The sequence below is a fragment of the Phragmites australis genome, chromosome 12, assembly GCF_958298935.1.
Source record: "Phragmites australis chromosome 12, lpPhrAust1.1, whole genome shotgun sequence".
Classification (NCBI taxonomy): domain Eukaryota; kingdom Viridiplantae; phylum Streptophyta; class Magnoliopsida; order Poales; family Poaceae; genus Phragmites; species Phragmites australis.
The window spans coordinates 10,832,752-10,976,930 of NC_084932.1; the positions used below are offsets into that span (position 1 = coordinate 10,832,752).

Below are 144,179 nucleotides of genomic sequence, written 5' to 3' on the forward strand. Positions count from 1 at the left end.
TGAGTCACTTTTCATGTAGGCCCATGCTACTATTCAGTGGGTCTTACCCATGGGCCCCACTCATGAATAGTGCATTTTTATAATTTCCTGATTTAATTTTAGATTAAATCTTCTAGGAGTCATAACTTCTCCATTATAGCTCTGATTTCGGTGATTCTTTCGTCGAAATTCATCTAAATTTGAGATCTATCTATCCATCATAGTGTGATATCAATTAGGGATCATTTGGATTTCCATTTATTATTATCTTATTATTCCCTAGTATAGCTCGTTAATGATCATAGTCACAATTGCAGAACTACCAGAAGCAAGGAAGATCATGGGAAGCGTTAGGAGCGAGAAAGATCCTAACTACAACCAAGATATTAAAGGAAACCTCAGAAAAGGCAAGTCCTATTTTCTTGATCATATTGAATCTATGTTTTCAACTAATCTACATGATCAACTAAAACTGGACATATATTGCATGTGCTCTGTAATGCGCTTTTACAAACTACTTTTAGTAGTTAATCCTATTAAACACTTGCCATGCCATAAATTTTATCATCCAAAATACAAATCATCCTAGGATTACCTGTTGTTATCTATATTAATGACAGACAACGTCTTGATATCTAGCATGCTTAGGATTGAATACGTCTCCCAGGAGACGTCGCTTTTGGAAATACATCTCTTCGGAGATATTACTTCACTGTTTATCAAATTGACTCATATACTATGAATCCTTTGTGAATTCCGTGATGATTGTGAAATCCTTGATGTCCTGTTGGGTATGGTGGGGGATGTGTAAAAATAGGTTAAAATTGTTTGGTGGGGGCAGGTGGAGTAGTACTCTAGATGAGGCTACTCCTAGCAGCTTGAGTCACCTCTGTGGTGTTCATTGCCAGAAGATACCTACCCTGGCCGCTGAAGAACCAAGTCATTGGACCATCTGGCCTAGCCACCCTGTGCAATCATGCGTCCTGAATTGGCTGGACTTGACGTATCCTTCACCGTACTAGTTGGGCATCATACTAGAAGGCTGAGAGCAACGAGCAGTCAAGTGGTCATCTGTCCCTTTGTTTGAAGGTTACTAGTACCTGCCTAGGCTTAAAAGGGGGACTGGCCTTTAGTACATGGACCCTGGTGCTTGGGGGTAAATCTCGTAGAGAAGCTCAATAGAAAAGGCGATTGGAGTGTCTCCGTATGATTTGCTCCTCCTCTTGCAATGGCTGAGCATATCGCATGGGTACAGTGTATAACCTCTGCAGAGTGTAGACCTATTCGAATAGTCGTGTTCACTATCATGGACATGCGAAAGCAGCAATCACGTTGACTAGACTCTGGGTGCATGTGTCTTGATGAGTGAGAGTGTGGACTAGATGTCCATGTGATGAGGTTACTAGCTAAATCTGCCAGGATCTGTGTGGTACTAGAGGTACACCAGATGTGATGAAAGGAACTGCGGAGTGAGGTGTAGCCCCTCCTAGGATCGAACCCCCCCCCCCCCCCTCAGATATAGCTTGTTACCTAGTTTTGAATTGTTTAAATTGTTTTAAAGTCAGTCCTAGATGATACAATTGGATACCTGCATAAACTGCTCTACGCTTCAAACTAAACCGTAAAGCCTTATCCTTGAATTACCCCCTTTATGCATCTATCAACACCTTGAAGTAGTATAGGGCTTGTTGAGTACCTTCTGTACTCAATCTTACTATCATTTAGATGAGGAAGCTGATGCCGACTTCGCTGGAGGTGAAGGCGAGGATGAAGAATAGTCTTAGAAGCCACATTCACACCCTGGCTGCTTGTGGCTTTGGGTCTTTGCTTTCTCCTGTGTTTTGTTGGCCTTTTGGCTAGGTTTGTAATATAGAGTATGGGTTGTAACCTTTTGTACTCTGAATCTTAGTAATTATGTACAAAGTTTGATTATGATACTATAACTGTTGTATTATGCGTATCAGCTACTTGATATAGGGACTGATACAGGAGGTACAAGACATCTCAGAATTGGGGTCTTACAGAAGTGGTATTAGAGCCATGCTTGGCTATAGGATGTGTCCTTAGGATAGAATTTCTCGTGTCTATTTATTTAGCAAAAACTATGTTATCAAAACTGCTTCCGTACTTTCCTTATGTCTTGTTACCTTTGAAAACTTATTATACTAGTTCAAGCTATCACTTTTTCCCTGACAGATGGAAGATGAGGACTAGAACACAGTGTGATATCTATGAGTGAAAGGCTTTCCCAAGTTGTTGTGAAAAGCTTGTTGTCGCCTGGGATATACCAGACGCTCAGAGTACACCAGGCGTGAGTACGACGAGAATGGATCCTAGAAGTGCCAGGTTTTGTTGTAGATCTTCGACTATCTGAGATACCCTAACTGGTGACCGTGGCACGTCAGCACCAGTGGAGTATGGTACCCTGAAACATACCAGTTAGTAGCCTACAAAGCACTTCAGCACCTATATAGGAGACGTGTCAGGGAGGTGGCACACACTCACATGAGGCACTTTCCAGCTGTTGTTGGCCATCGAGCTGCTTGGTGTGCACGCCTAACTGCCATGGAGGATGCAGGACAAGAGAAAGAGGAGGAGGATACCATCGTGGCCGTCACAGCACAGTACCTCCACGTCTTGGAGCACATGTACAATGAGACCTATCAGCTATTCCAGGTTAGTCGCTAGAGGGCAGAGGAGTCAGAGACACGGGAGAGAGATCTCTGTGTGATGCTAGATGATATCAGAGTCTAGGCCATAGCCACTAAAGACACCATGGTAAGAAACTACGAAGGATGGTAGAGGGTGGTAAGGGCACATCACAGGGATCTTAATAGACAGAATGCCATGAATGGCTCTTCAGTCAGAACAACTACTAGGAAGAGCACTTTTAGTTTATCCTTGAGTCAGACCCAGCACATCATCCTTTCAGGTGTACCTCTCCTACTAGTACATATAGTTGCAGCTATAGCAGACGGCGGGATTGGCCCCTCACCAGTTCCAATAGCTAGTGGAGGTTTAGTGCCCGCTGAACCGATTCAAGATAGAGATTTGGTGATACCCACCGATGACTCGGAGGAGGAAGACCCTAGTGAGCGCAAGCTCGTTAGTGACCACGACAGCGACAACAGCGTCGAGAAGATCTTCGATCCCACTTCCACCTCGACACTAGTAGGGACCCTCTCACCTATTGAGTCAGCCACTGGCAACACGGCAGACAAGTCCGCAGATGACACATGATGACGACGCGTCACGGCTAGTTAGCAGTAGGAGTAGATTCTTTTTTAGCTTTTGTTGTAGATAACCCTGTAGTCAGATGCTCTGTGAGCATACTTTTGTTGTCTGTAGAATGAAAACTTTTGGACTAGTGACCTAGTAGAGATAGTCCTAGGTTTGTTTAATATATGTTGTTGGTGCTTGTATTTGCTGTTGATTCTTATTGGCTCTTTATTGCGTGATTGACAAGGATTGTCCTTGCTTTTATCTTGCTTGCCCTCATCTTTTAGCTGCATCTCAGCTCTTGCTTCCTCTCTTATCTACAGAGAACAGATGGAGTCATCCAGGCAATCGTCTCGCCTTCGGCAACAATGCCACAGGGCTCTTGTTGTTGTGGCCCCTGAGGGTGGATCTAAAACCAAAAGTGCAATAGGATCCAGAGGGAGAGCCGCTACGAGCCAAGGTAGAGGCAAAGACAGTGTTGCCAACTCCCAAGTCAGCCGAGAACCAATGGAACAGGAAGTCCAGCAAAACCATCGCAGAAGGAACCCCACTGCCCCACCACCGGAGACTAACCTTGTGGCGGTGATGGCGAACTAAACTCTTCTACAGGAGGCCATAGCACAAGCAAGAAACAATAACCGAGGTTATGGACCTCATAACAAGATGTCAGAGTTCATGAGGATTAAACATCCAACTTTTGACACTACCGAAGACCCCTTAGAGGCTGATGACTGGCTAAGGGCCATCACCAGAAAGCTCAAAGTCATCAATTGTGAAGGTCAAGAAAGGGTGAATCTAGCAGCCCATCAGCTTACTAGATCAGCAGCAGAATGGTGGGAGAATTACTACGAGGTATCAGTAGATGTCGATGCCATCACTTGGGAGAATTTTGTGAAGAATTTTGGAAGTACCATGTGATGGAAGGGACTATGGAAATGAAGGCTGACGAATTTTGTAGCCTAAAGCAAGGATCAATGACAGTAAACTAGTACATCCGAAAGTTCATCCGTCTTTCCCGCTATGCCCCAGAAGATGTGTCAACGGACAAGAAGAAGCAAGATCGTTTCAAAAAGGGGGTTGCAGCGCAGCTTGTATGTCCATCTCGTACATGTCATCTACCCTGACTTCAACACTATAGTGAACAAGACCATCTTTTTAGAGGAGGCCTGTGCACCCATAGAGGCAGAAAGGAAGAGAAAGTTCTTTGACCAGAGGCAACAGGGTTGTAGGTCTCAGGAGACAAGTCTCAATCATATGCAGAGATTCCAATATCGACAGCAGTAAACTATGCAGTATCAGACTTCGGGATCCATATCCCGCATAGCAGCATCCACTCCCTGCAATTCCAGCGTAGGGCAGTCCCAGCAGAGTAGCACCTCAACGCTAGCCATTACGTAGAGAACATGCTACATCTGCTATCAACCAAGTCACTACATTAATGTCTGCCCCAATGCCAACAGGAACATTGCTCCAGCCCGTTTAGACCCTAGAGCTCTAGCAGCAAGAGCTAGACGAGGAGGGAATCAATTAGTTGGATAGTCACATAACTATAGATGAGGCCACGTCAACCACATCGAAGTGCAGGAAGCACCAATAGTCATACTCGATGAGTTTCCCATCCACTCAACCCTTGCAATAGTCTTATTTGATTCTAGAGCTTCACATTCGTTTGTTTCTTCAAAGTTTGATGTACTTCGTAAGTTGCCAACTGTGGTTCTTAATAATCCTAAGCTTATTCAATCCACTACAGGAAGTATCTTGTGTCGTCTAGGATCCCCCCGGGTTAAACTCCATTTAAGTGGGGTAGAGTTCCTAGCAAATCTATTTATTCTGAATTCAAATGGAATAGATGTCATACTGGGGATGGATTGGTTAACCAAGCACGAAGGCAATATAGCTTGTGCTAGTAGAAAAGTTACCCTGGTCAATAATAAAGAAATCAAGGTAGAGTTTGAGACTAAAGGACCCAAATCTGACCCAATGGTATGCAACTTGACTGCCCAGTCAATAGAAGATGTGCTAGTAGTATGTGAATACCCAGAGAAATTACCTGGTATGCCACTGGACCGTGACATAGAGTTCGTTATTGATCTCTTACATGGAATAGCCCCGATTGCCAAGAGACCTTATGGGATAGTAGTCAATGAACTGGAGTTATTGAAGGAACAGATCAGAGAATTACAAGCATTTGATTTCATCAGACCTAGTTCTTTACCCTAGGGATCACCAGTTCTGTTTGTAGAGAAGAAAGATGGGAGTCAAAGGATGTGTGTTGATTACCACTCCTTGAATGAGATGACCATCAAGAACAAGTACTAACTACCCCAGATTGATGATCTGTTCAATCAGTTAAGAGGAGTCAAGTATTTCTCTAAGATATATTTGAGATCTGGATGCTACCAATTAAAGATTAGGAAAAGTGACATCCAGAAGATCGCCTTTGTAACAAGGTATGGATTGTATGAGTTTATAGTCATGTCATTTGAATTGACAAATGCCCTGGCATACTTTATGAATCTAATGAATAAGGTGTTCATAGAAGAACTAGACCGATTTGTGATAGTGTTTATTGATGATATTCTCATCTACTCAAGGAGTACCGAAGAGCACGAACAATATCTGAGGGTGGTTATGGAAAGGCTAAGAGCACACCAGCTCTACGCCAAATTTAGCAAGTGTGAGTTTTGGCTTCAATAAGTGGCATTTCTTGGACACATCCTCACGGTAGAAGGAGTATCGGTGGACCCTTCAAAAGTTGAGGTAGTGGTTAAGTAGATTCAACCAATCAATATCTTAGAGATTAGAAACTTCCTTGGACTAACGGATTATTACCGCAAGTTTATTGATGGATTTTCAAAATTGGCTAAGCCCATGACCAAGTTTCTCCAAAAAGACGTCAAGTTTGAATAGGATGAAGCTTATGAGAAGAGTTTCTAAGAACTCAAGAAGAGACTGACTACTGCCTAAGTGTTAAAGTTGCCAGATATCCAGAAAGACTTTGTGGTCTATTGTGATGCCTCAAGCTAAGGTTTAGGTTGTGTATTGATGCAAGAAGGCAAGGTTGTAGCTTATTCATCCAAGCAACTAAAGCTGCATGAAGAAAATTACCCAACCCATGACCTGGAGTTGGCAGCGGTTGTGGATGTGCTTAAGATATGGAGACAATCTTCTTCAAAATAAGTGCAAGATTAATACAGATCACAAGAGCCTGAAGTATATTTTCACTCAATCAGAGTTGAATCTGAGGCAAAGAAGATGGTTAGAGTTAATAAAGGATTACAATCTAAGTATCCAATATCACCCGGGCAAAGCTAATGTTGTGGCTGACGCCCTGAGTAGAAAAATTTACTACAATAGTCTTCAAGTACTAGAGTTAAGACCAGAACTCCTCTCAGAAATGTAACATTTGAATATGCACATAACACAAGGGCAAGTTCACACCCTAGTGTTACATCCAACACTGGGAGATAAAATTCGTGAAGTCCAATCAGAAGATGAAGAGGTTCTAGAGATAAAAAAGAATCTCGGTTTTAAAAAAGCACCAGGGTTCGGAGTGGATCAGCAAGGAACTGCATCGTACAAGGATCGATTATGTGTACTAGATTGGAAAAATCTTAGGGAGTTAATCATGGATAAAGCCCACAACTCTCCCTACTCCATTCATCCTGGATGTACCAAGATGTACACGAACCTGAGGACCAAATATTGGTGGACAAGAATGAAGTTCGACATAACAGAATTTGTCGCACGATGTGACACATGTCAAAGGCTCAAGGCAGAGCACCAAAGACCCGCAGGATTGCTGCAACCATTGCAAATCCTAACATGGAAATAAGATGAAATTGGTATGGATTTCATAGTAGGATTACCTAGAACTCAGAAGGGTAATGATTCCATATGGGTTATAGTGGATCGTCTGACTAAAGTGGCTCATTTTATAGGTTAGGATAAAATACAGAGGAGATAAGTTGGCAGACCTGTATATTGATAAAATTTTGAGACTGCACAGAGTTCCTAGTAGGATCGTCTTTGACCGAGGACTATAGTTTACATCAAGATTTTGGAAAAGCCTACACACTACCCTAGAAACTAAACTAGACTTTAGTTCAGCTTACCACTCACAGACTTATGGTTAGACTGAAAGAGTAAATCAGATATTGGAAAATCTTCTAAGAGCTTGTGTGATAACCTATAGAAAAGACTAGAAAAAAGTCTATCATTTGTAGAGTTCTTATACAACAACAGTTTCCAAGCTAGCCTGAAGATGTTGCCTTTTGAGGCATTGTATGGAAGGAAATGCAGAACACCTCTACTATGGTCAGAAGTAGGATAGCATTCGCTCTTCGGACCTGCGTTAATTAGAGATGCAAAAGATCAAGTCACCAAGATCATAGAGAATCTGTGAGCAGCTCAAAGTAGACAGAAAGGTTATACCAACAACCGAAGAAGGAACTTGACTTTTAAGGTCGGGGGCTACGTATTCCTTAAAGTGTCCCCAATAAGAGGCACTCGGAGATTACAAGTTCATAGAAAGTTGGCACCAAGGTATGTGGGGCCATACAAAATTCTTGATAAAATTGGAGCAGTAGCCTACAGGTTAGCACTTCCTAAAGAAATATCTAATGTGCACAATGTGTTCCATGTATCACAATGAAAGAAATGTTTAAGAGTTCCAAAGGAACAAGTTCCTGAGAAGTAATGGATCTATATAGTTAGATCTTCAATATGAGGAGAGACCCATCCGAATCTTAGATGTGGCAACTCATCAAACTAGAAGAACAATAGTCAGGTTCTGCTGAGTATAGTGGAGTAATCGCACAGAAGTATAAGCTACATGGGAACGCGAAGAGGATCTAATGAAGGAGTTTCCAAACCTCTTCGATGAGCTTTCTGAATCTTGAGGTTGAGATTCCATTTAAGTGTGGTAGGTTTGTAACATCATGACTTTAACATATTAATTAGTTGCAAATTTCGCTCCAAATTAAAACTTTTTATGATTAATTAGGCTAAGTAAAATCAAAAAGGTATGTATATGAATGTATATATACTAGTATGTACACATTCATATATTAAATGTATTAAGTTGGCCATGTATTCTAAAATGCACCAAAATTGTTTCCAAAATAATCCCAGCATTAAATTGGTTCATGTGAATTGTTTATGGTTTTTATGGTTCTTTGTGTCGAGAATTGAAATTGAATGTCTCTCAATTTTAAATCTGTTCGTAGATTCTGTTCATCTCAATTCTAATTTGAATTCAAATCTTTTGGTTCAAATCATCTTCAAGATCTCAAGATCCAAATCCAAATGACGATTCAAATGTCCCCAATTAAATTTATGTCAAGACCGAACTCAAATCCAAATTCAAAAACTCTTTTTTGAATTTATTCCAAAACCCTACATCTTTTTCCTTTTCCTTTTCCCTTTTTTCTTTTCAACCATTTTCCCACGGACTCAATCTCTCCCTCCCTTCTCTTTTTCTTAGCCTGATCGGCTCGGCCTTCCTCCCCCTCTTTTCTCCCTCGTACGGCCCACGCCCAGCTTGTCGGCCTCCTTTCCTCTCCCCAGCTCGCGCAGGCCGCCACAGCCTTGTGTGGCCCAACTTCCGCATCGCCAGCCCGCTCCCTCGGGCGCGCTCCTAGCATGTTGCTCGCCACGCCCGTGTGAGCGTGGCCATCCAAGCGTCACCCATCCAAGCACCTGCACCGTCGCCTTCTCCTTCCTCCTCCAACGCGACAGCCGACGAGGACCACTTGTCTCTCTCGCCCATCCCTTTACACTTGTTTTCCCCTCGCGCACGCTCTCTCCCCTATCTTCTCTCTCACGCGCACAACCCATACCATTTGGTAATCTCACACACGTACACAAGCGGCGCAGCACACCCATGCCACGGGAAAAATGGTCGGTGCTGCCTCGCCACCTCACCGCCGCGCTACTGTCGTCAACTGCATGGCACAAGCGATCGCACCGCCTCCCTGTAGCTCCCTTCCTCTCTATAAATAGCGCAGCCCTGGCCCCTCTCCTTCCCCCTTTTTCTCATTTCACCACCGTCGCCACCATTGCACACCACCACAGTTGGCCGTCATCGATCAGCCGTCCACGTGCTGCCCAGGAGCTTGAGGAGGATGCCGCCATCCCTGTGCCGTCGTCCGTTCACCAGAAGCCTGGTGGGAGCCCGCCCGCGCCAGTAGCTGAGCCGCCTCCACTGCCACCGCTCCATCGCATCACCGATCGCCATCTAGCTTCTCGCCATTTACGAGCTGGTGAGCTTCCCGCCCTATTATGCAACCCCCCTAGATAGCATGTTGTCGCCCCCGTGCTTCCTTCTCACGCGTAGCTGCGTGCCCCTGAGCTTTTGCTCCGCCATCGTGCTTTAGCTCGCCACCGATGTGCTTGTGCCTCTGCTTGTGGTTCGGCCATTGTGCCGTGTAGTCTAGGGAGCCTTAGGCTCCTTTTCTTGCAGGGAGATCACATGTAGTTGAGGGGAGATGTTGCCTAATTCTGTGCCGCCGCTTAGACCTGCTTCAACCACCGTATGGCACCGCCCTGGCCACAGCACATCGCTGAAAAGCTCCTAGCCGAGTCCACCATGTTATGTAGAAGCCCAGCGTCCATTCATCGTTGAGAACCTCCGGAGAAAATCCAATTCTGGTGAGCTCATCCAGGCCTGGGCTGCCCCAATCCGAGCTCATTTTGGCCCAGTTGTACTGTTCATGTGGGTCCCACTATATCACTATTCATGTGGGCCTAGGCTACTATTTAGTCGGTTCCACCCATGGGCCCCACTCACGAATAGTGCATTTTCGTGATTTTCCAATTTAATTTTAGATTAAATCTTTTAAGAGTCATAACTTCTCCGTTCTGGCTCTGATTCTGGTGATTCTTTTGTTGAAATTCATTTAAATTCGAGATTTGTCTATCCATCATAGTGTGATATCCATTAGAGCTCATTTGTCTTTCCATTTGGTTTTATTTGATTCTTCCCTAGTATAGCTTATTAATGATCGTAGTCATAATTGCAGAACTGCCAGAAGCGAGGAAGATCGCAGGAAGCGTCAGGAGAGAGGAAGATCCTGACTACAACCAAGATCTTGAAGAAAACCTCAGAGAAGGAAAGTCCTATTTCCTTGATCATATTGAACTTATGTTTTCAAGTAATCTATATGATCAACTAAAACTGAACGTATATCGCATGTGATATATAATGCGCTTTTACAAACTACTTGTAGTAGTTAATCCTATTAAACACTTGCCATTCCATAAATGTTATCATCCAAAATACATATCACCCTAGGATTACTTGTTGTTATCTATATTAATAATAGACGACGCCTTGATATCTAGCATACTTAGGATTGAATACGTTTCCCCGGAGATGTCGCTTTTGAAGATACGTCTCTTCGGAGATATTACTTCATTGCTTATCAAATTTACTCATATACCATGAATCCTTGATGGTTGTAAATTCCGTTATGGTTGTGAAATCCTTGATATCCTATGGGATATGGTGGGAGATGTGTAAAAATAGGTAAAAACTATTTGGCGGGGGCAGGTGGAGTAGTACTCTAGATGAAGCTGCTCCTAGGGGGCTTGAGTCACCTCAGTGGTGTTCATTGCCAGAAGATACCTGCCCTGGCCACTTAAGAACCAAGTCATTACACCATCTAGCCTAGTCACCCTGTGCAATCATGTGTCCTGAATGGGCAGTTCTTGATGTCTCCTTCATCGTATTGAGTTGGGCATCATACTAGGAGGCTGAAAGTAGCGAGCAGTCAAGTGACCATCTGTCGCTCTGTTTGAAGGTTACTAGTAACGGCCTAGGATTAAAAAGGGGATTGGCCTTCAGTACATGGACCATGGTACTTGGGGGTAAATCTCGCAGAAAAGCCCAACATGAAAGGTGATTGGAGTGTCTCGGTATGATTCGCTCCTCTGCTTGCAATGATTGGAGGCTGAGCATATCGCGTGGGTACAGTGTACAACCTCTGCAGAGTGTAAATCTATTCGAATAGTTGTGTCCACGGTCATGGACATGTGAAAGTAGCAATCGTGTTGACTAGACTCTAGGTGCGTGTGTCTTAATGAGTGAATGTGTGGACTATATGTTCATGTGATGAGGTTACTGGCTAAATCCGCCAGGATCTGTGTGGCACTAGAGGTACAACATATGTGATAAAAGGGACTACGGAGTGAGGTGTAGCCCCTCCCAGGACCAAAAATCCCCCGGATATAGCTTGTTACCTGATTTTGAAATGTTCAAACTATTTTAAAATCAATCTTAGATAATACAATTGGAAACCTGCATAAAATGCTTTACGCTTAAAACTAAACCTTAAAGACTTATCCTTGAATTAACCTTTATGCATCTATCAACACCTTGAAGTAGTATATGGCTTGCTGAGTACCATCCGTATTTACTCTTGCTGTCATTCAGATGAGGAAGCCGATGCGACTTCGCCGGAGGTGAAGGCAAGGATGAAGAATAGTCTTAGAAGTCACATTCACATCCTAGCTGCTTGTGGCTTTGGGTCTTGTTTTCTGCTGTATTTTGTTGGCCTCTCGGCCACGTTTGTAATATACAGTATGAGTTGTAACCATTTGTACTCTGAACCTTAGTAGTTAGGTACAAAGTTTGACTGTGATACTATAACTATTGTACTGTGCATATGAGCTATTTGATTCAGAGACTGATACAGGAGTGAAAGGAGATCTCGGGATTAGGGTCTTACAAGAGAAGTTGTTGCCAACGTTGTTGTAAGTCAGCTTCAGTCTCCAAATGTGTCTCTTCTGGCAACACGTGGTAGGACACCATAATGATGTTGTCTTTGTGGATTTCTGAGATAGACATGTCTTAGGGTTTTAGAATTCGGCGAAGAGATAGCCAAAAAAACTTCTTCCCTAGCGGAGTCGCCAAAAAGTGTGTTGATATGAAAAGTTGTAACACCAAACACTAAGCATCTCATGTGCAAGTCCAACCAAAACTTTCCTAGAAGGTCCGAAAATTCCAGTTGAGTCCGGAAGTTCCGGTTTGGATACTCAGTTGGCAGCACCATCATCGTGGCACTGCGCCATTGAGCCTTCATCATCACCCACGCTCGGGAGGGACCCCGTCAGAGCGTAGATGGCTAGCGGTTTGTTCTTGATCATCAAGATCAAGATCGGGAAGCAATTAAGGTTGGAAGAGAGAGCTAGGAAAAAGAAAAAAAGTAAAAATGAAAAGATAATGAAATTGATTTGATTCGATTGGGTGTTGGTCGGCCTCAATCGGCCATGTCCCTCTATATTTATTGGGAGGGACGGTCTTGCCCCGTTTTAAGTTAGAATCTATGAAAACTCCCATTCAAATCCAACTCAATCTCTTTCCTAAAACTCGGATTTGCTCCATACTGAAAGTTTGGATCGCGAAACCCAGAAGTTCCGATATGGCCAGAATATCTGGATTCATTCTAGAACGGGCTCTCAAGTTCGGCCAAAAATAATTAATCGGATGTTCCGATTTAACATCGGAGGTTCCAATATGGCCGTAATATCCTGATTCATTTCCGAACGATCTCTCGGATTGGGCCGAAAACAATTAATTGGAAGTTTTGACCCGAATTCGGATGTTCTGATAAAACTCCAGTGAGAACAAATTCCTAAACGCGAGACTATCCGGTGTACACAAAAATCCAGAAGTTTCGACCCAACTCCAGATGTTTCAACCTGCTAAATTTTCCAGAACCAAAATTCATCATAATATGTCAATTTCGGTCGTCAAAGCCAAGCTAGGTTGCGGCCCAAGTAGCGCGCAAAGTGAGTTGGCCTCAGCCTGTGGAAAATGAGTGATCTCGACCCAGACTGAAGGAGAAAATGAGTGCAGCCCAGGAGAGGTTCAGGTTTCGGCCCAAGGATAGAATGGAGGGGGAAAGAAAGTGGGCTGAGAAAATGAGCTTGGCCCAAGGGAAGGTCAGGATCGACCCAAAGGGGTTTTCTTTTTATTCCTTGTTTTCCTTTTATTGCTTATGTTACTTAATATATCATTTATGATTTCTTGTTGCTTAATTAAATTCAGTACTCCAAACAAAGGCCAAGAACAACCAAAGAATCCTAAATAAGGGTATTTTTGTTTGGGCTTTTATTTTTGAGCTTTTCTGAAAAGTTATGCTTTCGACTTGTCTAAAAGGCTATTTTTAAAATAGGTTGTTGGCTTCTACAACAAACTTCTAGCTTCTCAGCACATAGCTTCTCAGAAAAACGTCTCTCAGCGAGCTTCTCAGCCTTAGTTCACTTTCCTTAGAAACAAGCTTCTAACTTCTCCAGAAACCACTTCTTCAAAACCATATTTGTTCTAGCTTCTGATAGCAGCAGAAGCAGAATCAGAAGTAAAAAGCAAATATGGCCTAAATCGAGAGGTCTAGCAAGCACAAGAGAGCAAGAAGAACCTATTTGAAATTATTTCTAAGGCATTTTTAATTGGTTTGGTTATTTAACTAATTGCACAATTAATCTAGAAATTTGAAAATGGGTTGTTACATCTATTATTCATGTTCCGGTTTGTTTTAGAAATGTCCCTATGTACAAATTTTCTTGGGTGAGTTTGACCAACGACCCCTCAGCATTGAGCTTGCGTTCTGGCTTCGAAAAGATGGTTCACAACATAACCTCCTCCGGTGCCATTTCCCACCTGTCCTACCATCACGTCTCGATACAATGTTTACGTTCACATGGGTTCAGATGAAGATTTCTCCAGGTTAATTGACGAGCTAAAAATCTGAGCTTCTCGTAGGTGATTAGTAAAAAAAACAAACTAGTACTTGGGTCGTAAATCCGAGGGCTTCATTTCAAATTACCTTCAGCGACCCCTGCGATTACACCCTTCCCTAGTGGAGAGGTCAGGGGTCAGATGGGACTGCCGGTCGATTCAATCCATGCTGCTGTTGCCGTTTCAGTTGACGGTGCAAACAACGGCCGCCCTGTTCCTCATGACATGCTTCGAAGCGCTCTACTGCACGCTTCTACCAACGCCCTGCCCTGCCCTGCCCGGGTCTTTCTGTCATTCCAACTTGTGTAGCCTACTGTACTTCGCACGCTTCGGGGTCTTGGCCGAGGCTCTAACCCAACCGTTCGCGTGGTATCCCGTGGGCCCCGTTACCAAGCCCTTTTACCTTCCAAAATATATCATCCACAAAGCCATGGGCTACTTCTCCTATTGCTACGTCAAGAGCACACAGCTCCATACATTACATCCCAGATACAGCAACTTCGCCACACGCAAGCAAAGTACCAGAGGAAAGCATCTACCAGATTACATTACATTATTATTATTCACTACTATCCTCAGAAGATGTACTCTGGCACCTCCAGAGGGAACGGAGCCACGCTGACCTCGAATGGCTTTCCTTCAGGCCGGCTCAACCTTGCCAAGAAAAAAAGCATCAGACCACACATGTGAACGAGGAAGGATAAACAATGTGAGACCTACGAAACATGAGAGCATCTCCGGCCGCTCGAAGAATAGAATGCAGCTGCTAAATTCGTAAACCAGACTACAGCGTCAAACTTAACTTCTCCAGTCAATCAGAATTCAGGACATACTTGCCAGGCACAAATGAAAAGGAGCCCTCCACATAACCAGGTCCTTTGGGCAGTGGTGTGCAACTCTCATAGACAAACTCTTCCTGACCTGGTGATAGCACAGGATACTGCACAAGACACGCCGATTAGATGCATTAGCTACTTTTTATCTTTCAAAGGTAGCTTGTACATTCAACAACAAAGAATGTAGTTTTGTTTTCTCATCTCAGCATACCTCCCCGATAACACCTTCTCCATGCACATCAGAAACAACCCCGTCCCTCGATCCAATGATCCAGTGGCGTGAGTAAAGCTGGCATGAAGAATAGTACACGCCACCAAGCATGCATGCCTCTGGAACTGACAGGCGAATGGAGTACGAGTACATATATCTGCCCCGAGGCTCCCCGCTTCCAGGATGTTCTGGCACAAAGACAGCAGACGCACGTACCTGTTCATATCAGAAATATGTCAGACCAAAGCTCGAAAGAAATCAACCATCAGAATGGTCTACAGGATGTCTACTGCTTCCGTGACAAAAACAGCCCATATGAAGCAGATGAGTGTGGGATGCAATGTCGCAAGTAAAGAATTAGAACAGCTAACACATTTGAATCATCTAGGTAGTCTTTACCTAATGTGTTGCAACTACTTTTGTCGTATAAAACATAAACGAAAGGAAGCTATGCTACCTTCAGGTTTGACTACATGATAAGATAAATGTGTAGGAAGTCAAGAATTACCACCTTAACACCATTTGTCATAGCTGAAGTACATGATGGAGGTGCTTCTGGATATAAGCTGATATACCTCGATGTCATGAGCATACGGGTCTTGATCATGCCATGCTGTAAACGCCTGAGGTGCTCTTCCAACCACAAAAGTAATCCATCTTGGGGCATATCATTATCAGTTGGCCTTATCAATGATTTAGGTACACAGGGAAACATTTCTCCTAATGGTAAGTTGCTTGTGCCAACATGAAGTTCACCATTTGAGCAATTAAGGAGAAACGTTTTTGGGTGAAACCATGAAGTTGCCACTACAATGAGTTTGCGCCCACTAAAAACCTCATTATACTCACGGTATAATAGTTTTGTCTCTTCAACTATTTGCTCAAGTGGTGATAAATGCACATTTACCCAATGATCATAAAACGCATAACCTCCAATTATTCCATAAGTTGAAATGTGTTCATTCACATCATGGTTTTCACTAAAAGGCAGTTGAGCATTGCAAAAGCGATACAACAGCTTCATGGGCATAGGGAGCTTGAAACCAAGATCATCCTCGGCCAACTTTAGTTGAGATTCAGAAACACCTTTGCACAATGTTTTGAATGCCTCAGGAAAGTTAACAGACAACCAGGTTTTCAATGAACTCCAGAATTTTTTCACTCTCTTCACTAGAGGTAAAGGGTACATGCCAAAGGACTCCAACCAAACTTTATATGCATCCTGAAAAACAGATTGAGGTTTGATATAGTGAATCAACAATTAATTGATTTTTTTGGAGACCACAATTAATTCAAATTTAGCGATAAGTAGTTGTTCATAAAAATGATAAACATCCCAGAAAAAGAATGAATATGGGCAAACAATGACAGGATTTGTGGGTTCATAAGTAACAAAAGCGATAACAAAGATCAACAAAATAACAAGTTGTCACACCCGGTTTTAACGGATAAACCAGATATAGCTTATGTGTGTCCAGAATATTCAACACACACAAAAGACGTCACAGGTGAAGTAACAAAAGCAATATTTTGGTTAAATAAACGTTAACTCTTAGATTTATTGATATATATTATCTTCTATGTAGATATCTGCAGCGGAACAGAAGTAATAGCGCCCAACAACACCGCAGGCAACCGACCGGGGGACACATGCTTAGAGCGTCACAATCTCGCCTTGATAGTCTTCAACATCTTCACTCACTGAGCAGCACCACACATATCGCATGGTATAGGAAAAATAGCAAGTGTGAACACATGACGCGCTCAACAAGTGTGAGAAAGATAATGATATGTAAAGCTTACAACAAGAATAGACTAACACATGATATATTTGCGTAAATACGAATAAAAAAAACAGTAATGTTATTCAAAAGCATTAAACAGTTGTTAAGTGAATACACCCCAATAACACGATAACAAACTATCCAAGGTTAACCATCCCATAAACCATAACCAAATAGTACCCCTGTATTATATCATAACCATCTAATCAAATGAGGATCCAAGTCTCCCATAACCGATGGCACGACTGTTATAACAGATTTTACACTCTGCAGATGTTGTACAACTTTTTCACGAGTCGTGATTTAATCACCTGCAAACAGATGACTAAAGTCTCCATGTAGCAATGCCGGCCATGCACTATACAAACATCAGTGGTGTGTTGTCAAGAAATCACTACAAAGCCTTTACAAAGAATCCTCCTACTATGTGTCACCAACATTACAGGTTTCATCGCCAGGTGCTGCCACCTAGAAGCCCCCTCTTGTGTCTTGTGGTTTCTGAGAATTAACTTCCCTCATCCACGCGTCCCATTTGACTCACACAATACTAAAAAAATCCTAATTAATCGGCTAAGCCTACCCATATTAGTCTCGTGTTTGTACGGAACTTTTCGGATTGTTGCTTCACGAACCGATCCTTAATTAGGTCACTTGAGCAAACACTAAACCAACTACATAACCAGTACCACTATCATCAACATCTCTGTGCTCAAGACCTAAGGTTCTATGTTGCTAAACCATTAACAAGTTAACGAAAATTGTTACATATATTCATTAGTCAAGATTATGACACTTCCCAGTATCCCAAAAGTATGGCTCAACAATCTACCCATCAAAGATACTGAACCATAAACTATCTAGGTTCTAAAGGATGATAAGGGAAAACCCTAACATAAGTGACTACCCATCATATTGACAAACACTGCATGCAATTTTGTAAAACAAAACAGTTTAAATCATATGTTCAAGATGATTAAGGACACTTGTCTTTTACCAACTGCTGCTCAGTGTTGACGAAACCTTGATCTTGAAGTCCCTCGAACTATTCCAGAACACTAGCAACTAACCACAAGAACTACCGACAAACAATACAAAGCAAACACTAAGAACAACATACCAAATATCATCAAAATACTTTAAAAATACTATAGTTGGATAGGTATGATTTTAGAAATATTTAGATATAAGAATCGTCTAAACCGGAGTTAAGGTGAACGAGAATGGGCTTTCGGAAGATGGATTAGGATGAAAAGGAAAAGCTGATTTACCGGAACTATCTTCCTATGAGAAAAGACTTTATTGTACAATCACTGCGTCAGGCTTGACAACATCATTGCGTAAGATTCAAGAAGTGTAGGTCAGATCAGACTTCGCCGACTAGGCTAAGAAGAATGATGTGGTGCTGACTTAGCATGCTATGCAAGCATCGGCTTGGATTAAAGAAGGGATACGCTAAGATTCAGTCTCGACCACCTATGATCAAATGGCTAGGGTTACGTTTTTTGGTTAAGGATACTACCGGTAAGTCTGCATAGTGGCGGCAGCTCGAGTTCAGTCGAAGACAGCGATCGGACGCGCGGCCATTGACATTGACATTGGGTTTCGGTGGCATTTCAGTGAAACGAGAGAAACATGGCGTAGAACACGAAAAGACTAGCTCAACGGTATGGTTAGTTTTTGAAGGAGTCATCCGAGGTAGCGGCAAAACAGCGATAAATGCTGCTAGATTTGGTGGTGACCGTGAACAGATACAGAAACGAAGATGCTTATGTTCCCCGAGATTGGTTATGAAATTTAAGAAACCGTCTAAACAGATACGTTCATATTTTCTAGGAACACAATGCTACGGCATGGGTTTTGGTAGATCATCCCCTGAGAGAAAGAACGATCAGCAGAGATGAGATGGATGATAGTTGCGACATATTGTGGTTGGCAATCGCGTTATAATCGTGTCGCTGCACAAACGAGGATGGGCTCCTAGGGTCACGTAGAAGACTTGATGGGACACGCTGTGACGTGGTTGGTGAGTACATACGGCTTTTGGATTGACGGGGAACGCGAATGCAAATCTGGTGCGAGCACATAACGTATCCAGAAACCGGACAGCGGGCATGTCGACCTTGATTCCGGTGGTTTAGCTGCTCTACTGGCCGACCTAGTTGGTGAGGGTGTGGGGAACATCATGGGTCATGCGCTGGTGAAAGGGCATGGCAAACAGTGCACTAGTTGGCCAGGAACGTCGATGCCAATCGGCTATGGCACAGCTGTTTACGACGATGACAACGTGGCGGTGTAGGTCGGGCTTTGGCCGGGGCTAGGGCTTGGCTAGGGACTTAGTATGATGATAAAACAGGGGTAAGAAAGGAGAAGAAGGGATTTTCACCTTGCTTCGATGGTCGAGAAAGGAGGATTCGCGGAGACGACGACGTAACGCATCATAAGCGGCGACGATGGCGGCTCCAGCGAACGGCGGCGCACGAACAGGGGGGCAACGGTGTCTAGGGCTTAGGGGTAGGAGAGGGCGTGCAACTCCTATTTATAGGGCTAGAGGCAGCTGGTTGAGGTGGAGTCCAAGCCGGACATGAATCGGATTCGAGTTCGAGTTGGTCAGGATTTCCTTTTTCGTAGCTCTCTATTCCAAGGATGATATCTCCACCATTCGAACTCCAAATTGGACGTTTCTGGACTCTAAATTGTAGTACTTGAAAAGATCCACAACTTTCGTATTCATTGGAACTTCTAAAACGCCATTTTGATTATCAAAAATGCACCACAAGATAAACTTTTTTGAACTCAAACTTATCTGCACAGCACTGATTTCGGGGGCCATAACTCCTAGCTCCATTATCTAAAAGGGGATTTTCATACGTTCAAATTGAAGCTCTCGACGAGACATACAACTTTGGTATTGTCAAGATTTGCATTTGAGACCGTTTTGAACTCCGAAACTTCATAAGAAGATGTGGTTGTCAAGGACTCCGTGAAAATTTGCAGATTCCGCGAAAAGGGGACTTGTGTGCCGAACAAGAGTTTGGGCATGGATAGGATTAGACCCAAAGACACTTTAGGTATATTTAGGGTTTAGAAAAAAAACTTTTGCAGAGAAATTTGAATTAAATTGGAGAATGATTAGATATAATTAATGATTGAATAGATGATGAATTCAAGAATTTTGAATTCCAACAATTAAGATCCTTAACTTATTCACTATTGACTTTTAAAAAACCTTTTTAAATTCATTTTCACTCAAAACACCAAAGAAAAAGAAAGAAAAAAAGAACTCTAATGTATTTTCCTGACTCTTAACAAAACTCAGCATGCAATGTACACAAAATAATAACCTATATTGATTGATTGATTAATAAAATAGGTTTTAAACCTATTCTACTAGTGAAGCTATTCAATAATTTTGAAAAAAATTAAAATATTATAAATTCTGAAAATTAGGATGTTACACAAGTTTTGTACTCATATGACTTTTTACCTGACTTGGTCTTGTTTTCAATTATTATGAAATAGAAAAAAATATTAGGGGTGCAACAAAACAAAACATTCACTACAGAATACAAGTAGGACCATGGAGTTTACACCAAAAAGATCATGCATGAGATGTTGGCAAGTGACAACTGCTTGTCCAACAGGCTTGATTGGGAATTTGGGTGGCCAAAGTGCTTAGTGATCCTTAGCTGAAATATCTTGCTTCTGAGAATTTCTCATGCATGAGGAAAGAAGCACATCAAGCAACACTGAATATTAAGCTGCAGTGCTCAAGAGGATGCAGTCAAGACATGTATTCACCCAAAGCCACACAAAAGATGGATTACTCCATGCATGAACAACAAATATAACATAAAGATTTTATTAACTTGGCTTGGCTAATAAGTTGATGATTCCTCATGAAATTATTGGAAATGGTTGAACAAACGAATACTTGATCTTTGTCAAAAACATTAGGAAGAATTAGATATTAATGACATTGGGGAGTAAAAACTGAAAAGATGCAATAATTTCAAGTCATGTCACAACTACAGATCCTAGTTGGCAGCCACACGTGAACACAGTCAGAAGCCTAGTCAGCCTTTTCTTTTTCTTTTAATTTGTTTTCTATTTTGACATCATAATAAGGTTTAATGGAGCAATAATTAGGTTTTTAGTATAAAAAAATATTTTATTAATTAGTTTTAATTTGATATTAACTAAGAGCATCTCCAAGAGCCTTTCTATTTAGATCTCTATAGTCAAATTTAGAGATATGGAGTCTAAAATCCACCCCCAACAGACTCCCTTTCTTGCCCCCTATTTTTATCAACTCCATAAACCGAGCAACATCCTTGCTAGAAGTAGCGAGCCGGTCACCACTCCCTATTCGCCCCGGCCCCATGCGCTTGCCTCCACCCCTGTCTGCACGCCGTCCAGAGGGCGAGGCCAGCTGCCACTCGAGCGCGAGCAGCGAGGCCGCGCGCTGGCGCCCCGCTCCTCACCGATGCCTTGCCCCGCCCCGCCCCATCCCACTCCCTGTCGTGCGCTGCAAGGCATGAAGGCCATCGCCCCGCCCCATCCTGCTCCTCTCCATGCACCAAACAGCGTTGGAGGAGGCGAGGCCGAGGCGACGGTGCGACCTGGTCGGCGGGCGGCGCGAGGAGAGGCTGAAGAAAGAGATGACGCGTGAGGCTCGCCTGTGAGGTAGAAAGAAAGGAAGATAGAGAGAAAGAGTGGGGCTAGGCCCATACGTCATGTTTAGAGGAAGGAAGGAGGTGGCTGACCAGTGAGTCTCACAAGGAATATAGGGGATGAGGTACCGGGAGTCTGTTGTAGCGTAGATAATCTCGCGTAATCGTTGTTAATCTTGGAGATAACACGGGTTACATATATAGGCAACCAACCGAATCAATCTACCTCAGGATTTATGGAAACAGAATCGAGAGGGAGATACGGTGGTTGGTGGCGCTGGAGATTAGCGCATGCATGTGCACAGCCCAGGCGTGCGTACAGGGGCAGGCCGGGCGTGTACTCAGGGATCGTTCTAACAAAGAGATATAGGGAGAAATATTATTGGGAAGGTTCCCTATATGAGAATATAGGGGGTGAGCTTTAAAGAGTCTCTTAGAGATACTCTAAGTGCCTATGTGTTGTAACGAAAATAAAAACATTGTACGCGGTAACATCAAGCACAAACTCAAGGTATGGAGATGTAGATGCACTACGGGAGAGCCACCGAACGAATACATCGGGAGTGATACCGAAGTTTGATTTCAGATGGGATAAAAAAAGAAGATTATCCGCTAATTTCTCTCCTAATTTCTTTATTTATTTTTCTTAATAAAACATATCTCATATCCGTAGCTGGTAACGAGACGGTGAGGCTAAGGGATGAGCGTGGATGGCAAAAATGGGTAAATTATTCGAATCTTAGATGTTTTTATTAGATGGAAGGAGTGTAAGGGAAGAGGTGATGCGGGAAGCAACTCATATTTATATAGTAGAGAATTTGATAATAGTTTTAATAATCTTTCTCTTTAATAAATAAATAGTTAATAATTTTGTTTAATGTTTTCTTTAGTTAAATCATTCAAATAAATTTAATAAATCCCAAAAAATCTAGGAAAATCGTAGATCACTCAGAACATTTCTAATCACTTAGTTTCACCTGTAATTAATATTTGTATCTTTTTTAATATTCTGGAAACCCTAACTTGTCAAGTAGCTCCGTTTTTATCCGTTCTTGCACTAAAATTCTCAGAAAATCTATCTAGTGACGTTGTTTGTTGTGTGCTATTTGGTTCTTTTTAGTTCTTGCTGTTTATTTGTTGTCTTTCAGCTTATTTTTCATGAGTAGATGTCAATGTTCCGGAGGAGCTAGAAGGACTTCAAAACCAAGACTTTGCTGAAGCCTCAATTGAGTATCAGAAGGCCAATTGTGTCTGATCCTAGTTTTCAAATGTTTTGTTTTGCAAACATGCATGCTACTAATATTGCTGGGAATACCAAGTTAGACTATACATCCTTGTCGCCATGGTTATAGTTTTGATTATGAAAGGGTAGATCATGCTTAGCCTTACTTTGGGATGGTGATGATGTTAATTGTTCAATTACACCGGTTAATGGTGTTATGCGACTATGATAAAAGATGATGGTATAATGTTTTGTAGGAGCATGGAATTAGGATTTAATCAAGTGGATGGATGAGACCAGTGCACGGTTGAGTTGGTGGTAGTATTGCTCATATCTAAGGGTCCGTTCGTGGAGCGATCCTTCCAAGTTACCAGTACAATCATAAGTATGGTATGGGGCAAACCTAGCCAATTAATTAGCATTACTCTTAGCATAGTGTAGACTAGATGGTGGTACGGGGAATAGAATGGTGTAATTCCCTGGATCCGTATGGCGCAATATGGGACTTCCGTTATTGAGGTGTAATTTATACAGCGGTGAAATCTTAGCAGGTATGTTCATGTTGAATGTGGCTTTCATGTTGAGTGTGGCTTTGTAGTGATTTCTAGCCACACACCTTGGAAGTGTGTAAAAGTTTGATCAAAACAGGTAATCATGACTTGTGGGTAAAGTATACAACCTCTGTAGTGTTAAAACCGGTTAATCAGACGTGCTCATGGTCAAGGGTGGCAAGGAACCCTCACATGATTAGAATATGATGGTTTGGTTAGTTTGATCAATTGCGGTGTGGGATCCGTAGTTGATGTTGGTTTTTAGTCAACTTTGGTCGTGGAAGCTATGGTTGAGGTGGTCAGTTTTGTGGCTAAGTCAAGATGGTTGGAATCTTGGGGTTAAATATTTATTTACTATTACTCACCTAATTACTTATTTTCTTTTAACTGCTTTGTCTTAGTTTGATGGAGATCTACTCCTATGCTAAGTGTCTTTGTTTGGTTTGATTTCAAGTAAATGATGTTTTCATACAAAAGAGCCATGTTAGCCATATTATTGTACAAGCCTTGATATGCATATTTTCCTCACAACTTGCAGAGTACGACATATGCTCACACTTGCTATAATCAAACAAACTTAGTTTGAGAAGACTATGAGAATTTTATGGACAATGGTGCATTCTAAGGTGGTTCTCCGTCGATTTGCCTATGGAGTAGTCTAGAGGAATAAAGATTATGTTTAGATTTGCTGCAGTTTATTTGTTTTCGACCCTCGAAGGTCACTTTATAAGATAATTTAAGTAAGATTAAGATGGATATTGTTTTGACTATCATCTAGGAAGTTACTATATGTTGAGATTGATTCATGTTTCAACTCATAGCTGAGATTGGTCAGTTTCTTGACCGGTCTCGACATCAAGTCACAACCATCTCAAATCTTTGGCCCTTGGATTCCCGCCTTATACAGTCTAGGCAAGAATCAACTACAACAAAATAAATGAGTCTTCAATCCTCTAGTTTGCTTCCAATTGCTTCTACTTGCTTCGCATGATATTGCCTCAGGTTTAATTGTTACAGCCACCCTTGTGTCCGTACTGGCATCCAAATGTTCTTCCTGCTCTAAAGTGAAGTAGGAGTATTATTCCTAATATGATTAGGAGTCCTCCTAGTAATAGAATTTAAAATGATACTACCACACTTCTTGTCAACATATAGAATAGGAGGGTCCCCTGTTCCATGGGCTCACACTGGACAATTCAAGTTGGCAAAAAAAATTTCCCGGACTTGGGTCCCACCGCGTGACCAGGATCCTTACCATATAAGGAAATCTCGCGACTAGCCTTCGCTGGTAACGGACCAGGTACTCACCAAACCAGTCTATTGTCATTAAATACTTTCCACTCAAGTGTCTTTCCTTCCCTAGGCACTCCACCAAGTTGGATAGGTCGTGATCAATACAGAGGTGTCATGCCCCGTCTCGAAGCGTTAAATGCTACGGGACAGGCTCGTAGGCGTGGCAGGCCGCTTCGCAGGCGCGCGTGCGAGACCAGTGAGGGGACAGGGCAGGCCTACTAACCAGGGTGAGGTGAGCATGGAGGTGTCTAACATATGGGACGGGCCCGTTAGTATCATCAGAGCAAAAGGGGTCAGCGGCAAGTACGGGACGCGTTTCTGCGTTTCGGTGAGTGTTGAAGATTAGATTGGGCTACTCATGGCCGGATCCACGGTAACCGCTGAGTCCCGTTCCGAGGACCCCAATCACCGCGGGGAATTCGTCATGGGATACGACCCAGATGAGCTCCAGAGTTAAGACATTGGATCAGAATCCGAAAGTTTCGAAATTCAACAAAGACCATGCAACAGAGAGCGGCATAGGCCCCAATGTCTCAGGTACTTGCAGCGAGCTCCAGGCCGTATGCACCGGGGGAGCTAGCCCCGGTAACTATGGCACTACTTGGAGATGTGCCCACCGCGTCGGGACGAACCGCCAATCAACTTGTGCGATCCTCTTCACCAAAGTGCCCTCCGTAGCGTGAACCAGAGCCATCACCCACACGAGATTCCCGAATAGGTTAAAGGATGTTCAGAAACTGACTGAATGCGTTTTTTCCTTATTCAGGATCATCTTGTGGACAGGAAATAGGGTCTTCCGCTCTTCAAGTTATGATAGAAAGAACGATCAGTTTCGACGGATACCAGGAATGGGGGCAACCTCCTAGGATTTAACACGTGACCATTTTTCTTCTTTTGTACTAACCACTCCTCGACCAGACATTGGGCACCATACATCATCAAGGTCGAATCGCCGTTCTACAGAACTTACATTTCAACGTTGTGGCACCCTCTTGTCATAGAGGATGTCATAAGCTTGGCGCCAATTCATCCATTTGGCTTTAATTCTATGACTAACATCTTCATCGATATCACCATCCCTCTGTAGCATCGATCACAAATATCGAAAGATATCTTTCTTGAGAAGGACCTCTCCACCGAGACTAACATATTCTCCCTCATGCCTAGTAGCACCGGAAAAAAAAAGTTTTCTTCTATCTCACGTAAGAACATCTTAGTGGTTATGAGCTAGAAGACTGAGGCATTGTTCTCATTTTCTTTTTGGCTTTTCCCTTTTTTTAAGTCTCTTAAAGTCGATTTGTTTTGGTATCTGTAGGTGACGGTGCTGTAATGGCTGCGTGCATCCTGGAAAAATCATACCTTTTGCTGCATATCGACATCGACAACTGTAAACAGACCGTTGTTTACCATGGGAGGGTGCTACAGTATTCTGAATGTCATTGCACGACTTTTCACACTACCCTCTTCTGCTGTCATTTTCTTTAACGTTGTAATGAGTTTGTGTTTTTCTCTCCCATCTAAAGAAACACTGATATGAGCAATAACAAGCTCTACAGCGTCATCACTCTCCTCCACGCATCTGTACCTCTATTTTTCTCAAATTGTCAATAAATTCCTTGCTATGGGTTTTCAGTTTACCATTTATTTGGTCATAGGTGTGAAATAAGCTCTAAAATTCAAGAATCAGCCCTTATCCTAAATCACGAATTAACAACCAACCCAAAAGTTTGCAGTAGACACAGTACAAGTGAAAAAGCAAGAGCAATATTTGCCCACGAGCTAAACAGAAAGGAGACCATACGAAGTTCCAATCACAAGGAACCACAGCAATCACAAACCAAGAAATCAAGAAGGGAAACCCTGAGACGGATCAAGAAAGTAAAAGACCGGGGAGATGGCGTACCTTGAAGGAGGGGAGCGGTCGGTCCTCCGGGTCGAGCGGCGCGTCAAGCCCGAGGTCCTCGGCGCAGAAGCGGCGCCAGAGCGAGTCCTCGGCGACCGCGGCGCGGAGGCGCGTGCTGGCGCAGGCGAGCGCCGCGGCGGGGCGCGCGCCGGCCTTGGAGATGACCGTGTCTAGGACGAGGCCCTCCAGACTCTCCAAACCTGCCGTGGCGGCGGCCGTGGGCTCATGAGGAGTCAGCGGCGGCAACGCCATTGGCGTGGCGGCGGTCCTGTGAGGTGGGGGATTTGGTGAGGTGTTGCGCTTGCAGAATGGGGGAGGAAACAGAAAAGAATATCTGGCCAGGTATTCGGAGCTACCGTGGGGCCCACTGAAAAAAATAGGACGCGACTAACGGATGGCTCAACCAGACTGCACAACTATTTCTGTGAGCCTTGGCCTTTTTGGCCTTTCCTCCTGCTCCCTTTCGCGTCCCGCAGAGCAGCCGTGCGTGTTTCACCTTTCTCTCTCTCTCTCTCTCTCATCGCCTTCACGCAGTTTTGACCGCCGGGATCACAATTGTTGCTTCCATTGAAATAGAAATTGCTCATCATCAGGAGAAGAAAAAGGAATAATCAAAGGGGAAAGAATCAGGTTTGGGTATGCCCATAAAAATATTTGCAAGAAAAATCACTAAAATTCTAGGGCGGTGAAGAGTATGATCTAGATACAACAATACACTAGTGTCTACTTACAATGTGTATGCAGATACACTATGATCTAAGATATAATACTGACAAATAAAGAGGGTGCAGAATTCAGTAGCAAAACAACCAAATAAAAATGAGCATCGGAGGAGAACCGTCCGGGTGCGAAGGTCCTTGATCGAAAAACGACAAGGGTCAAACTCCACATAAACATAATTATCTTTGGTAAGTGCACGAACCGAGATCAAATTCTTGATTAAGTTTGGAAAGATTGAAACATTATTAAGATGTAAAGGAGAGGAGGTGGGAAGAAAGGAGTGGCCGGAGTATTGAACGGGAAGGGGTGCACCGTTGCCAACAATGATGTGAGATGAACTAGGAGCAGTGGTGAGGGAGGTTGGTTTACCCGCATCGGAAGCCATATGGGATGTGGCTCCCGTGTCCATGAGCCAATCACCGCTAACGCCGTAGGGGTTGTTGATGTTCATGCCATGAAGGGCAGAGAGCAACGTCGGTAGCATAGATGGCGACGGTATAGAGAAGTTGTACGCGTCAGCGGTGGGAGCCGGTATTGAGGAGGTCGTCAGCGCGTGTGGTGGTGCAGCTCCGGGTCATGCACCGAGGATGCTGGCACCGGGCGTGCATACTTGTTGCATGGGCCAAGCTTGGAAGACCCCGGTCCAAGGGTTATAGGAGTGACTCCACTGAGTGAGAGCGGATGAAGCCGAGTTGTGCGTCGGTGGACGGTTGCCGCTGCCGGAGTTGCCGGAGGAGCGGCTATGCCCATCCGAGGCCTTGCGCTTCTTGCGACGATCGCCGTTGGGAGATGGCAGGTTCTGGTATGACTTGGTAGACGTTGTAGCAGGCTTGGAGGAGTTGGTGGTGTTAGCGGTCGCAAATAGGGCCGTCGTCGCCTCCATCTTTGCAGTCTAAAGAAGGCAATTCTCCTCCTGCATGAGGTATGAGCGCGTGCGCAGGAAGGTCAGCAGCAACATCGTTGATGACATGACGAAGATGGCATGACTGAACTTCGAGTTGAGGCCGCGGAGGGTGTTGATCACCAATGCTTGATCAGAGAACGGTGAGCCGACGTCACGGAGTGTGTCGATGAGCTTCTTCAGGTGGCCACAGTATTCGGTGATCGACATGTCGCCCTCAAAAAAACTGTGGAACTCTTGTTGCGCATAGACAGCATGATGCATGCTATTGTCGAGGAAGAGCCCGACGATCTTCATCCACGCGCCGTATGCCGACTCCTTGGGCTGGATCACCATGCCAAGGATCTCCTTGGAGATTGTGTCATAGAGCCAGGAGACGATGCAAGAGTTAGCCTGGATCCATTCCGGATCATCACGCATCAGGATGGCATCGAGAGAGCCATCAGCATGACTGGTGAGCCCGAACTTGGTGAATGCTAGATCGAAGAAGGTGCGCCAGCAGAGAAATTTGATTCAACCATGTCTAGGGTGATCGAAACATGGGAATGAATGTTGACAAGGGGAATAGAGGACGTCGGGAGGGTGGGTGCAGCTGCTGAGACAAAGGGGTTGGTCAGGCTCGCCGAGGAGCCAGAGGAAGATTGCGAGGCCATGGAGAGGAGGAGCAGCGGAAGATTTGCAGAGGTGGAATCGAAGATTGTCTGATACCATGTCGAGGAGAGATATGCAATACACGCTTGTATTCACTGTACTCGAGTATACTTATACAAGGCATGAGAGAGATCGTGTGTAACCGATCGTATCTGCATGCAAGCCAACGTGAGTGAGAGAGAAGGAGGACCGATCCTAGATAACAGATAGGCTAACAGAATGGCTACAGGTCATGTGGACCGAGTCCTACTCGCCTACTGATACAATCTGTTGCTCGCTATTATCTCCCTGGATAATAGACTTCTTCAACAAATGCTTTTGCAACACGCAACTCCCTTTTAAGATTTCACAAAATAGAAATTATAGTAATTTGATCATGTTCCTCCTATAGTTTCTCCAATTTGTACCATCGCGTTTCAGATTATGTTGATCCATTGAATGAAACAAATATTTGCAAAAAAAAAAAAAAAAGGACTTGCAAAAAATTGAGGAAAATGTAGAACCAGTGAATGTGTTTGGAAAAAAAAAGTGATGAAACACTGGTCATATTTATAAGAGCAAAAAATGATAAGTTGTTGTTAATGTTGATTCACGCTCAGCATATGTGCGACCACAAAAACAAAACGCAGTAGAAAGGGCTAGATGAAAAAAAATTGATAAGTTCCTCTACGTGTAAACCAATAAGGACACATACATAGAACACAGGAAAAAGATGCCCAGATGGATCTTAGTGTAGCAACACCTCAAATTCAAGACATATTAACTGGGTATTTTGGTCCCATTGTAACCATTGAAAATTATTTAACTGCCTCCAAAATAGTTCTTGATTGTCACTAGGTAAAATGCTTGCACATAGAAATGGAAAAATGATTGGTAGTTTTAGAAGTGTTGCTTTCTACTGAATAAAAAGTTGCTTTCAATAAACATAAGAAATGCTTTAGATATCCTTGAATTACCTTCTAGTGATCACAAAAGAAGCAAAATGCAAAATATTGCTTGCAACGTAAAAACAAGGTAACTTGCTTGACAAGTTTTGAAATGTTATCGATTTGTTAACTTAAAGGTGCTTATACATAAATATAAAGTTGCTTCTTAAGTAAAATATAAAAAAGTTGGCATTGATATCAAAGTGAGATCATCATAATGTTATTGGTGTTTGATTTTTCTATTAAGGTATATAAATTACTCTAGTGGAAGTTCAAAATTGCCCACTGAATTTTCTTGAAATGCTTTGAACTGCCACCAAAAAAGAAAAAAAAATTTGGTGGTTCTAGAAATTTTGAGGTATATAAAGTTGCTTTCAATTAACATAAAAAATGTTTAAAGATCCTTTAATTGCCTTACGAATATCAGAAAAGAAGCAAAATGTAAACATCTGATAAAGTTTGAAAGTTTTCAAAAATAAAAAAGAAGACAAATTTGGTCCAACATTAATTGGAACATAAAAGAAAGATTAAGCTGCTATACAAGTTTTGAAACATAGTCCTTTTTGACGATGAGTAGTATAGAACTACTAAATCCGAACACCCTAGGGTTTTCTGTTATTCTTGAGGCGTATCTCTATCTCCGAGAAGGAAATCCCTAGACGCATGAAAACTACCTGTAGGTACCCAAGATATCTCGTAAATAGGAAAGTTTATCTCTAAAATTAGGAAGGAAGATCTCTAGAGGCCGTACGACACCCCCTATATATACGGAGCTAGGGCACCCTATGGAGGAACAAGTCCACAAGTGCCATACAAGCCAAACAAGTTCATTAGTGCTTTGTAAGACATTCAAGCCGATGGAAGTTTTGCACCTCAGAGCCTGCGTTGTTTAGATCTGTATTGGCAACTTGCCCCGACTACACGCAAGGAAGCCCTCCGACTAGGTTTATATCTATCTAGGTTAGACAAGTACCCCCTTGTAACAGTCCTAGAGATCAATATAAGACAAACAGGATATAGGGCTATTATCCCAATTGAGGTCTGAACCTGAATAAAAACTCTATGTGTACTCTATAATTCATCTTCTCGAAGCATCCCCTATTCATTCTACAAATTGATAAGATTGGTGGTTCATCAATCGTCGACAGCTGGTGACGTCCGTGTGGATCATGACCATAGTTGTTGAAACATCTACACAAGACAAGCCATCGACTTTGCCCAAGTGTACACTGAGGACCGGCAATTGATTGGGTGGACCTCGATAAAGAACTATCTGGCGTTAATTCTGGTGACAAGGTAAGTCGTTTCATGGATCAATGAGCCAAAGACTACGGCATCAAGTTTGAACTACTCGTCCACCAAGACAACTGCAAAAGCGATGATCACCACAAGTCAAGATCCTCCCCCGTAATTTTCAACAACATGGATTGTCAACACTATAAATCTGCAATGGCTCAGAGGCTCATCCTTCTACAAAAGGCATTCATGTGTCCACCGACTGCAGATCTGACAACCCCTGTCGGCATGGACTGGATCACCTCGATGACCAGCTTGATAAAGGAGGCCCTCATTCAGGTTGAGAACTCTCATCTAACTGTTGCCAGGAACAACTCTAATCAGGGGAAGTCTCACACCACCCTCTCTCATGGGTCAGATTCTGAGAGACGTAATGCCCGAAAAAAGATGACCCAGGATGATAGTTGAGCTCGTAATCGCTGAAGGACCTCGCTAGTTAAAAATCATTCGATCAATGATCTATTCGAAGTCATCAACTAGTGCAGGCACTCGAAGACCCCTGAGGAGGCATCAACTACACCTCAGTGGTCTAGTCGGGAGGCATCCCGACATCACTTGAGCTGGGGCCAATCACCAACCCCCATGGGTAGAACTCCCAAGGCCACCCAGACTTAGTAAGGCACCATTAACGGGTGCTAGGCCTTCTCTCCAAATTTACAGAACGTTAACTGACCGGCAAAGTTTCGCCTGGGGACAATTGAGAAATACAACAGAAGCATGAATCTCATTGAGTTCTTCCAAATCTACACCACGTCAATCCAAGTGACTAGTGGGGACGAGAATATAATGACAAATTACCTCCCCACAGCCCTTGAAGGGCCAGCCAGAACATGGCTAACTAACTTAACGCTAAGTAAAATCTACTCATAGGAGTAGCTCTACGACATGTTCCGAGATAACTTCTAGGGAACGTAAGATCATCCGAGCACAAAAAACAATCTCTACCATTGTGAACAGGCATAGAAAGAAACCTTGTGTGAGTTCATGCACCACTTCAGCAATATTCGAAACACTATCCCCAAGATTAGCGACTACAATGTCATCCAAGCATTCACTCAAGGGGTTAGGAGCCAACGATGCATGGAAGATGTCACCAGGAAGGAGCTCGAGAAGGTCAAAGAGCTTATGAAGATCTTCGATATAGCAGCCAAGGCCAAAGAGGCGCTCCTATTCATCAAGGAGAAGTCCTAGTACATCAAATGCCCCCAGCCTGGGCTCGACAATGATGTGGCCAAGAGAAAGCGCAAGAAGAACTCTAAGGATGGTAAGGGAAAGAAATCCAAAGCTAACAAAGTACTAGGACTTCTGGCTCATCCTGGAGCTGGAGTTTTACACCACTAGTGAGCGAGACAACAAACCCTGGTGCGATATCCACCAGACTAACAATCACAACCTCCATGAGTGATGCCTTTGGAAGAAGATGGTCAAAGCGGATATCGAGAAGGTGGCTAAGGGAAAGAAGACCTAGGTCACAAAACAAAGCAGGGATTCCAGATCCAGCTGTAGCGAGGATGACTCAGACACGATGTCTTTCCAGCAAGACGAGAGGACTGTCGACCACATAATCAGTGGTTCTCCATCCTACGAGTTCAAGTGATAATACAAGACAATGGCCTGAGAAGTCTTGGTTGCCATCCCCTAGGGTCGCCAGGCTGTCATGTTGTCGAATGTTGAAATCTCCTTTGGTCAGGATGACTTCCCTAAAAACTTTGTATGGCCCGGCCACTTCCTGATAGTGGTCGAGCCTACAATCAACAATTGTAGGGTGTACTGAATGCTTATCTATGGAGGAAGTTCACTCAACATCCTCTTTGAAGCAATATAGATTTCCTGATCTGCTATCAAGCCAGTTACAAAGCCTTCCACAGCATATTGCCCAGATCCTCGGCCACTCCCATTGGCCAGATATCGCTTTCCGCCACCTTCGGGAAGCATGACAACTTTTGGATAGAAAAAGTTTTATTCGACGTGGTAAACTTTAAGACGGCATACAATGCCATCTTGGAATGACTAACTCTGGCCAAATTCATGGCTGTTGCACACTACATCTATCAGTGTGTTAAGATCCTGGGACCCGAAGGAGTCATCACGATCTGAGTTTGCCCTAAGGCAAGTCTCCGCTTCGATAAATGGAGTCTCAACATGGAGTCTCAGTACCGACCCAACAAGGAACCCAAGAGCTCAAGCATCAAGGTGAATGATAAGCCTTTGTCATGACAACTACCACATCTCCTCTAGATGCAAACCCAACAAGCTGGGGGTTTGGTTCCACGACCAGTTCGGAACCCATATAGCAGCGCTTATACCATCTCCGAAGTAATAGGGTCACTCCTTATCAGCTTAATTTAATCTGTGTCATTTAGGTTTAAGATATTAGGTCTACAATCACTTGAGGGTCGTCAATTGGCTTTGTAAGTCCTAAGTGTAAGTACTGAGAGTATCTTCGTAAGAATAAAGATCATATTGGCTAAAATGTCCCTTGAAGTCCTTTTTTCCTTGCTTGTCTTCTTGTGCATTGTGATGCCTGACAATGAGATAAGTCTCCTATCGGGAAATTCATCCTACATGCACACTCAAGGCGATTGAAAGCTTTTTTCTATGACCTACACACAATATGAGCTCTTTTTGCTTTATTACGGTTTCATTTAGACTGCCTATCCAAAAAAACTTCTAGGGCAAACAGTTGAGGGCTCAACAAGTACTTAGTACAGGAAACTGTAAATGGCATATTGTGTACATTATGAAAGCTGATTCCAACAATAAGGGAGGGATCATTACATTGCATCTTCCAAGTTGTGAAAAGGTTCCTTATCGCGTTCCACAAGTGCCCGAAGGCAATGATGCATTTCACTCAAATGGACCTAAGGCTGACCATAATAAGCGTGCTTTGACTAGCAACTAACGCGTCCTGAACTAATCAAAGAAGAAGCAAGTAAGGATATCATGATATGCTATTGAACGCATCTAGTTCCAGGTATCTTCATCAAATGCAAAAGCATTTAAGATAAAAATTCATAAAAGTCTAACAAAGCTACTAAGTTCCATATTATAGACTATAGGATAAAAGTTTTACACGATGAGGAGCCGAGCCTGAAGTCCATCACGTCCACAAAAGCTTTGGTCGGCCCAAGAATCTCCTCCACCTCCTGCATCAACTCCTCGTTTGTATCCTCTGGGAAGTCCTCCTAGAGAACATCGGTGTTGATGTTATGGTAGTGGGCCTTCAGTATGGCCAGCATCTGGGCAACTGCCTCCTCCATGCCTCGTCGATCCTGGCTTGAGACATGCTCAGCCACTTTCCCCCTGATTCCCCAGTAGGCCTTGGAAAGCTTGGTCACCCAAGTGCCCAGTCCGGCTATATCGGCATCTCCCACTAGCCCCACTTAGATCCTGATTCCAGTAAACACCCCTTGAAAGATGTCAAGGGTGGTGGCTAGTTGTTGTCGGGCGACGGACGTCCAGGTCTCCTCCCGAGCCATGGTGTCACGGGTGTTGGAGAGTTTTGTAGGACATCGTGTTCAGAGTGACAAGGTGAAAAGGTGGCATATATGTGTTGTCATAGGCTTACCTTTCATCCGACTCTCTAGTTCTGTGCATGCCTTCTCCTTCTCAACGACCTCCTGTGAAAGCTGGTGGCACATCTTGATGACCTCCTTCTCGAGTTCAGCTACTCAAGTGGTAGCCTTTGTGGTCTTGCTATGAAGATTGTGCAATTGCGTTGCGAACAGCTACACAACATCAGGTTAGTACTTGTTATTTCATCAACTGAACGACTATTTTGCAGGGAAAGGCTTACCCCAAAGAAGGAGGTGAAGACTGAGTCCGAGTGGCGATCAACTGGTCCTTGGATGATCTTTTTCCAAGTCATGTTCAAATGCAACCTAAACAACCTTTCCATGGGTGTCAGAGGTTCTACGACTTTCAGAGCTAAGATCTCCACTTCCTGGCTTTCAACAGCTGATGCTAGGGGCTCGCCAGACTCATTTCCACCTCCATCAGAGGATGCGATATCCGAGAACTGGAGAGATTGTGACTTGGGGATTGGTGGCAGTGCTCCAAGCATCCTCAAGAGAAGAGCCTAAAACTTGTGCTTCCACGAGAGTGGGAAAGATGTCCATAGAGACAACACTTACGTGAGCTGCTTCTTGGCCCAGGGAGGTTTTATCGAGACTAGGATAGAGGCTGGCCACTTGGATTTCTTCTCGAGGCCATCTCCTCATGTCCCTGTTGCTTGTAAGGGTATGGGCGCCCTGCTCAATGTGCCCTTGTCAGCGATTGTTTTGCCGCGATCTTGCGTCGTAGTTACAAAGGCTTTGGTTAGGTTCTCAAACTTACCGAAGTCGCGACAGGTGCTTTGGGTGCTGGAGTTGAGGTCAGGTCTGTGGTGGTGGCAGTCTAGATTGGATCCTTGGTAGACGGAGTTGATGGATTCACAGGAGTCATTCTTAGGGTTAGGATCTCGGGGATGGCAGGTGAAGCTAGGGCCAAGAGGTTGGATGCCAAAGGTTGTGGAAATGCACTTGGATTTAGTATTCTCCATTCTGAAGCAACATCAATTGTTTCTTAAAGCAAGCACATGTACATTTGCACAACCTCAACTTGAGTACTTGTGCCACATAATTTCTAGGCAAGGAGTTGCAATAGATCCCCACAAGACACAAGCAATGCAACAACAGTCTATTCCAACTACAATGACTAAATTGAGGATTTTTCTTCGCTTCACTGGATATTATTGAAATTTGTCAAAGGTTATGGCACATTAGCTAAACCACTAACTCTTCTCCTGCAGAAGAAGCAATTCATTTGGTCTCCTGAAGCTCAGGCTGCATTTAACAAATTGAAGGAGGCTATGAATCACACTCCAGTTCTTGCCACTGCTACAAAAAAGGTCATCACTACCAGTTTAAAAACATCATTACTGCCAATTTTTGAACTGGCAATGATTAAGCGGTGTCATTCATAAATGTTCTTGGTTGGACATTTCATTCACAAATCACATACACGATTAACATATCAAATCATATTTCATTCATGAATAACTCTCTAACTCACAATTTGTTTCAGAAATCTCATGGTTCACTTGAAACATTCATGCAAGGGAAACAAATAAGCGGTTCAGCCTTTCTTGCTACCCAAAGTTGTCGAACTCAGCAAGTCCCGAGTGCTCAATGAAGGAAGCACTTTATATGTCGGCTCATAAAACTAACCTTTTGTACTTATCACTTCATCATTAATGAACCTGATAAGTTGTCCTTGAATAGCGTTGAGGTGATGTTGTAGAAGTTTACTTGTGTTCAACTTGATTACCTGTCATTAGAAGAATTGAAAAAATCACAGAACACATGTAGAAACTGAGAAATTTGCATCAATATGTATTTACATACCTCTGCATCATCTTGGAGCACCCTGTCGCCGGTGAATGTGTGCATGAACTCACATACACAAAATGCAGAAAAATTGTTGACTTGTTCCTGCTTGTTACACTAAAAGAAGATCTGAAACATTAGCGGCATGTAAATAGTCATTTAGTAGGAATTTAAGACATGAATATTACGTACATACCGAAAAGTTGGTTCAAACAGTGAAGGTCTCCTAGTTTGGACGGAACCAAACTTTGTCCTTACAGTATTGTGTGAATGCCCTGTGCATGATTATGAATAATATTACTAGACTTAGATTCAATCGAATGGAAGATTACTACAACGAATAATAACATAATTGACTTAACATGTTTACCAAGTCTATTGCAGGTTAAAATTGTGTTTGTGATCTGCTTTGTGAGTCAAATACAACGATCTTGCTCATGTCAGGCTGGATAACAAGGAGGATCCAGTGATACCTGCAAATATATATGTATATTAGTCCTAACATCAAGTTGCACATAAAAAAGTAGAACGAGCATGTAAGAAAACACATACATAAAGACATAGGATAAACGTATGTATGTCTTGTATTGTAGCTTCACCATAGCCTTCGACGCATAGATCTTAGTTTCGTGTGGTTTCTCTCTGACAAGATTTTCGTTGATACGTGCTGGGTAGAGGAATCCTACTTTGTAAATGCACTCTTTTCTGCATTTCTGTATCTCCATTCTACATAAGAAATAAGTTACATATGCAATTAAATGGTAGACGAATGTAAATCTAAGACACTTATAGTGTCCAACAACTCAAGATAGACTGGTCAAGGGCGTCTAGTTAGTAAACATTGTAAAGTTCCTTGAATTCCAGCCACAATACATCAGGGCCATTATAGAAATATTCATCTTTGTACCTAGCGGCGATCATTTCTCTACCCTTTTTCATCTCCGTCATGTACTACTGATGGAATTTGCACATTTTATAGGACAGGTTGACCATCACATCTGGTTTGACCAGTAGTTTGCCTAACTCAAACTACCATCCAAGCTATGGAAAGGTAATGGAATCACCCAGGCTGAAAATTTGGTCTGGTGTGTCCGGTTTTGGCAACAAACTATTTCATCAAGGCCTTCTTTAGGTAAGACTTCTCCTTGATGTGCTCGTAGTCTAATTTTAGCTTTGAATCCCGTGCTTCGTCTATTTTTGTTTCACCATTGATATGAAAAAAACTTATGCGCTGCAGGATCGACTGGATCCTTCATCTTAGGTTGAGCCGTTTTGAAGTGTGCAATTACACTGGAGTAACTGTCTGCCTCAATTCCTTAGGAGTTAGTTCTGTTGGTTGAGGAGGTGCCGACATTTGAGGTGGTGACATCTTCTTAGATGAAATCGACTTGTTAGACGTTGCAGATGCTGGCGGCAGAGGACTCGGACCTCTTGATGGTGCAGATGCTGACAGTGGAGGACTCGGATCTCTTGATTGTGCAAGTGCTGGCGACGGAGGACTCATACCTCTTGATGTTGCAGGTGCTAGCAGCAGAGGACTCGAACCTCTTGTTGGTGCAAGTGGTGCCGGCGAAGGAGTTAGAGATCTACTGCTTGGAGGCAACTCAGGGGTCGGAGATCTTATGGGTGAAGGGAGGTGTCCATGTGAGTCCATCTCCTCGTCTTCATCATCTGTGTCTTCGCCAAACAATACGTAGCGCTTGTGCCATAGGACGAAATTACCAATGTATGCTTTCAGTTTCTATAGCCCTGTCTCTCCGGTGATATCCAAATCCATGTTGTGGTACCCAGGTAGTACAATATCCACTTGGACCCTAGGGTATCCCGGTGGTATTGAGCTATAATCGAATTGAGCCCCGACTTGCACAGGCCAAGCCAAGCCCAAAGCCACCTTGGTGGTAGCGTTTGCAGTTGGCATGCCAAGATTGCACTATGTGGTCTTTGATATCGTCCATGGGATAACGACATAAGTCATCTTCAAGAATGCCCATGGATGCGCAGCTACTCCGACGAGCACTAAGGTTACGGAGAACAACAGTATTGTCCTGTACTTGCTGCTCACCAATGGCTTCTTGCATGGTTTGTCGTATTTTGGCATCTATCGTCTGTCTCTCTTGTTGGATTTCTTCTCGTATAAGAGCCAAGACATCTTGGATTTCTTGTTTACTTCTCTTCCGACTCCTGTAACTCTCAGAGTCTTTTTGGAAGGAGTCTTTCCAAGGACTCAAATCGTGTCCTCGCGTACGGCTAGGGTGCTCCTAGTTTCCTGGTGCCAAGGTTAGATCATCCTTCTCTCTATCTGGCTTAAAAGAGCCTTGGGAACTCTGGGTATGGGCATCCGCGATACTTTGCATCACATCTTCATCTTTTTTGTTTCTAAAGCATAGTTGGCCTTCATTCGAAAGAGTCATCCCCTCGTGATAGTGTTTAGCTCCTGGAATCCACTGAGTGGCAACAGGTGTAACACTGTTTTGGGTTAGTTCTTCTTCCTTATTTTCCCAATCGGGTAATTTCTTCATGTAGCAACACGTGCCTAGTCTGTGATGGTAAACGTTCTTTGCGACATTGGCCTTTTTTGCCTCATTTTTCTTAATTGATTCCTCAAACTGCTTGTACTGCATGAACTCATTCCAATACTCTTGCATCTTAGGGTAAATGTTAAAGTCTAGTGCTCGGTTGTTCCTCACAAATGTCTGTACAATATACATTTGAAATTCTTAAACGAGTTGGCCATTATAGTCAATGCATGGGCTTTCACTCACTAAAGGTTGCACCCTTCAAGGAACTCAAACTTATCTGTCCACCTTCTCCCACAAAAGGTTCTTGATGTCATTGGGAATGGCCCATTGGTTATTTAGGCAATCTCTCCAACTTCTATAGCTGATTGGGACATGATCTCTGACAAGAACCCCGCATGTTGTCTTGTACGACTCCAATGCATGTGAAGGCTTTAAAGGCTCCCCAACTCCGTCAACCTCCGTGATGACAAAGAGTCCCGTAGGCAATTTGCTGGAACCTCGGCCGCACCTTCTCTATACTTGGGATGTCTGACCAAAGTACCATCAGTCAAGTTTTAAACCTTGGTCTGTGCCTCTAGATCATCTGGGTGATCCAAGTTGAAGTACTCAATCGAGCTACTGCCACTTCTTGGGCTCTCGTTTCTCGTCTGTTCCATGTTTGCGTGCCCATCTCCATCCAAGGCTGCACCCTGGTCCGAGGAGAGGCAATTTTCTTTTGGAGGTGTCATTCCTACATACAAATTAATTTCCATCTCATGGACTTCTTTATAATAGCAAAAAAACATTTATGAAAACTAAGACCAATGATTGACACCACAATGTTCTTGGTAAGCGTTTTGATGCATCATTCACAATAGATCTTCAAAAGACAATTATGTTATATATTGTTAATGTCGGTGAAGTGTTTTGCATTCATTTCACTCAAACATGTCATATAAAGATACATAAAAATGTCATATAAAGAGTCTTTTTCTTTTCATGTATCCAGTTTAGACTAAGTTCAGATTACAAGGATGAGCACACAAATACTACATGTTTCTCCACATCTTGTCAACTACCAAATGTTGTATATATGTTTTTACAAACTATAGACTACATGGTGTTGCAGACTACAAACTACAAGTTTTTTCAAACTAGGGCTTAGCCAAAGCCCACAAAGAGAAGAGGCTGAACCCAAAATCCTTTGCGAAGGAGAGGCAACTGAGGCGACGGGCGAGTGGTAGGGTGGCAAACGTTAGGGCACTAGGGCAGCAAGTGCCGGAGCACCAGGGTAGTAGAGCACTGGGCCAGTAGGCGTCGAGGCTTCAAGCGTCGGGGCATTTGGGTGGTAGAGCACTGGGGCAGCGAGCGTCGTGGCACTAGGGCGGTAGAGCAATGGGACGGCAGGCATCGGGGCACTAGGGTGGTGAGCAGCGGGTCGTTGGGAGTTGGAAATGATGGGTCTTGTGGCTAGTGGTTGGGGGCGTTGAATTTATTCTTAAAAGTATCACTGCCGATTATAGTATACAATCAACAGTGACACCCCAACATTACTGACAGTTGTGTAATACAACTGGCAGTGACACTTATCACTGCTGGTTAAATATTACCACCGATAGTGATGTTAGGAGTATCACTGTCGGTTTTATATAACCGACAGCGATACAAGTATCACCGTTGGTTGTAAATTACAACTGGCACATATATTTAGATGCATTTTTTTAAGTTTATTCATGTGGTTTATTAAATCATAGTATTTACATTACTGCATGTTTTTAATATTTTGTAGAGTATTTCTTTACAGTATTCTTATAGTGTATTTAAATAGTATTTATATTGAAGCATATATATCCTTCAATATTAATTAATATGAAACAAAATGATATTAATTAATACAAATTTAAGAAAATCCTTAATAAATACATCAAAGATTTTTTTCAGTTAATGATTAGACCATACTCGTACACCATTATCCCACATTATAAGAGGATATTCAACCAATAGTTTCAGTACACATCAATATCGTTTCCAAGTTGACTCAGCCATTCGATCAGCAACGGCATCATAAGGTACTTCCGCTTCATACACATATAAGGTGAAAGGTTGTAGATACATAGAGTCACAGACCAAGTGCTATGACTTCTACTCATGTTACCAAAAAGATTCATCCTATATGTACTCAACCCAAACCGTATATTCCTCACATCATGTGCGAATGTCTTCTTATATTTTCTATCGATGTTCTTCCATTGCATGCCATTAATGAGGTGCCTGAGAATTCCATCTTTCTTGTGCACTTTGGTGTGCCATCACATCAATTAGGCATGTCTTTTATTCACAAACAATCGCTTCAAACGGGGGGTTATAGGAAAATACCACACCACCTTAACGGAGGGTCTTTTCATCTTATAGTTCACCCCCACAATCATCATCATTGTTGCACCGCTTGTACCATGATGCTCTACACAATGGACATGCATCCAATTCTGCAAAATCTTTGTGATACAGCATGCAGTCATTTGGGCATGCATGTATTTTCTCTATTTCCAAACCCAACGGGCATACAACATGCTTGACCAGGTACGTGGTTTCAGGCAACACGTTTCCCTTTGGTAGCAAGTCACCAAACAAATATAACAACTCGGTGAAGCTATTACCTGGCTAACTATTTTAGCCTTCAATTGTAGCAGTATCAACACTATATGCAGCTTTATGTGCTCATCCTTAGAGTTTAGGAACAAGGGTGCTTTAGAATCCTCTATCATACGATGTAACTTTTTATGTTGTCTCTCACTAGTGAAGTTCCCCTCCCCAATCACGCAACATATGATCTATGTCATCTGCATCATCGTGGACCAAAGTATCTTCAAACACCAGCATATCATTGTCTTTATTAGCCATCATATCGTTGCCTCTATCTTCTTAACAGTGTGTTGTCTTTCATGTTCAAACTCCTCATCTTCACCGTGTTTGGTCCAACATGTATAGACAGGCTTGAAACCCATCTGAAGCAAGTGTGCACAGATCTGCTTTATACTTAAAAACTGCTTCTCATTCTTGCAATAAGTGCATGGACAACATATATATACATCACAATTAATTGACTTGTACGCCGCGGCAACGCTCAAAAAAGCTTACATGCCATTAAAAAAACTCTGGCCCGCTACGGTAAGCATCATACATCCATATTCGGTCCATCTGCAATTTTATCAATTATTATAAATCCATTGCATTATATGAAACAATAATCAATTTAATTAATTATTATCAACAAAATAGAACATAATGCTAAATAATGATAAATAAATTCATACCTAGAATTTAATGCAAAATCAGTGTATGGAACAAGCACCTTTTTTCAAAATCTGGAGCAATCTAACAAATAAATCTAAGTACAAATAAAATGTAGATGAACCTACTTACCTAGATCTTGTATACCTAAAATCGATTAGCTTAAATTCACTAAATGACTTAGAGCTCTAGCTCCTTCAAAATTCATCATCATAGAACAAGCATTGATTTCCAAAATCTAGAGCAATCTAGCAAGTAAATCTTATTACAAATGAAATGTAGATGAAATTACTAACCTTGGATCACCTAGGTCACATGGATTTCACTAAATTTTGAAGCCTCGCTGCGCAAGCTCACTGCAAAGAGGCTTCATGCGCCGAACAAAGCTACCAAGCAGAACATAGCTCCTTTGTTCTGCTCGGTCTCAAGGATAGAACCATTATATACTGTGACACATCACTGATGGTCCATGACACCAACTAGCAGTGATGCAACACTACCGGTTCTTCTAACCAACTAATAGTGATAACACAAGTATCACTGCCGGTCTATTATACGAACCAATAGTGTTGTATCACTGCCGATTTGTAATAAAATCCGTCAGTGATAGTACTTATCACTACCGGTTCTCAACGGCTCACTAATTGATCAGCAGTTGGACCTTGTGAACTGGAAGTGATACCTTATCACTACCTATTATTTCTGAACCAACAGTGAAGAGGGGGCATGGATGACTGTTTCTATAGTAGTGTATTTTGCTTGACTTCAGTAAGCCATTTACACTTGAAACATATGCTTGTGATAAAGGTATTGGGGCTTTCCTCAGTCAGGATTCTCATCCCATAGCATATTATAGCAAGGCTCTAAGTGTCCACAATCATTCCTTATCTATTTATGAGAAAGAATTCTTAGCTATTATGATGGAAGGAGAAAGGTGGCGATCATATATACAAACATTTATTGTCAAGACATACCATAGGAGTCTATGTTTTTTAGGGGATCAAACTCTTACATCTGAGCTACAAAGGAAAGCCATGACTAAGCTGGTGGTTTATAGTTCAAATTTCAATATAAAAAAGCATATGATAATAAAGTAGCAGATACCCATTCAAGAGTTGGCCATCTTATGTCTATTGAAGCTGCTTCAGTCGGTCAAACCTAGTAGATCCAAAAGGTCATTAACTCTTATGTAACTGGCTCAACAGCTCAACAACTTCTGCAACAATTGGATGTGGTCAATCCATCTCCAGAAGGATATTCTTTGCATGAAGGTATCATCAGACAGAACAGAATTTGGATTGGCTCCAATTCAGCTCTTCAGACAAAGATTATCTTTGCATTTCACTCAACACCAATAGGTGGGCATTTAGACATAAATGCTACATATCAAAGACTGAAGAAGTTGTTTTGTCTGGTTTGGCCTTAAGCAAATAGTGGATAACTTTGTCAAACGGTGCGATGTTTGCCAACAGGAAAACCATGAAAACTATAAAACACCTAGCCTTTTCCAACCACTGCCCATTCCCCAAGGTTCCTGGAAAGACATCTCAATGGACTTTATTGAGGGCCTCCCAAATTCAGAAGGGTTTTCAGTGCTTCTGGTAGTGGTAGACCACTTTAAAATGTATTCACATTTTCTCCCATTGCTCCATCCATATACTGCAGCAGTTGTGGCCAAAACTTTTCTTCAACATGTTGTTAAACATCATGGCATTCCAAGGTCCATAGTTACTGATCGAGACTGAGTGTTCACCAGTACCTTTTGGAAAGAGCTTTTCAAAGCTTAGAACACTACTCTAGCTATGGGCATGGTCTATCATCCACAAATGGATGGCCAAATGGAAAGGTACAATCAGTGCATTGAAATGTATCTTCGTTGTGCAATACATGAGACACTGAAGAAATGGATTTAGTGGTTCCCACTTGCTGAATTTTGGTACAACATGAGTTCATCACTGCATTGTTCTCCATTCAAGGCACTATATGGTACTGAACCAAATTACGGTATGCTACTTGACCTTACTAATGTTACCAATTCAGATGTATTAGACCTATTCAAAGAAAGGGCGCTTTACACTGAATTCTTGAAGACTCAATTACAAAAAGCTCAATTGCATATAGAGCAAGTGGCTAACAAGAATAGAAGCATTCGAGAGATTCAGTTGGGGGAACAAGTCTATCTCAAAATCTAGCCTTATGCTCAGGCAGCAATGGTCAATCGACCGTATCATAAATTGGCATACAAATATTATGGATGGTATATACAATTCAGGAGCGAATTGGATCATCAGCCTATCGCCTACTTTTGCCTGAAGGTTGCCAAGTACACCCTGTGTTCCATGTATCTCAATTGAAGTCATTTGTGCCTAATCATTCTCTAGTCTTCACTAATATACCTGATGTGGAGAATCTCTTGGTGGTTAACACAATTCCAGAAGAGATCATCGATGGAAAGTTGGTGAAGTGCGGTAACGCTACTCACTTGCAGGTGCTGATTTGATGGAGAGCTCTGTCACCATCATTCACCACCTGGGAGGATTATGAAGTACTAAAGACACGTTTCTAGCCGCTTTAGCTTGGGGACAAGCTGGTTCTTAAGGGGGCGGCAATGTCACGGCTATGCTAGCAGCCATGGGCGCGGTTCAGGAGACAACACTAAAGAAGAAGAAGAAGAAGAAGCATCGCTTGACTTGACATTGTATTCAAATGTGTGTGCGTTGGGCTTATCAAGTTAGAGATGTTCTGGGCCTTTGGGCCGAGCATGAGTGTGTGTGTTGCTGGGTTGGCCTTCTCTAGCGCATTGTATAAAAACAGAACACATGATCTATACTCAGGTTGTCGAACAATGAAATAATAACACCCTAATTTTTCCAACTTTTGAAATAGTAATAAAATATTTTTTCCTTAAAATGTCGTTGCATTCATGCTGAGTAATAGCATTAGAGTTTCTTTGTGTGAAAATGAATTTTTGAAAACATCGAGGCATGCCATTTGAATTTTGGAAAATTTTGAAAATGTTTTCATAAAAGATCCAATTTTTCCTTCCCGGGCCGAATTCCCTTCCTTTTCTCCTTTTCTTTCCTTTCCCTTCCGATCCTCACTTCTGTTTTTTGCCTCGCCCGTTCTCTCCTCCCCTTACCCCTCTCCCACATGGGCCGGCTAAAGCCAACCCATCTTCCCCGCCTCCCTCTAGACCGTGCCCAACCTAGCTCCCGTGCCTCTCTCTCTCTCTCTCTCTCTCTCTCTCTCTCTCTCTCTCTCTCTCCCCCCCCCCCTGTGCCGCTGCCGTGTGAGGCCCATCCCTTGCCTCCACCTCCGACCCGAGCTCCCCGTGCCACGCCGTTGAGTCCAGTTTGGACTCGAGTCCGACCGCCCTCCCTTGTTGTCCCACACCTTGCTCTCACCTATATATAGTGGCCGACTGCGCCCTTAACCCTAGAGTTTTGAGCCCTAGCATGTCACCATCGCAAACCCTAGTCACTGTTGTCGTCATTGGAGTTTCTCGGTAGAGCTCACTGACCACCTCTGCTCCGCGTTGCCGCCACCAAGCCACCCAGAAGCTTCACCATCACCCCCCGAGCATGTTGGTGCCCTTGCCATCGCGTCCCGGCCACCGGAGCACCGACGCCGACGAGGAACCGAGAGCCAACACCACCTCTCTCATCGCCATCCCGTTTCACCACCTTCCCGAAGTCTCCAACACCCTAGGTGAGTTCATCGCCCCTCTGTGATGCTTTTTTGCTGCTTGTCATCATCGCTGGCGAGCCAAAGCGCCATCCCGGCAAAATTCTGGCAAAGCGTCGTCGTGCCCGAGCCTCTCCATCACCAGTCACTCTCTCTTCGACCGCCCTCTCTCTTCCGGTCGCTAGATCTAAACTGACAGTCCAGATTAGATCTAAACATACCCCCTTCACCACCCAATCACCCAATGACATGTGGCTACATAAACCCAGGCCTGCCATGCCAACCGCCACATTAGCCGCAATGCCGACGTGTCTCGCCACATCAGCAGAGCATTTACCCAGTCAGGCTGAATTATTTTTAAATCATGAATAGAGCAATTTTGCACATAAGCCCCTCTATTTTAAGAAAAAGGCCCTACCCTTTCTATTTTAGTACCTTTTTCATAGATGTTAGCTATTGTTTGATGTAATGTTATTAGATAGTTTTATTGTGTATTTTCCGATGTGTATTGAGACCAGACGAGGAGAAGTTCGAGAATCTCTAGGACCAAGTCTTTGAAGAGTTTGAACAGCAAATTGGAAGAGACAAGTGTCCTTGAACATTATGATCTTAGTTTTTCAAATGTGTTCTTTATTTTAAAATGCATGCTATTAATTCTGTATCTCATTTACTTATAGTACCCTATGCCATATTTTCCTTGTCCCCCTAGTTATCAAGAGTGGTTATGTCAGGTAGCTTATGCTTAGCTTTGCATAAGGGTATGGTTGGGTTGTTGGTTAAACATGAATAATGGTCTATGCAACTATGAGTTAGAAATACTAGTAATTGTTGTAGCAACATAAAACATAGGGATGCTGAGCAGAAGGTTAGATGAGGATGGTGCGGGAATGCACAAGTGTGTGGAAGCACTATGGTTAGTGTCTGCTTAGTATCCTAAAGATCGGTTCATGGAACGGTAACCTCGATTAATAGTTCAACTATGAGACTTATATGGATACGATCTAGCCAATTAATTAGCAGATCCTCAACATAGTATAAACCAATGGTGTCATTTTTTTATCTACATAACCCAAAGCCCATAGCACTGGCGACGTCTCCGGCATAAATGCAAGGAAAGAAAAAAGTGATTCTTTCTGGAGCTATAAGGTGCAAGAGGGGGCTTCTGGGTGGTGCGATGCCACTTTGACAGTGGTGAAACCTCAGCGAGCTTATTCTTGTTGGGAGGATATTTTGTAATGGCCTTGTAGTGAAACCTAGCCGTATGCCTTGGAAGTGTATAAGTGCTATGATGACACGGATATATGGGAATCATAACTCGTGGGTAAAGTTGGACAACCTATGCAGAGAGTAAAACTAATATATCAGCCATGCTCACGGTTAAGAGTGGCGTGATCCCTTCATATGATTAGTTGGTTTGGGTTTTGGTTTTAGTTTGGTTGATAGTTTGTTATCTGTGATGGTAGCAGTTGGATGGTAGGTTACCTGTGATCGGCAATAGTGGATGATTTTTTATTACCTGCGAAGGGTATCAAGTTGTTTGGTTTGGTAGCTTGATGTGGATTTCAGATGGTTAGAAAATATGTGTAGATGTTTCTAGAAATGGAAGTTTAATAATGATTCACCCAGTTAAATATGATGCTTTTATAACTCTTATGTTAGCATAGTTGACATTTATGTAAATTGTACATTGTCGGAGGATTAACTCCAGTCGCAGGGATCCCGAGAGACCCCTTTTTAGAGATTCGGCCGGGGGGGATGATCCTGAATGCGTTCGTCGGAGAAATAAATGGGAATAAATGCAACGGCCGGTGGTGGGGGTGTTGTCCTAGTGCAAGAAGAAGTAAATGCACCAGAATTTAGACAGGTTCGGGCCGCATGGGGGAGTAATACCCTACTCCTGTTTGAATGCTATAACTGTCCTGAGGAAGTCCCTCAAGGATGTTGGGGGTTACAAGAATGTTGATCTATCTAAGAGCTTGAGGCTCCTTGTTCTTCGGCCGGGACTGGGCTCAGCCTTCCTCACAGTGTTTCTTTTGCGTTGTGTTCTTCAGCTCTGCTCTTTTCACTTGGTCTCTGTTTTTCTATTCTTCGTCTCTCTTTTTCTGCCTCTGTTGCTTCTATGCCGCCGGCTGCCTTAAGTACCCGCCGGCCGCGACATGCCCTAAACGGAAGGAGGGGGCACGAATTCCGAGATGCCATAAATGGAAAGGACATCATCATTTCCTCTGGGCTAAGTGACCGGGGGTGGAAAATGCATCGCACGCCCGGTCATCCGTCACCATAAATGCCTTGGCAACGGGCGCCGTGGAGAGGACCCACCGGGCAGCCGCAGAGCAACCCGGCGTGCCCGCCCTGTCTTGTTCCCCTACCACAGCAGCGCTGCAGACGGAACGCCTTGGTCCTTACGATGTTATCCCGAGACAAGCCAGATGGCACGGGACGGGACCCGTGCAATTAATAACCCCACGCCTCTCTGCCAAAACATGGCAGGAACTGACGCTGAGCGCGGCGGGAGCAGTTGGAGGTGACAGGCCACGCACGCTCATTAAATGCGACCTCGGGCCTTTGACTGGTTGACACCTCATCGGTAGGCCCCTCGGAGGTCCTTCTGGGTCGTCGGGGTACCGAGTGCTCGGAAGTATTGTTCACATCACTGAGCACTCTCTCCCGAAAATGCCTTTCCTTGTCCTTGGGGTGCCGAGTGCTCGGGGGTACTGTTCACCTCCCCGAGCACTCTCTCCCGAGCACTCTTGTACAGACCCTCGGGGAACCGAGTGCTCGGGGGCTGCCGCGTGCAGCCCCGAGCACTCTCTCCCGGAACTTAGCTCTCCTGATCGTCGGGGGACTAGGGTGCTCGGGGGTGACCGTACACCTCCCCGAGCACTTTCTTCCCGGTACTTGGATTCCGTGGATCATCGGGGAACTATGTTACTCGGGGGCCACCGACTGTGGCCCCGAGCACCTTCTCCCGGGACTTGACCTTTTCTCATCCTACAGGAGAGACCCCACGGCATGGAGCCATGTGGCGGATGGCTGGCCTGGCCTCGGGATTCGGGAACCCCCGGTTCCTGATACACCGACATACATGCTATAACATTTTTCTTTATTCAAGCTTGCATGTCATTTTTTCCCACGTTTGCGGAGTACAACATGTACTCACACTTGCTATTTTCGGATAAATATGTTTCAAAACGCTGCTCAGACAATAAAGGAGAACCATACTACTTCTCGGATGAAGATGAAGACTGCAAGTCCTGTAAAACCCTTTGTCGATTGCCTTTTGCTAGTGTGCTTTGGTTAAGATCTTGAGATCATTTCTATTTATTTAAGTTAAACGTTATAATAATTGCATTATGTGTGATACACTGATGAAATCGCTACATGTATGAAACTTAATCCCAGCATATATGTAGTTTACATCTGATTTTGTTCCTTTATAAAATAGGGTGTGACAGTGTCGCACAAGCTGAGAGGATCTAGGTTTGAGTGCCACGAACTACATGTGCGCGTATTTCACATGAAAAATTACTTGGCTTGTGACTTGCAACAGCACGACTGCAGGGGGTGCCTGGTAGGAAAAAAAATCAGTTTTTTCAGGGGAAAAAACGTCGATTCGAGGACCGACTACTAGAGACGGTACACTTAAGGAACTGCCTCTAGTAATCGATTTCCACATGTCGTTTCTTTTGAGCACGTGGAGATCGTCCATTGTCACATGTCTTCGACCAGAGACAGGTGGCTAAACACCTCCGTAAATGATTTACCACCCGTCTCTAAACACTATTCTAGAAGTAGTGATATTCAGATATGCGCAGAACAACATGATTGATTTCTATTTGTGCACAGCCTATTTATTAATCAATTTGTGTACAAAAACCATAAATATATCCGTCCACCGTTTACATAAGTAAAGCACCAATCCATTCATCCGCCCGAAATAAGAAAAATGCACAAATCTGAGGGGGTGGATGGAGCTCACCTTGCTGGCAAACGGGTGGGATGGCGGTGCCGAGCCTGAATGGATGACGAGCAAGCCGCGGACGAGGAGCTTTGATGCGCAAGCGGGAGGAGACCAGGATAACGAGCGACGACTGGATGGCGGGGCCGAGCCTGAGAAGGTGTGGGCGGGATGAGCCTGGGAAGACACGGCCAAGACGATGGGGGAAGAGCGGCTATCTTCGTTTTCTGACATTGGGTGGCAGTGGCGGCTGGCGTAGGGCAGTGTCTTGTTAGGGTTTCGGTTGAGCGAGTCACCATAACAGGGAGAGAAACAATTCGAGAGAGCAGAGATGGGGTACCAGTCTGAGATGAGGGAGGGGCGAGCGATGGACTGAGGTATTACCTAATGATAATGATATTGATGGGTAATTATCCTAAACTTCACAAATACATTGGTATATAGGGTCCGTGGAGCATCTATTTATCTGCTCATAAATTTATACTACGAGAGATAACTCTATGGAGTTGGTTGCTAAAAAAACATGGAATGATAGCTAGCGTTTGGGAAGGTTCCTCCCAGATTCGCTGTAGAGTTTGGAGCCTGAGCCCCGTCAAACACCCCATAGAGCCGATGAAAAGAGTTCAAAAGGTACTTCTGATTCTACATGCATATATACATTCATGGTAGGCTAGTACAAAGTAGTTCAGGACCAAATGAATCACTTGCATTACAATTTACGTACGCACATACATGGTATACGCTGATATAAATTTATTTTCTCCGACCAGGTGCAACGCCACCGTTCAGCGCGACCACCGCCGACTCGACGTGGTCCAGAAGGTACCCGTAGATCTTCTTCCTCACCCGCTCGACGGCCTCCGACTCCGACCCCACGCCGACGTCGTCCAGCCAGTCGTTCACCCTCTTGAGCTGCCCCAGCGTCCCGGCCACGTCCGCGTCGAGCAGCCGTTCCACGTGGCCAATAAACCACGCGCGCATCTCCTCCCCGAGCCCCCTCCGCACCTCGTCCAGCCATGTCACCTCCACGCCGGCTTCTCCAGCCGGCACCGCCCGTCGTATCGATGGCGGTGACAGGGACGCGGCGGGCGACGCCGTGCGGCTGAACTTCCTCATGGGCGTGTAGAGGGAGAAGGGGCCGAGGTCAGTGGAAACCGCGGCGCGAAGCCAGTCCGCGGCATGCCGGTGTTCCTTGTCGTCGCAGTTCCCAGCGACGGTGGAGCTTGTGATTGCCGCGTGGAGGACGAGGAACATGTCGACGGTCTGCTGCGGCGACTGCTCAGCCGCGGCAGAGGTCAAGTCCGCAAAGGCACTGTACAAAGAAATTTAAGCTCAGTCAGTTCTGCTATGAACTTGTGATCGTGATCGAATTCGTTATGGCGAAATGGAGCTTAATTATCTGTCTGTGATTGCGGTGCCGTGCTACCTTCTGCTGCAGACCGCAGTAGTGGAAATTAAAAATATTCAAAACTAATTTCTCTCAATCTGTTATATTAACATCAATTCACCTCAAACATCGAAGCAAAATCTCTGCAGCAGAAGCCTCCTGCATGGCCTCAACAGCAGCAGCCTCGGCAGCATCCCTGTGATTCATGACCTCCTACGCACATCGTGCACAATATCTCGAAGCAAGTCAGCACACCCAAAAACGATCACGCACTGCACGCGCCAACATTTGTGACGCGCAAACAGAACCGAGTTTCTGAACGAACTATATATTACCAGCCCCAGGCTCTGGAGATCCGTTGGAAGTGACTCCCAGGAGGCGCCGATCGTCGTCACTGATGTTCTTCCTGTAGGCGTTGCCTTTACCATGTTGTTCAGTGACACGCTGTTGGGAGCTTTGTGATCACCAGCCTTCGTTGCAACGTTAGGGGGGCTTCTGCTTCCCTCCATGTCCGGTTTTGGAGGTGAGTCTGCGTTCGCCTTCATCCTAGAGGTGGTCATGATCTTACTGCCTGTCCTTGGCAATGGTTTATCTTTCTCCTCCGGTGCCAATCTTCTTGGGACCTGAGTGCATTTTTACATAAAAAGTGTGCTATTTCTCAGCAGTTGTTATGGTCAGCTGTACATATGAATTAATTTTTCATTTTCCACAAGACCTAATCCAGTTCATGAGCAAATTTAGTAGTTTAATTTGCCATGTACATCGGACACACAACTCTTGAATTTTGATTTTTTTTATGGCATATATTGTAGTTGTGTCGAAGAAATACTAAGTTAAAGTATCTGATGAAGATAATATGAACTGCATCATTTTTACCTCGATGAAGGGTAAGTACCTTCTAATTTCACACGACTTTCTATCATAATATCTTTATTTTTTTCTAGTTAAAAATAACATAGTACTAATGGTGGTACCTCCTGCTCCCCTCGAGATTAGAATTCACGCCATATCGCCCTCCAAGCAGCGTTCCATCCCCACCGCATCTGTCCCTCCCCCACTCATCCTCGCACTCTCTCCCATGCCGCACGGGAAATCGATGTCGGAATGAAGCTTTCAATTTTCTGAATATTCAACTTCAGCCTCAAAAATTGCAGATGTCTCCTAGCAACCGTCTGCTTTCACGTGGAAATTGCAGATCTCCTGGCGACAAACCGTCTGCTTTCATGTGGAAATTGCAGACGTGTTCTGGCGTCTAATGTCTGTTTTATCTTGTTATAGTAGCACTTGTCTTTCCTCTATAACCGTCTAGAACTTCTTCATATATACATGAACCCAAAAGTTTTTTAGTCCGCTCGTTCTATTATTGTCATCAATTCCCTACCTCCAAGCTTACATGTCCTATTTTTACGAAACCGACACATCTGAGTCCATCTCCCCCAACTCCGACAAGCAATGCTGCCTCTACCTTGTCCCGGAGCACCGCCTCCCTTGTCCCTGATCGCCGCCGTTCTTGACCCTGACCTCTCCCTCGTCCTAGAGCGCCAAGCCCTACCTTATCCCTGAGTGCTACCAGCCCCAACCCCAACCGCCACTATCTCGTCTCGGAGCGTTGCTGCCCTCACCCTAGGATAGTTAATTTAGTTTGAATTAGGTTTACATTTGTAGGTCGACTTAGGTCGAGGCTTTATAATCTAACCTTCACCAGGTACGTACCAGTTAACATTTTTAGATGAGGGGATAAACTGCATAAGGTTTAGGATAACTCTTCGGACGGAGACCCTGAGAATCTGTCATCAGCTTATATAATTGGATATGGATTCCCAACTGCAGTACTGCAGAGGATCCCGGTTGCATATAATTGTGTGAGTATGTGCAACAACAGGACAATTCATAAATTTGAGTTTGGCAGGGGAATGATAGCGAGGTTCCTTGGTTAGTATGTTCATCCAAGTTTTTGCTAGCTGGACCCAGACTTTATTTTCGTTCGTGGTCTCACTTGGCATGCGCCTATAAACTTGATCATGTTGCTAAATATTTTGTTACTGTGTTTTATCTAAATATGCGTGAACAAGTTACAAGGATATGTGGTGTTATTTTGTATTAGCTTCACCTAGTTAACTATATTATCTCGTGAAACTTTTTTGCCTCCCGTCGTAACGTATGAGCATTTAACTAAGTATTAGGATGAAAAGTATCACCGATGGCTGAATCTAATCAGAGCCAAAAGGCAAAGGTAGATTTGGCACAGAATCATGAAATCTTATTAGGTGCACCTAATTCCTTTTATGTTCCACTCAAAGGGAATCACTCAAGCAAGCAAAGGTGAACCCATCCACTATAGGAATCATTAAAAATTTCTATCTGAACTTTTTGATTGTCCTGGTTGGAGAAATCAGTTGAGACATCTTTCTCAATGAAAATTACATGCGTCAGCACTGGACAAATGTTGCAAATGATGCATGCTAATTAAGTCAATTAAAACCAAAATGGTTGACATGAAATTCCTAATCGTAGCAAACAATATGTAGCAGTACGTGGCGCAAACTGACACAAATGTGCTTCGCCAACATGATTTCTTTTCGACAAAAACAAATAATAGAGGCCAGAACTTTTGTTTCATGTGCACCGTTACTGCAAAATGAACATGAATATAACCTATCGTGCAAGTTCTTTCCTGTGCAACATTGTTAGAGCAAAATGCAGATGAATATAACTTGTCATTTTCACATATGTAATTGCTTGGCCTCATCACTATTCATTAAACTGAAATAAATCTTGAAAAACTTTTGTTACTGAAATTTTCACTGTAAATATAAGCAGTCATGCTCATCACTCATCAAGCAAACGAGACAAGGCTTTATCACTATTAAGAAACATGCACCGAACAGTGTCTGAATGACTCACCGAGCTGCTCCTGGCTTGAGTCTTCGCCACGATCTTCACCGCCACCGGATCACCGCTCCCCTGCTCCTTCGCATCCACGCCACCTGTGCACCCCCAGCTCCTCCTCGTCACCTTGGGCCCCGACTCCGGTAACCTCCCCGCAGATGTCCTGCCCCTCGGCCCTGAGGCAGAACCCGGGCGTGCTCCTCCACTTGCAGTCGCAGGTCTTGCCATTGCCTGGTGCTGGGACACAGAACGCGGATGCATCTTTGTGGACGCCGCCAATGACGACGACGGTGGTGGAGGAGCAGCAAACCTCACCGTGGTCGCCCTTCTGCTCCCTTGGACAACAGCGCCGTCGTCCTTCCTGATCTCCTCACGGACGATCCTCAGAGAGGACGTCGACATGTTCAGCGAGGTCGATGACTTGTTCATGTCCATCTGCTCGAATCGCCTGTGCGATGCCAAGTTTGATTTTGGTTTCCTGGATTTCTCCATGTCAAATTCAGTTGCCGGTTGTTGGAGAAGCAGTGGTGCTTGTTGATGTTCTAAGGTTTTGGGCAGGCTTAGCAGGCTTTTGTAGGAGTGATTCGATGGATGATGCTGGAGTTGGTGGTCCATCACTAGAGATCCGCCCGCAGTGTTGAGTCAGTCGGTTCTCGTAGCCAACCGGTGGTTACGTGGTAATAATATTATTAGTTTTTTTCGATAATGAAAATTTTATTAACTCTCATTGTTATATTAAGATGACGTAATCACATCAGAGTTTACTTCTGAGCTAAGATGCACATAGCCACCTCGGTTAATTAAAAGAAAACCGAGTACAAAACCATAATGGGCAGACTACATAGCTAAACTAAGCCCAGAGCATCGCATCACTTAACTAGCTGCCTAGCATTATATTATGCTCCTTCTGATCTAGAGAGAATTTGGGATAGGAAAGCAGGAAGAATCAGAGGAGCTTGGGGTTTAGGGTTCAAGTCATTTTCCAGAAATCATGCTCCCTGGTCAATCCCAGTTCAATGGCTTATAACCATGCCGTGTTACATACAACTGGCCATCGGACCAACTCCACGCTAGCAAACAATACAAGGACCATGGCCCAAGCTCAACCTACACACATGCCTTCAAGGCACATTGGACTTAACTGATCTAGCCGAGATGTAATCCATAACATTCCCCCTCCCTTAAGCGGCAGCTTGTCCCCAAGATACAGTAGAAGGATGAACATGCCAAAAAATGTCATACGACTCCCAAGTATCCAGAGATGATGGTAATCCATGCTAACAAACCAAGACACGAGTACATGTTGAGTTACCTTTCTTGATCAGCTAACGTCCAAGGCAGGCCGCAGGTACCAAGGAAGAGGCTTCAGCAAAGTTAAGCATTGCGATATCGGGGCTTACCAGCACATGAGGTGGAATATGGTGCTTCAACTGAGAAACATGCACAACATCATAGATCTGTGAGTGTTGCGGCAGATCTAACTTGTGTGCCACCGCCCCCACCTTCTGCAAGACTTTATATGACCAAAGAACCGGAAAGCCATCTTTTGACAGCTACAAGGAGCATGAAAGATTTGCACATACGGCTGAATTTTGACATACACTAGATCACCCACCTGGAATTCACATTCATAACGGTGCTTATCAGCCAGAGCCTTCATCCGCTGTTGAGCACGCATCAACTGATGTTGCAAGATTTGTGATAACTTCTCTCTCTCTTTCGACCATCCTTCCAGGTCAGGAACAGAGCGTGCATTGAGGTTAGACACACCAAAATGGTGAGGAGGATGTCAATAAAGTACCTCAAATGGAGTACGACCAATGACAGACTAGTAAGTAGTGTTATACCAGTACTCGACCAACGGCAGCCACCAAAACCAACGCTTTGGGCAAGAATGGAGAGAACATCATAGAAAGGCTTCAACACATTGATTTAAGTGCTATGTTTGCCCATCATTTTATGGATGCTATGAAGAACTCATCATCAACTGAGTGTCTGATAACTTGAAGAGTTCCCTCCACGGATTGCTTGTAAAAATATGGTCACGGTCTGAGATGATTGATTCTGGAAGACCATGCAACCGATAAACAATGTTGAGTTATTGATCAACACATTGCTGAGAAAGGATGCGCCAATGGCAAAAAATGGGCATATTTAGAAAACTTATCAATGGCCACCAAGATAGAATTATGGTTATTAGATTTCGGCAACCCTACAATAAAATCCATACTCACAATTGAACATGCTTGCTTGGGAATTGGCAAGGGCTGAAGGAGACCTGGTAACTTAACATGTTTAGATTTTGCTTATTGTTTGCCAATAAGTCCATGCAACCTCATAGTGCGCCTCTTGATCTGCTTTTTAGGTGAAAGGGAATTGATCTCCACTACCATAAGCTCTGCCCCTTCCTCTGAATAACTACCATCATCATGATAAGGGCTATCAGTAATTTTCATAACTTCTAATAGCTCTTCAATCACGTGAACTGACACTTGAGATAGGCAGGTGTGATTTTTATTCCGTTTATCTCCACAGGTGAAGTACAAGCCTTTGGATCTTCGATAAACTTTCAATGTGGCCAACTTATCATCAACTCTTGTAGAGTCTTCTTTCTTGTACTCATCAGAACTTTTACCATCCTTGTTTTTATCATGAGAACCTCCAAACTTGGAGCATGCTCAACCGATATCCCGAGAATCAAAGCAAGAAAACCCATGACACTTATTTGATCTCAATTCTTCCTCCTGCAACATTGCAAGAGCATACACAGTATCCATATCGAGAGGACGGTGTAAAGCAATAACAACACGAATATCTTCTCTTAAGCCCTCCAAAAAGTGAGAAACAAAGAACACTTGGCTAGTAGTGGGATCATGAAAGAGAATTTGGTGATGAAGTTCCTCAAAACACTCGATGTTCCTCAAAACACTTGGCTAGTAGCCGAAGAGCAAGGATCTGACGCACAAAAATGTGATGTTGATCCTTATCCCAATGAGTGAAAATCAACTAACACAACTCATCCCACTCCTCAATTTTGTGTTGGGTTTCAACTATCTCTAACCATAGGACAGCTTTATCAGTGAAGTTGAGAGTGGCAAATCTAGTTTTTAAGGCTGGAGACACACTAAAAACATCAAAGTACACTTACATTTGCAACGCTAAATTCTTGGGTTGTCTCCACTTAATTTGGGGAAATCAAGCTTGGGTAGGCTTTTGTGAGGAGTGTAAAAGTGTGGTTGCTGTGGTGACCTTGAATTCGACTCAAAATACTTCCCTAACACTAGATCCCAACGAAAATTAGGCATAACATGGGTGGAATGGGATGCACCAATGTTTGGAGGATGCAGAGGAATACCAAGTATTCCCCCAACAACCCCCCGGTTCCTCATGTTGACACGGTGGCCGCTAGCCTCAGATACAGGACTGGTCTTCCGCTCAAGAGTTGGCGGTGACCCCTTGCTTCCCATGGTACAAATCGGAGGAGGAAATGGTGGAGGAGGCAGTGGTGGTGGAGTTGATGCCGTCTTCTTCTCCAGCGTGGTGATCCGCTTCGAACTCTCCTCTGGCGATTCCTTTAGCAGCTGCTTCCCGAAGTTAGTAGTGGATTTTGGGCTTGGGCAACTGGGGCTGTGGGCCCAGTCGTGGCCCAAAAAATGAGTATCCCCCTAATTTTTTCAGGCCCAAGATGCTATTTCATTGGTTGGCCCAGGCTTCGCTTAGCCCATGGCCCTGGCGGCCAGCGGATTGTCCAGGCCAGGCCTAGCTTCTCTCCGGGTGGGAGTCCATCGTCTCAGCCTCCAGAGTTGCATGCTAACCCGCTCCATCTCTTGATCCCCATTCCCCAAGATATTGTCATTTACTGATTAAATTTACATTTTGACTTTTATATTTTGGTAATAAAATCTGATTAAATTGATTGCAAGATGATATTTATAATGTGTATTATTTGCACACATTAAAAAGAAATATGATTATATTTATGTTGCATCTTCTAGATAATTGGTACTAGAATTACACAATGAAGAGGGCCAAGACATTGTCATCTTACTATGCTCCTACTCCTACTCCTATAATACGAGCTATCCAACCTCCTCTAAAACCAAAAAATGAAGAACAAGAAACGGTAGAAACAACTGGAGCTAGCAATGCTAATGTCAATCCTCGTGTTGTACCTAATTCCAATTAAATTGTTGTTGATCCTGGTCTTCGCATATCAATTGAGCAAATGGATCCGAACATTAGGGATGCTACCAAAAAGGAGTATATTTTGATGGGTCCATGCCAACCAAAAGGTCATAATTATCCATAAAGTGTAATAAACAAATGTAATAGGAGTTTTCATGAAGGATGGTTCAAAAGTCATGCTTGGTTGGAATACAATGTTGCTAAGGATGTTGCCTTTTGTTTTTATTGTTTCCTTTTTAAACAACCAAGAGTTGAAAACTTCGATATCAAATCCTTCACCAATGTTGGGTTTCGTAGATGGAAAGATGGAACTACAAGTCTAAATGATCATGCTAAAGGCATAGCTCATAATAATGCAAGAAGGCATTATGAGGCTTACAAAAATCAGAGGCAAAGCGTGTCATATGTGATGACTAGTGGAAAAAAGAAGAAAGATGATGAATACAAAGGTTGTATGCTTGTTATATTAGGTGCTATAAGATTTCTTCTATTACAAGCACATGCTTTTCGTTGACATGACAAGTCTTCTAGCTCAAGCAACAAGGAAAACTTTTTGAGTTGATAGAATGGTATAAAGCCAAGGATAAAAATGTTGCACATCTACTTCGTTACAATCAAATGACTTCACCTGAAATTCAATAAGACTTGTGCAAAGCTTGTGCACAAAAAAACACCGAAGCCATTATTGCAGATATTAGGGATAGTCATTTCTCTATTCTTATTGATGAGACTCGAGATGCATCTATCAAGGAGCAAATAGTTGTAGTTTTGAGGTTAGTATCTAATGTTTAGTTTGCTGTATTTTATTTGAAGGCTCACCATATTAATCACTTACAATGTTTCTTCCTTCATGCTTTGGTATGTCAATTCACAGGGTCAAGTGACTAAGAGATTTCTTAGTCTTGAGAATGTTGCTGACACAACATCGTCTTTCTGAAGGAAGCTTTGGATGGTATGTTTGCTTTCTATGGTTTGTCTATGTCTAAATTACGCGGGTAAGGACATGATGGGGCATCAAACATGAGAGGAGAATTTCATGAGTTGCGAAGACAGATATTGGATGAGAATCTATATGTTTTTATGTACATTACTTAGCACACCTGTTGTAATTAGTGGTTATTTCAGTTGCAAACATGATGGGGTATCAAACTAAAGACTTCTGCCGGCAGTGATAACACCTTCACTGTTGGTCCCTGGGCAACTATCACTGTCTGTTGCCCACTACCAGTTCCAAAACTAGCAGTGAAGGCTACTTTAGAGCCGGCAGTGAAGGCATTTTTTTGTAGTAGTGCTCTTCTATCCACTTTGGTTGACACACTGAAATTGCTTGAAGCTCAAAGAAATGCCCCACTCTGGACAATGCATCAATAGCTTTGTTTTCCATCCGCTTTTTTACTGGAAATTGAACTGCAGGACCATCAATTTGGTCATAGCCTTCTTTTGTAATTCAGTGGTAAGTTGTTGCTCATTGAGGTGGTAGAGTCTCTTGTGGTGTCTCTTGATGGTGAATGGACCTCTCATAAGGTTAGGTCTCCATGTATCCATCATAATTGCAATGAATTCCTTTTCATAGGTGGGTAATTTTTGGTTCACCACCCTAGGGCTTTACTGAAATAAGACAATGGTTGTCCACCTTGAGTTAGAACAACACCAATACTAGTGTCACATGCATCAGTTTTCAATTCAAAGGGCTTCTAAAAATTTGATACTGCTAGAACTGGTGTGGAACTCATGGCTTGTTTGAGCTAGTGAAAAGTTGTATGTGTTGTTGTTGTTGTGTCCATTCAATTGACCTCTTTTTCAACAAATCATTGAGTGGCTTGGCAATTATAGCATGGTATTTGAAAATTTTTCTATAATAATTGGCCAAACCCAAGAAGCCCCTCAATTCAATAAAGTTTGTTGGTTATGGCCAGTGAGTCATTGCAGTAGTTTTGTCAGGGATAGTGGATATACCCTAATCAAAAACAATATGGCCGAGGTATTCTAGCTTTGTTTAATCAAAGGAGCACTTGATAGACTGAACAAACAATTGATTGTCCTATAGAGTCTGAAAGACTAACTCTAAGTGCTTTATATGATCTTCCAATGATTTGCTATAGACTATAATATCATCCATGAAGACTAATATATTTTTTCTCAAATATGTTGCAAATACACTATTCATAAGGTATTGAAAAGTGGCAGGAGTATTAGTAAGACCAAAGGGTATCACCTTGAATTGGAAGTGTCGATGGTGCATTTTGAATGTTGTTTTTGGCTCATCTTCATCTAGCATTCTAATTTGATGAAATCCACAATAAAGGTCCAGCTTTGTGAACATCTGCTATTAGCATTGAAAATTTGTTTTTGATTGTAAGTGCATTGAGCTTCCTATAATCCACACAGAATCACCATGAACCATCTTTTTTCTTGCAAATGGGCTGAGACTAGGTGTAATGATGCATGCCTTTAACATTGCATTGACCTGCCTTTCTATCTCATCTTTATGCAGTGGAGTATATCTATATGGCCTACAATTCATAGAAGTAGAGCCTAGAAATAAGGATATGGCATGATCATACACACATTTGGGTGGTAGCTCTTTAGGTTCTCTAAAAACTGTATTGAATGTATGCAGCATAACATGAATTTGTGGAGATAAATGTGTTGTAGCAAGCATATGGGCTGGTTCTTCAGATTTGATGACTATTGCGGCCCAAACCTCATTACCAGTATACCATTTGCTCAGTTGTTTAGTTTGTACTTCCAGTAATTAAAAATTTTCAGTTGGCAATACTCCTTATAGTCTGACCATTTGATCCTGATATTCAAATTTGATTCATTTGTATAACCAGTCACACTTCATAGGCCTAAACCTTTCCAACCAATCTAACCTAGAATTAAGTCATAGCCTCCAAGGGGTAGCACTTTTGCAGGATTTGTGAATGTATAGCCTTGAATCCACCAGCTGAAGTTAGGTATTTCAATGTTAGAAGTCAAGATGCGATTAGCCACTTTGACTTTCAGTGCAAGGATAGTAGTTGGTTGATTTTTAACTCTAGGCAATAAGTGCGAATTGATGAATGTGTGATTGCTCCCTGAGTCTACCAATACCAAAAGTACTTGATTTGCTGTTAGAGCTCTTAATTGTATTGATTTAGGGTGATCAGTACCTGATATGGCATTTAGGGAGAGAAATGCTTCTGAACCAGCTTGGTGCACCTCTTGCAGTGTATCCAACAGTTCCTCATAGATGATCAGTCGACTATCACAAGAAGTAGCATCAATGGAATGGACTTGGCCTTCTGTTGGATTTGTACATTTATGGGATGGAGTATACTGGTCACCACATCTGTAACAAAGCCCATTGCCCTTGCGGTATTCCCTCAACTGTTTGGCCTTCCATAAGTCACCAGTATGCCATGATGTCTTGGGTTTTGGTTTGGTTGTGTGTTTGTCAGGTAAGCTCTTGCATGATATGTCTTGGAGGGTGCCCTTTTACTTCTGTCTAGCACATCTTCCTGTATGGTTGCATATTGAGCTGCGCGGTTAACGGATTCAGGCAATTGCATCTCCACTGCATCTCGAAGTTCCTCCTTCAATCCAAGTATAAATTGTGAAACAAGGACAGTTTCACTGATAGAGTGATCAAATAGTTTGATATGGTGGACCAATCCCTCAAATTGTTTCTTGTATTCATCCACTGAACTTGATTGTTTTAGTAACAGGAGTTCAGTAACCTTATCCTTGTGTGTGTGTCTAACTCAGTCACCAGGGCTTGCTTCAGTTGATCCCATGAAAACAAACATGTTCAATCTTAAAGGACTGGTACTAGAGTGCTACATGGCCACTCATGTACATGGTTGCCACTGGCACCTGAAATCCATGTGGTATCTGATAGAGCTCGAAGAACGATTCACACTTGTCAATCCAAACTCTGACATCAGATCCATCAAATTTTGGGAACTCCATTTTGGGCATCCATGAACGGCTAGAGGTACTGGATTGGTGTGTGATGTGGTTGGGCTGAACATGTAACATAATTGGTGGTGGTGGTGGTGGTGCTGACCTTGTGAAGCTATGCTCACCCATGATGTCGTCCTTAGCCGAAATCACCAACGACAACGATCCCGGCCTCCTAAGCGCACCCATGACCACCACTAATTCCTGCTCCTGTTGGATCTTACCGATGGAAACCATCAACAAATCTACCTTCGCCTGCAGCAGCTAATCGAGATGTTCAACTTACGTCGACACCATCGAATCCAGCGCCTCCAATTTCTCCTTCAACTGATCAACACCATCCGCCTTGGCCTTGATCCGATCCAAGTTCTGCTGAAGACAATCCACCAGCCTCCTATGGAAATTGTCCATGGCTTTGACCACTTGCCAGACTTGATCACCATGTTTGATGGGCGCTGTTGTTGCTTCTCCTCCAACTCGAGCGAACCAAGTAACGGATTTACAGTTGCAATCGAAATCATGACAACCTTCCCCTTGGAATTTTACCACTCAAGGCTGAGAGAACGTGAGAAGCAGACGCCAGGCTTTGATACCAATGTAATGCTGGTGAGATGTCGACAATCATCAAAACAAGAGCAGGAAGGTTCCAGAAGAAGAGCAGAGAAAAAGAGTAGAGGTTTAGGCGGAGGGAGTATTTACTTTTCGTTCATTAATCCTCTCTGGTAACAATACAACATCTTTTATCCCACATGCCTACACACTGACCAACTGGTCCCATAGCTTAGTCATCCAATGGAATGCTTACACATTCACTCACACAAAACGCACGCGCTAAACCCCCCGTGCACTCTTCTGTTGGTTCCTGCCTTCGTGTGTTGGACGCCCAACAGTGGCGTACTTTGTCGAAGCTGCCTTCTACTGCTGAGCCACCTGGATGTTGGCTACAACAACCATGAAAGAGTAGCCAAACGCAATGGCACTTCAATTGGATGCTCTGGACAACCTATGACTAAATGGGAACCCCCTCCGGTGGGATGGTGCAGAATCAATGTGGACGTTGCGTTCTAGGAAAGCTCGGGCGAGGCTAGCGTGGGTGTTGTCGTTCGCGACCATATAGGGGCAGATTGATCTAAATGATTGGCGAATAATTCAGCATTGTGAAGCAACGGTGGAGGTAGAAACACAGAGTTGACGCGGAAGCCATCAATCCTAGAATCAGATTGCTTGGTCGTGGTTGATACCTTAACCTCGACGATGGAGAACAGAATCAAATGGTGCAATATCATCAAGGAGATCAAGTCGATACCGCATCTTTTTCCTCAAGTACAGTTTGCTAAACTTCGGTGGGATTGCAATAAAGTTATACATGAACTCGCGCATTTGGCTAAGAGGAATAATCATTGTGCGGTTTGAAGATCAGTCACCCTGACATGTGTTATATGGAGATACTTGAGTTACCTTGTAACAACTTTGCTCCTTAATTAATATATCTCCCTATTTCTCCCTTAAAAAAAGGCAATGCGCTTTCTCTTCTATTATACATCCCCTTAGAGGTAACAAGGCCCTCTTTGAAAGAAAGGAAAAAATGAAAGAACTTTGAAGTACCAAAAGTCAGACCAATGATCAACCATGAGGTCACCGATTCGTGGTTCATTAGTTAAACAGGTAAGAACCACAGGTTAGATCAGGGTTTAAGAATTATGGGGTGGTATAATTTATCAGTAAATTCTAGATAATATAACTTTCTATCCATTTTATAGCATAACAAAGGGTCTAGTCCAGTTGGTCAACTATTTTTGGTTCTAGCTACAGGGTGTGTGATCCATTTCCACTCACTATGATTTGTAGCTTTCCAATGTTTTTATTTTACCCTTTGTTAAAGTGCTGCTTAGTCCAGTTTTTCTACTATGTTTTAAAGAATTGAAATTCTATGGATTTTTTTCTTTGAAACTGAAACAAAGGATTGAGCTTTTACAAATTGTACGAAAATTGTTCAAAAAACCTATGATATTCATATAGAATGGCTTGTTACCTAGAAATTTTTAGAGGACCCTCGTGGAAAGTTACGTTTGTGTCAATTTCAATCTTCAAATTCCAACGTTTTTTTCCCGCTCTATCGGTTATTCCCGCTTTTCCTGTGCTTTGGGATCCCTTGTGGAAATCGTTTGTTTTTTCTGCTCTATGTTCTGATATTCCTACATTAAAAGACCATAAATTGTAGCATATCATGATAAGGGATTTGCATTCCGGTTTGCTAAAGATTTTGTTCATAGGCAAAAATTCACGTAATTCGTGGATTTCTAAATTTTCATTCCAAATTCTGGCCAAAAAATGTACAAATTCGAAATTTCTGAACTAATTAAGGTACTTTCTATTTCATATTCATAACATGAGCCGTAGCCCAGTGGATAAGCTGTAACTACGTGTAGAAGCTATGGGTCCCGCTTGTCAATGAAGGAGAATGCTATTAAAAATATCATGCAGCAAACGAGGTACTCCAGTTTGGCGAGCCAAATTCAGATAGTTTTATATGTCAACGTCGAAAGTGGTGACAGATTTGTTATCATGATCTAATAACAGTAACTCAGATAGTTTTATATGTCAACGTCGAATTAACACATAATAAAAATAATAAATAATTAAATAATATGTAGAAAACATCATCAACAGCACAATCGGTCCGGGGAAACCACAGCAGAACCAAGAGGACCCGCGCAGCCGAGAATGCTCCTAGCCCTCATCTTCGCCCTCCTCGCCGGCGCCGCCGCCTTCCTCCTCTTCAAGTTCGCCACCGCCGTCGATGGTACCCTCACCCCCCTCGTTTCAATTTGATTCGTTGCGCGCTCTCTCTCTCTCTCTCTCTCTCTCGTTTCCCCTTTCACTGGGGTTCATCTCTCTTGTTCGTTCTTGGCTGGGCTCCAGGGGACTTGACGCTCGTGTCGCGCGGCCCGCCGCGGCGGGAGAGAGTGGACGGCAAGGTCGTTCCTGGGTGCCTGCTTGTTTGCTTCCGCTTTTGTGACTGATCCCGTTGGATTCGTTCTCTGAATTAATTCCGTTGGTTTGGTTTTGCTTTCTTGGTTGTCCTCCAGGTCGTGTGGATCACTGGAGCGAGCCGTGGGATTGGTGAGTAACGGTTCTTAAGCGCTTCAATTTGGTGGATTTCAGTACCAAGTTTTGTTTGTTGAGCTGCGCTAGGTTCTACGCAGAGTCGTAGGTGTAACTTTACGAGCGTGGAGTGGAGCGATGGAACTTGATTTAAGTTATTATACTTAGAGACTCTTGCAATACAGCATTTAGTTCTGAAACAATGGGCCAACATTCATCTGCACAGGTTTCCTGGGTCTGAGCTGCATCAGTCAGAGAGGGAGACTCACTATCCTGACTGAGGATATATGCACCATGGATGCATAAACCTGTAGATAAAAGGCGTTTGAGTTTGCAACTTACCTTTTGGTTCATTGATGAATCGTACTGCGAAGATTTGAAGCTCAATAGTTATAGGTTTACTTTACTGTGATATTGTTTAATCAGTTCACCTAGATCTTCTTCAAGCTAGATATACTGTGAAGGGTTCATAGGATCACTGTCAACTTTGACGAGTTAACATATATGATCGTCGATTGATGTGGTTTTCTGATCAATTTTAGCATAGTATTTAACGATAATCAGATATAAATGCTTTCTTGTAATTTCAGGGGAGGTTCTTGCAGTGCAGTTTGCCAGTTTAGGAGCAAAGCTGATACTATCTGCACGTAATAAGAACGAGCTTGAGAGAGTGAAACAAAACATCGTCAGTAAGTTTGCAAAATATCCGTGGTGTTTCTTAAATTCTTCCTTTAGTGGGGAAGTTGAAATCTGATGATCTGAACCAAATTCGATTTACTCTTCAAAGGCAAGAATCCAGATAGCAGAGTTGAAGTGTTACCCATGGATTTATCATGTGGTGAAGAATCTCTGAAAGAAGTTGTACATGCAGCAGAATCACTGTTTTCCAATGCAGGCATTGACTATATGATCCACAATGCAGCCTTTGAACGCCCAGTATGTATCATCACCCTTATTTTCCTGTTACTTTTTTAAACGCTTTGCCAATCAACATCGTAATTATTGTATTGCGTTTTATTGTTACTAGTTTTTCATGGATATTATTTGCTAGATACTATTCACTTTAGTCTCGTTATGTCATCATCAGTTTGTGCTTCCTAAATGTATCAATCAAATTTATTGCAGAAAAGAGGAGCTCTGGAAGAAACTGAGGAAGGCCTTAAGGTATATGAACTGTATTATACTTTGTTCTTCATGCCTTTATCAGCAATCTAAATTCCTCCAAATGTTTCTTGTTCCACAGGCTACTTTTAATGTCAATGTCTTTGGAACTATTACTCTAACTCGCCTTCTTGTACCTTCCATGCTGGATAGAGGGATGGGCCATTTTGTTGTGGTATTTTTGAATAATACTCAATTGTCAATAGGAACTCGTGGTCATTGCAGTTTCATTTTGGCTATTGGTGTGGCTAATTCATTTACAGATGAGCAGTGCAGCCGGAAAGGTTCCTGCTCCTGGTCAGGCCCTTTACTCTGCCTCCAAACATGCTCTGAACGGATTCTTTGCTTCGCTGCGTTCTGAGGTATTAAATTTCACATATTAAGCTGCACTGTAATACTAAATTGTATCTGCATGCTAATTTAGTACATCAGATCTAATCACTTATGTTATAAAAAAAAGTATTCATGAATAATTTTTTGTTCCCTTTTTGAAACTCCTGTTTGTTATTTTTCTGGTAAAAATGAAAATTTGTGGTTGGATGGCTTTCATAAGATAACTCAATCTTCTCACTGTTGTATGTTCCAGTTATGTACCAAAGGCATTAAGGTCACTGTTGTCTGCCCTGGACCGATTGAAACACCACAATCTTCTGGTGTAGCCTCTTCGTCACAAAGACATTCCTCTGAGGTTACTCCTAGTTTCCTGGACTTCTTTAATCTTTGCAGACAATAAAAAGGTAGCTCACTAAAGGAAACCATGCAAATTTCATCTTGCTCACTTGGTAGTAGTCATATTCTGAAGTCTAGCGTGTATCTCAAAGCAAGCTTTTTGTGCATCTGAAAACAAAAAGCATCTGGTGCATAATATTTTTTATTGATACCTATGATAACACAATCTGCTCAGGTCCTAACTGCTTGCCTAGCTGTTAACACTTAAAATTTGGTACTCGGACTACCCAGCCCCCTTTACTCATTGTTGTTCCCCCCATGCAGAAACGTGTTTCGGTGGAAAGATGTGCTGAACTGACGATTGTTGCGGCAACTCATGGACTGAAAGAAGCATGGATATCATATCAGGTACATCTCATTTTGAACATGATTGATTGCACTACTATTGATGATTGATTGCACTACTATTGTGAATGAAGTCTTTAATTTTGTCATCCTATCAGATTCTGCACATAACTATGTCTCAAGGTTCCTAAGTATTTAAATAATGGTTTTCTATGATCTAACCAGGTATAAAATAGCAAATTTATGCCTGCATTTTTATTTTTTTAAGCAATGATATTCAATACCAACAGCAATAGTCTAGTGCATCTGGTTACACATGGGTTTCTCTAATCAAATCATGCAGTGGTGAAAACCATTATATTGTAGTAAAATTGGGGTTTTGTGGCAAGATATTTTGCATCGTTAGATTGTAGTCAGTGTTCCATTAACCAGTGTAAACAAGCCGGTTTCACTGAAAACTGGAAAAAATCGGCCCAGACTGTTTTTTCATCACCCTAAACCCCTTTTTGAACTAAACATTAATACCGGTAGGATTGTCATTGCATTTTTTATATACCAGAATGTTCTGCAATAAAATTTAATGATTTATAAATTCAAAAACTAGAAAACCAACCAATATTTAAAATCCTGATTCTAGCAACTCCTTGTTGTTACACCTGCTCTACCACTGACATTGCATAATATTGCTACAAGAAAGTGCGTATATCATATGAGCTTTCTAATTTATGCCCAGGAGTCTGGTACATTTTAATGTTTTAGTCATATTTTTTAATGCGAAACTCTCTGATTTGCTTGTAGCCTGTGCTGGCTGTTATGTACTTGGTGCAATACATGCCAACAATTGGTTACTGGCTTATGGACAAGGTATTTCTTTTATCCTGTCTTATTCAGCATGGTTTAGTTAAGTGAATGCTGCTGTCTGTTATTTCCGTTCTTTCACTTATCTTACTGGTCATAGATTTGTTTTTTTTAGGGAAACTTGATCATATAATTTAACCAAATTACACATCCAGTCACAAAAACTTGTTATTGTAGGTATCCTGCAGCCAAATTTAATCTTTAACCAATGACATTCTTATTATGATTTTGTTTGTTACATCAAGCAATAAGATTAATGATGGAATTACTTTGATGGTCTTACACTTCTGTTACTTACACAAATTTACCATGCTAGAAAAAAATGGCCAAAGTTGCATCTAGGAGAAAACACTGTCTCCTTGATGCAACATTGAAGACCGATTAATAAGGGCCTTTCAAGAGTAAATGAAACAAGAAGACAGCTCTAGAACTAGAAATGGTTATCTTATTCTTTCAAATTTGTTCTTCCAAAAATGTCTCAAAAGGCACTATTATTTTTCTCCACTTGTCCCACTTAGCACTTTGCACAAAATAGACGCCACACAAAGAACTCTATAATCTTAAAAGCAAAATCGTTCATTTGTTAGTGATCGTGACAACTGACAGCAGGGTAACTTAAACATGCCCTCTTGCACTCTTTTAGGATCCGAAGAAACATTTGTACATATCATTGCCATTATTATACTGTATCGATTAACATATTTTGTCCAGATTGGTGCAAAACGGCTGGACGCGGCCGCAAAGAAAGGCAACGCCTATAGTTGGAACCTCATTTTTGGTGGCAAGAAGTCAGTGTGAACCAAGCTGCTCGTCGCTCCACTGCTAGGGGATACATCTTTCTGGTTTTGCTGAGTCACGGCTTTGGTATATGCTTACATGCAAAAAGTTCAAACTGAAAAGGAACAGAGCTACTCCTTAGTATTGATAGTAGCTTTATGGTTTAGTGAAAAATGTACTCATTGCAATGGCACGGTGAAGCATGATTATAATCCAAACATGTTGAACCTGAATTTTCTTTGATACCCACTGCACATTAGAAGCAGCAGTATCAAGTACTGTTTTTGAAATTTTCTGTGTGCATTCAATAATAACTCATTAAAGATAATTGTTATCGGCCCGCCATGTTGAAACAACGATTATGCCCTTCAGTGTTGAAATAATTGTTAACTGAATACATTAGACCACTCCAAATCTCCAATATTAGCATGGGCAATTAGGTAAAAATTGGCCTAAAGGGTAGACGCCAGGCATGTGGCCCACTGAGCGGTGCAACGGTCATGGCCTCCTCAGGAGTATTTCATAATATCTGTCCACCTACCTTATAATGATAATTGTTCTCTTATTTCCAAGAGACTTAAAATGCAAAGTTTGGTTTTTGGAGGAGAAAAATCAATGGATGTAGAGCACTTGATGTAGATTTGCATGTTGCTAAGGGGTGGACACCTAATTGTGGACTGATTTATTGCTTCTTTTTATCGATTCTTGATTTCATTCGGCATGGACAGATACAGTGAAACAGAGGGAATATTGTATTCTTATTTCCTAGGCTCCCAAAGGAATTAATTATAGTTTGTAAGCAACTATGTTTGATGATACAACATAATCCATCTCTGCACGGTTTCCTAGTTTTGGTTTCGTCCCCGAGTGGTATATTGTATAAGATATAGCTTCTCTGGCCTATTTAATTCTGGCTAGCGTTACAAAGCTCTAACTAAGGAGAACATTAAGACATTTTTCGCATTTCTGTAGCAAATATGGATATTTTTAGGTATGTATGTGATTTTAGTGATTAATAATTATATAGTTAAAAAATTAATATATTTGTCAAATATATGTTTTAGTAGGTCTCATGGATGCAACACATGAAAAAATCACCGAAGCGAGACAAAGATTGGATTGAATTGGACAAGTCCTAGAAAAAATATATACGCCGGATGGTCCGGCGCTGAAAGGCTTGTATATGTCGGAATGTTTTGTTATAAGTAGGAATTTGAAGTTGTATACGTCGGATGGTCCGGTGATGAAGTGTTGAACATGTCGGAGTATTTCTCAGATGAAGATTTCGAGTTGTACATGTCAGATGGTTCGGTGTATACACCGAAGGCTTCGTCGGAGCAATATCTAAAGGGATTTCCTTCGGTCCAGTGGAAGAGTGTGATATACACGCCAGATGGCCTGGTGCTTACATCGAAGGAATTACCAGATTATTCACATAGCTGCAATGGCTAGTTAACGGCTAGTGACAGCTGGCAACGACGGTTGTGAATGGATACACACCGAATGGTCCGGTGTCTGGAAGTGGTGCACGCCGGAACATTTTGTGTTCACGAAAAATATGACTTTTTGGGCAACAACTACTTCGCGGGTTTGAGGCTATAAATAACATCTCACCCCCACTCGATCATTTGAGTGTGCTGGAGTTTAGAGAAGCTCATATATACTTGAGAAGACATTCAAGCAACCAAAGTACTAAAAGTGATCATCTAAGTCAATTAGCACAAGATTAGGAAGTGATTAGTGCTATTAAGACTAAAGAGAGTTGTTGTTAGGTATTGTTGCCTAAAGAGTGGATCAAAGAGTGATTCTACCATATACCAAATGGTATAGCAACATCTTGGAATCTTGATGACTCGCCGACTCGTAAGCCTTGGTGGCTTAAGCTTGTTGACCCTCCGACTAATTGGTGTAGAGTGATTTGGTGTGGAGTGATGGCACCGTGAGCCTTGGTGGCTCAAGCTTATTGACCCTCCGACTTGGTGGCTCTAGCTCCGAAGTGAAGACCACGGCAAGTGACCGAAAGAGAGGCTTGTGGTGAGCCTTACCTTAGTTGCTTGGTGGCTCAACCTACTTGAGGTCTAGATGGCTCAAGGGTCGTGATCGGGTACCATCCAGGAGAAATAGCTTAGGTGGTTGCTCCAATGTGGACCAGGGGTGGCGTTTATGCCATTGATACCACGGGATAAAAATTATTTGTGTCAAGTTTGTTCTATCTACCTTCTTTACGTTTCCGTATTTACATACTTTCAATCTACCTATGCTTTTTTACCTTTCTAGAGTAGTTTGTTAGGATTGGCTATATATTGCAAACCTTTTTGAGCGGTAGAGCAGACACACTAGATGAATCTATATCATATTTAGATAGAAATTGATATAGGTTTATGCTGTGATGTTTCTAGAATCTATTAGATTTGGGTATCCTAATTCACCCATCTCCTCTTAGGATGTCACCGATCCCTTTCAATTGGTACCAATGCTGGGCTCACACCTTTCACAAGGATACACCGATCCAAGTGGCATTTGAGACCACGACTATACTTTTGATCAGTTAATCATATCTCTTTTTGATCAGTTAGGCTTACCTAGTGAGTTATAAAGTCCGGGGTAGGGTGGATTTCAGTAATGCTCCACATTTTGACGGCACTCACTTCCCTCATTGGAAAATTCTAAAGATTTAGATCTATGTGTTGATACATTCAATCGAGTATATTCTCTCACCGATGCACATGATATTTAGGCTAACCTCATTGAAATACATGAAGGCATAAAAGATGTGCGCAATGAGAAATATTATGACCTAGTCTCTAAGCTCAATAGCATTAAATAACTTGCCTATTAAAGTGCTAAAGACATGTACTCACGTTTCAGTTCTTATCAATGAGATCAATTGGCTAGGTTTAACGTCAATTGGAGACGATCAAGTGATGAGAAGGATATATTAAGCTCTTCTTACAAAGTACAAGTTAATTTTCTACGTCATCTATGATAACAATGATATTAGTAAAATGACTCCAAGCCAAGTACTTGGCAAAATCACTGCTCATGAGATAACCATGAACATGGGGGGTTGAAGCTTCTCCCTCATCCGATGCTAAAAACCTTGCCCTCACAAGCAAGTAAACTCTTTGCCCATACATGAAAGAGAAGATGAGAAGGCAAGAGCAAGAGTCAAGCTCAAGCGAAGATGATGGTGATGAAGATGAAGAGAGCGATGAAGAAGATGAGCAAAACACCTCAAGTGATAAAGAAATGGATCCTAAGATCACCAAGCTCATCTCAAGATTAGAGAAGGACATCAAGAGGATCAATGCCAAGATCGATCATCCAATCTCCGTGTTGGGATCGAGTTCCCAGACAAGGTGGGCCTTCGGATACGGAGATATCGAAGGTCCCTCAGAGTGACACGTACTGGAGGTGAAACAGTTTTTGGTTACCCCTTCCGGTTACACTGTGGCTCTATTTATAGCCCGTACCCGGCGACCACAGGTTCTGTTTACACATCTTACCCCCTAACCTGCTACATTCCCAGAATATCCGGGGGCATTATGGTACAAATGAGCATGATCGCATAATTGCAGTAGTACCCAGGACGACCGTAGTCGGGCCCACTGTGTCGAGGTGGTTCATCCCTTCGAAGGGCGCTGAAGCCTCCTTCGCCCGGACGCACGTCGGATAGCCTTCGCCTTCCAACGAAGGTCAGCTCATGTCTTCACCTGCTCTAAATGATGTGGGACGCAAACCAGGGCTTCGCCCGTCAGTCGAAGGTCGTGAGATTTCATCTTCGCCAGTTCGGGAACTCAAAGATGCGAGCGCGCCTGCACCCTTAGACCAACTTCGCTCCACGATCTCCGCGGCTGACAGACGAACTCCCGCAACAGAAGCACAATGGCTATCATGCAGCATCTCCAGTAGACTCTGCGGTTCCCTTCGAGGTAAGGGTGGCGGGAGATAATCCCCAACACTCCGTTAAAGACTTGGTCAACATAATTGATCATATCAAGAAGGGGAAGAAGACCAAGAACAAGACGGAGATGAGGAGAAGAGCTAAACCATTTGCAAGTATAGGAAGATGGGTGAGTGAAAATGAAGATTCAAGCTCAAGTGATGAGAGATTCATCATCCACTCCTCCAAGAGAAGCTCTTTCTCAAGATCGTTATCACATAATTCATCATCACACGAGTGTCTTATGGCCAAGGTATAGAAAGCGAAGTAAGTGATAATGAATCTGATGAGAATTCACCTTCTCAAGAATAACTTCTTGAATTAATCAATGAGCAACAAAAAGTCTTAAAGAAACAAGCTAAAGAACTTAAGAAATTTAATGTCCTTAATGAAATTCATGCTACCTTTGTTTCTAATTATAAATAATTATTTAGCAAATTGAATTGCTAAAAAGGAGCATGAAGAGCTTGAGGCAAAACTTGAGGACATTGAATCTGAACCTAAGACCCATTTGAAGTAATCTATATCTCTCTTTAATTCCAATCATAAGGTAGATGCTTCTACTTCTTGTGATAATTTGATTAATTTATCTAGCTCACTCCTTTGCGATGAGACATATGCTCAAGCAAGAAGTGGAGAAGTTCAAGAAGGACTTAGCAAGATTAAAGGGTAAAAATCATATTCAACCTCCTCAAGATAATTGTGATAACATGGTGAACAAGCTTACGGAGGGGTCTACGTAACATGCTTCAAGTGTCATCAAGAAGGTCATAAGTCTTTCCAATGCAAACAAGTTAAGAAAGAAACTAAGGAGAAGAAGAAAATGATGAACATCTCAAACAAGACATCCAATATCTACACTAGGCACAATTACAAGATCAATTACAAGAGCAACCACTACAATCTTAACAAGAAGGATAATTGCAAAGTGGTTGCAAACATGATTGGGCGAAAAGACTGGAGGTTGAACCAATCCATTTGGGTATCAAGGAAGTCATCACCAACATGAAGGGGCTACAATCGGTTTGGGTTCCAAAGAAAACTTCAAGTCCACGGGTCGGCTGGAGGGATTTGGAGATTTGGTGCATAAGATGAAGTAAAAGTTCAAGCAAAGAAGCCAAGCGTACAAGATTAGGTATCTTGATGAAAACATTGATCATCATATACCCAAAATCCCCATACAAAGATAAAAGAGGTAATGTTAGCATGTGCATAGTTTATTTTCTTACAATGCCTAGTGTAGGTTTTTTATATGGTAGGTTATTTGTGTTTCTCTATAACCCATAAGTAACCTACATGGTTTGTTAGTTGTAGGTTCTTTTCATGGCACTTGTTTTCAAGTATTTTTCTTTATGTGCCATGAGTTCAAATATAGGATAAATTTTCCATTGTTATCAATGATAAGTATATGTCTCTCACAAGTATTCGACACTTGTATGCACATATTTAGAGGGAGCATTACCCATGTGTTATAATTTTGAGACTAACATGTGTTTGCAAGTGGTATCTTTTGTAGTCTTATGGAGTAATCTATGAGTTTCCGGAGGTATGCAAACCTTATTTATCAATTGTTATTATTGTCAATTCATTTATACATTTAAGCTAACTTCATGCATAATATGGCTTAAACTTCATACCTGCATGCATAATATGGCTTCAACTTCATATCTGTTCATATTATCTAATTGTGCATATATTGTTACATATCTACAAGTGACTCATAACAAGTGAGTCTCATCATATTTATGTACATATATAGAGGGAGTTTAGACTATATTATGTGATTTTCATAAATTATGATTTATTTATTTTTATTTTAAATGGTATCCACATAATCCTTTCAATTGGATTCCTGCAAATGGTATCATCTTATTAGATTATGATTCATGAAGATTCTCCCGTGTGTTCTAACGTTTTCCCTAGAATTTAACATGTGTTTGTAGTTTTTTTAAGATTATTAACGAATGGAGATAATTTTAACGATCAAAGCAAGATGCAAGATTGTTAATAAAGTGAGAAACATGATGCAAGAAGCGCGCATGGAGGTACAAGTGATATCAAGGCAAGAAGTGTGCAAAGCAAGGAGCTCTTGCATGGGTCGATCAAGGGAGATAATAGCGATGGAGAAAGGGAGAAAATTATCTCCATAGCAGTCACAACAAAAGAGGGACAAAGTGAAGGTAAGAACAACGTATGACAAAGATGAGATCTTTCTCTTACAAGTAGTATCATTAGTTTTTTATAATTAGTATCATTGGTAGTTCTTAGCATGCATCCAAGCAAAGTGATAAGGCCGTGTGCACTTTATAATTGTTATCATTTATTATTTATGCACTTTATAATTGACATCATTTATTATTTGTCACTTACTTTATTTGTATTTTTATTAATCACCAAAAAGGGAGAGATTGTAGCGAACATGGCCCGTCTCAAGCATGTATGTAATTTTGGTGATTAATGACAACATAGTCAATGAAAATAATATATTTATCAAGAATATACTTTAGTAGGTCTCATAGATGCAACACATGAAGAAGTCACTGAAGCAGGACAAAGAATATTAGATCGAATTGGACAAGTCCAGAAAAATATACACCGTTGGATTGTCCAACGCTGAATGGCTTGTACACGCCAGAGTGTTTTCTTAGAAGTAGAAATTTGAAATTGTACATATCGGATGGTTCGGTGATGAAGTGTTAAACACGCTAGAGTATTTCTCAGAGGAAGATTTTGAGTTGTACGAGCCGGATGGTTCGGTGTATACACCGCAGGCTTCGCCGGAGCAATATCCAGAGGGATTTTCTCTGCTTTAGTGGAAGAATGGGATATACACGCCAGATGGTTCGGTGCTTGCATCAGAGGAATTGCCGGAGTATTCACATAGCCGCAACAGCTAGTTAACGGCTAGTGATAGCTGGCAATGGAGGCTGTGAGTGGAAGATACACACCGAATGATCCGATGTCTGAAAGTGGTGCACGCCGAAACATCTGGCTTTCACGAAAAATATAACCATTGAAGCAACGGTTAGTTCACGGGTTTAAGGCTATAAATAACCCTCTCCACTCGGTCATTTGAGTGTGCTGAAGTTGAGAGAAGCTCGTATACACTTGAGAGGATATCCAAGCCACTAAAGTGCTAAAAGTGATCATCCAAGGCGATTAGTATAATATTAGGAAGTGATTAGTACTATTTGGCTTAGATAGAGTTTTTGTTAGGTATTGTTGCCTAGATAGTGGATCAAGGAGTGATTCTACTGTGTACCAAGTGGTACATCAGTACCTTAGAGTCTTGGTGACTCGCTAGTATCGTGAGTTTTGATGGCTCAAGCTTGTTGACCATCTGACTTGATGTGGGGTGGTGGCAAGACGCTTGTACGGGGATGCGGAGATTCTTGTTTTTGTGACTCAAACTCCAAAGTAAAGACGAGAACAAGTAACCGAAAGAGAGGCTTATGATGAGCCTTACCTTAGTGGCTTGATGGCTCAAACTACTTAAGGCCTAGTGAAATCTACCTATACTTGTTTACCTTTTTAGAGTAGTTTGTTAGGATTAGCTATAAGTTGTAAAACTTTTTAAAAGGTGGAGTAGATATACTAGATAAATCTATAACATATTTTAATATAAATTAATATAAATTTATCTTATGAATTTTTTTAAAACCAATTAGATTTAGATGTCCTAATTCATACTTCTTTTACAAGTCATAGATCCCTTTCGACATCAAACAAAATCCATTCTTTTACAAGTCATAGATCCCTTTCAACATCAAACAAAATCCAGTCGAAGAAAAGACTAGGGATTGAATTTGCGCACACTGAATTAATGTGCAAAAGTAGTACTCCAGCGCACAAAGTTTTAGCCAGGCTCGATCGAATGTGTATGCCGGATATAAGACATGAATAGATAAAAGTTAAATATCATTATCGTACTTACCAAAACCCTCCGGAGTGGATGCAACGATCCACTACCGAACGAATCAGCCGGTAGAACTCTTGATTGTAATGTTCCCTCCCTAGTTAAGAGTGGTGGGATCGATGACGTTGCAGTAGTGAGATAAGTCCGTTTGGTTACCCCTATACTTTAGTTTGGTTTGTATTTGTGAGTCAAACTCACATTAGCAGGGTTGCGTGTATGCAGTAGTATTTTGTTTTATTACTCATACGAAGATATATTGTATGAGATAAAAGTGGATAAACAAATATTTTTATAATATTTATTTTGTGCAACTGTATACTTACAATACTTACTCTATTTTATTAAGACTTAATATTCATCAAAATATATTAATATCACTTAATGTGCACTAATCATACACTAATGACATCATTAAATAGACATCGGTCTGCGTCCAGCTAGCCTGACTCTGCAGAAATACACAAACTCTACATTTCTACAGAGCCACGTTGAGAGGTCCCTTTTGCATCCAGAGAGCCAGACTCATGATAACATCCAGGCAATCAAACACCTGATGTTTATATCTCACGGACCAAATGCATCCATAATAGATGATCAAGGTAGGCATCTCATGATCTTCAGGGTCAGAGCTTTGGGATGTATCAGTAACATCCAGGGATATAAATTTCCAGTCTGCGAGGTTATATAGGTAGGGTAGTAAACTTGTCGTACAAGACGGTGCAGTTGCCGCGAATGGAGAACCTGTCGGCGTCGACCGACAGGTACCGCCACTCGCCAATGAACAGAGCACAGCTCCTGACCTGCTCGAGCAACGTACTTGCGGCGTCCAGCTCGAACACCTCCAAGCTTGTGCCTCGCACTCGGACCAGCAGTAGAAGAAGCGGCCGCGGCGCCCCGCCGGAGCCAGAGAATGTGTTCCTCATCAGGTCACCGATCATCAGCCCATGCGCAAAGCGACAGACTATGCTTATGATGTCATGACTGCACTGGCTAGCGCTAGGGGAGAAGTCATCTTGGTCTATGTAATACCCCGAGTATTATCAAAATATAACGTGACTATTATGGAAGTAAAATATTGATCAGGCAAAACTCAGAATGAGTAAAATTTGACTTTTTGATCTGACTCGGATATATCATCGGAGACGACGGATAAGTAGAAAGTTTATCGAAATGAATAGTTTGACTATTCAAACATTTTATTTGCACACGAGTGTATCTGTAGCGAGTTGAATAAATTTAAATCGTTGGATTAATTAAAATACAAACGACCGCCACCAGAACTCGGGTTGCCGCTATCCTTTGTCCTCTGCGTCGGCCGCCGCCATCGCCGTCAGGTCGCCGCTGCTCGCCCAGCTATCGCCCGCCTTCGGTCGCCCAGGCCAAACCGCCCTAGCCACCATCGCATCCTGCTGCTCGCCAATCGCCGATCTCGCCCAGCTCGCCGTCACTGGCTTCCGCCTCCAGCCGGTCGGAGCCGCCATGCTCGCCGCGCGGTTGTGCTGCCCCTGTGCTGCTAGCTGTCTTTGTTCGGTTGCTGTGCAGAGAGGAAGCAGCAGCTACTGTGCAGCTGGGAGTTGAGCTCGGATGCTGAAGCTTGCTCCTGGGGGTTCGGCTGCTGCTGAGATTGGTTGCTGTGCTCACCTGTTGCTGCTGGTCAGCTGTTGTGAATGGAATGATAGTGAACGGGAAGAACAGAGAAAGAAGGAAGAAAGAGGAAAAGAAAGAAAAAAGATGAATTTTGTGAATTTGTCAAAATTCGTGGGAAATTCATCTTCCTCATTGTAACAATACATCCTAATTAGTCCCTAGATGATGGTAGATCAAACTAGATGGAAGAAATAGCACCAAAGTGGTAACACCTTAAAATTTAGTATTTAGAAAATAGTCAAAATTCACTCATACTTAAAAAAAATTCTAATTAGTAAACCAGTATAAAATCAAAGAAATATATATTTGATGTATACATACTCGTATGTATATATTCAAATATATTATTTTGACTAAGTATTTCAGATAGCATCAAGTTAATTTCTAGAGTAATCTTTGCAATAAATTGAGCATAAGCATTTTGATTTATTGCTTGTGTGGTTCTTTGAGTGGAGATTTGAATTTGAACCTCTCGAATTCAAATCTATTTCTTAGATTCAATTCAGCTGAAATTCAATTTGAATTCAATTATTTTGAATTCAAATCTCTCTCAGATCATGAGGCTTCACCTTCAAACCTTTTTCCTAATTCAAATACCCTTATTTGAATTAATGCCAAACTCCATTTTAAATCCAACTTCATTTATTCTTTTCGAATCAATCTCAAATCCAAATCCTAAATTTAAATAGTCTTATTTGGATGGATGCTAAATCCAAATCTATATCCAAATTCAAATACTCCTATTTGGATTTAATCCCAAATATCTCAAATCCAGATTCATCCAAATCCGATCCAATTCAAATTGTTCAATTTGAACTGTTACAAATCCATTTCAATTCGATTACACTCTCAACATCTTTTCAAAATCTCACATCTCTCATCTCACTCTATGTTCTCTCTTTCTGACGCCCACACCACCAGCAGCTAAGTCCACTGGCTCTCTCTCCTCTCTCTGATCTTTTCCACCGGATGACAAAGCCATTTTCCCCTCCTCCTCTCTTCCTTCACCTGCAAGCAATCATCCCCACGCCATATACAAGCATGTGCTCATCCTCTCCCACTTCCCACATCATACATACATGCATACAAGACAGGCACACATCCACCGCACAAGCATAGCAGCCAACAGTCGCGAGCTCGCGCAGGATTGCATGTGCTCCCGTCGTTCTGCACCACTGGCCCGTGCTGTCCAGGCCGCCATCGCCATGCGCGCTGCTGTTGTGCGCGCCGTGCAGCAACCTTCCCATCCAGTACGCCTTGTTGTGCGTGTCGCTCTGCTATCTCACTGGACTCGTCATCCCGCAGCTCCCCTGCGTTGTTGTTCCTCCGAGCTTCTCGGCCACGCGTGTCGTGCCCATGTGTTCTCCGAGCCATCCCCACCAAGCTCCTCGCCCCGGCTCGCTTTCCTCTTCTGCTTGGCCACGAAGCCGCCGCCGGCCTCCCTCTGCCTGGCCGCGCTGACTCAACCGCACCATCACTCTCTACACCTCCTCACCATGTGAGCCATCGCCATGCCGCACCATGTTGCTCCCATGCACCACCTCCTGCTGCGCCGTCCCGGTCCTTCCTAGTGTCATCGTCGTGCACGCTGTCACCGGGAACATCGCTCATCCACCACGGTGAGCCTTCCCTCTCTTCTTGCTCCCTGTGCGCGCCGCCTCTATGTCGTGTTATCCCGCCCGTGCACCTCGCCGCTGTGCGCATAGCCTCATAGCCCGGCAGCCATCGCGCCACGCGCCCCTCTCTTGCGTCGTGTACGCGGGCCGCACCACCGTGCAGAAGCGTCACTCGTGCCACGCCACACTAGTACAGAACGATACTGTACAGCGGGTGGAAACGCCTTTTCACAGGCGTTTGGTGCACCCGCCTGCAACAGAAGGCATGTGAAAATCATTTCCACAGGCGCAAAAGTGATTTCCACAGGTGGTTCCTAATGTCAACCACCTGTGGAAATCGATTTCCACAGGCGGTTCTTTATGTCAACCGCCTGTGGAAATCAATTTTCACAGGCGGTCCACGTTACCTGCCGCCTATGATATAAAGATTTTCACAGGCGGTTCTGTATGAGAACCGCCTGTGGTATGTATTTATTTCAAAAATAATAATTAGAATATATTTTATTCCATCCAGATTTCACACAGTTTCAATAACAATATGGATAACATCACATATTTCAATATTTAACACAAGTACAACAATATTTACAACATCACAAGCCTATATAGCTAAGAGTCGATGTCCCACACACAAAGTCTCGGATGGCTAGCTAATTCGCCTCCGCGATCAAAGAATCTACCGTTCTTGTGGATGACTTCGTGCATAATAAACCGGCACATGTCACGTTGGACGTTTTGGATTTTAATATCGGTGAGAGCTTGGTTGGCACATTGGATCATCCTTGTCTGGTTTGAAAACACACTAAAAGAGTTAAAATATTACTGACAACAGAAATATAACCAAATAAGAATGTGCAGACGCAATGATGACTTACGTCCTCAGGGTTCGTTGTGTACCTCCCATTTATCCTAAGAAATTCGTAAACATAGTATCCACAAAGAACGGTATTGAAACCTTGCTTGTGGCACTTAAAAAAACGCAACGTATTCGTTAGTTCAATAAAACTCTTCGTCATTAATAGTGAGATACAAGAATTAGAAGTTGTGTTATTACCGGAAAATGTGTACGGACCGTCATCGCATCTGGCTTGTCTGTATCGTGTATCCCACCTTTCGTTACGTACCACTTGTAGGCCCTATTCGAATGCCAACAAGTAATTATCAATTCATAAATAATGTATAAGAATTTTAAGTATGGGGGATTTCCTTTACCTCTGTATAATATCAATGAAATCTTGGTAGAATTTTTGTTGAAAATCGGCAGAGTCAAGGACCACGAGTCTGCTTGACTTCAGCATCAACATTATACAAATATAGTGATCGCTACATGAATACTTCTGTTAGATTCTTGATCGATCAACTAAGTTGAACACTTATGTTAGATTCATAACGTATCACACTTACTTAAAGTTGTAGGGAGCGAAGATGCAGTCCTTATTCTGCATTTCTAGCATAGCCCTTCCTATGTAGGTTGACATTTCGAGCCTTTTGTTTTGGTTGCTTCTTTTATGACCTATGCTTTATCCTTTTTACTCTTCCCCTTAATCCTAGGGTCATCAATCCTTATGTTCACGATCATGTTTGGCTGGGAAATTCGTTGCGGATCAATGAATCCGACATGCCTCTTTAACTTATCCGCATCGTTTGCCAAGAGACTCAACAGATCCGAGAAACTCTTGTCGGACCATCCATTGCTGGCCTTCAACCTTAGAAGTTCAAGTACCAAATGCAACACCGTAAACTCCTTATCACAGCCCTTCGATTCCTCATACAAAAGTTCCTTCGATGCCTTTTTTAACTCCTCGAAATTATCTAAACCTCTCGTGTCCCTTAAAACATGCGGTTCTGCGTGTCGCAGCATTTCCTCCAGATCAAAGTCAGCATCATCATCCAGATCAAAATCGGTATCATCATCCATCAAAACATCAGTGTCGCCTTCGACTGCTCCCTCATCATCACCGTCTACTTGATCAGCAGCGATGTCCTGGTTTGGTTTGCTTGTACGTTGTTCGCCGTGATTGGACTAACATTTGTAATCCTCAACAAAACCTCTCAAGATCAAGTGCGATTTGATTATACTTGATTTGTCCCACAATTTCTGGTTCTTGCAGTCAGAACATGGACAGTATATTTCCTTTGTCTTCTTAGTTAAAGTGTCCTTCTATGCGGCTTCAATAAAAATAGAGAGTCCTTTGATGTATATTTCTCCATGTCTTGGTGCATCATACATCCATGCTCTGTCCATCTTTAACTTCAACCACAAAATTAGATACATTAATTAATTAATTAATTTGAAAATCAGAATTAAAAAGATTATTTTTAAAAGGAAAATACGGGCTTATTATGATTATAATATGTCTACGCAATTGAATCTACATTAACGTAAATTTATAACTCAAAATAATGTGAATTCATTACTCTCTCTCTCTCCCTCTCCCTCTCCCTCTCCCTAGATCTAGATCTAGAGAAAATATCCCCATTCATGATGAAACCTCCTAAGGCTAAACATCACATTCTAGCTATATTTTTAAAATATAATACTAGAATCATGTGAATTTACACAATTAAATCAATATTGCAATAAATTTGAGCTAATTTGATGATCTAAATGGCAAGAACCATGAGCATCTCTAGATCACATTGAAACTCTAATTTAGCCTTAAATTTAAATCTAAACTTCAAAAAAATGCAAGCTAGGGATGAGATATACATACCTTATTTGGCTCCTCCAAGGAAATCAAAAACAAAACCTTCCCTACCTATTTTCCAAATCGGCCGCCACAGTAAATGCTTACTGTTTCGAATAGTAAGTCTGTCTGAATGGAGCTGGCCGAGAAGAAGGAGTATTTATGGAGTATTTGCACAAGCGGTCGACTTAAGAAACCGCCTGTGAAAACTAATTTACACAGGCGGTTCCTTAAGTGGACCGCCAGTGCAAATGAGATCCATTTCCACAGGCGGTCCACGTAAGGAACTGCCCGTGGAAATGCTCCATTTACATAGGCGGTTCCTTACGTGGACCGCCTGTGGAAATGGCATTTCCACAGGCGGTCTATGTAAGGAACCGCCTGTGGAAATTACTTTTCACAGGCGGTCCTCGGCCGCACGGGGCCGCAACCACTTTCTCAAACGGTTCTTCCTACGAACCGCCTGTAGAAATCAATCCTAGCTGTCTCGGAAAATAGGTTTTGTAGTAGTGCCACTCAGTCGACCCTAGTCATGCTACGGCCCTCGTCGTCACTCTAGCCTCCCTCCGCCGAGCTGCCACGCCATTTCGGCCTTCGCCGTCGTGCTCGGTCGAGTATCAACCCCGACCAGTCTTCTCTTTGCTGGCCCGACCTTCCTCTCTATTTATCTGCGCCATCACGCCACCCTCGCGTCATCGGTTCACGCCACCGCTTGGTCGCGCCCTCCTCCAGCCCCGTTGCACTTAGCTTCAACGTGCGCTCGTGCATCGTCCACTCGCGCCTGCCGCTCAGCCACTTCACCCCAAGCGCTGGCCGCAAGAGTCTAGCTTGCACGCTCTGTCCCAAGGATGTCGTCAAGAATCCAGCCGCCGGCGAGCTCAGCCTCCTCCCATCTCCGGCCCGACCTCATGGCGCGCTCTCCGCCGACTCCCCTTTCTCTCTCCCAGAGCGCTTCCATGCCTATGGCCTCCCTCTCCTCTCCCGGTCACCTCCCTCCGCTCTCCCCTTCCCTGTGAGCCGCCCGCACCCAAAAGCCCGGCCGGAGCCTTATCCCCTTGGCCTCTCCCTCCTCTCACCAACAACATACCCCATTGGTCGGCCCATGTCCACCAGCTTGGTCCATTGTGGACCATCCACTGAGCCACCCCTCTAGTCCACAGCCACGAACCGAGTTCATAGAACAGTGAAGCCCACGGTCCATGAGTTCGATCCATGGTGCACTCGCCTCACAAATTCCCTCTGGTCCACAGCTTCATGGACCGAGTCCATAGAACAGTAGTGCCTGAATATGCATCTTGGCCCTTAAGTGGGTTTTGGTGATAATGAAAAACAATTAAAGAACCAATAAGTTTTATAATGTATGGACAGGTGTAATTCAATCAAGTGAGAATTTGACGTATGGTGATCCCTAAAAAGAAAAAAAAAGCAGCTCATGGATCGTATAGTTTTAAATTCATTTATCTTTTGAAATTGAGTTTAGGATGTCATACTATTAAGGGAATACTAAATTTACTTGTTTGCTTAGAAACAATGCTCAAAAGATCTAACAACCTATGAGAGACACCTCGAATACTACACGTGCATCTAGGTTAGCCCTTATGTTGTAAAGATACGCAAATGCAGAGTGTCTGTATTTTTACGGATAGTCCACACTTTTGCGGAGTTTGGGTTACCTAAGGATGTGCGGAAGGTCCGCATTTTTGTGGAGTCTTCGCATTTTTATAGAGAGTATGTATTCTGACAGTTGCAACGGCTAGTTTTTGAGAGTTGGGTATAAATACCTTCTCACTCCCCCTTTGGCTGGCTGCTACTTTCCTCGAAAAGGTGAAGAACTTTAGAGCCAAAAGCACTCTCCTCCACCTTGCTCTAGCTTGATATTTGCAAAGTTTTCAGAGTTGGATTGGGAAAGAGATCTAGTGCTAGAGATAACAACTCCAATATTTGAGCACTCATTTTCTTCGTCAAGCCAATGACTTCTTGTTTGTTACTCTTGGGGGTTCGTTCAGCTAGCTGGCTAGGCGTTTCCTGTCGAGCTTATTTAATTTTTTCGTCCAGTATTTATTTTCGTTTCACGATATATAAACCTAGAATAGAATTTTATCTTTTATTAAATAAATTGAGTTAGATAATTCGATAACCATATTTAGGTTATAATCGTAGATTAGTTGCTTATGTTAATCTAGGTTAAGCATAGATTAATTATTTTGTTAATTAGAATAGTTATTAGTTTAACTAAAGATTTTGCTTTATTTCATGTTTAGAAATAGATTGTCATTTCATGTTTAGGTTATAGATTAATCTTGGTTTAATCAATGCAGTAAGATTAACTAACGTAGCTGATGAATAAATAAATATCAGTCATTAGAATATAATAGAATAATATAATATTAGTAATTAATTAAATATTTATCCTCTTTTAATAATTAATTAATTAGATTAATGCAGTAATTTAACCTAGTTAAATTAATTGCATGCACACTTTTACCATAGCAATAGTGTATAGCTTAATTAGAGTGGACATTAAGTAACACTAAGTAATTAAGTTTAATTACCAGATAACCTTGATCACTATCGGTTTTATATATGAATCGGTAGTGAACCAACTTGACCTGGTTGGAAAATACTAAGTCTCTAGCTAGCCTCCCTTTGTCTAACTCTCCCTCTCCCCTCATTTCTTCTCTTCCTCTAAAGAAGTCCTGGTCCGAGGGTGAGGCAGCCACAATGCCCGAGCGGCAGCTGGAGAGTGCCGCTCTGGATGCTCGACGCAGCGCAGGTGTTCAACAAGCTCCAGCGTGCCTCCATCATCGTCATATCGCGCACCGACGCAGGGACATCACGCCCATGCTGCTCTCCTATGCCATCAAACACCACTACAAGCAGGTTCGTAGATCCTCCTTCCCCCTCTCCTCGCTCTTCGATTCATGTTGCTTTATAGTTTTGGTGGATTGATTGATGGCGTGTTGAGTATGAAATCCTAGAAAATTATGACAATTCAAGGTGATGCGATGCTAATCACCCTTGCCTCCTCCACACACTCGCCCCCGAGGAGCTCATGTTGAGGCTGCAGGTGCTCGTCCCAGATGGTGGATCCAACAACAGATGCTTGTCTCTAAGGAGCTCATGTGCAGCTTCTCTAAGGTATGTGAAGGGTCAGGCCGAGATTTGTGGAGCGGCGGTTGGATCCGGGGAGGGGTGACGTTAGAAGAGCGATGGTTGCCAAATCCGTGGAGGGGCGGTGTTAAAAGGGTGATGGTGGCGAGTTCCGTGGAGGCGCGTTGTGGGAAGGGTTTCGATAGGATCCATGATAACGAGCTCCGTGGTTGGGAACTCGACAGTGATAGTGCTTGACTATCACTATCGCTCATGCACTGCTAGTTTCAAAAACAACAATGATGTTGATTTGGATTTGGCAATGATCGGTAGTTTTGTAGTAGTGTTCCAATTGCGCCGGTCTTGTTAAATATGGATAATCGGTTTAGAAGAAAAGGTCAAAACAATATTGTTGTCTGACAAATTTCAATTGGCACAATATTTTAGTTATCTGCTTTCGGCCTAGTTAGAGTGGGATTTCACCTAACACTGTATAGGCAAAAAATTCCTTAGATGCTCGAGATTTATTTGTTTGCGGTCATTGGTTAAGTGGAGAAACGGAGGAGGGAGAGAGAAGAATAAAGTTTCTTTTATTTTTAGCCACCAACGTGTGGGATTCTCGGTCTAGTAAATGCGAAGGTGATAGTGAGGATATGTCTGCACATTAGGGTAAACCAGTAAATATTGAATACATGAGTTGATTGTACTTTCTAGAGAATGCAAATTATGTGGTATTGGAATTGAGGATGTAAACGAGACTAAGGCCAAACTTGAGGACATAAGTGGGCTTTTGTAATCTTCAAATACCACCACATTTGAGCCACTGTTGCCACCAGCCATATCACGAGAGCATCATATATATAACACGGCTAGTGATGAGAGGTTAGGGGTGGAGTCCAAGGTGAAGAGGCACTTGGGTGATGCGTTCGATCGGCAAAGAGTGAGGAGGCAAGATTCAACTTCCTTGATGGAGTAATGATGGAGAGAATAATCAAGTGCAGATGCATCCAAGTAGTTGCCATGAGGCGATCAGGAGGGACAGTCAAATGACGCCGTGCAGGAGATCAAGGTGGCATCCAAGTGACTGCTTCGTAGGTGATTTGGCAATTGAGAAATGAACCATTGCAAATGGGCGAAACTATATATCTTATGTTTTGACTTATAGGGCTTGTTGGAAAGAGGTGACTGGTTTAGGAAATTTTAGGATTTGTTTTTCATGATTTTTTATTTAATCTGCCTTTGCAAACTAGATATTCCCCCATGCTAAAATACCTTTTGCAGTGCCTGCCGATCTGAACCCTAATTTTTCGATCCAACGGTCCAAAGGAAACACAACTCGTGAACTCTCTCAGTCGCGGCGGCGGCGCCCCCAAAACCCTCCTCGGAAGCTCGCTCGTCTCCTGGCCCCCCTCTCTTCCGGCGGCGACCTCCCAAATCCCCGGCCATGGACGACATCGACTCCAGGTACGAGATCCCCCGAACCGTCGCGTTCCTCCGCGGTCGCGCCTACACCCGGGTCGCCCTCCAGGTAACACAATCCAATCCATTACTGACGGAGTAGGTGCTCTCTTTCTCGATTCATCGAGCGCTTTTATCTGCCGGGCTCCTCTGATTATTTGCCCTGTTCATGGGCTCTGTTTCTTGGCGCTTTAGTTCCCGGACGAGATGCTCAAGGACGCGGCGGCGGTGGCGCGAGCGCTGCGGCGGGAGCTCGGTGGTGGCGGGGTCAGGGTGTTCGTGATGGCCGACACGGCGTTCAATTCGTGCTGCGTCGACGAGGTGGGCGCGTCCTACATCGACGCCCAGTGCGTCGTACACTACGGCCACGCCTGCATGAGCCCGTGAGCAAGCCACCCCTAACATTTTTGCTGTTCTTGCTGTGCCCGTCGGTTCTCGCGCCCTGTTCCTATCAAAAGATTGGAGCTTTTTATCAGTAAGATGTCTCATGTTTGTTTCTATGGGCTGCTGCAAATTGTTGTGCAATCATGCCAGAGAAAGGTATTATGTTTAGCGAAGGTATTGGTAGTGCAAAATTTAGAAGGAACTTGTTAATGGTTAGATGTAATTGTTCCCTAGATGTTTTATCGTGCATGATATTTTTATTGAAAGGCCCACAACCTCACAGGTAATCCAGAAACTCACCCAAGGTACATGTACACTAGCAGTGGTATTTTTGATGCTGCAATGGCTTGCTACCTTTTCTGTTTTCTTCTCTATTTATACACTGCTGACCACTACAATATAGCTTGGTTGAAACAGCTAATAACTACAGCAATTACTGCTTTAATTGGCTATTATTCTCCCTAATCTGCTACCTGAAAATTTCTGGTTCAAACAGCTAATAACTACAGCTATTACTGCTTTAATTGGCTATTATTCTCCCTAATCTGCTAGCTGAAAATCTGCACACATCAAGGCCTATTGCTAACAATCTCCCCGTAATCCTTGTGTGTGGACTTGGAATTGATGTTGACCATTCCAATCCTAGCACGAAGCTCATGGAATCTGACTCGCCCAAGTGCCTTCGTTTGAATGTCAGCGAGTTGGTTCTTAGTGCCGACGAAGTCAGCACTAATCCTCCCATCTTCCCGGCACTCCCTGATAAAGTGATAGCGCACATCGATGTGTTTGCTACGTTCATGGAAGACAGGGTTTTGTATCAGCGCTAAGGCTGACTTGTTGTCAATCTTCAGCTCGACAGTGTCGGCATCCCTTCCCTTGAAGTCACCGAGCAGCCGAGCCAACCACATCGCCTGTGTGGTTGCAGTAGCAGTAGTGGCAGCAACATACGCCGCCTCACAGGATGAGAGTGCCACCACCTTTAGCTTGAGAGCATGCCAACTCACCAAGCTGTTGTCATAGAAGAACAAACCGCCGTATGTACTCCTCCTTGTGTGAACATCGCCGGCGAGGTCGCTGTCGATGTACCCGACAAGCTGTGCCTCCGCTGTCCTCCCGTAGTGGCAATCGAGACTTAAAGTCCCAGTCACATAGCGCAGGATCCCCTTCACTGCCGCCATGTGTTCTTCCGTAGGCCGCTCCATGAAGTGACTCACGTACCCCACGCTGAAAGCGAGGTCCGGCCACGTGTGGACAAGATAGCGGAGGCTTCCAATGATCCTCCGGTACTAAGTGACGTCCACCTCCGCCGCCGTGCTGTCACGGCTTAGCTTGAGCCGCTCCTCCATGGGGGTGTGCGCAGGGTTACAGTCCTGCATCCCTGCCATCTCTAGGATGCGCTTGGCGTAATGCGCCTGGCACAGCGTGATCCCGCTGCTACTCTGTTGCACCTTGATGCCAAGGTAGAAAGAGAGCAACCCAAGGTCGCTCATCCTGAACCTCGCCATCATCTCCTCCTTGAAGCGGTTGATCTTCGCCTCGGCTGATCCAGTGATGATCAAGTCATCCACATAGACCCCGAGGAGCAATAACGAGTCGCCATGGTCACGCCTGTGCATCGCCGCCTCATGCGGGCTCTGCTCGAACCCGAGAGCTTGCAATGTCGTGTGCAGCTTCTCATTCCAAGCCCGCGGCGCTTGCCGCAGCCCGTAGAGCGCCTTCCGCAGGCTCAGCACCTTCTGTTCTGCTCTGGCGACGACGAAGCCCGGCGGCTGCGCGACGTACACCTCCTCCCCCAAATCGCCATTGAGGAAAACCGACTTCACATCCATGTGATGCACCGGCCAACCATCTTGCGCAGCAACAGCTAGCAGCAATCGAACGGATTCAAGACGAGCAACAGGTGCGAATATCTCATCGAAGTCAATGCCCGGTTGCTGCACATAGCCCTTGGTGATGAGGCGAGCCTTGTGCTTGATCGTTGCTCCTGCTTTGTTCTTCTTGAGCTTGAAGACCCACTTCAGCCCAATAGGTCGATGCCCATGAGGAAGCTCCACCAGCGACCATATCCTGTTCTGCTCGATGGAGTCCATCTCCTCGCGCATGGCCGCCTGCCATGCTGGATCGTACTCTGCTTTAGCGAAGGAGCGCGGCTCTCCCTCCTCGCTGACCAGCAGCAGCCCCTCGCCATCGACGATGTGATTGGCAAGGCTTGGTGCCTCTCCCCCTCCAAGCACGTTGTCGATGCGACGGTAATGGAGAGGGGAGGAGTTGTGGTACGCATCCAACCTGTCGGAGTCATTTGGCGGAGGAGTGACGAACTCCAGGGGTGAGGCCGCCGCGGGACAAGCCCCTGTGGGCGTGGACGACACGCCAGCGGGCAAGGCAAGTGCTGGATCTGTCCCCGCGGATGTAGGGGCGTCCTCCCAGCGAAGACTGGCTCGGGACGAGCTCCTGCGGGTGCAGTCGCCAACCCTGCGGGCGTGGGCGACGAGATCGCCCTTGTGGGCGCCAGCGCAGCAGGAAACTTCTGCGCTGCCTGCAGACGGAGCTAACGCGCCTGGGTGGATGTAGTTGACCACTGCATCCACATGGAAGTTAGGTGTGGCTGTTCCACCGTCTTGCCGCACTGCCTCCCAGTCCTAGCCGGCGTCCTCGTCAAAAACGACGTCGCGGGAGATATGGACGCGCCGGGACCGGGGCTTGAGCATGCGGTACGCCTTGGAGCCATCCTCATAGCCGATGAAGACCATCAGGGTGCTGCGGTCGTCGAGCTTCCGCAGGCCTGGTCATGTATCCTTTACATAACCAAGACACCCGAATGTACGCAAGTAGCTTACCGTCGGCTTGCGCCCGTGCCACGCCTCAAATGGCGTCTCGCCGTCATGACTCTTCGTTGGCGACCGGTTGAGGAGGTAGACAGTCGTGGTCACAGCCTCCCCCTAAAATTCAGCGGGCATCTTCTGCTATTTCAGGAGGGCGCGTGCGGTGGAGAGGATGGTCTGGTTCCTCCTCTCCACCACGCCGTTTTGCTGCTGCGTGTACGGCGCGGAGAAGTGCCGTTGCACGCCGTGGTCCTCGCAGTGATGCGCGAATTCAACGGAGGTGAACTCGTCGCCATTGTTCGTGCGTAGAACGCGGAGCTTGTGCCCGCTCTCCACCTCCGCAGCAGCCTGGATCTTCGTGATGGCCGCTGCAGCATCACTTTTTGCCGTGAGAAGCACCAGCCACATGTAGCGGCTGGTGTCATCTACCAACAGCAAAAAATAGCGGCACCCGCCTGGCGTCACCGGCGTGATGGGGCCGCAGAGGTCGCCGTGGACGAGGTCTAGGACGCCCTCTGCGCGGTACTTCGCCTTGGCTGGGAACGGGGCTCGACGATGCTTCGTCATGACGCAGGTGTCGCAGAGCTGCTCCACATGTTCTAGCCGCGGAAGACCACGCACCATGTCCTGGCGGCCAAGCTGGTGCAGCGCGTCGAAGCTGATGTGGCCGTAGCAGGCGTGCTAGCGCCACGAGTCGTCGTTGTGCTGCATCGCGAGACAGATGGGGCGCGCGACGTTGAGGCGTAGGATGTAGAGCTGGTTCCACCTGCGGTTCACCTTGGCGATGAGATGGCACCAGCGATCCCAGATGCGCAGCACGCCATCCTCGATCAGCACGTTCGAGCCACACTCATCGAGTTGGCCGACGCTGATGATGCTGTTCTTCAAGCGCGGGATGAAGTAGACGTCGGAGAGCGCCTTGTGCTCGCCATTCTTCTCGGCGAACAACACCATGCTGCAGCCATGGATCTCAACGAGCGATCCGTCGCCGAACTGTACGGTTCCCTGTACTACGCGATCAAGCTTGGCGAAGACGTCGCTGCGGCCCGTCATGTGGCAGGTGGTGCCGGTGTCGAGGTACCAGCCCTCCTGGAACGCCTGCGCTCGCGGTTCATCGAGGTGGACTGTTGTTGACGTCGGCGCGGTGTCATCGTTTTCAGCGCGCAGACCTGCGCCATCAGTAGTGCAGGCTCGTAGTCGTCCTCCTGCACGAGGTGCGCCTGACCTCGCTTGGGCTGGCAGCAATCACGAGCCCAGTGACCGATACGCCTGCAATTGCGGTAGGCGTCGCGGTTGTCATTGCGGGCAGCGTTCTTGCCATCAGTCGCGCCCTTTTTTGCGCGAGCCACAGGAGCGGCGATTCTTGTTGTCTCCTTTGGCATACCGCGACCCCCCCCTCACTAGCTCGCCTTTCCTTCTAGCGCGCAAGCCACTGCTCCTCCGTGAGCAGTAGCTTGCCATCGAATGTCGATGGCAGCACCTGGTCCGGGCCGAGGCGGTCCTCTGCCGCCTTGAGCCGTCCCGTGACCTCCTCAATTGTCAGCGTTGAGATGTCGAGGAGCGTCTCGGTGGAGAGCGCGATCTGCACGAACTTGGGCGGGACAACCTGCAGGTACTTGGCCACGACCTTGGCGTCGTCGACTGGATCACCGAGTACCTCCAGCTGGTGGACGATCCCGGTGAGGCGCTTGGCGAAGTCGTCGATTGACTTGCCATCGCGGAAAGAGATCGCCTCATAGTCCTTCCTCACCTTCTGGGCAGTCGTCTTGCGAGAGCGCTCGGAGCTGACACGCATCGTCTTGATCGCGTTCCAGGCCTCCTTTGCCGTCTTCTTCGCAAGGGAGGTGACCATCTCCGGCGGGACTACGCGAAAGATAGCCTCCATTGCCAACCTGTCGTCGACCCTGTCCACGCTGCCCTTGTCCACGGCCTCCCAGAGACCGCGGGCTTCAAGCATCACCTCCATTATCACCGACCACTCGGTGTAGTTGTGCTTGGTGAGCAGCAGGTACACGCCTCCGACATCTCTCACCACGCGTTGTACCATAGGCGCAGGAGCTGCAGAAGAGCCATCTTCACCCGCCATGACACCCTACTGATACCAATTGAAAGGCCTACAGCCTCACAGGTAGTCCAGGAACTCATCCAAGACACACGTATACTAGCAATGGTATTTTTGGTGCTACAATGGCTTGCTGCCTTTTCTGTTTTCTTCTCTATTTATACACTGCTGACTACTACAATATGGTTTGGTTGAAACAGCTAATAACTACAGCAATTACTGCTTTAATTGGCTATTATTCTCCCTAATCTGCTAGCTGGAAATTCCTGGTTCAAACAGCTAATAACTACAGCCATTACTGCTTTAATTGGCTATTATTCTCCCTAATCTGCTAGCTGAAAATTTGCATACATCAAGGCTTATTGCTAACATTTATCTTTAACTCCGATGGTCCCATTTGTTTATGCAATTTGTTACCACCACTTTTGGATTTGTTCCAAACGATTTATTGTATGATATTAGTAGTTTAGTAGTTTGTGCTAACACTATCTTTTACACTGACAACTTGAATGCAGAACATCAAATTTGCCAGCTTTCTTTGTATTTGGGAAGGCCCCATTGGATGTTGATGCCTGTGCCTGCTCATTGCTGGAGTGCTCAAGAAAAAGCAATAAACGCATTCTGGTATGCCCCATACTATTTATTGTGCTCCAAAAGTTATGCTTCAATCCATGGAATAAGCTTAGCTTCAATTCTGGTATGACTCATACCACATCATGAACTTTGGAGTCGACAACTTAACAAACCACTGTGTAAGATAAACGCGCGAAAAAATATTGCTTTTGCTACTGAGATAGGAATCTTAACTAAGATAAAATAAGAAATGCAGGTCATGTCTGGACTTCAGAATTTCTTAATGCGCACAAAAATTTATTAGTCAGATCAATATTGTAGTACTGAAAGCAATGTCAGTTAGATCAGCAGCAAGAACTTTTCTTTTTGGCAGCAGACATGTTTTGATAGGGCCATCATTCTTATATGATTTGTTAACAACCTGGGCCCAAAAATAGTTCAGTGGACAATCTGTTTGAGCTTGCTGTGGCATCTCTGCTATGGTGCCAGTAATGCTATATTTGCATGAATTTTTGCTGTTTCCAACAAATTAATATGTTTAAGTCATGCATAGGGTTCACATTGATCTGCTCAGTTTTGATTTCTGTTTCTTTGAATTTTCATCACTACCATTAGCATGTTTGACTGTTAAGCTAATATTTTTTAGACCGTTAAGTAGCTAATATTAAATGTGCAGGCCTATCAACTACAATATATATTTATTCTATTTGTAATATTCTTGGCTAATGTGACTTACCAAATAGGTTTTATATGGATTAGAGTATGCATATGCATTGGATGACCTTAGACGAGCAGTTGAGGAGTCATATAAATCACATTCCAGCAATCCTGAAGTCCAGTATGCAGACGTTCTGTGTTCAGTTATGAGCCCATCGAGTTCTACAAAAGAAAATGAATGTTCTCAATCGAATGGAACCTCTTGTGATGGTGGTTTGTCTGTACAAAGTGATGTGGCAACATTTCTTAATAATCGTTGTAACATGGAACGTTCCAGTTCCACACACAAGTACAGCCATGGTGGCGTTACATGGGATATTTCAGTTGAGAAAATGGAGGACTATTTGATATTTTGGATTGGACAAGATAACTCGGCATTTGCTAACACTGTACTTACATTCAATAAATGTGAAATAGGTTTGCTTCCTTCTTTCTCATTTTATTGCTCACGGGAGTATTGTTTTAACATGTGCGAGACATGTTTCCCTAAGCTTATACATAGTTGTTTTTCTCTAGAATGTATGAATCAATCCAGTTTGGTTCTCTTCGGACAAGTGTAAACAATTAGTAGTACAATATTGAAAACTACATGATGCACATTAATATGGTGTATTTGGTTGGAGTGCATGCTTGTTTTACATTTAAAAGTTTAATTCTTAATGTTCAGTCACCCTGTAACTTCCGTTCATTGAATTGTAACTTTGACTTAGCTATTGTAAATCTCTGCTTTATATTATTTGCGATAAGTTTGAACAAACTTATTGCTCTAATACTGCGATCTTCTATAATGTAAATTATTTGAGGATGAATTATTTTTTTCTTTCAGTTAGATATGACGCAATAGCAAATCAACTGGCAACAGATGTCTCTCATCTGATGAAAATTCTTAGGCGCAGGTACCTTTTTTGCGGCATCTATATACTTTTTCCTTTTAAATGCAAGTATTTTATTGCCTGTGTAGTATTGATAACAAAAGAAAATGTTAACTGTAGATATTACCTCGTGGAGAAGGCAAAGGATGCAAATATTATTGGCATTTTGGTGGGAACTCTGGGTGTTGGTATGTACATTGCTAACTTACACATTAAAAATTATAATGCCAATGTTAGGTTGGACTTTAAAAGGGCTTTCGCTCTTCCATGGATATTGAGGCACTGTTTGAAAGGTGACCTCAGTTTTGAACATTTTATTTCAGGAGGAGAGGCCCCTACTTTGATTTCCATTAAAATAAACAGAGTATATTTACAAGAAAAAGGGCTAGAATATACAATGAAAAAGACTAATAATCACGAAACAGTGACCTCAACTTTTAGATTTGGCCTAATATTTCGATCAAAACATGCCCCGTGAAAAGTCACCAAATTACGGGGTGATTGTCAATTCCTAGTGCATGTGGGTTTTTTGTTTGGATCAGTCTGGTCCAAGCCTGATTGGTTCAGCCCAAGGCTGTTTTAGTTGGGGCTCAAAGTAGATCAAAATGGGACATGTGCGAACTGCCTAACTAGTTTGATTGTTTGACTGGACCAGACTTCAGTTCTCTTTTGTTTATTGAACCGCTGAATTAGTCTAGTTTTCATAATCATAAACACTATTATTTCTTGACAACTTTTTTAGTTTGTCATATTCCTGTCTTTCATTTAGTACAAAAATATAAATCTGGTGATGTGGTATATTGCATTCTTTGACTATGCAGCTGGTTATCTTCATATAATTGAGCAAATGAAAGAACTGATCAAGGCCACTGGAAAGAAATCTTATACACTGGTCATGGGTCGGCCAAATTCTGCAAAACTTGCGAATTTTCCTGAGGTGTGCTACCGAATTCTGAACTGTTTTTCTCTGTTTTTTATCAGCTTCAACTGACTCTGACCAGTTTTTCTTTTTGGCAGTGCGAAGTTTTTGTTTATGTTTCTTGTGCTCAAACTGCTCTGTTGGATAGCAAAGAATTTTTAGCTCCTGTCATTACACCATTCGAAGCTGTATTAGCTTTTAGCAGGTACGTGCACTAATGGACTCTAATGGCACCCTTGAGATACTTGGGTTCCTCATGGCCTGATTACTGATCTATATGAAGTTTGTGGCCTCATGGGCCATCAATTCACAGAATTTTATTATGACTCTTATTCCAGCAGCAACATGTTTTCAGGGGAAGAGAATGGACTGGAGAATATCTTTTGGATTTTAAGGATTTGATCACTTCAGAGAAACAAGAAGGTGCAAGCAAAACAGAAGAAGCACGATTTTCCTTTATCAAAGGTGGTTATCTGGAAGATAACTGTCCTCAAGGTACATCATAGGCACCTGGATCTATCCATCCGTCACTCTATGCACAAGTTCTGTACATTAATAGCGCTGTGATTATGGCTGAGTAATTTGCTTTGATTTTTATTTGTTTTTACTATGTGACTTTTTTTTCCACTGTTTGGCCTCAACAGAAACTGAGGAACAGTCTGAAACATCACTCTTACTGGCTGAGGTAACAGAAAAGGCGCTAAGTATCCAAAACCAGAACAATGATGCGGTCCTTTACCAAGGAGGAGCAATGTCTTCAATTGATTACCTCAAGGCACGGTCGTACCGTGGTCTCACTGGAGAATACGAGGGTCCATCACCAGATTCAATCTTGGTAGGCAGGACGGGGAGGGCAGCTGGTTACAGTGATGAGAAATCGCAGAGTGCAGAATGAAAGCAACGCTGCCCCAGTTGATCGGTCACTCCAGACTCTTGCAGCCTGGATAGTTCTGCCATTGTATGTTGTTTCATTCATGCGAAAAAAGTGTTTCACGGATGATTGTTGGCTGATTTCTCTTTGGTGTGCTTCCACGAGCACACCTGCTTTTAAGAGATGGGAACAATCCTCTGAGTGCTGTTCTTTCAAGAGGCAGTTTCGTAACAGAACTAGTGCGTTCACGGGGCCAGTTTTGATGCGTGTCGTGAGCTTTGTGAGGTTCAGTGTTTGTGATCAACTTTGGCATTTGTTCAAAAGTTGAGATATGCTATACAGTTTGGCCTTATGTAAGAAGATTAGACCAGGATGTATACTATATTACTCTTTTCAGTCATAGATACAAATGTTATGGACAATCGTCTCTGATGCTTAGTTTTGACCACTATTTTCTATTAGATATATTTAGAAAATCTAATAAATTTGTGTTTTATGAAAGCATTTTTTAAGAGAAATGTATACATTTGATTTTAATGTTTGTAAATAAAATATTTTCAAGCTATTGTTAGTAAAGTTTTAAATGTTTGATCTATCTTTGTCCAAAACATCATGTTTTATGATGAGATCATTCCTGTGTGTATTGACACTGCTGAGCCCCACGTCCCCCGATACCCTCGGTGAGCACTGACACGGTGCCCTCCTGCTCTGCATCCGCGTCTAGCCCGTCCTACACTTCTGCACCAGCATGCCGCAGGGCCGCACCTTCCATTCATGTTCCTTTCACGGTGGCATAGATCGGGAGGAAAACACAGATTGTACTTATCCAATCTTAACGACTGTGTTTAAATAGAAGGCAGATAGGACCACGATCCGGGCTACATTTTTATTTGTAATTCGGGAGATGATTTGGGGGAGGTTGGAGAAAGCTGCCTCGCCCAGGCAGCTGAGCTGTGGTGGCCATCGCAGGGGAAGAAGGCCGCTACTGCAATAGACTTGTCAGGCGGGTGCACTGGGCGATGGAGGGAGGGGTCGGGCGCCGCGGTGACGAGAGGTATAGTATTTGCACTTCTGCAGGGCGTTTCAGGCTCGATTGCCGTCTTGTGCGGGAGATCCAGCTCAGCGAATGAGCCGGGAGCCCGAGAAAACTTGTCTCGGCGTTGGCATTCCATGCCGCGCACCCCGGCTGGCACTGGCACCCCAAGGCCCCGACCTTCTAGCACCCACACCCCCACACAAATCAAAACACTCCTGCTTCATCAGCTCAAGCACGATTAGAAACTAGAAAAGGATGTTGATTTTTCTTTGTGGCTCACCTATTTGATTTGCTTGAAGGCAATGATGATGATTTCGCTCCTTCTCTGGTCCGCCACACGCAACTTAGTTAGTTCATTCATTCTCTCGGTCCAGTCATGGCGCTAGACCTTCTCCTTTAGTGCCACCACCTCCGAGCTCTCCTTCTTCCCCACTGTCGTACTCATTAGAGGCCGAACTAATGTCGGTCTCCTCCGATGACCACTCTTTTTCCTCCGGTGAGGATGGGTCCTCATTCCCGTACGACTACGACTGAGACAACTTATTGGGCGAGGGCCTTTAGCCAAAGAATCTCCATGAGGATGACAGCACCGATGGCTCCAACAAGAAGGAGGAGGTGGAGGAGGAGGCCACCATCATCATTGATGATAATGATGATGATGACAGAAGCATTGACTTTGATTAGCTCGAGAAGACGAGCTTTGAGAAGGAGGAGGCTGCCATCGCCTCTGGAGGTCATAACAACCCCATCGGTGTAGACAACGATGATGACGATGAGAAGAAGTCGTCATCATCATCATCAGAAGATGACGGCCCACCGTCGAAGAAGCAGAAACTAGCATAGGCGTAGGGTATATAGGTTTATTAATCAGTCTTTCAATACAATCCGGATGTTGGTTTTTGTGTGTAATCTAAAATTTCTTTTGTAATCTATCTTATATATAAAAATAAGATCTTGCACTTCCAAGTTTAATTATTCTAAATTTTGAACTTCCAAATTTGTCCAATACGTTCTCTCTGGAGGCATGTCTCATGCCACTACTAGTTCATGTAATTAACCAGCAGTGATAAAGGATATATCACATTCGGTCGATAACATGAATCGGTGCTGATACGTCATTATCGGTTGGTGGTAGCAATCGACAATGATACACTACTTATCCCTACCGGTTTTATCTATGAGCTGGCAGTGAAGCATCATTGCCATTTTCAATGGAATCATCATTTTTTTTTCTTGTTGGTTGTTATGAATCGGCAGTGATACCTTATCACTATCCTTGCTAGCCAAACCAGCACTAATAGGTGGTCATCAATTGAGGTTTCTGTGGTAGTAGAGCCTACTAGCAGACTCATTTATTTAAGGTGCTTAGAAAAAAAACTTAGTGTATATAAGAGCAAAAGCTATAGTTTTGGAGGATTTTTTTTACTAACTATTTGGTTGCAAAGAAAAAATGACATGCAGCTGTACCACGAAGCTTGAGAAGCCATGTTAAAATGTGTCATAGCTTAACATTTGTGATGAGTAATTGATAAGTTGATTTGGCATGAGTTTAAATGTGAGATTCTGCGGATTCTCTAGAATGTCTACTTGTTGCAATGCATGATTATTATTTGTGACTAACCAAAATTGGTGAAGGTAATGGAAATTGTTAGAGAAGAAGGAAATGTCGTTTCTTGTCTCATTATATGTAGGTCAACTGAGTCAACTTAATGGTCAATGGCAAGATGATCAGGACTAAGTAGGAGGCTTGGGGTTGGATGATCAAAATGTCGGGCCGAGACCGATCCAAGGAACTGACTAATCTCATCTATGTGCTGAGACCAGAAATTAATTCCAACATATAGTGACTTCATAGATGATAATCATTATAATATCCAACTTAATCATACTTAATTATCTTATAAAAAGTGACCTTTGAGGGCTAAGATCCAAATAAAAGTACAGCGGAATTCTATAGACTTTATCCTTCATGACAACTCCATAGGTAAACCGATGTAGAAAACACCTTAGAACATCCATATTTCGTGAATTCTCCAATATCTTCTCCAACTGAGTTTGTTTGGTGATAGCAAGAGTGAATACTTGTCGTACTCAAAAAGTTGTGAGAAAATTAATATGCATATGAAGGCTTGAACAATAATGTGGTAATATTGACTCTTTTGCATAAACAATATTTACTTGTAAAATATTTGAAATGTGAGTAATTAATGAAATTAATAATAATAAATAAATAACCACCTCAAGATTTCAACTATCTTGACTTAACCAACCTTCCAATATCTCAATTAAGGTTCTCACCACCATTGTTGACCATAACCAACACATCAATCACATTTCCCACCACCATGATTGACCACACAAACAATACCATCAAGTTTTAATCATATGAGGCTTTCATTTCCGCTCTTGACTGCGAGCACGACAGAATATCTAATTTTACACTCTGCAGATGTTATACACTTTACCCACAAGTCATAATTACCTATTTTGCTCATGTCTGCCAACACTTATACACTTTCAATATGTGTGGATAGGAAATCATTACAAAGCCTTTACAAAGTGCTTCTCAATACATGCATGCTCACAAAGGTTTCACTGGCGTGGGAGTACATGCTCTACAATGGCAACCCCCTCTTAGGCCACATAGTTCCAGGAAGTACACCATTCCATCCCTATACCACCATACTATTGAGAAAATAGCTAATTAATCGGCTAGATCCTTTCCATACCAGGCTTGTGGTTGTACTGTTGACTCAAAATGATTGCACTACGTACCGATCTTTAGATTTAAGCAAGACTACCAAAACCCAACCGTACAACCTGCACTGGTGTCATCCAAACCACTCGCTCAAATCCTAATTCCATATTGCTACAAAAATTAGATCATCTTCTTTTATCGTAGTTGCACATATTCTTTTATCGTAGTTGCACATATAAGACCATTATCATATTCAGTTGAGTCATTATCATTATTAGCATCCCAAAACAAGGCTAAACATGACCTACCTTTCTATAACAAAAACCATAACCATGATGACAAGGATGAAATTTTGGCAAAAGAACAGATCAAATTAGAACTACGGTTGACAAGTTACGACTTCTGGAATTATAACAGAACAAAAAGATTAACTACATGTGAAACTATATGATTAGGATTTTTTCTAGAAATTTCTGGAGCAATATATGATTTTCTAGGATTTTTTAAGAATTTATTAGCATTTATTTGAATTACTTAACACTGTAAAAGCATTAAATAGAAATAAATAACATTATTAAAAACATTATCAAATTTATTGTAGGACCGAAAACGGTGACTAGAGATGAGGTGAATAGGTGTCTCACAAAATTTCTTGCAAAACTTGATGACCTTCTCCTACTTGATCACCCAACGCTCCTCAACGAAAAAGAAAGCGAAGCAATACGAGAAAAACTCGCAACCTTGTGACTCTATGGATAAAGTATGAATACGAGGTTCGATATAAAGTCAATCTATGATCCTTGTCGCAAAAAGCTTAAAACTTTACAAAGAAGACTAAAAGATGAGCACCGAATAAGAAAGATCTCAAAGTTGATGAATTAGAGGCAAGAGAATGCAATACCCAAATTTGTACTATTGTATGCGCATTTTATGCCCCTAGCAATAAGAAGATCAATCTCGCATGGTGCTGAAAATTTGAGCTCAAAAGGAGAAACGAAAATCACAAGCCAAAAGATAAACTCGCAAGGAAACGCGGAGCCAAAAGGAAGAGACTAGAAGGAGGTGAGCACGAGTGAATAGAGAAACTTGCACTTCATTAATCTCATATGTCAGCTATATTTTAGGCGGATTACAAGAAGTTTTTCCTCTCTAAAATCTCCAACCTATTACAAGACTAAGCCTATCATCTTCACTCCCCTAAAGTCTATCTCTTTGATCTCAAATGGTGGCTCAAGGGTTACCACCAGCCAACCCCTTCTATTTATAGGCCTAGAGAGGTTGCTTAACCTTAAAGTATCATTGTTCCCAAATTACCCCTTGCTAACAATGGTCTCCTATCTACCACAGGGGCATTTGGTCCGAATTTTGCTCCGTCCATCGAACAGTCATGACACCTTAACGACTTGGCTTTGCCTCGACGCTAGCTTCACGATGATGCCACGTGCACTCCATCCTTCCACGGTTTTGAGGCCAAACCATGAAACCGCCTCGCACGCTTCTCAAAGTGTAACTTGTCGCTGCTTGACTTGCCCTCAAGCAAGCATCCCGATGTTGATGTTGTCTTCTGTCTTGCAATCTTGACCGTCGAAAAGTCTCTCCCGCTCTCGATCCCTCGGGCTGCCTTGTCACTTGCACCGGCATCCCTTTCGCTTGACTTTGTCAACACACCATCTTCATCAACCTTCATCTCATGCCTTGCTTGATCTTCATGTGTGCAGCTAGGATCACCCTTGACTCCGCTCGGCCTCCTTGTTCGTCCGGCACCAAGCACCCCACTTAACCCTGATCACCTGCCGTCGATCGTCAAGTTGCATCCAACACCTGCACATCAATAGACAAGCAAACATGTATCTCCAGACCCAAGTAATATCATCACATGTTAGTCCAAATCATATCCTAATTGAGAAGAACAGACGTGACCTAAAATGTGAACATTGGATGTTCCGGTGTGTTCATCCTCTGAACACCGGAGCATCTGATGAGTACATCTCCATTTTGCTTCGAGAAAAAATTCCTCTCTGGAAAACTCTATCTGGTGTGCCTCCTTCCTCATCACCAAACAATCCGATGAGTTCAACTCTTCCACGCTTTGCATTTGCACTACCATTTTTGTAAGAGATTTATCCTCATATTGTTGGAGCGTTGGGAATGGCGTACGTAGTACGGGTGGTATTTCAGGTATCTCCTCTTTCTGTCCGCTCTTCCCGGCATGTAGAGATCCGATTGGGCTTATAGTTTAATTGGTTGAAACGTACCGCTCATAACGGTGATATTGTAGGTGTTACATCGCGTATACAACTTAACCGTACACCACTTTTAGCAATGGCTCGTTCTCTGGAAAATATAGTCCGGTGATCACTTGAGCACACAACGGACCATACAGTGGGTACATCCTCACTGGAACCAAGTTTTGCAACCTCTCTGGAAATATTGGTCCGGTGATCACTTTTTTCCTACACCGGAAAATCCAGCGCTCACTTCAAATTTGGTGTCAAAAACCTTCTCTGCAAGAATTAGTTCGGTGTTGTCCTCCGGTAATCACATTCCACTCACCGAAGCATCTGGTGAATTCTTCTGCTCCAGGCACACATTTCAACCTCTCTGAAAATATTAGTCCGGTGCTTACCCGTGCACACATTGGACCATCCGGCGCTTGATTCAAATTTTGGTGCTAGAATACCTTCTCTATAGAATTTAGTCTACTGCTCATATCTGTCATACACTGGACTATCCGGTGAGATCAAAAACCCACACACCATATTGTTCGGTGTTTGAAAACTTTCTGCACCGAGCTAACTCCAATTCCTTGCAACTTTGGTTATACAAGATTATCATTGCAGTACATACCTATGCATTGGCAATCAAATAAACACTCAACCAAAGCTACAAATTGTCAATCACTCATAACAAAGCATAAACCAAGGCACATCTCAACTTGGTTTTTCAATCTTCCCCTTGATGAGTGCATTGACAACATCACTAAGAACAGAAAAGGAATTTAAGAACACACAAAAAAAACTCACCGAGAAGAGAAGAAAGGCAAGCCATAAACTCAAAAAGTACAAAAGTAAAAGCTCCAGGTACCCCTTGATGAATGCACATTTTTCATTATCGATTTTCTCCATCATTCAATATGCAAGATTTGTCTTTGTGGATTCATCCATCTTTTCTTCCCCTTTAGCAATACAAACATCAAGGACTAAATAAGATGCAAAACAAGAAGATGCAAAAGAGATGCAAACCTACAAACCTTCACATATAGATCACAAAGTATTTGCAAGAACTAGAGATGTCAAAGCACTACAAAGAGTGAACAATATAACTCAAAAGCGTACACGGATTCAAAATGATTTCATGGCAGAAGTACTAAGAGTATAGCATGTTTTTTTATCATTGTTGTTCGATTATGCAAAAGATGTCACCACAAGAGCACCCACAATTTCATGACCAGTGCAAAGACTAGAGATGCTAGTGCTATGTCAAGTTCAAAATAGGCAACCACGTTCTCCCCGACGGGCTATGCAAAAACCCATATATCAATCCAAGCTTTAGTTTAACAAGATGAATAAAAACATTCTTAGCACAGTTAAAGAGCATACCATCTTAAGTTTTAGCATTTTTCATGATAATTTTGGTAGTGTTTTGAATTTTGAGAGCAAGAGAATGAAGTTTTTTTTTCAATGTGTCGCCCGTTCGAAAGACAACATGTTTACCTTTTTAAACGGGATGCTTCTATCTCAATCATTAGCTACCATACGGGACACTGATCAAGGGCATGGACGTGGTTGTCTGCTGGTTCCCATCCTACCTGATAGTGGCGTTAGGGCGCTATCCATACAGCAATAGGCTTGCCTGAAGAAGACCCTCCCTTCCATTTGCGTATATGTTATCTTTAGTCTTATACTATCTTTGTAAGTTTATGATGAACTAAGTTTAAATATGTGTACTAAGTTTAACTATTGTGTGTCTATGTGAATTTGTATCAAGTATAACGTGTGAACTTGTGAAGCTATGATGAACTAAGTTGTGTAGTTTTTTTATCCAAGTGACCAAGTGTATGGACTATATTATCTCAGCTATTGCGTAGTAACTTCCTAGTATAAATATGCTCTTTGTTTTTGTTATGATATTCCATACAATTTGAGTAGTCTTTCATATTTCGGTAAATATTCACCGGCCGTATTTGTTTTCGATCCATATTTGTTTTGTACTCATTTTTTACATTATCCGTGATCATATTTGTATCCGAACTATCCGTATTCAAATCCGTTTTCAGCAAAAAAAAAATATGGTTTCAAATACAGTAGAGCTCTGTTCCAACCAATTCCGAGCTGTTTTCACCCTTAGTGATGAGATTGGGGGAAGAGGATTTTTTGGGGCGTTTTGGAGCAGGGGCGCAAGGAGAACGATGAGTGTGGCAGAAAGCAGTCGATAATAGAAGAATGGATGTTGAAGTAGGTCTCCCTTTGCCTTTATGCAGAGAGGGGGTCCCCGAAATAGCGGTTCAGTTGGCGACGTGATACAACTCGAGGCCACGATCTCCCTATTACAGTCACGTCATGTTTAATTCCCAGCACATGCAGGGAAGTTGGTGTCGTACCCCGAGGAGTTTGCCTCTTCGCGCCGTAATAATGATACTATGGTAGGGAAAGATTCTCACCACTACCCAAAATCTCCGCTGTGACGTGTCAAATTTCAAAATTTGTTAATAACAAACCTTTTTTCCTTCCAAAGAGTAAAGCTAACAAAAAAAATTATCCAGATGGAATACCTTGAGAATTCTCTTGGGAACTCGGAGGTGTTTAGAATCTCGGGTAGGTGATCTTAGAACCTAGGAAACCCGGTTAGATATTTTATCCTAATCGGGACCCAAGTCTACACGATGGCACGGTAAGACAAAACGCTTATCTTTGTTGGCTATGTGCTTGAACCGTTGAAGCCTTATTTCATGTACTGATAAGGGGGCTTGACGATGAATAATAGATAGTTACCATATCCAAATGTCTTAGGGTTTTTCGTAATTGTCGAAGTATATCTTTATCTCTAGGAAGGGATCCCTCGAAGAAAGGAAGCTACATGTAAGGTGCCCGCGGTATCCTGTAATTGAAAGTGCCTAGAGGGGGGGTGAATAGGCTTTTCTGAAATTTAAAACTAAAAACAGCGGATTAAACTGCCGGATATTCCGGTGAAGATCGGATACTCCGGTATGGTCTGGAGTATCCGGTCTAGTCCGGAGTCTCCGGCCTGACAGGAAATTTTAGAATAAATTTGAACTAAGGATCACAGCTAGATTCTATGAGATGCACTAGGTCAAGTAGATATTACTAAGCTGGAACAACAATTAAAACTAGCAAGGTTGATACTATAGCAATTTAAATGACAAATTATCAAATGCACACGATCAAGTGAGTTTCACAAGAAAGAACACGAGAATATATCCCGGAGTTCGGCCACCTCACAAAGAAGCGCCTACGTCTCCATTGAGGAGCTCACAAAGAGCCGGGTCTTTTCCAACCCTATCCTCTTCTAGCGACCACAAAGATCAAGCTAGAAATTCTTACTCAATATGAAGGTGCTTACAAACTTCCCGAGGCACACCACAAGTTTTGGGTGCTCTTCGGGCAACTCCTTTCCTTCTAGAAACCCAAAGCTTCAAAGGAGATGATCGCAGTAAATGCTCGATGAAGACCTCAATGCTCAAGTGGCTTGAACCCTCTCCAAACCCACACTCTCAAATTTGTGCAAATTTGGCTCTAGAGATGATTGGAGAGGCTTTGAATGCTCTTAAAGTGCTCAAGAGGTCTCAAGGAAACCAGCCACAGCAAGCACTAAATGATATGGAGAGAGGAGGCATTTATAGCCCTCTCTCACAGACTAGCCGTTACTGTTTTTGTCAGAGCTTACCGGAGTATCCGGTGAACACCGGAGTCTCCGGTCCTAATTCCAAAAATGGCGTCAGAACAGTCACGAACGTGTCAGAACTAGCCGTTACAGTTTTGTTTAATTACCGGAGTCTCCGGTGAACACCGGAGTCTCCGGTCCTGACAGATTTTCCAAAACAGACTAAGTCCGGAGACTAGCCGGATCCTCCGGCATCTCCAGGTACCGGAGTATCCGGTGAACACCGGAGTCTCCGGTCTTTACTATTTTTTATCAAAAAGATTAAAAGCTAACCGAGAGCCTCTGCCGGAGTCTACCTCGGAGACTCCGACTGCACACAAAATATTTTACCGGAGTATCCGGTGAACACCGGAGACTCCGGTCTTTTTCTTGAAAAGATTAACCCGTAGCCGAGACTCTCTGCCGGAGGCTAGCACGGAGACTCCTGCTGAGCGCTGAGTACCGGAGTATCCGGTGAACACCGGAGACTCCGGACTCGGAAGATTTTCAGAAAGAGTTTCGTGTCCGTGAGTGAATGTGTCTCTCAATTGGGTGATTCTAAAGGATCTCTTGAGCATTGAGACACTAATCAAGTAAATAAATTCATCCATCTAAGAAAAAATCTATCCTAGACTCAATTGCAAAAGTAAAAAGAATTTAAGCCCTATCTTATATCTTTCGTTGATTCTTCAATTGTTTCGACGGGCGTCAAACGTCATTTACCTTCACAACTAATGCTCATACCTGTTCAATACTCACAAAGCATGTTAGTTCTTTAATCGTTTTGTCATCAATAAGCCAAAACCCACTTAGGGGGCCTAGATGCACTTTCAGTAATCGGGAAGGTTTATATCCAAGAAAAGAAAGGAGGAGTCTAGAGGATGAACAACACCCCCATATATATACGGAGCTGGGGAACCCTGCGGAGGGGCTAGAAACAAGTAGTTAGAGAGCACCTCAAGCAAGAAAAGCCAACATAAGCTAAGAAGGAACTCGCCGACTAGGTTTGGATCTATCTAGATTAGCCACACCCCCTTTGTAACAGGCTCAGGTCAATACAAAACAAACAAGGCATAGGGTTATTATCCTCATGGAGGTCTAAACCTGTCTAAAAATCCCTATATTTTCTCTCGTGATTCGTCTACTCAAACAATTCTCTATTTCTTCAACAAGTTTGTTAGATCGGTGGTTCATAAATCATCGACAGTCCCCTGGAGGTGCTATGTCAAAATCCCACTGAAACCACGTCACGTTGCCCTAACATCTCCGATGAGCGACGGAACACATCGAGCCCGTGACGGTGAACACATCTAGACTACGTGTCATCGTCGACGAGGCTAGAGAAGGCTAGTGATGGTGAGTGGCGGCAGAAGCTTTCGGAGCTCATCAGGGTTATGGCTTCGGTAGTGTTCTTGCCTCGGTACCTTGGGCAAAAGGTTCAGGATGTTCTGTTATGCAGGGTCATATGTCACACACACACACACACACACACACACACACACACACACACACACACACACACACACACACACACACACACACACACACACACATATATATATATATATATATATATATATATATATATATACTCGGGAAGACATGAGGGATCGTAGCTAGTTCGGATTTGATTTGGCCGCAGCGGATCCATCCCAAACTCGATCTCTTGACTCAAACAAGCTCGGCTTGAGATATGTTGTGCAAAATGTCACGTTGAGCTCCTGGACTCTTCCTGTTAATCTTCTTGGTTGATCTCTTTCCAACTTCACACGGATTTGAATTGGACCCGTGCAACTAACGGTTGAACTCGGACGCGATTCCATCGATTGAGTCAGGCTCGGCAAGAGTTAAAACGGGCTACATCTCCACGAGGATCGGCTGAACGCATCTTGTCGATCTCTGAGTGAACTCCAGCTCAGGCATGGCAGATCCATTGTGAACTCCTCCATTGTCGGCTTCGTGCTAAACGTCAACATGAAAGCGGGAGAGAAGGAAGAAGGGCGACTCGACCAGTCGCTCGCATGGGTGATGGGTCGGTTCGGCGTCTCGGCCCAGAGAGCGCTCAGGAGAGAGAGCAAGGGAGAAAGGAGAGGGATGGGCCGTCCAGGCCAATCTGGCCGTGAGGGGAAAGGAGGGAGGAGGAGGTGAGTTGGGCTGCGCAGGTGAACTTCCGGCCCAAGGTAAAGGTTTTCTCCTTTTCTCTTTTGCCTTTTTCATTTTCTTTCCTATTTCCTTGTATACACATATACATACATGTACATTTATATACATACAGTATGTATATTAATTTGTATACATTATAAAACAAGAAAATATATATACAAGCAATTCAAGCAAGCTAAATCAAACAATTGCAAACTAAAAATAATTATTTTTGTATGTACACATATATGTATATGCTTATATATATACTCATTTAGGTTTATTTATTTTATTCTTTTATTTTCCTTTGCATAAAATAAATTTTGAGTTATATTGAAATTGGGTTATTACATGTCGGATGAAGTCAAGGTTCATCCACACGTGCTCGAGGAGAGAGCAAGAAGCACATGGAGGTTGATGAAGACAGTGTGGTAACCAAGTCAAAGCGAGTGGAATGCCAATGAAAGCTAGTTGGAAGTCATGTTTTGATAAGCGTGCATGAATGTTTGGCCTCAAAATCATGGGTAATAGATAGTGGTGCATATGGCACCGTCACAAAGCTTGCATCATGGCAAATCTATTTTGTGAAGATCCCGACGGTGTTCGGACAAAAGAAAAAGAGTTGACAAAAATACCCTTATGAAAGGGTATGCGTGTGTTGATGTATAGACATTTTGGAGTGTCAAAATATCCAAGAGGATAAGGTGAGGGGACTGCTCTTACCATTTCTTCTTGACCTCTGCTCACTGCAGCCATAGGAAAACCTACCTAAGTATAGGATACTCTTTTTCGATGTCAGTGAATTGTATGAAAACACTTTTCAACTCTTACCTTTGACGGGCACATGACAGCCATGAATATATAGGTCTACTGAGATGAAGGAAAGAAAGATTGAATGAGAAAAGGAAATACCTCTGAATCATATTTGGTGAGAGTCGCACGTATGATGCGGAGGGCACCGAAACAATGGAGTAAGGGCTAGGGGTGTAAGTTTATTGCATTTTATCCAAAGATATGGAGGGATTCATCTCTCATTCAGACACTTGTTCATATACCATGTTCGTATGGTGGGCGGGATGTTCTAAGTGAACCCATTTAATTATGTATAAATATATTGTCAAATAAAATAACATAGCTTCAATTATAAAACAATATTTATTTTCACAGAAAAAATATTTGGTAGAATTAGGACACTCCAAATGCTCCAACTTGGTTTATTTTTTATGCACTAATCAATCATGCCACGTAGGATTTTTGATGAGTAGAAAAGAACTAAAGAAAAGAGAGAGCTAGTATCTATACTAAACGACATTAGCTAGGCACAATATATAACACAAGAAACAAACTAAGAAGTGAATCGGGTGCTGAATGCCCACGTTGCATGAAACAAGCAACCAAATAAAAAAATTGAGTGAAAGACCATATTTTGAGACGTGAAATAAACTATATATATTAGAGAGATAATTTACATACTAATTTTTATATAAGATAGTTTTCATATCAGATAGAAGAAGACGCACATTATTAACATTTGCATTGTGTCGAAGTGAGAATGGAATCACCTGCGGTCCAGACTCCAGAGTACAACCTTTTTTTCACTGTAGTCAACTCCGCACACTCATAGCAGAGGAAAAGATGGTGGGCCCAGCAGCCCGGAAAGCACGATTCGGTTGACCAACGTCAATCGTGTCGTCAGTAAAAGCTGACGGGCTCACTAGTCAAACGCTGTGCGAGGTCGGTTCACACGCAGCTCTTGGAATCAACAAAATCTGTGGAATCACAGCCGTTGGTGACTGGTGGCCATCTGTGAAACATTGGGCATTAGATTTAGACGTTTAAGCATTCACAGGCTACCTTTTTTTTGTTAGTCAACAGTGTACATTTAAGCGGTGGCGCCGGAGCAACTTTAGGTACCGTAAATTGAATAAATGACAGAGCTAAATATGTATAAAAATGGAGTCTTTATAACGTGAAAAAAGAAAACATTTTTGTGGGACGTGCCTATATTGAATTTCCTCTAAATGAAATTCTACGTAAGCAGCTATTAACCAGAGATTGATCCTAAGTAAATATATAGCCCATCCCTTTCTCTTTTTTTAAGGGTCTTTGAAAATTTTGATCATCAATTAGTCGAACCATACGTAAACTTTGTGATAAAAAATATATCATTGGACTCATATTTGAAAGATACTCCATTCATATTATTATTATTTTCTCTTTGAAAAATGTGATACACCAGAAATCAATGCTCAAAGCTTAGTTTTGAGGGTCGTTTCAAGTCAAACCACGCCTTACATTTTAAAACAACCGATGGAGCACTTGTTTTGTCTCGTCTCGCCTGAGTTTTTGCCACAAATTGCTGCTCCCGGCCCACATCTTACTCCAATGCTGCTTTTCCAATATCTTGCAATGCGAAATGATTAGTGTGGATTAGACATCGGAGGCTCTTCATGATACTAACTCTTGCTAATCAGTTACTCAATTACTTGCTTTGCTTCAGCTCTAAGAATGACGGTCGGGCCACTTCATCTGATTAGATTTCCTTTAATGATGAGTGAGATAAAAGTGTGGTTTTGAAACGAGAATTTATCAGGTTGACAGTATATGTTATCTGTTAGATTGAGAAAGTTTTGCTTTGGATGTAAAATACTAAGGGTTTGTATAACAGAGTTTCAACTCTAAAATTTTTTTAAGATAGGTATCTCTAGCTAAAAAATTCATAGAGTTGGAGCTTTGGATACATTTGAAGTCTTTAGGTGAGTAATCTTATTTTTATTTTAAACTAAAAAATAGATGCTCAAACAACCTTATTCTGGTATACAAACTTCAAATCTGATGTGGAGCTAGAAGCTAAAGTCCTACCAAACAGAGCCTGAGTCGAGTATCAACTTAGAACATACCCGAGCCGAGTAATCCCTAAACAGGTGGGATTGCAAAACTTAATATGGATTTGCTACACTTGAAGGTTTAAATGTGACTCTTGTCTGCACCATCCAAGTGTATCTTGTGATTCGTGCAGATTAAAAATGAAATTCTATATTCCAATAAAAAAATTCCATCAATACGCATATATTGGGCCTTAAATGTAACTATAAAAGGAATGTACGCTCTCTTGCACCGATCATTTTCCCCACCAATCTCTTCCTTCTCACTTTCCTCTTCCTTTCTCTCGAGGATCTAGGAAAGAGACCATTGATGAGCGTCGCTTATGATTAGCAGCGCCATGGTCCATGGCAACGACACAAGACAGACGTCCCATCAACGGTGTCGCACATTGGTTTGTTTGCCCCGCCCATGGAAAAGTATGCCACGAACAGATCTCTCTTCACTTACCAATTTGAACAAGATCCGACCATTCTCAGTCCACATGAACCCTAGGAGGCGGAGAGCTAAGATGAGTATTCTTCCTCCTTTTCAACTAGCTCTGTACTTGTTGGTTTCAAAGGTATATTTATCAATCTAGACTGGCGGAGGCTAAATCTAGGCCTGTAGGCCCAGATCTAGTCATTGTCATACTTGCGCAAAGGTTAGTGTTATATGGCATATTCATATAATCTGAGCATCAGCTTTCATGAAGTTACAACTCTAGCTATCAGTTCCGGATATCACAACGTGTGAAGGAGTCCAGGTCTAGCAACCTACATTCCCCGTGTTATCTTTTTCCATATAAGTAAGACTCATGTATGTTCTATTGCAACATGTTGTCCATGGCTTCATGCGAAGCTTGTTATTAATATGCGGCCCATAAGTTCTTTCAAAGAAGGAACATAGGGTCAAGAGGACAATTTTTCAAATTTCATTTTATCCAATTGTTTCCCTATAATTAGAGGGTGTCTACATAACACTCAGGTGTTGGGGAGAGCTAACACCTGAATTTTCTAGCCATATAAAATTGAGATCGACGGATTTGACTTTGTAGTTGTCAAAATCCGAGTGTTCTTTAGGTCTCCAACACTCAAATTTATTATATACACCAACACTACTTGAAAATTGCATTATAAACTAATTGTTGCTTAAATATAAACTTAATTGTAATTGTAAGTATAAAGAAAATTTGAGGTGTTACAGATTTTTCTCGCCTCAAATCCCAGCGCTATTGTGTACGAATCACAGCAAAATCCGATGGCTAAAAAGCCGGGTGCTAGATCCCCCTAAAAATTGTGATGAGATTTAGCGTTCCGTTTCAAATAAAGTAATTCACAGCTGTTCCAAATTGTTGCATATATAATTCATCTAAATGATCTACAATATTTCCACATCCATTTTCCACTATCATGTCATTGATTTTAGCAGCATTTATAAAATTGGCACAGTTTTACAAATTTAGGGACCGGTTGAGCTGATTTCTATGTCCGGGACTTATCGGCCATTCGCTGTCCTTCTACGCTGTTCTCTCTTTTCAGAATTTACCGTCTATCAACAAACGGCATATTCTGCCTGAAGAAAATCTTCAGTGTAGTAGTACTAGATTAGGAGCGTATACAGGTTGTCTGTTAAGAAAAATCCTCCCGATCTTAAGCCATGTTTGGAACATATCAATTTATAGCAATTCTGCAGCAGTTTTGCAGGGAACAGGAGTGCCCAAAGAAACCGGAAAAAAATTATGTGTACCAAATAGGGTAGATATGTAAGATCATCTCCAATTATATTTCCTTTATTTCGTTCTCTTTCTGATTTTTTTTTCTCGTTCTCATTCTCTTTATTTCCTCTCATCTCCAACAGCTTCCCTTCGAGGGCAATCGCGAAGAAAAAAGAGAGAGAATCCCATCCTGGAGGGAATGACCTGGAAATCTCGTCGTGACAGGAACCGTGAAGGAAAACCGTTGGAGCGCTGAAGAGAACGAAAATTCCGTCGTGAAATGATTTTGATCCTGAAGGAAAACCGTTGAAGATGATCAACAGGTCATTTGGTATCTTTTCCTAGTCAAGGAACAACGCAATGATTTGAAAATGAAAATACTTAGTCCAAAAAAAATGAACGAGAACAGTGAGTTAAAAAGAAAAAAATACTCATGTAAAAAAATAAATTTCTGGGCGGGATGAACTGAGTAGAGTGCAGTGCAAACATCCAGGCATGCAGGGCAGACATACGCGGTGGCATTGAATTGAATTACCACTGACACTCCCCACCTACGCTGCCTCCAACCAGGAGCCCCTCTTTAATGCCCGCATTCAGTGCCTCCCTTTCCTTCTCTTCCTCTCCTTCCCTCTCTCACCACTCTCATCGAGCACACACCGGCACCGCCGTCCTCGCTCTGCCGCCGACGTCACCGCAGCGCCGCTCTTGTCTCGGTGGCCCGGTGACCGACCGGGGCGTGGATTGTCTCCTTCTGCTGGTGAGTGCTCTTACCATGCTTTCTTGAAATGGATGGATTCTCTTGTTCTAGGAGCTACCTGGGTTTTATTTTCAAACCAAATCCAAATCTTTCTCCCCCTTTCTCTGTCCCAGTTCAGTTTGGTGAGCACTTGTGTGCTTCTACTAATCCAATCTAAATCTGTCCATCCGTAGTTTGATTTAGGTCCTTCTTGTTCAGCGCTCAAGATCGGCATTAATTTGTCATCCAAAGATTATGTGGGTTCATCTAGCCCCAATTCCCCACACGAAGTTTGCCCCAGGGGGGTAGGGGGATCGAGGAAGCAAGATGCTGCACTTACGGTCGTGACGCCAAGTTCGCGCGATTTTCGGTACGGATGAATGATTTTCCCGCTTGCTCTCTGTTTAGGTTCTTGATTCACCAGTGGAATGCAGAAAGGCTGAACAGATTACGACTTTGTTTGGTTCAGGTCGCAATGCCGCTCCTCTAATCGTAGATGTTGTTTCCTTCTTGCTGGTTAGGAAGGAAAGAAAAAGAAGGAAATGAACAAAGCAGTGTCCTCTTCGAATGCTGTGCAGTGAGGGTGACTGATTAGCCACTTCCCCTCCATCCCTGTTTTTTGCTTCCTGGTATGTACTGATGAAAAAGGTGCTCCTTTTTGTTGTTTCATGTACAATAAGACTCACCTGATTCCTGTTGGTACTAACAATTTTTTTTCCGTATAATAAGATTCGCCTGACTCTTGTTAGTACTAAGAAAAAGCCCAAAAATCTGGTTTCCTGCAGGAATCTTCTCAGCATGAACCCCCAAGGACCCAAGTTTCAAGAAATGGACCATGTGCTAGTTCAAGCAGTGTGCTTCCTGGTCTTGCTGCCAGGTTGGGCCTATGGCCTCGGCTCCATGTCATCCATTGCGGTGTCTTATGGGGAGGATGGCCCAGTTTTCTGCGGCCTGAGCTCCGACGGCTCCCACGTGGTCACCTGCTTTGGTGCGGATGCCTCCATTCTGTATGGCGCTCCGCCGAGGATCCCACTCCTCGGCCTCACGGCGGGGGATGGGTTTGTGTGTGGTCTCTTGCTTGATACCAGGCAGCCTTATTGCTGGGGGAGCAACTCCTATGTCAAGAGCGGGGTGCCACAGCCGATGATCGAGGATGCAAAGTACTCTGAGCTCAGTGCAGGAGACAACCACCTTTGCGCACTGCGATCAGCTGGAGATGGGATTCATGGTGCTCATGCTGGCACATCAGTGATCGATTGCTGGGGATACAACATGACTGCTACACATGTTGTGACTGAAGCCGTCTCGGCCATCTCAGCCGGTTCGGTGTTCAATTGCGGCTTGTTTTCGCGGAACAGGACGGTGTTCTGCTGGGGTGATGAAACAGTGAGCGGTGTCGTCGGGCTGGCGCCAAGGAATGTGCGGTTCCAGTCTATAGGAGCAGGTGGTTACCATGTCTGTGGGGTGTTGGAGAATGCACAGGTGTTCTGCTGGGGCAGGAGCTTGGAAATGCAGCAGGTGGCTCCGTCCAGTGCTATCGGTGATGGTGATGTGAACATAGTGCCAATGGATGCGATGGTCTCTGTGGTCGGTGGGCGGTTCCATGCTTGTGGCATCCGGAGTCTTGATCACCAAGTAGCTTGCTGGGGTTTCACACTTCATAACAGTACGTTGCCACCAAAAGGGCTGAAGATGTATGCACTTGTGGCTGGAGACTACTTTACATGTGGAGTGCCTGCTGAGACATCGCTGATGCCAAGGTGCTGGGGCAACAATGGCCCTTTGGCACTACCAATGGCGGTACCCCCTGGGATTTGTGTACCGACTGCATGCAGCCATGGGTACTACGAGTCTGCGAACCATGGCGAGGTTGGCAGCAGCAAGGTTTGTAAGCCTGCAAATTCTAGACTCTGCATGCCCTGTAGTGCAGGTTGCCCACAAGATTCATATGAGTCATTGCCCTGCAATGCCACGGCTGACCGTGTTTGCCAGTACGATTGCTCAAGGTGTGCCACAAATGAGTGCATGTCATTCTGCTTATCCCAGAAACAAAACAAGAACCGCAAGTTGGTGACTTTTCAGATGCGTATCTTCGTGGCAGAGATTGTGTTTGCCATCAGTCTGGTGCTGAGCGTGACTGGAATCGCTTGCCTGTATGTCCGGCACAAGCTTCGACATTGCCAGTGTTCAAATAGCGAGCTGAGACTGGCAAAGAGCACAGCATATTCCTTCCGGAAGGATAACATAAAGATCCAGCCTGATGTGGAGGATCTGAAGATCAGGAGAGCTCAGGAATTCTCCTACGAAGAGTTAGAGCAAGCAACCATCGGCTTCTCAGAGGATTCACAAGTTGGCAAAGGCAGCTTTTCATGTGTGTTCAAGGGCATCTTGAGAGATGGGGCAGTGGTTGCTGTGAAGCGTGCAATAAAAGCTTCAGATTTGAAGAAGAGCTCAAAGGAGTTCCACAACGAACTTGACCTCCTCTCCAGGCTCAACCATGCACATTTGCTCAACCTGCTTGGTTACTGCGAGGATGGCAGTGAGAGGCTCTTGGTTTATGAGTTCATGGCTCATGGATCCCTGTACCAGCATCTTCATGGCAAGGATCCAAACTTGAAAAAGCTACTGAATTGGGCCAGGCGGGTAACCATTGCTGTCCAGGCTGCTAGGGGAATCGAGTACTTGCATGGCTATGCTTGCCCTCCTGTAATTCACCGAGACATCAAGTCGTCAAACATACTGATCGATGAGGATCACAATGCGCGTGTCGCAGACTTTGGTCTATCTATATTGGGTCCTGCTGATAGTGGCACCCCTCTGTCCGAGCTGCCAGCAGGGACACTTGGCTACCTCGATCCCGAGTACTACCGTCTTCATTACTTGACTACAAAGTCCGATGTCTACAGTTTTGGAGTTGTTCTCCTGGAGATCCTAAGTGGCAGGAAAGCGATTGACATGCAGTTCGAGGAAGGGAATATTGTTGAATGGGCAGTCCCACTGATCAAAGCCGGCGACATTTTTTCAATCCTTGATCCAGTCTTATCTCCTCCCTCAGACCTTGATGCTCTCAAGAAGATTGCTTCTGTGGCATGTAAGTGTGTCAGAATGCGAGGGAAAGATCGACCTTCCATGGATAAGGTGACAACAGCTCTAGAGCATGCCCTTGCTTTGCTGATGGGCAGTCCATGCATCGAGCAGCTCATTCTGCCGACTGAGGTTGTTCTTGGAAGTAGCCGGATGCACAAGGTATCACAGATGTCCTCTAACCACTCTTGCTCAGAGACCGAGCTTGCCGATGGGGAGGACCAGCGGATTGAGTACAGGGCGCCATCTTGGATAACATTCCCTAGCGTGACCTCATCGCAGAGGAGGAAATCATCCGCATCAGAAGCTGACATCGCTGGCCGAGCGACCACAGATGGTAGGAATGTCGGGAGTAGCATAGGTGACGGATTGCGGTCACTGGAGGAAGAGATCGGGCCGGCCTCACCTCAGGAGAACCTGTACTTGCAGCACAACTTCTGAAGAAAGGTCGGATTGCCATTTCCGAGCAGCATTTTAAGTTCTCTCGTTAAGTTCAGACTTCGTGATCTGTTGCTATATGGAAATGCATTGCAGTGTTTATACATCCTTTAGTAGCAGGCCCTTTAGAGAGAGTACTGGAAGAAATTTCAGCATCCGGGGGCATTTCTTTGTAGATTGATTTGGTCTCTTCCTTTTCTTTCCTTTTTTTCTGATGCTATTTATCTGCTGATGGTGGCGGCTAATGGATCATCTTCTATTGTCAGCTTACAGAGTTGTGTAGTTTTCCTTAATCCTGCGAAAAATCTCTTCGGTTTGCGACGCTGTTCTCGCAGCAATTTGCAGTGCTAGATCCATGTAGTTTTGGGTACCAACTGCATGTGTGGATCATCATATCCTACATTCGTTCACATATGTTCTTGTGGAAGGTTTCTTCAGCTGCTTGATTTGTGATTGTCAGTAACAGGTTGGTTGGCCCAATCTTCTTCGGTAACAGGTGAGATGCAATTCTCAGTCAGTGGTCTGCCTCAGCAATGGCTGCTGCTGCCATGTTCCATGATGAACTGCTTAGATGGTGCTGCTTTCAACATAATGGTGACAGGTTGTTACTAATCAATTTAATGCTGCTGGTGACCTAACAAATTCGCCATTATGTTTGTTGGCAATGCTTCTTTCAGAAGTCATCTTTGCAAGACCGTACTTAATGAATTTTGTTGCTTTTGGAGACAGAATAGGTACCCGTCAATAATGTCTCGTCTTGCATCTTCGGTTTTTTCTTTTTGGGTAACTTGCATGTGCATGACCATTTGCAAGTTTTGAATTCAGCTCGCTGCCCTGTGTTGGCGTTGACAGTCATGTTAATTTGTTGAACTTTTTGAAATATTTGTAGAGGAAAAAGCACGATCTCGTCGTTAAAACTCTAGCCAAAAAAGTCAAATTAGACGATGAACTGCATGATCCAAATCGTCGTGTTATTTTGTCCAATGTTTTGAAACATTGAGGGAAAACCATGATGTGGTCTTTGAAATTTCAAGCACCGTGAGACGGACTGCAGCCTTTTTCTTCTTTTGAAATCGTTTGGACTGCTGCCAATTTGGCAGTGATGAAAAAAATTGGCCGATTAATCGGTGATCGGTAGGGCAATAAGTAGATTAAGGTAAAATCGGCTCTAAAATCGGTATGACAGTGTGATTAATTGGGTTGACAGTCCGATTAATCGGGTTGACAGTCCGATTAATCCCCTCCCTCAAAACGACTTGTCGCAGTCTCCAGTAGCAGCGGCAGAGTCTCGTGCTGCCACCCCTCCTCAAGCCCAATAGCAGGACGTTTAGGCGCTCGCCCCTCACACCACTGCCGCTCAGGCACTCACCCCTGGTGCCACATTGTCCCTCCTCAAGGCCAACAGCAGGTTGCCCAGCGCAGAAGCTGGTGCCCTTCCTAAAGAAGTCGTCGCCCTCCTCCTGAAGAAGCTGCCCTGTGACAGGCCGTCCAATCAATCTCAGCAGCAAGCCATCACCCCTCTTCACGCCCAGTAGTCTCCTTAAGGATATAAGTACTTTGTACCAACCAATTAATTCAGTTAATCTCCGATTAACTAATTAATCCATACTTCATGGCCGGCCGAGCAGCTACCGATCACCGATTTTTTGAACAATGCAATTTGGATCATGCAGTTCATTGTCTAATTTGACATGTTCCGCATTGCTAATTTGAAATCGTTTGGACTACTTGCCTTAACAGTACCTAATGTGAGCGCCTAAAAATTTTTATTCTGTGATAGCAATGCCAATGTTAGTGCAGTTCCTAGAAAAGATAATTTCAATTTAGTTTTATGATAGTTTGCAAGACATTTATATAGTACTGTAACATTGACTATTTGGTTCACTTAGCATCTAGCGGCATGAGAGACCCTACACATTTCCTCCAACAATCCTTTGTTCCAATGGGGCCTGAGGCCTTCTTTGGATTGAAGGAATTTCGAAGATTTTTTTGGAGGAAATCAATTCTTATAGGATTTGATCCTATCCTACCATTTGAAACATAGGAATGAGCAGGCAAAATTCTATAGGATCACTATAGCAAAATAGTCATTGTAGGATCAACATCTTATCACTCATTGTGGGATCACTATAGGAATTCCATGGGGAAAAAAACCACTCCAACAACATTTTATCACTCATTGTAGGATCAAATACGCAAAAATACTCAATCAGAGGAGCTGAATTATTGCAGAAGCTAAATTCAAAATTTAAATCACCCTAGTCAAATATTCAATTTATTCGCGAAATTCAGTTCGGGACAGATAACTATCATATCACTGAAAGAAACCCCTAGAAAAATCCAAACGTTGGATTGCCCTAAATCTTATACTATAAAAACTAGACAAACATATTAATCTATACCATCAAGAATCAATTCAACCGGATATCTAGATTTAAAGATATGAAATTCGCAAACAGACTGTGACAGACTGTGATGAAAATATATCAAACACATATATCTCAAGAATTACGAAAATTTGACCAACCAAATTTCTCAGAACCTTACCTTGATGCTTGATGACAATTTTGGACACATCAAACCAAGACAAATCAGAACCAACAAACGATTCACCAAAAATCACATTGGAGAAAAACTTTCTAGAATTTAATGAAGATTACATAAATGGGTTCACAAGATGCATTACAAAACATCCCTAACAGTTTCCCAAACGAAACCCTATTTTTCTAATCTATTCTCTCTCTCAAAATAGATGGTCTCTCTGTTCCTCGTCTCGCACAGTACCGATCGTTCCTATTTATCGTCGGTTCTGTACATGTCCGACACGGACACATGCCCATCACACCTGGGCCTTAGCCGATCCCCGCCAGGCGCCGTCCTGGCCAGGCCGCCTCTACGCCCGGACGCCACGGCCTGCTGCTCCAGCCGCCTACGTGGGCCTACCATCTGGCCAGCTCGGCACAGCAGCCCAACCTGGGCCTTGCTAGCCCCTCAGCACTACAGCCCGCTCAGCATCAGGCTGCATCAACACACGTGAAAGCAAACAAATCACGTAAAACAAGCTAGCACATGTGGTCACACGTGCGTGACCATGTACTCGCTAGCTTTGATCTTTTCTTTAATCCTTTATTTATTTCAATGCACACATGCATGTATGCATCCCCAAATAAATTTTTTCACGTCTTACTCCATGTGATACTCCACACTATAGATTGTACAGTCTTATAGTGTAATCTATCTCTATCATACTATAGCTCGTACATCTCATGGTGCGATTATCTTTATGCGCACCGTTCCTTATCTCGAATGTCCCACGTGACCTCCTAATCATCTTGATCTCATTTCCTCCTTAGACCTAATCTCGATCCTATCACTAACCATGTCCGCTCTCAAAACGATACCTGCACATGAACCAAAACCAACAACCATATCCGAGCTCAAATTTCATAAACTTGACTCACGTCAGTCCGCACAACACCACTCATATTGAGAATGTTGCACATATAAAAAAAATAAAAAAATATTATGCTATCACAAGTATTATCATCACATGCACATCTATAATCTATATCACGAGCATATCAAGTATATCAACGTATGCATATCATCTATGAAATGATAAGTCACATAAAATGATAAATTGCTTTGCATTTATTGCCAATTTCACAATAAAGCTAATTATGTCTTTTGCTAATTTTTCAATACATGATCCCACACTCATTTTCCTAGGATGAGACAACTTTTCTGTGTTTTTCCTACACCTTATCCAACGAATATTCTTGCAGTTTTCCTGTTTTTTCCTCTTCGGTTTTGCATATACATTCCTGTTGAATTCCTGTGTGTTCCAAAGGAGGCGTTAAGGAGAAAGCCTACTTTTTAATGTTGACTATGCTTTCAATCGTTTTTTTTTTCGCCCCTACCCTTAGCTTTAAAAACGTTTTGAATTAAAATTTAAAACGACCCCTTTAGCACTAAATTACTTCTAGAGGTGCTCTAAGTCGTGTTAAGACTGTGTCCAACAGTTTCCCTTCAGGGGCTAAAATCCCTTCACGACGGGATTTTTGTTCCCTTCAGCACTCCAACGGATCCCCTTCACGGTTTCCGTCGCGAAGGGATTCCCAGAGTCATTCCCTCCAGCCTGGGATTCTCTCTCTTTTTCCTTCGCAATTCCCTTCGAATAGAAGTTGTTGGAGATGAGAGAAAATAAAGGGAATGAAAATAGGGAAGGGAATCGGAAAGGGAACGAAATGAAAGGAATATTGTTGGGGACAGTCTAAGAGCGGCCGCGATGGGGAAGAAACCGGTCCATCAGGCTCACGTGATCCTGCTGTGGTCGACCATAGCCATTGTGGCAAAGAAAGAAGCTTATGGCCCTGCCACAAGCACTAAAAAAAGAATGTCACAACACAAAATCGGTTGCACTTGCCGCCACGGATCTGGATGCAGCGAGCTCGAAGACGAGAAGGAGCTCAATCCAGCAGCCCATCTCACCCAACATGCTTTTAACGATATACATTGTGGGCTAAGTACCCGTACATTAAAACGAATAAATAAATATTGAATACGATAATATTAAAGACATCTATATATGCTATTTATGTCAATTAACCCATAAAAGTCTTTGACTCAGTCCTTGTATGGTTGTTTATGCTTCTTCATAACTTTGATTAAAGGTTTGTTTTGACACAAACTTTGCTACATATATAGCGGTTCAAAGATAGTCCCAACATTAGCTTCTTCTCTACAAAGTGCTTCCACGCCGCAAACCCCTCCAACACTAAGATCTGAACCCCTTGTTGCTGTCCTGTCGGGAGCCCGTCCAAGAATTGGGTGATGCACGTTGTGCTTGGAGCTGAGAGTGGCAAGGCCGTTGCGAACTTCGGGCTCGTAGCGAGGTTGCCCCATTACCTTGTTCGAGAAGCGCCATGTGCTTGACGCTGGGCGCGACGGCCGTGGGCACAAGAACAATGAGTTTCGTCATGCGTCACTCTTTCCATCCCACCATGGTTAAAAAAGCCATCGGAAAAAAACAAAGATCCAACGAAAACCACGCCCACCTTCCCCGCCAAGCGTCGGCCGAGTCAACCAACCGCCCGATTTAATTTTATAGCATCTAATTCTACGAAAGATTATCTTTTCTTGATAACACATATCCACTCATTCTCTTTTATCCTTTAATTCAACTATTAGATTACAAGATAAATAATATAGATAAAATCTCACAAAGATCTTTTTAACAGTGCTATAGAATTTATTTCCTCCACCGAATATCCAAACTCCCCCACCACACGCGGTGGTGCAATTTGCGGGCGGGGCGCCTATCGCCGGGGATTCACGCGGGGGCAGGATCTACTATGGTTGTTTCGGTGTGGCGTGGCTCCAAAACAAAGGCAGGGGCTGAGGGTCCTCATCACCTGGTTGGCCCATATACATTGTGCACACTGTCGGACTATCAACGCCCAGAAGGAATGCAGCTAGGGCCCCTACCTCTGCCTGGCTTGTGCTTGTTTGTTGTATATGTATTCCTATTGAATTCCTGTATTTTTAGACTTCTCTCAGTGTTCTAGCGTGACTAATTTTTTAGACATTAATTAAAAAAAAGTGATGTGTCAAACGATTTAAAGAGAAGAGAAAACATGCTTATTTCTTACTCAAGAAACTAACGTTTTGAGCAATCTTAGAAGGAAGATATATCCCCGTCTAAAAAAAAACTAGCAGCACACTTATATGTATTGAAAAGTAAATTTAAAAAATCCACAACTATTTTGACATATGTTACAAAAATCTACAACTTCTGGTGTCGAGTTCAAAAACCTATAATTATTTTGACATATATTTAAAAAAATAATAATTTTCTCACTATAGATCCACCTATCATCCTCTATGACATATAATAGAAGGATTAATTATAGACCCACCTATTGCCAGAGGATGATATGTGGATCTAGTGAGAAGGTTATAATTTTCTGTAACATATGTTAAAATAGTTGTAGATTTTTAAAATAAATACTAAAAATTATAGTTGTAATTTTCTTTGTATGGAGACCTCAAGAAAAAGTCTACTTTTTAATGTTGACTTTTCTTTCGATCTTTTTTTACTCATACCCTCAGCATTAAAAAATAAAAATTTAAAATATCCCATTAGCACCCAAATTAGAAGTATTATGTCGTACCGTCTCGACGGCCTCCGAATGTATCCATATTAGTCTATTTAGTTGCTCCGTTTGATATGTTTTTGTATGGTTTAGATGAAAGTCATTCAAAATACTTAGCGATATCCAGTGTTCCTTCATATCCAAGATAGTGCTTCGTTTCATACACAACATTACAAAAGGTGAATAGTCAGTAAATAACCATTTGATATGAAGGAACAATAACTAGACAACAAAGAAACCTCATGTATTCACACACACGCCAGTGCACATTGATGAAGTTGCTGCCCAAGACAGTGAGTATTCATGAACCTGTTGCATCCAGCGTTCCTTCATGTCATATTAATTTGCTATATCCAGTGCTCCTTCATATCACTCCCAGCAAAGCCACGTTAGATTCTTTATAATATTAGTGTATGTGATAACAGACAAATGAGACAGAGAATGTGAAGGAGGACTTAGCAGCCGCTTGCATCCATGAGAGGATTTAATGATGCAATATAATTATGCATGCACATGAGGCATAGCTAGTGCAGTATATACTACTATCACTGATTCTTGATAGCATGTTAGAAGGAGAAGAAAAAAGTAACCAGACGACAACGAAGCCTCCTGTGTTCATGCCAGTGCGTATTGATGAAGCTGCTACCCGAGCCAGTGCGTATTGATGAACCTGCTGCATCCAGTGTTCATTCATATCACATTAATTTGTTATATTCATTGCTCCTTCATATCACGTCACTTACTGACTATTCATGTTTTGTAATGTTGTTCCTAACGGTGTATGCACATCATGATACTTCTCTTAACTATATAAGCATAATGCTACCTTCATTCTATCGCACCTTTTATCTAGTGATTGCCTTGTATGCTTGATATAGTGCATACTTAAGATATAGGAGTTACCTAGTTGCGAGGTTCACACAGTCCAGCTAGACGGTGCGCTTCTCACCGTACCATGATTACAATTATTGTTTATGCTAACAAAATTTCCATCGTCCAATAAAATTTATTAAGACCAACTGATGATATGATAAGAAATTACTCCTCATATCGATAGGATGAGCCTCCGTTGAGGCTTTGTAGGAATGATTGGTTTTAATGTAAGAATAAGTACTATGAGACTATGGACTTAATAAATGGTTATGGACTGAAAAGATATGCTTTATGGACATGATTTGTAGTGACCTACAGGCAAAAGCCACTTGCACGTATATCTTACTGTGACCACTATATTAATTTAAAGTCTTCTTTGCTATTTTTGTTTTTTTTTATTTTTCTTGGAGTTCTTCCGGTGTTTCTTTTTTTTTTTGCATTTTTCTTTTATCATCTCTTCTTGAGGTTACTTTTTAGAGGTAATTTTTTAGTCTGATATCCACATATGCATGAATGTCACATGGATTGGTCACCTTCCTCTAGCTGGATAAGGAAGAGGCAACGTGGCAAAGGAGCAGCTGCAGGGCCAAGTGTCCTTACCTATCTTCGTGCTCTTTTAATTACATTATATAACTTTTTAAGTGAGAGTATTTTTTTGAAATACTCATGACTACTCTATACTTATGTCAAGCTATGCTCATGCAAGTATATGCATATATAGAAAAATTACTTTATCTATTTTTTATTATTTTGATTTTGCATGGGCGTTATAAAACCGCAAAGTATTTGTTCACGAACAAACCTCCCAATAGTCTTCATTTCTTAGTTATTTACAATTTGATTAAGTCACATGCGTGTTACATCTTTCTCCCTGCATTCTAGTATTTTCAAAGGTGCTCTAACTCGCAGGATGCTGCAAGCAACCTCTGGCTGGCTTGTCTGTTGTCGTCACGGGTTACTAAGAGCAAAGTACAAGCCGTGGGGACCCCACGTGTCAAGTGAGTGAGAGATGGCGCTATGTGATCCGCACACGTCCCAATCCCCTATAAGCGATGCGTCAGCCTGCAAATGCATGGGTCCCTTTTTTATTTGAGCCATCCTAATTTCTGATGATCTCAAAACCAAAAAAAAAAAAAAAATCAGCACAGATAAAAAAGAAGAAAACATGTATCTCAAAACCAAATAAAAACAATGTACGTCTCAACTTGTATAAAACAAATCCATATGCTCTACTCTTGAGCTTAAGTGATTCGATCCCTTAAGAGCATAATTTATCCTTACGAATCATCCACGTATCTGCATAATTTATATTTACCAATCATCCAGGTATCTGCATAATTTATATTTATGAATCATCCACGTATCTGCATAATTTATATTTATGAATCACAGACGGAGTTATCAAAGCTTGTTCCTAACTAGGGTATTGCCTCCTTGCCCTCAATGCTTGATGCCATTCCTCAGAATGCTAGACACCGCCGTCAAGATTTTATATTTTATTTGTTTGGTACAGATATGAAAGTTACAAAGTGAAACCACATATAAAAGTGACTTACAAAAGGGTTAGACACTCTTGCTAATTGAAAGATTAGATGACTTTTGTAAAGGATTTTTGTGTGTGGCTGATGTCTTTTTGGAAGGGAAGAAAGAAAATGACAAGCGCTCCCAAGTAGAAGCATACATCCTCAAAAGAGAAAAAATAGAAAATGGTAGAAGCTTACACCTAGCACAATGCAAATAATCTATAGAAAAAATTAGAAAAAATAATTAAATGTGGAAATTCAAATATTTCCAAAAGAAATGCAATGCCTTACTAGGGTATTGAGATTGCTCGTCATTTTAATCGAAAAATTCTACCAAATGATCCGCCTAGTGAGTACAGTATAGTTTACATGCAGAGAATACATGCAAAATTCATGTCTGTTGAAACTACAAAGCTTCAAACAAAGATCATGGTTAAAAGAATCGAAAATTGAACATTAGGCTAGCAAGGATTTATTTCCAAGATTTTTCCCCAAGAGACAAGAAAGTACAGCATAACAGAACTGTTTTGTGGACCCAGCCTACCCACCTCACCCTCCTCTCCTTGGCATATCTCTGTTGAGTTGTTTGTCATAGCCAGTATCCTCGTCTCACCCAGAAGCAACCAATCACAGCCCTACTTTGTATTCTCTCCGAGAAGATGCACCCCTACAAAACCACCACAGAAATCTTTCACAGCCCTTGACAGATCACAACAAAGACACACAGCCAAGGCAACACACTCTCAAGTCTCAACACCACCACCAGCCAGGACAACAGGTACACACAATCCTCTCACTAAACCCCATCCACTCCTTCATCATCATCTCCCTCCCTTTCTTCCTCCTCCCCTCCATTCTCAGCTCACTCCTCCTGCCATCCATGGCAAATGTTTCTCTCCAAACCTTTCTTCTTCCCCAACACCATTCTTTCCTTGGCACAACCGGCATCCATGACAGCTCCCCTTCTGTTGTGCTCAAGCTCGCCACCAACACCAGCGCCAGCATTTCGTTCAGGATCTTCTCCAACACCTCCTCCTCAGTAACCACAACCTCAACCCCCAACTCATCAACTCCAACTCCAGTCACCCCGGCCGCCCGGGCAGACTCGCCGCCTACCCCCTCCCTGGACCTCCTCGGCCGCCATCTTGCGGCAGGGGATTACCGCCAGGCCGACGAGACCACCCGTGCGCTCCTCATCGACCTCGCGGGCGAGTCTGCACGGTGTCGAGGGTACGTCTTCTTTTCAGAGGTCCAGTTCATCTCCACGGAGGACCTCCGCGCCATTGACCATCTCTGGAGGGAGCACAGCAATGGCAAGTTTGGGTACAGCGTGCAGCGGCGGCTGTGGGAGAAGTCGCGGCGCGACTTCACTCGCTTCTTCATCAAGGTTGGCTGGATGAAGAAGTTGGACACTGAAATAGAGCAGTACAACTACAGGGCCTTCCCTGATGAGTTCATATGGGAGATGAAGGATGACACACCAGAGGGTCACCTGCCTCTCACCAATGCCCTCAGGGGGACACAGCTCTTGGCGAACATACTCACTCACCCTGCCTTCGAGGAGAGCCAAGAGGAAGCAGCAGAGGAGGATGTCACAGCTACTACCACTGGTCAGAGTAAAGATGAGAACAAAGGGAGGGAGAGACCAAAGTTTATGAGAGATTTCAAGCCTGACTACTCCTTTTGAGGCTGGCAAAAAGGCATGGGAGTTCGTGATGCAGAGATGCTGTCATGGTGCAATTGATATAAAAGATCATGTATCTGTAGTTCTCGTTTGGCTTACTTTGTCTTAAACATGCATGAAAAAATGCATAGTGTATTATGAATATATTTGGTTGAGGTGTTTGCTCTGCACATGAATGACGCATGCAGACAAGCAAGTAAAAGTAGCCTGTGTAGGACAGCTACAAATATAAAATTATGAGGAATGCCTGGATGTGGCATGCATTTTCATTCGATACGCAACATCCTAGCAAATACCATGCTAAGATTCACAGATACTTCATTCCCTTTTGCATCTGTGTCCCTGCCCGAGATCGGTACTGAATGGGATATTTGTGTTGCAACAACCAGCAGGTAGCAAGGTTGTTCATCATGGTCAATTTTGTTCATATCCTGTCAATTAGATGAGTTTTTAAAAGCCTGATAAAACTTTTTCATGGAAAACTACCTCTCAAATGAGTGTCACATTCTTTTTTCCCATCTCATGCGCATGGACAAAGCCTCCGTGTATGTTGATGAGAACCATCACATGTGAGCCGCTCATCCATCTGCATATATAGGCATGCTCCTGGATTCTGAAATAGAAGCCAAATAAAAATTAGTTCCATATTTTAACTGCGACCATGGTGATAGTTATCTTTATCTATACAACATCATCATTGTAGAAAGCATAACTGCACAACTGAAAAGTTCAAGTCAATAGGCAGTACAGACATGCCCTCATGTAGCCTTGATAGCTTAACTTCCACAGTTCCTAATGTTACTATAATAGGCATTTCACAAGGGTCAAGGCAAGGATATCATGAGTATGGAATTCACTGAAAAACTTGACTACTTTAATTAAAAGAAATGGATATACACAAGTTAAAAATCAGTCTTCTAATTTGGACATCAGGGATAAGCTCTTGATAGCAAAAAAAGAAGAAGAAGGAAAGCAAGTTGGGACATTCATTTCAGAATATATCCGACAAAATGATGAACATGATTTAGGTGGCTTTGAGGATTGATGTTGCCACAATAAAATATTTCAAAAGTAGTCTGAGAAGTTTCTCCCCACTCAACCAAATCCTCTGCTTTGTCCCCACCCACCCTCCTGTGTGTAAAGTTCCAGATCTTGCATCCAAACTCCACTTGATAAGTCACATAGTAGATGTTTGCGGTGCTGACTTAATTTTGTCAGTGTCAAAGTGAAGAAATGATATTATGCGTAAGCATAATAAGTTTGAGCATATAAAGCATGTCCAAAACAAGCTGAATCCTGGTAGAGGTGTCCAATGAGGCAGTGGAAACTAACAGGATGTGATCATGGATATGACCAGGCAGAGCGTGCTTAGTGCTACCTGGATGGCTTGATGAAAAATGAATGTTATGAGGTCCGAAGCTTGGTCAACTTCTGAAATTATGCATACGCACACAGGCCTCTTTTGCAGAATACTCTTCAGATGGGCAAGAATCGCTTTGTGCACATAAACAGATTGGCAAAACCATTGTTTGTTAAATTGTTGACTGTTTTGAGGAAGTGGCGAAAGGTCAGCACAGTGAAGGGAGGGCAGTTTAGAGTAGGGGCATAAGCTCCATAACCAGAAGAGTACACAAAATATGCCCTACCCCATATAATCTGAACAGAGAAAACTTTCTTTTTCTATATAGAACCTCTTAATGGTCTGCATGTGGTCAAACAGCTAAATATGAAAATAAGAAAAACAATAGTAAAAAAATTAAGCAATTAGTAAATCCAAATAAAGGTATGGTCATACCAAATTGGTTGGAGCTTCATCAACTACTTCGGCAGGCTGATCTAGTCCAAGGCTGCGAAAGGAGCCGCTTTTGCATCTCATATATTTCTGCAAACTGATTTGAATAATTGAGGTAAAGCAAGTGTTATCCTGCATAAATCTATGAACAGATAAAAAACACAGAAAAATCAATATTGCTCCAGTTTGTATTAGCTAAACTACAACAAGAAAGTGTACTTGGGCTGATTATGGGACATGGACGAATTTGTTGACTTTCAAGTGAGAAGGTGATGTTGGATCTAGTTTAACAGCAAGCATATAGTCCAGATAACATGAAAATCGTAAACATGAATAAATACTTCTGTTCATAAAAAATCTACTAACAAAATGATATAAATAACAAGGGGTACATAAGTCCCACATGAGGTCTACAACGGATTTGCCCAATGATTTATATTAACAATACTGCTGACAGTACTTATGCGGACTTAATCAAAGTCATGTTTCCTTTAGGTTGGAATTAGATGCGCTTTTCAATTCTCTGCAAGGGCCTTAATTCTTAAACAGGATATGAATTCATCTCATGTAGACAGATATGGAATATTTTTTGCAGATCGTGCACAAAACAGGCTGTAGAACCGTATCAACAAAATGGTGCTTTCTTAGCTTCCATCACTTTGTGTACTACAGTCATTGGAATCCTCATATCTTCTCCAGCTATGCTTTTCCCTTCATTATTTTCCTAACGATTCCTCTTCTATTCTTCATTTAATCAAGTAACTGATATAAATTGATAATATCAAACTAGGCTGGCAGTGCCTACCGGTACATTTCCAACAAGGCAAGTTACAATACCACATTCAAATTGGAGAACTGGAAATGCAAGTAACTGCTGTTGCTCCGTGATAGAACAATACAGCTCATAGCCCCCAGAAAACTAAGCCCTCAGTGAATCTGCCAGGGAGCCCAAAATTCTGCATTTCATGCAAAAGAACACAAAAATAGAACTTCCTGGCGTGGTGCCTATGGTGAAAACAACTGATGTGTCAAGATCGAATTTGTTCCTAGTACTGGTGCATACCAATGTGCTCGTGCCATGGTCAAATTCATCACCTCTGGGCCAATATCCTTTGGAATCCTCCATTCCTCCCATATATTTTCAGATATAAAGCTAGGTAGACCATATTCAGTCCAATTCGAATTCGGAGCCTTATGTAGTTACATGGCTCCCTACAGATAATAAAATTAGCTCCCTTTCCTGAATGACTCAGAAACTATTCTTTTCACACAATAGCATGGTCAAAACATAGGACCCATTTGAGGCTTTGCTTTTGAGGTCGTTGATGTACTTGAACAGGTGCATATGTAATCTATTTGGTACCTGTGGGCTCTTTTTCTTAATATAATGACATGCACTTCTCCGGCATGTTTCAGAAAAAAAAAAACATAGGACCCACAGAAAAAATATATGCATCTTAAGTAGAACTTTCATACACGAGGGCCACAAAAATTCAGGCTATCGGTGAAAAATGGGGTTGATAAGGATTGCTAGCAGTTGAAACTTGAGAAATCCATGTAAATAGCAAAAGACATTTTTCAAATTCGTAGCTGTTAGCCTGGAATGTTTCAAACTTCACTGTAATACTAACGGTCTCATCCAGAGACAGTCTATTGTTGGCTATCAAATTGATAAGTTAGGTTCTGCATGTAATCTCTTGGTCAATATTTACTTCATACCCACTACCAATGCAATGACTAGAACTACATGACTAGCCAGTTAAATAGCAATTATTATAGCACCGATGCAATTTGCAATTTGAGGATAATCGATTGAACTGCAATCATGACATTTAATTTGAAGATACAGAAATGAACTTACATCTCACATTTGTTCAGCACAGAGAGCCTGATTCGAACACATGACTGCCCTCTTACTTTGCAAACCAAGCTGCAGGATTCTCCTGGCCTGAATTTCATGCGAGAGTTCACAAAGCCATTCCCAGGGGCTTCATTCACTTAAAGATATGATGCTTAAAGTGGACCAACCTTACCTTCCAACAATGGCATTAATGCCCAACAACCTTGATACAGAACTAGATTCAATTGATCCTGCAGAATATTTACACATAATTTCATAATCTCTTCCGAGCACACTATTGAAAACAATGAATCATGGGCACTAGCAGTGAACAGAAAGGTTATTATGAGCTGCTCGCAGACTTCCCCAAATATTCCCTCCCCCCCCCCCCACACACACCCACTCACCCACCCACACGCGCGCACAATGCCCACAATTCCAAATCCCATAAAACTGAAAGGCCTACAGCCTCACAGGTGGCCTAGAAACTCAACCAAGATATACGTACACTAGCAGTAGTATTTTTTTTTGCTGCAATGGCTTACTGTCTTTTCTGTTTTCTTCTCTATTTATACACTGCTGACCACTACAATATGGTCTGGATCAATCAGCTAATAACTACAGCCATTACTGCTTTAATTGGCTATTATTCTCCCTAATCTGCTAGCTGAAAATTCCTGGGTCAATCAGCTAATAACTACAGTCATTACTGTTTTAATTGGATATTATTGCTAGCCCCAGCCATGATCCCCGGTCGTAGCATAGCTCATATATTTTGTCTAGTATGGCTAGTGCTGCTACACAATTGAAGAGGCCAGGAAATGGCAGCCAAGCCCATTGCCAAAGAAATCTGGCCCTACCCAAATCAAGCTAAATTGCTACTTATGGTCCATAGCCGTGTAGCTTCAACTGAGCCAAACCAAGCCTATTTGAAATCTGGAAGCAGACTAAGTAGAGCAGGGCTTGTTTCCACTCCTAGCGGGGACTTGAAACTTTTGAAAAATTAAGTGTCCACTTGAATTTTAATCCTAAGAGGAAAAATAGCGTTTACTTAAATAATTCAGGTCTAGCAGTAATGATCTGAGAATATGTTACATCCGATAAGTTGTAATATAGCAAAGAAATATAGTTCATAGTTTGCCATACCCGATGAATTTTGCTTCACTGAAAAACAATGATGGAAGTCACTAGCGTAGGCATTTTCATGAACCTGGTAAATTCAAAGAACAACTTGGATTTAGATAAAATGCCTGTTATCTGAACCATTGGACACGTAATTGTTGTACTATAACATTAAAAAACAAGGCACTGCCATGGTTCCTTGTTTTAGGTATGACAAGCACAGCATGCTCTAGAGTAGAAGAATAGGCGTATTGGCACTTTTAAGGGTGAAAAGAAAAGCAATACCACACTTGCAGAACTATGACGGCATCTTCCCATGCAGAAATCGAAGACATTTGTGTATGTTCCTGGAGAAAAACTAACTGTAAACTTCTTTCAACAGATTCTAAGTTCACCTATTAAAACTGCAAGCATCTTACCAGCAGTAACTGGCTTCAGCACATCTCCTTTCTTGGTCTGTCAAAAGGTGAGTGAAAAAATCAATTTTATGTTCTGAACCCGGTATTACTAGTTAGGATTTACCTTAGAAGGGTTCAAACAGCAAGAAACACAATATTCATAAGAGTTGCAGCACAGTAAATCAAGTTTGCAGCCCCTGGAACATGTCATGAAGACTTCTATAAGATTTGCAGGGTTACCCAGTTTTGATGGTGGAGTGTTGCACATGATATGGTGTAAAGAGAGGAAACTCACTGACAGGAAAAACGGGCCCCTGTTCTTGAGCAGCAGTGAGACCATGGATTGATTGAAAGTGCAGAACATACATAACCTACAGAGGGAAGTGTTTTATTAGTTTAGTAACGGTTGTGAAATAGTGTAGCATTTACAAGACATGATATAAGCAAGACAATGGAGCATGTGTATTACCATCATCATCAGAGATCAGATGCTGCCCCTGAACAGTGCTACAAGGCCAATGTCCTTCCTGCACAACACTTGAAGGTCTGTCATAGCTTTATTGAAATATGTCCTAATACTATGAAGCAGTGTTAATACACATGCTGCCTTATGCAAAGAAAACATTGCCCTGGTCCCAAAATCAGGTGAAAGAACAATTTGATTAGAGGACTAGCACCAGATATGTAGCTAGATGTCAGCAATCTTTTATTATAAAACTATATTACACGTTCAATTCTGGGATGCACACCTCCCAGCAACCTATCCAAGCAGGTTGGGCCCTCTGTCATGCTGACCATCCTATGGAAGATTTGGTGCTCGTGCAATCACCTTGAGTTCAATGCTCAAGAAGATAGCCTCCGTGAAATTCTTTACTCGATAGCAAATGCAATCATGCTTTGGCATCATCGTTTCTCTGAGGTAACCTTAAAACTGCCTATCTCTATTGGCATGTTATATCTACTCCTTTATCAAGGGCTTAAGCCCATGTCTTCATATTTGCAATCCTCCTTGAGTAAATTAGGTGGATAGTGAGTACCAAAACTATAACAGCATAAAATCACTGTAATTCAGTGATTGTGCTGCCAGCGGTGTGTGGCTTGTGGATGGTTCGGATGCAGCATTTTCCTTGAAAAAGCGAGGTACTTTTGCTAGTTCTCAGAGACAGATCCATATCAATCATTCCATTGCATTCTAGCAAGTAGCAACCACTTGTTCCAATGCAAGCACCACAACTGCCATAGTTGTTTGTTTTATAGACAAAAGTAAGTACAAGATTGCTACTTTGTGCCCCAGACTAAAGCATAGTGGTACTAGCAGTATTAGGTCTGCGAGCATTCTTTGGTAGCGACAGGTCTTAGCAAGGGACACACACCAATATCTGGTAGTATTTCTCCTGCCCCCCCCCCCCCCCCCTCAGCGCACCATCCACACTCCTCCCTTCCAACTCTATATCTCATAGGATTCCTCATCCCTTCCCTCTTACAATCCTACCTGCCCTTATGCTAGTGATGCGCAACATTACACTCCTACCAAACAGGAAAACATCGTCCAAGATCAGTGGCGCATTAAATGTGTTCATGGACACGGAAAGCTCTTGTTAAGATCAGTGACTCCAAAATTAACAAATTGAACCGCATTAGAACATATAAAACATTCCGAATTCAATAGTCAAAATTAGCTTGTCATTCGCATTTTTTCACTCACAATACACAGTACTAGAATCAAGCATGAGGCCCAAACCCGTAACTAAGTGAATCCTTACTGATCCGAATACTCGCCTTATGTACGAAGAAAAATATTTGCAGCGAGAGCTGCACGGATTGCGACGAGGATGGAAAACGGACTCGGGTCCTAGCAGCGACAGGAACGAGCGGATCTCACCGGATGCCGGAGACGGGGGCGGGGAAGAAGGCGCAGGCTGTGGAAGGAGGAGGCGTGGGCCGGCCATCCGGCCGCGGAGATCGGCGAGGCGGAGGATTGGGAAGGAGTGGGAGAGGTCCGGAGCCCGGGAGCGTCGGGTACTCTGACATCACCGACTTCAAAACGCTGTGGACCGTTAGATCAGTGAGTAGAGTAGAGAGAGTTGGGCAGAGCAAGATACATTCACATTCAGGCAGTGGAGTAGAGAGAGTAGGGCAGAGCAGAATTTTACTATATAAAGATACTTGTCAATTAGTTTCAGCCAAAATGAGACTTGCATGCTTGTCCCTAGCATCTGTCTATGCCCATCTGTCCTGATCAGAATAGCATTCTTTGTACAGTACAATTTCACCAGAACCCAGTAGAAATTAAGAACTAGTTAGTAGTTGGCTTAACCTGTTGTCAACGTTTCTTCTGCACATAACAAAGAGCAATTGATGTATAACAGACAACTTAAAAGTGAAAATGAGACTTTCATTTCAAAAACATCCTAGGGTATGTCAATTAAAATGCATGACCTCCTACAATAGAATTCATGGAATTTTTGTTAGGTGATGTGAATAGATGAACTTCTTGCTCTGAAGCCATCTGCCATCCAGAAGTGAATAATGAACGCATCACTTTCAGATATTCAAACTACGAGTGAAAGTCTAAATACATATGCACAAATAGGTTATAGATTAGGAATGAAGCTCCAGAACGACAAGTCGCACCTGGAACCAAAGCCCTACTAATTTCAGTGCTAGAAACGTAGCACTCAGAATCCAACATGCTAATCCAGTCTCACACATATCAAATTGCGACTCAAATTGCACAAGATAGGCTAAAAAATTGACCAATTAAATCCCTCACCTTGAATCAAACTGGATGCAGAAGATGGACGGATTGCAGTTGTGCCTTCTCCTTAAGTCTAAAAGCTACGCCCCTCCTGGAGTTGGATCGGTGAGTAGAGTAGAGAGAGTAGGACTGTTGTAAAATAATCACAGATGGATGGGAGAAATCTGAAGTTATGATAGTGTTCACCCTCTTACATTTTACTGTTCCTCTCTGATTTCAGAATTTGATCCGAGCTCGGGAGGGTACAACCATTCAGGCAGCGGCAGAGCGTGACTGCTTTTTTTTATTATTTTAATTTAGGGCACATTTAAAAAAAATTATAGGTATATACTTTAGACTTATAAATATACATGCTATTTTTAGAAAAAAAAATGTCTACATGAATATTTTATTTATTATTTATTATATTTTTACATCTTGATTTGCAATACTTATATGTGACCAACTTTAATACGTGACAAAAATAGATGAACATTTGATTAAAAAATATATATATGTTCATGTGTCTTAAATCCAATTATGTAAGCAACTTTGTGAAAATCATAAGCAAATAGAATGAATCTTTGAGCAATTTAAGAAACAAGTTAAGACAATTTAGATTGGGTGTTTAACAAATTTTGTTAATAAAAAAGAACCATTTAAAAGCATTATCAGATCTAACTGTTACATATTTTTAATAAAAAAATATTAGAACAATTCATGAACAATTTTGCTACAAGTAAATTTCAAAAAATCTAATTGGTTCAAACTCGCAAGTTATTTTGTATACTTTCTGGAGTAAAATAGATATGCATGTCATAAGAGTAAAGAATGCACGCATATTTTTTAGATTTTATCTATATGTAAATGCGTAATGCTCAACGGAACGCCAACCAGATGCAGCAATCATTCACTAATTTAATTGTTTCGCACTTGACTGTTGCTTGTAGCATAAATGCATAATCAATAAAATTCAGAAAATAATCCTGGTCAAGATCAGGCTCTGTTTATTTGTCCCTGGATTGTGAATTGTAAATTCTGCAAATAAACGAACACATTCTGAAAATGAATTCTGCAAATATATGTCTGGATTATGATACAATCTACAATTCACTCAAAATAAACTTCTACCATCTACAATATAAAATACAGAATCAAGAGGTAAACAAACAAAACCTCAATAGATTCGTCAAGTGGATACATATTGGTTAATTAAAGCCCACGCTGATCTCAGCTCTTGCAAAATACAGCTACACAAACTGTCATGGACCAGAAGTTGGCCCATGGCCCAATACGACCAGCCAGCGTAGTGTACTCTTCACATTCTTAGATCATATCCAATCATTTTTCTTTGAGGACGAAAATCCCGTCGTGAAGGGATTTTCATTCCCTTCAGCGCTCCAACGGTTTTCCTTCACGATTCTCGTTACGAAAGGATTCACAAGGTCATTCCCCCCGGACGAGATTATCTCTCCTTTCCTTTCACGATTCCCTTTGAAGTGAAGCTGTTGGAGATGAGAAAAAATAAAGGGAATAAAAATGAGGAAGAGAATCGAGAAGTGAATGAAATGAAGAGAATATGATTGAAGATGTTCTTATAACAGGTTAAGTTCTTGTCTTTATATAAAGAAAGGCAATCTATTGATAGTCGAGAATAAAAAAAAGGCAATCTATTGATAGTCGAGAATAAAAAATTAGAAGTGAAAACTCTCCATTTTTCAGCCGCCTAGCTTTATGCTCTAGCCTCCTTGTCCTCTGCACCTGTCCTCTCCCCCAATTTCCTCGAGTTCTCTCCAATTTCCTCCCTCTGATCCGAGCACACTACACAAACATACATGTTTCTAATCAATCAATAACATATTCTAAAGACCCTAGGATCGGCGGCCTCTCAAGCCACTTCCCTCACTATAGCTACTATTACTGACACATTGGTTTTGCACACTATTCCTAGTGAGCTAGTCATGCACTAGAAATAAAAAATGCAGCACAGTTCGTACAACATCTAGATATTTATTTCATTCTAATAATAATAATAATAACAATAAAATATCTTACCCATTTATTCTCTCGTACTGGTTGCACTGAGCAGCATATTGATTATATCTGTCATTGTATAGCTGAATGTAACCAGATCTCATTAAGCAATTTATACATAGTAGCCCTAACAAAGACCGATAATCTATTGGAATGTAACCTATATCGCTTAATTCTATAATATACACGTACTATTTTTACACATACTCACTCATTTTTATTTCACTCTCTACTGGCTACGAAAAATTATATTAACTACTTTTTAACTCATCAACTTTATTTCAGACAACATTATCATATATGTACTGCCTATACATCATTTACTCTGCTCTGACCAAGTTCTAAAATCTCACGTGAGCACGTAGGCGCGCCAATCAGCATTCGCAACCTGAAAGATCAGTGTCAACTGCATGATATTCTTCTTGTACTGTGGATATTGTTTACTCATATATTTATTTTTTGTTTTTGATGATTATTAGGAAATTTTAGCTTCAACATTTCTCAGGGAGCCTGGTCATTTAAATTTACTTATATACTTCGGCAAATTACATATGCTTGTAATATCTGCATAGACGTGCGCCATGGGAGATGAAATCCGAAAATCAGTCGATTTAATGAAAGGCTCTTCAAAGCCTCAGGCCTAACAACATCGGCTAGGGCTATTTAGGCATCCCAAATCGAAGATGCGAACGTACAAGAAAGCCAAGTTCTAAACCGATGACCCATGCACGCGCACGTCGGCTAGGGCAGCATGTTAATTCTTTTCATAGCCAATTTAAATTGCTAGTTTTGAGGCGCCTGAAATTTTATTAATCTCTAAGTCGATTTCCAGCCGTTTGTTTTCTCATGGAGATTCGTGTTCTTTGGTTGCAGTTCGGGTGAGTTTCTAGCAACGCTCAGGGGAGTCAGGGCCGGTGCCTAACTCAACCCGCATGTCTCACACGGTCGCACCATTTTCGAGGGAGGAGCATCCGAGCAGGCAAGCACGGACGCCGGCCGCTCAGTGGGAACGAAAGGGAGTGGCGATTCGGCGGGGATCTATGGCGATCGTCACGTTCATGTTAATTTGAGAAACCAAATTAAAATATATTTTAATTTATAATGTAATAGGAGATTAATAAGATTATCGATTTAGTTTGTCAGATTTTATATTGTATAAGCTTGTTTATGTTCGAAACTGATTAAATTTGAAGTTGGAGTTGTCTGTTCCATAGTCTAGAAAAAGTATGTCACCTGATAATCTGATATGAAGAAAATATCAGAGTATTTAACAAAGATGCATGTTTTTAGTACTAGATCTGGTCTACTCATCGGAAGGTCCGGTGTTGAGAGATTTTGAGCACCGAACTATTTAACAGATATGCTGCAAAATAGTTTAACTGGTGTTATACTCACTGAAAAGTCCGGTGATAGACATGATTAAACATTGGAGTATCGCTGGAGCATTTATTTAGAGGGACTTCAGAGCCAGAGAGAGTGTACATACTGGATGATTCGGTGCTTATACTAGTGTGAGCATTGAATTATCCGATGTTCATATTTTTTATGACTTTATCTTTTTTGCAGGGACTTTGATTTGGACTAATGTATGATGAGTTTATATGGTGTTAGGAGATACATATTTGCTTATCTCATTGTGTGCAGGTGATTGATGTAATTTAGTGGTCGGCGACAGGCGATCAAGGCTAAGCAGGTGTTTGGTGCTGAACGATTAAGGAGGCTGGACGAAGTTAAGGGTGATTCTGGCTGTACACGTGGATGTCAAGCAAAACATGAAACAGAGGATGAAGACGACGTGGTGATAAAGTAAGTGAAAGAAATGCCGGTGCAAGGCGATTCGGAGGATCAGGAGCGGGAGAAACTTACCGACGATCAAGATCACAAGATGAAATACACACGTCAACATCGGAAGACTTGCTTAAGGTGTAAGTAAGTAACCGTGAGTCATACTTTGAGAAGCATGCAAGATGATTTCTAGATTTGGACATAAAATTGTGGGAGCTTGGAGTGCACGTGGCATCATCGCAAAGCTTGCATCAAGACGAAGCTAAGTCGTGAAGGCGTCGTGATCGTTTGATGGATGAAACAAGAAGTTAACTAAAATATCATCAGTGGTAGGTAGAAGTATACTACAAGAGAGATATTTTGTTAATAAGTTAGAAAACTTAAGGTCAAATTTTCCAGATCTAGAAAGAGAGAAATAGGACTATGAGAGAGGAGAAACCAACCACTTATCTATTGTGCTACCGATTCGAGAGCTTAGCGTTAGAGTTTTAGATGGGAGAAAGATGAATGCTTACCCTATGTAATATGTCAAAGTTTTTAAGAGAAAAATTCTTATAATCCACTTAAAATAGGACTGATCTTTTTGAATAATGAAGTTTATATTTTTACATATGCTTAAATTCACCTCCTTTTAGCCACTCTCTATTATTTCCTTTACAAGTTTACAAGTTTTTTTTCGATTGTGATTTTCTGATTGATTTTCGTTTTTATCTTTGTGCTACATTTTTTCAACCTTGTTAAGTTATTCTTCTTATTATTAGAGACATAAATATTCATATACTTATATATTTAAGAGAGTTTTGGTTTATCTTGTCTTTAGACCATTAACTTAGAGAGTTTTTTTTTCAATCTTTTTACTTTTTTTTTCTTCATTCAAATTTCAAGCTTTTATATTTAAAGACATAGGAAATGGTTTAAATAGAGTATATGATTCATATTTCATCTGTGAAGTTATGTTACCTTAAAATTTTTATTTTTATTTTTTCTTTCTAAAGTTTATACTTATGTTTATATATTTTAAAGGAAGTTTGATAAAAAAGTATGCTATTATTTTAAAAAAATTTATAAATATCTATTCATCCTGTTCTAATAACCGTTATGCCCTACATCCTACGTTTGTTTTGCTCGATACCGGGTGGCCGATCCACCATTGGAAGGGAAAATGGCAGAGATAAAATGAAGAGGGAGAGGGGGAGGGCGCTTCTCTAGGCAGTGAGGTGAGAAGCATGTGACCCTCTTCGCTCACTTCGCCAAGAAGTCGCGCACCATACGCCACCAAGAAGGCGTTTTTGAGGACTCGCTCCGCCCCTCCCCTCCCCTGCCGTCTCCTCGCACCCTCCTCTCCCGCTTCTGCCCTTCACTTAGCTCGGAGAAGGGAGCGCGGCCATGGCGTCAGCTCCTCCCGGTTCATCAAGCGCGTCACGGTTGGCGATGGCGCCGTGGGCAAGACCTGCATGCTCATCTCCTGCACCAGCAACAAGTTCCCCACTGTAAGCACATCATTCACTCTCTCTCAGGTTATTGCGCCAAAGACTTGGATTTCTTGGTTGATTTCTTGCGGGGTTAGGAGCTTTCATTTCAAGCCATGATTTTTCAGTATATTTGTTGATTTTGTTTTCTTGGGGACTCTGTGATGCGCAAAAGCTCGATCTTTCTCAGTTTGCTTTTAGGGTGCTCTTATCTGACTCATTAGTGGATTATTTTGTTAGCCTCTTCGAGCAATTTCCGGTTACCTGTCTCTGATTCATGAAATTTGTGATGGGCAGGACTACTTACCTACGGTGTTCGACAATTTCAGCGCGAACGTAGTTATTGATGGTACCACAGTGAATTTGGGCCTTTGGGATACTGCGGGTAATTTTAGTTTTTTTTAGTTGTCCTAATGTACCTGTGAATTCTATCTTTGTTCCACTCAGTTGCAGACTGTAGCTGAAAGTTTGCTTTTTGAGGATCGTTTGGATAAATTAAAGCTCACATCATCACGTCCTTTTCAGGGCACGAAGATTACAACCGACTGAGGCCTCTAAGCTACCGAGGCGCTAATGTCTTCGTGCTTGCCTTCTCACTTGTGAGCCGAGCTAGCTATGAGAGTATCATGAAAAAGGTGCTGGAATGCACTATCCTGATTTCTTACTTAACACTTTTTCTTACAATTCATATTTGTTTGGAATTTCCTAGAGACTTGAATGTTGTTTATTTGCTCTTTCCGCTTCGGTGGATACTGGAGCTTCAGCATTATGCACCTGGGGTGCCCATTGTGTTGGTTGGCACAAAATTGGGTGAGTTGTATTGACAACAAGAGCGTATTGATTTCACTTATTGCATTATTGCAATGGTTGGTTGAGCTTATTATTATTATTATTATTATTATTGTAGTCTGATTGGGCATTCTATCCTGTTTATGTTGTTGGTATCTCTTTTTCTCTGTAATTTTGGTTTTGACTCCACTGATAGTGATACTTGTAAATTTGTATTTTGTAATGAAAAGAGATGTTATCATTTGCGTAGTTGGTGACCAGATGGTCAACAAGGAACTGACCGCGAATTTATCTTTCTACTGCAACTTAGTAAATGTGGAAAGCTTTAAAATTTTGAAAGTGCATGAAATTTTGTGTTTATATGTAATAATTAGAAACTTTGGTACCATTGAATATGAACCTTTAACGCAGCGGAGTAGAAAACCCTAATTATATAGTCCGTGAATTAACTAGGTTTTCATAATTTTTTATTCCCACCAACTATCATCCAATTATCGCTGGCAAGAGTAATACATCTATCCAGGTCACCTGGTTTATTACCGTCATACCTTAATCTTACTGATATTTATTTGTTAGAGACTGGATTTGAATATTTACAGATCATGATGTTACTTACAGATCTTCGTGAAGACAAGTACCACTTATTGGACCATCCTGGGTTGATACCTGTTACTACAGCTCAGGTACATCTCTAGTGTCTGTTAAATAGCGATGAATGAATTCTGGCTTCTGAAAATTCCTTTTGACCTTTATATTTACACCTTGCGGGGGGGGGGGGGGTGGACTTCGTAGACAAATTGGTGCTATGTATTACATTGAACGCAGCTCAAAGACACAGCAGGTAAAGTTGCTGTAAGGGAATTGTGTGCCCTTGCTCTAGTAATTGTGCCTTTCTATGTGGGATTAATTTTTGCGACTTGTTATTTCATCCTGGATGATTATCTTACTTTGGAATATTTGTAGAATGTCAAAGCTGTGTTTGATGCTACCATCAAGGTTGTAATCCAGCCTCGAACTAAGCTCAGAGAAAAGAAGAAAAAGAAATCACGATGTAGATGTTCAATGCTGTAATTAGATGTGAATTCATTACTATCCCTATTTTTATGGAAACAGTAGGCCCTACTGAAATAGATTTCATTACCACTCTTATTTTTAACATACCAGGTTATAAAGCTTTTTCTTATTGTTCCTAGAATTGTTGACATGATCGCAAGATCCTTAGCAACTGGATCGGATCATAACATTAGCCTTGAATAGGAATTTGTTTACTTAGTAGACCTAATTTGCATGCCTTAAATACATTTACTTGGTGCAACAGCCTACTTGAGTCTATGTTGCTTTTCATATCTGTTATTTTCGTATAAAGACTTCTATAATTCCATTATCAGTAATGGAATCCGGGGATGTTACGTGTTTATGTGTTTATATTGAGGATAATTGAATATCAGCTTTCCCAATTAAATATGCAGGCACATGTACTCTTGATAGAATGTGACTGTTTCGTTCAAAGATATAATGTGACTGCAGTAGTATACTAGGACTAGCACTGAAATTTATTCAAGTACCCCGTTTAGTATTTTAGGGGTAGGCACCATTATAGTCTTGCTATGTTTGATGTTGCTATTAAGAAAATTTCGTGGTTATCTAAGTTTACTTGCTCTAAAATGTACATATGTGAAAGAAAATGGTAGATTCCCAAGTGCTGTGTTATGTAACTTTTTAACACTAATTTCTTGTACTATAACCACAGGAATATCTTCTGTGGAAGAAAAATGTTATGCTTCAAATCCTGAATGATTGAAGAGATCTCACATGAACCAATGCCGTGAGTGTGACAACAAGTTTGCGAACCTTGAAATCTGAATGTGTTGCATCTTTGGTTATTAATCACTAGTGGTAGATGATTGCACCTTGTCTGCTTATGTGTTGTGCACTGCTCGTGTGGTTAGCTCTCTGAGTTAGGCAGTTCGATAGAAGCCAAAGAGACAGATTTTGCTCTTTCACGGCGAAGTCACAGCTTTTGTGAATCTGATCTCATCGTACTGTCTGTTAGCTTATCCCATGATTCCACTCCATATCAACATTTTGTTGAATGAGCTTTTTACTTTTGCCTTGAGCATACAATGTTCCAGTCTTGGTGAAAGATTGCAGTGAGACTTGCAAACTGATGACTGACTTGGTGAAAGCTTGCAGTGGGTTTTGGCTGAAGTGTTATATTGTAGCGAGGATTGCTAGAAAGGCATTAGGTATTCCGGTTAATTCGGATGAGGATCGATGATTGTTGTTCACCGACCACGAGGGCTAATGGCTTGCCCGCTGTTATGAGAAGTGGCTGTGTGTATGCTTCATGGCTTTGTCCATACAGCTTCATTCCCTATAAAATTTTTGGTAAGTCACTGCAATCTCTTGTACATTAGTAAAATCCTTTAATATGTTGTGCATAGTTAAGCATAAATAAATCAATTATTAAACTCACGTTTCTATAATTAAAGATGATAAAGCTGATGATGTGTTCCTCTGTCGAATCCTTTCAGAATATCATACCAGTACTAACTTGAAAGATGAGAATATTGCTACTTCAAATAATCAACTAAGGTATTTTTTCATTATACTCGCTTTGTTCTTTTTTGTTTGTTCTTTTAGGAGTTGCAAAGTGCTCTTTTTTTTCTTATAGGATCCCAAGATAAGACATGGCTATAAACACCTACCTCATTTATTGTTTGCTATATTTTTCAAGATCTAACTCTTTTATTCATTGGTTACCATAGTGGTTGAGGAGATAAACTA

The 144,179-nt window shown here is 42.5% G+C and overlaps 8 protein-coding genes across 12 annotated transcripts in view; 5 read left to right on the forward strand and 3 right to left on the reverse strand.

Moving 5' to 3' along the window:
- Positions 1–14,357: 14,357 nt before the first annotated feature.
- LOC133886811 (F-box protein SKIP16-like) lies at positions 14,358–26,757 on the reverse strand. Its single transcript, XM_062326658.1, has 5 exons — positions 26,410–26,757; positions 15,498–16,208; positions 14,987–15,202; positions 14,773–14,879; positions 14,358–14,593 (listed from the first exon to the last, which is right to left on the reverse strand). Exons 1-5 carry the CDS (start codon positions 26,659–26,661, stop codon positions 14,515–14,517), a joined length of 1,365 nt encoding a protein of 454 aa, XP_062182642.1. The 5' UTR covers positions 26,662–26,757; the 3' UTR covers positions 14,358–14,514.
- A 23,558-nt stretch (positions 26,758–50,315) lies between these two features.
- Positions 50,316–54,575, reverse strand: LOC133886194 (uncharacterized). Its single transcript, XM_062325926.1, has 4 exons — positions 53,992–54,575; positions 51,423–51,710; positions 51,209–51,300; positions 50,316–51,012 (listed from the first exon to the last, which is right to left on the reverse strand). Exons 1-4 carry the CDS (start codon positions 54,466–54,468, stop codon positions 50,454–50,456), a joined length of 1,416 nt encoding a protein of 471 aa, XP_062181910.1. The 5' UTR covers positions 54,469–54,575; the 3' UTR covers positions 50,316–50,453.
- A 10,201-nt stretch (positions 54,576–64,776) lies between these two features.
- Positions 64,777–69,254, forward strand: LOC133887089 (uncharacterized). Of its 2 annotated transcripts, XM_062327004.1 has the most exons (12): positions 64,777–64,909; positions 65,029–65,084; positions 65,196–65,229; positions 65,802–65,900; positions 65,999–66,147; positions 66,337–66,375; positions 66,455–66,547; positions 66,636–66,734; positions 66,959–67,060; positions 67,366–67,449; positions 68,185–68,250; positions 68,956–69,254. In XM_062327004.1, exons 1-12 carry the CDS (start codon positions 64,831–64,833, stop codon positions 69,040–69,042), a joined length of 987 nt encoding a protein of 328 aa, XP_062182988.1. In that variant the 5' UTR covers positions 64,777–64,830; the 3' UTR covers positions 69,043–69,254. The 2 variants fall into 2 exon arrangements, with proteins under 2 accessions (XP_062182988.1, XP_062182990.1); XM_062327006.1 differs by lacking the exon at positions 66,959–67,060.
- A 17,965-nt stretch (positions 69,255–87,219) lies between these two features.
- LOC133886903 (uncharacterized) lies at positions 87,220–97,020 on the forward strand. 2 transcript variants are annotated; one of them, XM_062326815.1, is made up of 10 exons: positions 87,220–87,448; positions 87,574–87,761; positions 93,162–93,270; positions 93,963–94,353; positions 94,763–94,832; positions 94,929–94,996; positions 95,630–95,745; positions 95,826–95,932; positions 96,083–96,222; positions 96,372–97,020. In XM_062326815.1, the coding sequence occupies exons 1-10, from the start codon at positions 87,365–87,367 to the stop codon at positions 96,620–96,622; spliced, it is 1,524 nt and encodes a 507-aa protein (XP_062182799.1). In that variant the 5' UTR covers positions 87,220–87,364; the 3' UTR covers positions 96,623–97,020. The 2 variants fall into 2 exon arrangements, with proteins under 2 accessions (XP_062182799.1, XP_062182800.1); XM_062326816.1 differs by having other exon boundaries at positions 87,224–87,384.
- A 17,123-nt stretch (positions 97,021–114,143) lies between these two features.
- On the forward strand, positions 114,144–117,561 carry LOC133887530 (putative receptor protein kinase CRINKLY4). Its single transcript, XM_062327514.1, has 2 exons — positions 114,144–114,298; positions 114,455–117,561. The coding sequence occupies exon 2, from the start codon at positions 114,468–114,470 to the stop codon at positions 117,192–117,194; it is 2,727 nt and encodes a 908-aa protein (XP_062183498.1). The 5' UTR covers positions 114,144–114,298; positions 114,455–114,467; the 3' UTR covers positions 117,195–117,561.
- Positions 117,562–126,421: 8,860 nt separating this feature from the next.
- LOC133886816 (tetrapyrrole-binding protein, chloroplastic-like) lies at positions 126,422–127,596 on the forward strand. The gene has a single exon (XM_062326671.1). It carries the CDS (start codon positions 126,623–126,625, stop codon positions 127,427–127,429), a length of 807 nt encoding a protein of 268 aa, XP_062182655.1. The 5' UTR covers positions 126,422–126,622; the 3' UTR covers positions 127,430–127,596.
- A 213-nt stretch (positions 127,597–127,809) lies between these two features.
- Positions 127,810–133,014, reverse strand: LOC133886329 (uncharacterized). Its single transcript, XM_062326070.1, has 10 exons — positions 133,008–133,014; positions 132,874–132,949; positions 132,703–132,775; positions 132,600–132,636; positions 132,466–132,527; positions 132,205–132,268; positions 131,252–131,309; positions 131,080–131,166; positions 129,222–129,315; positions 127,810–128,039 (listed from the first exon to the last, which is right to left on the reverse strand). Exons 1-10 carry the CDS (start codon positions 133,012–133,014, stop codon positions 127,947–127,949), a joined length of 651 nt encoding a protein of 216 aa, XP_062182054.1. The 3' UTR covers positions 127,810–127,946.
- A 7,283-nt stretch (positions 133,015–140,297) lies between these two features.
- Positions 140,298–144,179, forward strand: part of LOC133886596 (rac-like GTP-binding protein 3) — a 7,938-nt gene continuing 4,056 nt past the window's right edge. The window contains exons 1-8 of one of the 3 annotated variants that reach the window (XM_062326302.1): positions 140,298–140,624; positions 140,901–140,988; positions 141,129–141,413; positions 142,011–142,074; positions 142,167–142,233; positions 142,356–142,459; positions 143,143–143,217; positions 143,586–144,179. The exon at positions 143,586–144,179 is cut by the window's right edge and continues 2,888 nt beyond it. In XM_062326302.1, coding sequence (XP_062182286.1) covers positions 140,589–140,624; positions 140,901–140,988; positions 141,129–141,413; positions 142,011–142,074; positions 142,167–142,233; positions 142,356–142,459; positions 143,143–143,185 — 687 coding nt within the window. In that variant the 5' untranslated portion in view covers positions 140,298–140,588 and the 3' untranslated portion in view covers positions 143,186–143,217; positions 143,586–144,179. Of the gene's footprint in view, positions 140,625–140,900; positions 140,989–141,128; positions 141,414–142,010; positions 142,076–142,166; positions 142,234–142,355; positions 142,460–143,142 lie in introns of those variants that run through there. The other 2 variants (XR_009903386.1, XR_009903387.1) reach the window with 2 other exon arrangements.

Coding starts and splice junctions, on each gene's coding strand:
- LOC133886811 (XM_062326658.1), bottom strand. CDS start 26,661: ATGGCGTTGCCGCCGCTGACTCCTCATGAGCCCACGGCCGCCGCCACG. Junction 15,203..15,497: donor CTATGACAAATGGTGTTAAG/GTGGTAATTCTT, acceptor TGATATGAACAG/GTACGTGCGTCTGCTGTCTT. Junction 14,880..14,986: donor GAGAAGGTGTTATCGGGGAG/GTATGCTGAGAT, acceptor TGTCTTGTGCAG/TATCCTGTGCTATCACCAGG.
- LOC133886194 (XM_062325926.1), bottom strand. CDS start 54,468: ATGGAGAAATCCAGGAAACCAAAATCAAACTTGGCATCGCACAGGCGA. Junction 51,301..51,422: donor ATCTCCAGAGCCTGGGGCTG/GTAATATATAGT, acceptor CGATGTGCGTAG/GAGGTCATGAATCACAGGGA. Junction 51,013..51,208: donor ATTTTGCTTCGATGTTTGAG/GTGAATTGATGT, acceptor TTCTTTGTACAG/TGCCTTTGCGGACTTGACCT.
- LOC133887089 (XM_062327004.1), top strand. CDS start 64,831: ATGCTCCTAGCCCTCATCTTCGCCCTCCTCGCCGGCGCCGCCGCCTTC. Junction 67,061..67,365: donor CACAAAGACATTCCTCTGAG/GTTACTCCTAGT, acceptor CCCCCCATGCAG/AAACGTGTTTCGGTGGAAAG. Junction 67,450..68,184: donor AAGCATGGATATCATATCAG/GTACATCTCATT, acceptor ATTTGCTTGTAG/CCTGTGCTGGCTGTTATGTA.
- LOC133886903 (XM_062326815.1), top strand. CDS start 87,365: ATGGACGACATCGACTCCAGGTACGAGATCCCCCGAACCGTCGCGTTC. Junction 87,449..87,573: donor ACACCCGGGTCGCCCTCCAG/GTAACACAATCC, acceptor TTGGCGCTTTAG/TTCCCGGACGAGATGCTCAA. Junction 87,762..93,161: donor GGCCACGCCTGCATGAGCCC/GTGAGCAAGCCA, acceptor ACTTGAATGCAG/AACATCAAATTTGCCAGCTT.
- LOC133887530 (XM_062327514.1), top strand. CDS start 114,468: ATGAACCCCCAAGGACCCAAGTTTCAAGAAATGGACCATGTGCTAGTT.
- LOC133886816 (XM_062326671.1), top strand. CDS start 126,623: ATGGCAAATGTTTCTCTCCAAACCTTTCTTCTTCCCCAACACCATTCT.
- LOC133886329 (XM_062326070.1), bottom strand. Junction 132,776..132,873: donor GGGGCCCGTTTTTCCTGTCA/GTGAGTTTCCTC, acceptor GACATGTTCCAG/GGGCTGCAAACTTGATTTAC. Junction 132,637..132,702: donor GCTGTTTGAACCCTTCTAAG/GTAAATCCTAAC, acceptor ACCTTTTGACAG/ACCAAGAAAGGAGATGTGCT.